We start from the raw sequence: 144,179 nt of genomic DNA on the forward strand, positions 1-144,179 counted from the left end.
GTTTTTGTGGTAAAGTGTATGTTGTCTGAAATTCAGATGGCTACGCCCACTCTTTTTTCATTTCTGTTGGCATGGTATATCTTTTTCCAGCCTTTCACTTTCAGTCTGTATGCATCTTTGCTGGAAAGATGTGTTTCTTGTAAGCAGCAAATAGATGGGTTTTGTTCCTTAACCCAGTCAGCCAATTGGTGTCTTTTAACAGGACAATTCAGGCCATTAACGTTCAATGTGACTATTGATAAGTAGTAACTTTGCCCTGCCCTTTGCCAAAGATATTTTCTAATATATGTTTTGAACTTCCTGTGATCTTTTGCTGTGAGGTTTCCTTCATTTACCTTCTTTCATATTGATGACCGTGTTTCTGTGTTTCTGTGTGTAACACATCTTTAAGCATCTTTTGCAGGGCTCGACGAGCGGCAACAAATTCTTTCAATTTCTGTTTTGTGAAAGGTCTTTATTTCACCTTCATTCACAAATGAGAGCTTTGCAGGGTATAATATTATGTGCTGGCAATTTGTCTCTCTTAGTACCTGGGCTATGTCTTGCCATTCCCTTCTAGCTTGTAGGGTTTCTGATGAGAAGTCAGCTGTGAGTCTAATTGGAGATCCTCTGAGAGTAATCTGACGTTTCTCTCTTGCACATTTTAGGATCTTTTCTTTATATTTCACTGTGGTGAGTTTAATTACAACGTGACGTGGTGAGGATCTCTTTTGGTCATGTTTATTAGGGGTTCTATGAGCTTCCTGTACTAGGATGTCTCTGTCCTTCTCCAAACCTGGGAAATTTTCTGCTAGTATCTCACTAAAAAGGCCTTCTAATCCTTTCTCCCTCTCCATGCCTTCAGGAACTCCTAGAACCCGAATGTTGGGTTTTTTAATAGTATCCTGAAGATTCCCGACAATATTTTTTAGATTTCTAATTTCCTTTTCTTTTCTTTGGTTTGACTGTATCCTTTCCTGTTCTCTGTCTTCCAAGTCCGATATTCTCTCTTCTGCTTCACTCATTCTGTTTTGAGGGCTCTCTAATGTGTTTGTCATTTGATCAATTGAATTCTTCATTTCATTTTGATTTCTCATCACTATCACAGTTTCTTGTTCCACTAGTTGTTTCATTTCATTTTGATTCCTCCTTAATATTTCATTTTCGCGAGAGAGATTTTCTATCTTGTCCATTAAGGATTTCTGTAGTTTAACAATTTGTTTTTGAGAACTTCTTAATGTTCTTATCAATGTTTTGAGATCCTCTTCTTGCATTTCTTCTATCTCATCATCTTCATAATCTTGAATTGGGGTGTCTATTTCATTTGGGGGCGTCATAATGTCTTTCTTGTTCTTGTTACCTTGGTTTCTGCATTTGTTGTTTGGCATATTGGAGATATTCTTTGGTTTCTTCTCATTATACTGTGACTCTAGATTAAGTGGACTGTCTGCTTTTGATGGATCTTAGAGGCTTTGATGGGTGTGGCCAGAGAGCTCTGTTTGGTTCTTCAGGGTTAAGGGTGTGCCAAAGGTGACTCACCCAGATTGTTCTCTCGCTTGCTTGCTCTCTCTTTTTTTCTGACTCAGTTGGGAAGTAATTCCACACAGCTGAGTGGAATTGATGGTAGTTGATGTATGAAATCTGGCCCCTGTGGGTATTTGTCTGGTTACCCTTGGGACCACACAGAGTTTATGCAGCCCTCAATGTTGTCTCAAATTTCTCAACATTCTCACCAGTTTGCCCAAGTTACTGAGTTTGTGTACTCGGTGAGTTCTCTCGCCCGCCCCTCAGATTTTCACAGTCTCAGTTCATTAGCTCCTCACTTTCACTAACTAGGTCTTAACCTCCTGTTATTTCTCCCCACCAGAGTCAGGTTTTTCTGCTTGGCTAATGGTGGGCACTGCTTTACATACACAAAATGGCACCTGCTCTTTGTCTTGCTCGGCTTTGTAAGGTGAGTGGAGAGAGAGGCTAATGTCCATACTGGTTTCCCTTATTAGTTCATTTTTTCTCTCCTCCAGTCCACCTGGTGAACTTTTCCCAGTGGGGCTTTCATTCCCTCTAGGCTCTTTCTGCCTTTCCCCGCCAATGTCTTGGGTTACCCAAGTTTTTATCTCACCTCCCCTTCCAGCGCTGGCTGCCAGACTCTGCTGCGCGGCTTCCACGGTGCTGCAGCTCCTGCGGCTCAGCTTCCACATGGTGGGTGACCTTGCTCTCCCTGTAGGTCCTGTGTGTCACATCCACTAGATCCGGAAGAGTTTCCTCTGCAATTTTTTTGCTGAGCCTTTTCTTGTGGCTACAGTAACTCCACTTTTATTAAACTATCTTTTCCCAGACTATCAGTGTGTGCCCTCACTGTTCCACCATCTTGGCTCCACCTCCACTATCTCATAGTTTTAAATAAAAATACCAGCTGGCACCGTGGTTCAGCAGGCTAATCCTTCACCTGCGGTGTCGGCACACCGGGTTATAGTCCCAGTCGGGGCACCAGATTCTATCCTGGTTGCTCCTCTTCCAGTCCAGCTCTCTGCTGTGGCCCAGGAGTGCAGTGGAGGATGCCCCAGGTCCTTGGATCAGCGCAGTGCACGGCTGCAGCACGCCGGCCGCAGTGGCCATTGGAGGTGAACCAACGGCAAAGGAAGACCTTCCTCTCTGGCTCTCTCTCTCACTGTCCACTCTGCCTGTCAAAAAAAAAAACTATAAAAAAAATAAAAATACCATGTTATGTTGAAAGAATCACATCACCTCCTAAGTTACAATAGGAAAATAAACAATGCAATATTAAAATAAACTTGTATATGCTCCGAAAACATATTTAACCTCTCTTAATGGCATAAATAGTAATTAAAACATTAAACATTGATACACATATATATGTAAAAAATTTACTCATAACAGAAGATAAATAGTATAAATGGTATAGAATATTAGCAATGGGTTTCCATCCTCAAGCAAGTTTAATTGTTTGGTAGTGACTAGTTGAAACATGTTGATTGTGAGTAATGACTTCTCAGGAATGATTGCTATGGAGTTCAGAGGGAAGAACTGAATTAAAGATAGTGTGCTTCACTGTGTGTCTTATCAGTCATGGTAGAGGGACCTAACATTATTTTTCCCTCAGACATGTAGTTTACCTATTTTCCAGTTGAAAACACATAGATATGAATACAAAAAGGATAGTAACAAATATATAATATAGGCATTATGTATATTAAATTTCATGTACGGGTATTAAAATGAATAGGTATCATTAAAAAGTGAGTATGACAGACTCCGAAGATTATGCAATGATAATTTGTGTTTTTTGATACTGATCTTCTGTAATTTGAATCTTGCTTCTACAACATACCAAATACATGATGCTAGTAAATATTCTTAACAAAATATGAATAACAACTCACTTCATAGGGTTATGTTAGGAAAAACTCACCTTAATGCAATAAGTAAAATCAACAGTTATGAAAATTAAAGTGTATTTTAAAGGCATCTGCCTAAATAACCTGGCTATTTTGCTACCAGTTACAATGAAAGTGGATATAGAACTTGTTAGCTTCCAAGATGTCTTATTAATTGCAAAGGGGGACCCTAGATTTTATCTTTTTCTAATTTTTTAAAATTTAAAGTAAACAACATTAATGTATTTAATATATACAGATTTAGGGACATAGTGATACTTTCTACCCTACCCTCCCTCTGACCAACACCTCCATCCTTCCTCATTCTTCCTCTCTCATTCCCTCTCAATTTTTACAATGATATATTTTCAATTTTTGTTATGCTCATAAGATTAACTTTTTCATATGCTGATTTCATTTCGCTTGGGTAAATTTTCAAGAGTGAGAACGCTCATCTTATAGTATATCTATTTTTATCTTTCCAAGGTATCTCCATTCTTTTGAATTCCTTTTCAGGCATTTCATCAATCTCTTGATCTTCACATTTTTTTAATTAATTAATTTTTTTTGACAGGCAGAGTGGACAGTGAGAAAGAGAGAAAGGTCTTCCTTTGCCGTTGGTTCACCCCCCAATGGCTGCTGCGGCTGGCGGGCTGCGGTCGGTGCAACACGCTCATCTGAAGCCAGGAGCCAGGTGCTTCTCCTGGTCTACCATGTGGCCACAGGGCCCAAAGGCCTGGGCCATCCTCCACTGCACTCCTGGGCCACAGCAGAGAGCTGGCCTGGAAGAGGAGCAACCGGGACGGAATCCAGCACACCAATTGGGACTGGAACCCAGAGGATTAGCCTATTGAGCCACGGTGCTGGCCTTCATCTTCACATTCTAATATTGATATGTTGTCATGTTTCTTTGGGGAAATCATGCTTTCTTTCTTATTCTGATTTCCTGCCTTTCTGCATTTATTTTTAGTCTTTTGTAAAAATACTTGGTGTTCTCCTCTGATGGATTTCATCTTTAAACCATGCCTCTGTGGCTTAGTGAATTGTCTGCTCTTTCAGATGCTTCTCCCCAACCGGTACTAGAACCCCAGGGTACCGGCATTGCAGGCGGAGGATTAGCCTAGTGAGCCATGGCCCCAGCCCAATATGATGTTCTAATACACGAATACCATTTGCAATGATCAAATCAGAATATTTAGCACACCCATGAACTCAGATATTTATTTCTCCATTGTGGTGAGTACAATAAAAATTATGTTAATTTTTACAAGATCATTTTGACTTGAATGTCAATGCTTAACATAAGGTTAAGTTACAGCTATGCAAAACAAGGAGGATATTATTGCACCAATGAAAGAGATAATTGGGAGGTTGTTACAGTACTGAGTTCATTTTCTGTTGCTGTAACTGGGTAATTTATAATGAGGTTGATTTTGGCTGCTGATTCTGGAAGCCAGTGGGTTCTAGAGCATGGCCACAGCATCTGGCAGATAGGTAACTATATGCATACAGGAGACAAAGCATGTAGAGTTCCCAGGCTTCAAAGCAACTTGTCCTTGAAGTAACTAATCCAGTGTTGTAAGAGCAATAACTCACACACCTCTGAGAAGAAACCCAGTCCTGCCAGGACAACATGAATCCTAAATGACCTAATGACCCCTGAAAGTCCTCACTTCCTGATACCATCTAAAAGACAATCATATTTCAACATGTGTTATGGAGAAAACCATATTCAAACCTAGCATAGTGCAGAGAAACTAACAAATTGTAAAGGAAAAATGATTTTGAAAGGTAGGAAGTTTCTGATTGGATGCTGGAGATGAATCAGACTCTACAAAAAGGATTAATGAATATAAATCATATTTAGGGCATAATAAGAGATGCTAGGGAAGAAAGTAAGATAAACGAGAAATATCCAAATGAGAACTTTTCAGTTTTAATCCTTTCCAAAAACATGAGCACATATCTAGGAATAGTTCCAATTCTTTGAAAACCTGAAAGTTACATTTGAAGAATGCTTAATGAATATGAAAGTGATTTATCACAAAAGACAAAGGATCTTTTAGGTAGTAAAGTAGCTGTTAGATTGATGTGAGATATTTTTTCAAATTGGACAATGAGTAGATATCATAGGTAAAGACTTCTGAATCCAACTTAATAATAATCAAACATAAAATAAATTTACATTTGATTTTTGTATATAAAATCAACAACTAAAAATACATGATAGTGGCTGGCATTATGACACAGTTGGTTATGTCAGCTTGCTGCTCTACTTCTCATTCAGCTCCCTGCTAATGCACCTGGGAAAGAAGTACAATGGAGCTTGAATGCTTGGCCCTTGCCACCTATGTGGGAAATCCAGATGTTTTTCAAGTTTCTTGGCTTCAGGCTGTCCTGGAGTTGTCCCTTGCAGCTATTTGAGTAGTGAACCAGCAGACTGAATATCTCTGTCTGTCCCTCTGTCTCTGTAAACTCTGACTTTTAAGTAAATAAATAAATAAAATATTTTAAAAAGCATGTGAAATAAATCACATATTGCTGCTTATCCCTTATCTTAGAAAAATACTGTTCACAATTTTGTAATTTAGTTCATTCAGATGAAATCTTAGTAATTACCATCAAAGTTTCTATTATCCATTCAAGGCTTCTCCCACTTTTCAGAATTGCATGGTGTTATTAATTTATTATTTTTGATTTATGTTTATTCTTTCAATAGAACATATTACTCTCAAGCTTTACTATGAACAGAGAGAGTGCTTAGCAATAAAGAATATACAAATTTCTGCTCTAAATAAGATTACATTATACATTTGATTTTGCAAATCAGCTAATATTAAAGAAACTGGTAAATAATTCATATTATGCATAAATGCTTCTTATTAACATTTCTATGGTCCTGTTTCTAAGAGGAACTATAAATAATTAGAATTTGCAGACACTAAACACACAAAATATGTCATTAAAACAAAAATTATTTTAACACCCATTATAAATTAAACCTGTTTTATTTAAAATGACCAAAAACTCACAATTGTAGCCAAATTTACATACACACAGATTTTATTTGCTTTTCATATCCAATGTAGTGCACCTCACTATAGTATGCTACTTCAAGACCAAAGATGCTTCTATCTTATAAGTTCACCTAGGCAGAATACATTGGTTTCATTTGCGCAGGCCAAAATGAGAAATTTTGGAAAGCATGAAAGTAATTTCTTAACAGTCTTATAGAGATAGGCATATGATATTTTAATGTTTCTACTGGAAGTCAAGATTGTCCAGTTGAGCTACTTAGTGCCATAGGGGCTATATAATATGAATCATGTGAATATTTAGAAAGTATAAGTCTTCTGGTCACCAAATAGCTTTTTGATTCTTTTAATGTAAAACGATTCTCATAATGTAAAAAGACAAATTGTATAATCAACTTTAAATATGAAATGAGAAAAAAATTGCAGAGTCACTAACATACATGTACACATGTTTCAAAATGTCTGTAGGCTATTAATATAAAAGTTGTTGCAAAAAATTAAATCCATGCATTATGAGAAGTCTTATAAAGTTCAGAAAAAATACTTATTATGAAAAAACTGCATGGAATTCAAAGTTTTCAACAAAATAGATATCTTTAGTTTCATTTACTCATGATTTTTAAAATTAGTCTCATATATAATATATGCATCAAAACCATATATGGTGGAAAAACCTTCATGTATTTATTTTTCTAGATACATACATGCATACTCTAACATTAGAACAGGATAATGATAGGAGATACTAAGCAGTCAGTAATCTGGAGGAATACAAATGTTCTCAGGAAGTCATGAGTAGAAGCTCTCAGAGTTTACAATAATTGGTAAGAACTTTCTTCATTAGATCCCCTGATCTGGCTTCTAAAAGTGGCTTCCTAGACTTTACCTAGTCCCTCAGAAAATTTTTTAAATATCTGGAATCTTCCTTTTTTCCTGATCAAATATAGCAGAGTCTAAAATTATTGTTGGACCTCATACTCCTTGAGGGTCTACATAGCCTTGCAAGCATGCTTTATGGACGTGAGTGAGAAGACACATAGCATTGTTTTAAACAGTTTCTTTTTTAATGATATATATTCATTTGAAAGTCAAATTTAGAGACAGAGGGAGAGACAGATCTTCCATCCACTGTTTCACTTCCCATTTGGGCACAGTAGTCAACTGGCTGGATCAGACTAAAGCCAGGATCCAGGAACTCCATCCATGTCTCCCAAGGTATGTAAAGGCCCAAGTACTTGAGCCACCTTTGGTTTCTCTCCCAGGTGTATTAGCAGGGAGCTTGATTGAAGTGGAGCAACTGTGCCACAGAAAAGTACCCATACAGGATATCTGCATTGCAGGTGTTGGCTTAATCTTTTGTGCCAAAGTGCCAGTCCCAGATACTGTGATAGTTCACAATATGTGCTACTCAAACTGTGTCAATTTTCTTATTGTTTTGTATTGAAGTATCACATTGTAAATATAGATATATTTTAATATATATTAAGTATATAGAGATTTCTCAAATCTCTATAATTTTTGAGTCCTCATATATCCATCTCGTTCATCCTCCTCTTTCCCTCACTCTACATTATTATTGTCAATGTTTAATTATATGAGAAACAAGTGAAATGCCAGATACCAAAGCAAATTTAATTCTTGAATTATTACCTTGAGTTGGGGTTTTCTTGTGGCAACTATTTATTTTGAGGTTTTGGTTTTTTAAATTTAAGAATAGACTTAGCAATCTCTACACATGATTATCTAAGTGTGTCAATTGTTTCCATTTTGCAGCTTTGGCAGCATCATTCTCTCATGTGTGTATGTATTTTTCCCAAACCATTGAAGAGAAGTGAAGACTACCCTTTTACTATCAAGTAGTTCTGTGTCTAGTTTCTAAGAAAAATATGCCTTTTTAAAGTAATATCCATATAATAATGATTATGAAAGCCAAAAAACTTAATATTCATGCAACATTATTACCTAATTCAAAGTAATCTCTTCTAAAGCATAGCCATATGAATACTAATGTGGTAACTCTACAAAAGCACAAGGACATCCCTCTTGAGTATTTGTGGAAAATTATGTAGTTAAAAGTGATTGTGGGTGACTTTTGACAATTCTTTATCTAATCATATAACTGCATGCACACACCAATATATGTAAAATATTATCAATATAAAAATTTGGAAAGTTCAGAAAAATTAAAAAAGAAACTATATCATTTGAGATAAACCTTTGTGCCTTTACACACATATATATTTCAGTGTGAATATAATATATAATAGACTTTTGATATTTTTATTTTTGTTTACATATAGTTTATTTATATAGTGTATATTTGATGAGAGCAGTATTTTTATTTCATATTATATATTCAACAGGCAGAGAGATGGTAGGATGGATGACATAAAGACAGACAGAACTCTCACTGTCTGGTTTGTTCCCCAAATGCTTGCAAATTCTGGGGTTGACCTGGGACCAAAACCAGAGCCATGAGCCCAGCCTATGTCTCCATTGTGAGTGGCAATAACTCAGCTACTTGAATTATCACCTGCTACCTCCAAGTATGTATACTAGTAGGGAGCCTGAAATGGCAATAGAACTGAGACTCAAAGCCAGCCGCACTGACATGGGATACAAGCACCCAGATAGGCATCTAAACGGCTAGGCTACAGGCCTGACCCTGAGAACAGTATTTTAATATGTTGCAACATATCATAAAATATTTAACCAGTCCATACCACACTATTCAGCAATATATATTTTGAGGTTTTAAAACAATGAAGACATTTATACATATGCATTTTTAGCTCTTAATGCTTCCTTAAGTTAATTATTAAAAATATAATTTGATTTTCATTTCACTGATTGCTAGTGGTCTTGAACATATTTTCATGCATCTGTTGGCCATTTGGATTTCCTCTTTTGAAAAATGTCTATTGGCTGGCGTCGCAGCTCAATAAGCTAATCCTCCACCTTGCAGCACTGGCACACTGGGTTCTAGTCCCGGTTGGGGTGCTGGATTCTGTCCCGGTTGCCCCTCTTCCAGGTCAGCTCTCTGCTATGGCCCGGGAGTGCAGTGGAGAATGGCCCAGGTCCTTGGGCCCTGCACCCGCATGGGAGACCAGGTGAAGCACCTGGCTCCTGGCTTCAGATCAGTGCCATGCGCCAGCCACAGCGCGCTGGCCGCGGTGGCCATTGGAGGGTAAACCAACGGCAAAGGAAGACCTTTCTCTCCGTCTTTCTCTCTCTCACTGTCCACTCTGCCTGTCAAAAAAAATTAATTAAAAAAAGAAAAATGTTTATTTAGGTCCTTGGCCCATCTCTTAAGTGGGTTGTTTGTTTTGTTATTGTGGAGTTTCTTGATCTCTTTGTAGATTCTGGTTATTAATCCTTTGTTGGTTGCATAATTTGCAAATATTTCTCCCATTCTGTTGGTTGCCTCTTCACTTTCCTGACTGTTTCTTTTGAAGTACAGAAACTTCTCAATTTGATGCAATTAACTCCAAATGTTAATTTTGGCTTTCACTGCCTGTGCCTTTCGGGTCTTTTCCAAAAAGTCTTTGCCTGTGCCTATATCTTACAGGGTTTCTCTGATGTTCTCTAATAATTTGATGTAGTCGAGTCATATATTTAGATCTTTAATCCATGTTGAGTGAATTTTTGTGTAAGGTGAAAGGTAGGGGTCTTGCTTCATGCTTCTGCATGTGGAGCTCCGGTTTTCCTAACACCATTTGTTGAAGAGACTGTCCTTGCTCCAGGAATTGGTTTTAGGTCCTTGCCAAATATAAGTTGGCTGTAGATGTTTGGATTGATTTCTGGTGTTTCTATTCTGTTCTATTGGCCTATCCATCTGTTTCTGCACCAATACAATGCTGTTTTGATTATAATGAATGGCTTACATAAAGAAATCAACTAACAACAAATGCTGGTGAGGATGTGGGGAAAAAGGGACACTAACCCACTGTTGCTGGGAATGCAAACTGGTAAAGCCACTATGGAAGTCAGTTTGGAGATTCCTCTGAAACCTGAATATAGGCCTACCATACAACCCAGCCATCTCACTCCTTGGAATTTACCCAAAAAGGAAATTAAATTGGCAAATAGAAAAGAGCTGTCTGCACCTCAATGTTCATTGCAGCTCAATTCACAATAGCTCAGACATGGAATCAACCAAAATGGCCATCAACAGAAGACTGGATAAAGAAATTATGGGATATGTACTCTAGAATACTATACAGCAGTAAAAAAAATGAAATCCAGTCATTTGCAACAAAATGGAGGAATCTGGAAAACAAGCTGAGTGAACTAAGTCAATCCCAAAGGGACAAATATCATATGTTCTCCCTGATCTGTGACAACTAACTGAGCACCTAAAAGGAAACCTATTGAAGTGAAATGGACACTATGAGAAACAGTGACTTCATCAGCCCTTGTCCTGACTGTCATGGAAAAACTTATTATTTTATTCCTTTTAGTGTTTTTTTTTATTCTTCTTAATACTTTGGTTGAACTCTTTAATTAACACACAATTATTCTTAGTCATTTAAATTTAAGTGAAAAGTGGTCCCTGTTAAATATAAGAGTGGGAATAAGAGAGGGAGGACATGTACAGTTCGGCACATGCTCAATTAGAATTACCCCTCACGATAGAGCTAGAAATGTGCCAGGGGAATTCCAATTCAATCCAATCAAGGTGGCATGTACCAATGCCATCTTACTTGTTAAAGTGATCAGTTAAAGTTCATAATTGATTGAAAAGATAGGATTAATTGTCAAAGGGATTACATAAATCAGACCAGTGTGTGCAAATAATTGATAGAATAAAAAGGAGAGAATGATCCTACATGGGAAGCAGGATACACAGCAGACTTATAGAATGGCAAAAACCCTAAGCATCACTCTAGTCTAGGAATCAGCCCTTAAGTCATTCTGATCTGACTAAAAATCCCATGAGAGTTTCTCAGGCATGGAAAGCCAAGACATTGTGGCACTGTGCACTCACTCCCCATGTAGGATCTCTGTCCTTAATGTGCTGTGCATTGAGATTTAATGCTATAACGAGTACTCAAATAATATATTTCACTTTGTGTTTCTATGGGGGTGCAAACTGTTGAAATCTTTACTTAATGCATACTAAACTGATCCTCTGTAAAAAAAAAAAAAAAAAAAGAAAAGAAAAGAAAAGAAAAGAAACTGTCAACTCCCAACTTGACTCTCACTGGGATTAAACATGACAATAGGTCTGATCTGATTTCATCATCATTAAAAAAAAAATCATCTATTATTTTTCACTTTATGTTTCTGTGTGGGAGCAAACTGTTGAAACCCTTACTTAATGTATACTAAGCTGATCTTCTGTATATTAAGATAATCAAAAATGAATCTTGATGTGAATGTGAATGGAAGGGGAGAGGGAGTGGGAGAGGGGAGGGTTGTGGGTGGGAGGGACGGTGTGGGGGGGAAGCCATAGTAATCCATTATTCGTACTTTGGAAACGTATATTCATTAAATAAAAGTTAAAAAAAAAAAGACATTGTGGCAAAATAATTGACCTAAATGAAAGATCTCTGTGAGTGAGATCCCAGCGGAAAGAATGGACCATCAAAGAAGGCAGTACCTTTCTCTGAATGGAGGAGAGAACTTCCACTTTGACTATGGCCTTGTCTAAATAAGATCAGAGTTGGTGAACTCAAGAGGCTTCCATAGCCTTGGCAGCTCAAGTCAAGAGCCTCGGGTGATTACTGACATAAATAAGAGTGTCAATTGTTAAATCAACAATGGGAGTCACTGTGCACCTGGTCCCCATGTAGGACCTCTGCCCTTAATGTGTTGTAATATGCAAATTAATGGTAAAACCACTACTCAAACAGTACTCTGTACTTTGTGTGTCTTTGTGGGTGCAGTCTGTTGAAATCTTTATGTAGTATATACTAAGTTGATCTTCTGTATATAAAGATAATTGAAAATTAATCATGATGAAGAATGGGATGGGAGAGGGAGTGGGAGATGGGATGGTTGCAGGTGGGAGGGAGGTTATTGAGGGAAAAGCTGCAATAATTCAAAAGTTGTACTTTGGAAGTTTATATTTATTAAATAAATGTTGAAAAAATATAATTTGGGGTGGGTGCAGTGGTGCAGCCTGTAGTGCTGGCATCCCTTATGGGCACCAGTTTGAGACCCAGCTGTTCCAATTCTGATCCAGCTCTCTTCTATGGCCTGGGAAAGCAGTAGAAGATGGCTCAAGTCCTTGTGCCCCTGCACCCGCATGGGAGACCCAGAGGAAGCTCCTAGCTTCTGGATTCAGATCAGCACAGCTCCAGCCATTGTGGCCAATTGGGGAGTGAATCATCAGATGGAAGACCTCTCTCTCTTTCTCTCTCTGCCTCTCCTCTCTCTGTGTAACTCTGACTTTCAATAAATAAATAAATCTTTAAAAAAAAACAGAATTTTGAGTTCAAATGCATCAGGAGCTTTCAAAGGTTGACAATATATATTGTAAAACTGCATGGAGAAGTATTTCCCTTGATATATTCAGCATTGATGATCATTCTTTTTTCTCCTTTCAGCTGAAAGAGTATGCTGGAGAAAACTAATAACTTTGTTTATTTACTCATAGACAATTATAGCATTATTAAAATTCTTGGTGTGAAAAGCAATAGGAATTTAGAATATGAGTATCATATATAATTGACCTTAATAAATCAATTATTTACTTTCTGATATTTGTATTATAATCCAATTGATGCTATTTTTTATATTTCCAAAAATGCAAAAAGATTATCATACAACTGACATATCAGAGTTTTCAACACTTCTAAAATTTATCATATTATTTTATGTCGCTCCCCCTCTTCGTGGAGGAACAACACTAGACCCTGCGCTGTTCTTTTGTCTGCTCAGCCCTTCCCGGGTTTGCTGCTGGTCCTTCCCGGGTTGGCTGCTGATCCTTCCACCTCCGTGGAAGGGCGGCTCCCCCTGCCACTTTCCCCACTTCTGCGGGGGAGCGGCACACCGCCGGCTGGCTCTCTCGGGGGCTGCTCAGATGTTATCCGGATGTTCCCTTTAGATGTTCCTGGTGCATGTTGTCTCTCTCATCCTTTATAGTCCTCTTCCACCAATCCCAACTCTGCTACCCACACGCCGAGCACGCTGCTCTCCTCCAATCAGGAGCAGGATCAGCTCCTGCAGGTTATTGGTCGAACTGGAGGCAGCTGTGTAGAAGTTGTTTACTCCTCTCCCAGCGCCATATTGTGGGAGAGCAGATGCATAGAATAAGTCTTAATTCCAGTAACTTAGTCTAGTCCAAGTTGCTCCCCACAATTTTATGATAATATATGATATTTTATCATTTATTTGAAAGGCAGTGAGAAAGAGAGTTTCCATCCTCTTGTTCACTCTCAAAGGGGATGCAACAGCTAGGGCTAGCCAGGCTGAAGCCAGGAGCTGGGAGTTTCTTTTGGGTCTCAAATATTTGGGCCATCATCTTCTGTCTTCCCAGATGCATTATCAGGGAAGGGAGATGGCTCAGAAATGGAGCAGCCAAGACTTGAACCTATGCCCATATGGGGTGTCGGTGCTGCAGATGACAGTGTAATATACTGTGTAATAGTGCTGGCTTTCCTTGTAACACTTAAAAATAATCCTCTTAACACTAAAAACACTTAACACTTTTCCTTTTAACGCTAAAAATAATCACCTTCTTGCACATGGTATATATTAATACTAGGTTTATTTCATATTTCTTCATATGGTGATGCACAATTCAAATTTATAAGCTAATTTACATGTTTGAAACTTCAATACAATAGTTTGTTATACTATAGATATAATAGCCAACTTGGCAAGTGTTATTCATCTTGAACTGGTCTATACTCAATAGTTTAGTAAGGAAACAAATTGCTGTTCCTATTCACTTAGGGGAAATGTAAGTGTCTCTAGTTTTTGTTATTATTGCTTATTAGGCTACTGAGTGTGTGCGTGTGTGTGTGTGTGTGTGTGCATGTGTGCACACACGATATTACTTATTTCTGTGGCAATATGTGTTTTTGCATATGGCAAGTGGTTAGAAGAAAAAAATGACTAAACTTTGTTGAACATTTTGAGTTCTTTTTATTTTATCCACTTATTCTCCAAAGTTATACCATCATAGTTACTATTCATTTTCCTCTTCCCTTAGCTGGAGGCGAGGTGGGGCTTTCGTTGTGTATACTTATATTTGAACTGTCAGCTGTTCTTTTTTGTGCATTCATTATGTATGTTGTATTTTGCTTTTGTTTTTACTTTTATTGCAGTTTCACTTGTTAAAATGGGTGTTCTTAATTTATTTTTAAATATAATTCTTTATTAGTTGCATGTTTGGCAATGTTATCAGGCTGACATATTAATTATTATATGGTATTATTTTTTAATCAAATTTTATGTTTTAGGGTTGTCATGTTTGTGAGTAATTTAATGCATTATTGACAGTTTCATTTTTTGCAAAAAAGAGAGTTTCTTCAGCATTAAAAATGTGTTTACTTATACTTCTTTCCCACTGTAGTATGTAAAGTTTTCTGTGTTAACACAGATATGTTTCTGGCCTGCTTGGCTTTTCCATTAGTGATTCAAACATCACATACTTTTCTAATTACTATAAATAGTTACATTGAAATTCATAAGAAGCTTTAGCAGCTACTAGGATATTTTCATACACTCATTCATTTTGAAAATGATCTTGACAGTTCTTGATCCTTTTAATCTTTAAGGATGTTAGGGCATGCTTGAAAAATAAATAGAAAGCATTAGCATTACTTTGATCTCATAAGCATTAAATTTAAAGATAAATTTATAGACAATTAAGGTCTCCAGCGATTTTTCTTAAATTTTGCATTTTTATCACTGTTTTATTTTCATTGCCTTTATGCTGCAGTAGCATCTTTTTTTTTAAAAAATAAAAACTCATAAAATTCCAATTTTCAATAGATTGTGCTAAACTCTATTACTGTCGAGTACCAGAATAGATTGTGTTACTACCCAGTTATTGCTCATTCCATATCTTACTGTGTTCTGAGAGAAATTTGCTGTATGTATATTAGCAAGAATGAGACAGTTTTCAGTCAGACATGTTACCCACTATCCTGCACAGAATGTTTGGAATCCTGCAGATTGGCTTTTTTTAAACTTTTATTTAATGAATATAAATTTCCAAAGTACAGCTTATGGATTACAATGGCTACCCCCCATAACTTCCCTCCCACCCACAACCCTCCCATCTCCCACTCCCTCTCCCCTTCCATTCACATCAAGATTCATTTTCAATTCTCTTTATATACAAAAGATCAGTTTAGTATATATTAAGTAAAGATTTCAACAGTTTGCACCAACATAGAAACACAAAGTGAAATATACTGTTTGAGTACTCGCTATAGCATTAAATCTCAATGTACAGCACATTAAGGACAGAGATCCTACATGAGGAGTAAGTACACAGTGACTCCTGTTGTTGACTTAACAAATTGACACTCTTGTTTATGGCGTCAGAAATCTCCCTAGGCTCTTGTCATGAGTTTCCAAGGCTATGGAAGCCTTTTGAGTTCACTGACTCTGATCATATTTAGACAAGGTCATAGTCAAAGTGGAAGTACTCTCCTCCCTTCAGAGAAACATTCCTCCTCCTTTGCTAACCTGTTCTTTCCACTGGGATCTCACTCGCGGAGATCTTTCATTTAGGTCATTTTTTTTTTTTTTTTGCCAGAGTGTCTTGGCTTTCCATGCCTGAAATACTCTCATGGGCTCTTCAGCCAGATCCAAATGCCTTAAGGGCTAATTCTGAGGCCAGAGTGCAGTTTAGGACATCTGCCATTCTATGAGTCTGCTGTGTATCTCGCTTCCCATGTTGGGTCATTCTCTCCCTTTTTTATTCTATCGGTTAGTATTTTCAGACACTAGTCTTGTTTATGTGATCCCTTTGGCTCTTAGTCCTATCATTATGCTCAATTGTGAACAGAAATTGATCACTTGGACTAGTGAGATGGCATTGGTACATGCCACTTTGATAGGATTGAATTGGAATCCCCTGGTATGTTTCTAACTCTACCATTTGGGGCAAGTCAGCTTGAGCATGTCCCAAATTGTACATCTCTTCCCTCTCTTATTCCCACTCTTATATTTAATAGGGATCATTTTTTCAGTTAAGTATCAACACCTAAGGATAACTGTGTATTAATTACAGAATTCAACCAAAAGTATTAAGTAGAACAAACAAGAAAAAAATACTAGGAGGGATAAAGTATTAAGTTGTTCATCAACAGTCAGGGCAAGGGCTGATCAAGTCACTGTTTCTCACAGTGTCCATTTCACTTCAACAGGTTTCCTTTTTGGTGCACAGTTAGTTGTCACCGATAAGGGAGAACATATGAAATTTGTCCCTTTGGGACTGGCTATTTCACTCAGCATGATGTGTTTCAGATTCCTCCATCTTGTTGCAAATGACCAGATTTCATTGTTTTTTGACTGTTGTATAGTATTCTAAAGAGTGCATATCCCATAATTTCTTTATCCAGTCTACTGTTGATGGGCATTTAGGTTGGTTCCAGGTCTTGGCTATTGTGAATTGAGCTGCAATAAACATTAGGGTGCAGACAGCTTTTTTTGTTTGCCAATTTAATTTTCTTTGGGTAAATTCCAAGAAGTGGTATGGCTGGGTTGAATGGTAGGGTTATATTCAGGTTTCTGAGGAATCTCCAGACTGACTTCCATAGTGGCTTTACCAGTTTACATTCCCACCAACAATGGATTAGTGTCCATTTTTCCCCACATCCTTGCCAGCATCTGTTGTTGGTAGATTTCTGTATGTGAGCCATTCTAACTGGGGTGAGGTGAAACCTCATTGTGCTTTTGATTTGCATTTCCCTGATTGCTAGTGACCTTGAACATTTTTTCATGTGCCTGTTGGCCATTTGGATTTCCTCTTTTGATAAATGTCTATTGAGGTCCTTGGCCCATCTCCTAAGTGGGTTGTTTGTTTTGTTGTTGTGGAGTTTCTTGATCTCTTTGTAGATTCTGGTTATTAATCCTTTATCTGTAGCATAGTTTCCAAATATTTTTTCCCATTCTGTCGGTTGCCTCGTCTGACTGTTTCTTTTGCAGTACAGATCTCTATGATGAGATCCTTATGATGAGAATTACAAAATCTTCAAGAAAGAAATAGAAGAGGATACCAAAAAATGGAAAAATCTTCCGGGCTCATGGATTGGAAGAATCAACATCATCAAAATGTCCATTCTCCCAAAAGCAATTTACAGATTCAATGCAATACTAATCAAGATACCAAAGACATTCTTCTCAGATCTGGAAAAAATGATGCCGAAATTCATATGGAGACACAGGAGACCTCGAATAGCTAAAGCAATCTTGTACAACAAAAACAAAGCCGGAGGCATCACAATACCAGATTTCAGGACATACTACAGGGCAGTTGTAATCAAAACAGCATGGTACTGGTACAGAAACAGATGGATAGACCAATGGAACAGAATAGAAACACCAGAAAGAAACCCAAACATCTACAGCTAACTTATATTTGATCAAGGATGTGGGGACCCATGGGTAGGCCTACCATGGGACCTCTGAGTTAAGGCTTGGCCTGGCAGCCATGTTGCATTTGCTAAAGCGGACATTTTTAGTTTCAGTTGGGATAGTTCTTTCCACCGGATGTAACTGACTAAGAGGGACTTTCCAAAAAGGGTATAGAGTGTTGTAAACAACAAGATGGTGCCGAGGACCACACGAAGAGCCTGCCCACCACGTGACATCTCATTTGATTGGCCCAGGAGTGCATGAATTCTGCATGAACAGGCATCGGATTGGAGTGCTCCGTGCATGGACTTTAGCCCACTTCTGATTGGTTGGATTTTGTATATAAGTCATATGCTGAGGAAGGAGGCGCTCTCTCTCTCTCTCTCTCTCTCTCTTCCTCCTTCCTTTCTCTCTACCTCTGTCCCCGCTATTTTCTCTCTCATAATAAAAGTCTACGGAAGACCGATCAGCTGCGAGTAGCGTCATTCCTTTGCGGGCGAGGGAGCGACAAGAGTGGTGCCATGACTTGGATCGCTTTGTGAATCACAGGAATAGGGTAGAAACAAAGGTAAGCGTGCGTACACACAGGAATGCAGGCAGTATAAAAGGAAAGAACAGAGACTGTGGTACTGTTGGTGAAGACAGAAGAAAGAAAATATATAGCTGCCAAAGCAGGCTGTAAGAGACCCCTAATAGGCAGGGAGTAGAACACCAGTAACAGGACGGGAGTTGTGAATGAATGCCAGATTCAAGGTGGGAGTTGTCTTTAGCAGTAATGGGTAACACTCCATCCACTACTAAGTTGCACTTGCTGCTGAGCCACTTGTTAAAGACCATGGGGATGCCCATTAAGGTGGCTACGGTATGCGCATTCACTAGGGCCATTGCCAAGGCATCACCATGGTTCGTGGAAAATGATGAATTAGATGAGCAACAGTGGTGGAGGGTAGGAAGGCAGCTGAGAGCAGCTGGAGAGTCAGTAGAAACACTTAGGTTGAGGATCTCCAATTAGACTCACAGCAGACTTCTCATAAGAAACACTACAGGCTAGGAGGGAATGGCAAGACATAGCCCAGGTGCTAAGAGAAAAAATTGCCAGCCCAGAATATTATATCCTGCTAAGCTCTCATTTGTGAATGAAGGTGAAATAAAGACCTTTCATAGCAAACAGAAATTGAAGAGTTTGCTGCCACTCGTCCAGCCCTGCAAAAGATGCTTAAAGATGTGCTACACTCAGAAACACAGAAACACGGCCATCAATATGAAAGAAGGTAAAGGAAGGAAACCTACCAGTAAAGGAGCATGGGATGCTCAAAGCATATACTAGAAAATATCTTTGGGAAAATGGCAGGGCAAAGTCACCACATATCAATAGTCACATTGAACGTTAATGGATTGTACTCTAAAGTTAAAAGTACAGACTGGCTGAATGGATTAAGGAACAAAACCCAACTATTTGCTGCCTACAAGAAACACATCTTTCTAACAAAGATGCATGCAGACTGAAAGTGAAAGGTTGGAAAAAGATATTCCATGCCAACAGAAACCAAAAAAAGCAGGTGTAGCCATATTAATATCAGACAAAATAAACTTTAACACAAAAACTGTTAAGAGACAAAGAGGGGCACTATATAATGATTAAGGGAACAATTCAACAGGAAGATGTAACTATTATAAATGTATATGCACCTAAATACAGGGCACCAGTCTATTTAAAAGATATGTTAAGGGACTTAAAGGGAGACTTAGGTTCCAAGACAATAGTACTGGGAGACTTCAATATGCCACTCTCAGTAATAGATCATTCGGACAGAAGATCAACAAGGAAACAGCAGATTTAATCGACACTATTGCCCAAATGGATCTAACAGATATCTACAGAAGTTTCAATCCTACATCTAAAGACTTTACATTCTTCTCAGCAGTGCATGGAACCTTCTCTAGGATTGATCACATACTAGGCCATAAAGCAACTCTCAACAAATTCAAAAGAATTAGAATCATACCATGCAGCTTCTCAGACCACAGCAGAATGAAGCTGGAAATTAGCAACTCAGGAAACCCTAGAGAGTATACATACACATGGAGACTGAACAACATGCTACTGAATGAACATTGGGTCATACAAGAAGTCAAAAGAGAAATCAAACACTTTCTGGAAGTAAATGAGCATAACAACACAACATATCAAAACTTATGGGATATGGCAAAAGCAGTATTGAGAGGCAAGTTTATAGCAATAAGTGTTTATATCAAGAAATTGGAAAGGTACCAAATAAATGAGATTTCAGCACATCTCAAGGACCTAGAAAAAACTGCAGGAAACCAGACCCAAATCTAGTAGGAGAAGAGAAATAATTAAAATCAGAGAAGAAATTAACAGGATTGAATCCAAAAAAACATTACAAAAAATCAGCCAAGTGAAGAGCTGCTTTTTTGAAAAAAAAAAAAAATCGACACCCCATTGGCCCAACTAACTAAAAAAAGAAGAGAAAAGACCCAAATCAATAAAATCAGAGATGAAAAAGGAAATGTAACAACAGACACCACAGAAATAAAAAGAATCATCAGAAATTAATACAGAGTTGTGTGCCAGCAAACAGGAAAATCTATCAGAAATGGATAGATTCCTGGACATATGCTATCTACATAAATTTAATCATGAAGACATAGAAAACCTAAATAGACCCATAACTGAGACAGAAATTGAAACAGTAATAAAGGCCCTCCCAACAAAGAAAGCCCAGACTGGATGGATTCATTGCTGAATTCTACCAGACATTTAAAGGAGAACTAATTCCATTTCTTCTCAAACTATTCAGAAGAATCAAAAAAGATGGAATCCTCCCAAATTCTTTCTATGAATCCAGCATCACCTTAATCCCTAAGCCAGAGAAAGATGCAGCACTGAAAGAAAATTACAGACCAATACCCTGATGAACATAGACACAAAAATCCTCAATAAAATTCTGGCCAATAGAATACAACAGCACATCAGAAAAATCATCCACCCAGACCAAGTGGGATTTATCCCTGGTATTCAGGGATGGTTCAACATTCGCAAATCAATCAATGTGATACACCACATTAACAGACTGCAGAAGAAAAACCATATGATTATCTCAATTGATGCAGAGAAAGCATTTGATAAAATTCAACACCGATTTATGATGAAAACTCTAAGCAAATTGGGTATAGAAGGAACATTCCTCAATATAATCATAGCAATTTATGAAAAACCCACAGTCAACATCCTATTGAATGGGGAAAAGTTGGAAGCATTTCCACTGAGATCTCACACCAGACAGGGATGCCCACTCTCACCACTGCTATTTAACATAGTTCTGGAAGTTTTAGCCAGAGCCATCAGACAAGAAAAAGAAATTACAGGAATACAAATTGAGAAGGAAGAAGTCAAACTATCCCTCTTTGCAGATGATATGATTCTTTACTTAGAGGATCCAAAGAACTCTACTGAGAGACTACTGGAATTCATAGAGGAGTTTGGCAAAGTGGCAGGACATAAAATCAGTGCACAAAAATGAACAGCCTTTGTATACACAAGCAATGCCACGGCTGAGGAAGAACTGCTAAGATCAATCCCATTCACAATAGCTACAAAAACAATCAAATACCTTGGAATAAATTTAACCAAGGACGTTGAAGATTTCTCGGATGAGAATTACAAAACCTTAAAGAAAGAAATAGAAGAGGATATCAAAAAATGGAAAAATCTTCCATGTTCATGGATTGGAAGAATCAACATCATCAAAATGTCCATTCTCCCAAAAGCAATTTATAGATTCAATGCAATCCCAATCAAGATACCAAAGACATTCTTCTGTGATCTAGAAAAAATGATGCTGAAATTCATATGGAGACACAAGAGACCTCGAATAGCTAAAGCAATCTTGTACAACAAAAACAAAGCCGGAGGCATCACAATACCAGATTTCAGGACATACTACAGGGCAGTTGCAATCAAAACAGCATGGTACTGGTACAGAAACAGATGGATAGGCCAATGGAACAGAATTGAAACACCAGAAAACAACCCAAACATCTACAGCAACTTATATTTGATGAAGGATCTAAAACCAATTCCTGTAGCAAGGACAGTCTATTCAATAAATGGTGCTGGGAAAACTGGATTTCCATGTGCAGAAGCATGAAGCAAGACCCCTACATTACACCTTACACAAAAATCCACTCAACATGGATTAAAGACCTATATCTATGACCTGACACCATCAAGTTATTAGAGAGCATTGGAGAAACCCTTCAAGATATTGGCACAGGCTTGGAGTTTCTGGAAAAGACCCGGGAGGCACAGGCAGTCAAAGCCAAAATCCACTATTGGGATTGCATCAGATTGAGAAGTTTCTGTACTGCAAAAGAAACAGTCAAGAGAGTGAAGAGACAACTGACAGAATGGGAAAAAATATTTGCAAACTATGCAACAGATAAAGGGTTAATAACCAGAATCTACAAAGAGATCAAGAAACTCCACAACAACAAAACCAACAACCCACTTAAGAGATGGGCCAAGGACCTCAATAGACATTTATCAAAAGAGGAAATCCAAATTGCCAACAGACACATGAAAAAATGTTAAAGATCACTCGCCATTAGGGAAATGCAAACCAAAACCACAATGAGGTTTCACCTCACCCCGGTTAGAATGGCTCACATACAGAAATCTACCAACAATAGATGCTGGCAAGGATGTGGGGCAAAATGGACACTAATCCATTGTTGGTGGGAATGCAAACTGGTAAAGCCACTATGGAAGTCAGTCTGTAGATTCCTCAGAAACCTGAATATAACCCTACCATTCTACCCAGCCATCCCACTCCTTGGAATTTACCCAAAGGAAATAAAATTGGCAAACAAAAAAGCGGTCTGCACCCTAATGTTTATTGCAGCAAAATTCACAATAGCCAAGACCTGGAACCAACCTAAATGCCCATCAACAGTAGACTGGATAAAGAAATTATGGGATATGTACTCTTTAGAATACTATACCGCAGTAAAAAAAACAATGAAATCCAGTCATTTGCAACAAAATGGAGGAATCTGGAACACATCATGCTGAGTGAAATAAGCCAGTCCCAAAGGGACAAATATTATATGTGTGGGGAGCAGGGCCCAGTGGGGAGCAGACCCCGTCTCCCATAACATGGCAGGGCCCGTCGCCTGAGAGACAAATAAGTACTAAAACTGTGGACAAATAATACTGAGGACAAATACTGAGATTACCAAGACTAGACTAAACTACTGGAACTGCTAAGACTAACTCAATGCACCTGATCTCCCACCATATGGTGCTGAGAGAGAGTAAACAAATCCTACACAGCTGCCTTACCAATTAGCTGATTCCCGATCCAACCTCTGATTGGAGGAGAACAGCATGCTCAGCACGTGGACTGCATGAATGCCAGCAGAGCACAGTTTGGCAGAAAGGACTATAAAGGAGGAGAGACAACATGCGGGGGGAACACCTGAGGAACCCCTGAGGGAGCTGGCCGGTTGTGTGCTGCTCCTCCGCGGAAGCGGGGGAAGCAGCGGGGGTGCTACCCCTCCGCATTGGCAGGGGGGCGGCAGCTATTCCGGGGAGGACCAGGGAAAGAAACAACAGCAAATCCATTGCCGCTCCTCTGAGAGCCTGTGGAGCGAGCGACAATATGTTCTCCCTGATCGGTGACAACTGACTGAGCACCAAAAAGGAAACCTGTTGAAGTGAAATGGACACTATGAGCAACGGTGATGTGATCAGCCATAGCCCTGACTGTTGATGAACAACTTAATATGTTATCCCTCTTAGTATTTTTTCTTTGTCTGTTCTACTTAATACTATTGGTTTAATTCTTTGATTAATACACAGTTATCCTTAGGTGTTGAAATTTAACTGAAAAGTGATCCTGTTAAATATAAGAGTGGGAATAAGAGAGGGAAGAGATGTACAATTTGGGACATGCTCAAGCTGACTTGCCCCAAATGGTAGAGTTAGAAACATACCAGGGATTTCAAATCAATCCCATCAAGGTGGTATGTACCAATGCCATCTCACTAGTCCAAGTGATCAATTTCTGTTCACAATTGATCATAATGAAAGGACTAAGAGTCAAAGGGATCACACAAACAAGACTAGTGTCTTCTAATACTATCCGATAGAATAAAAAAAGGGAGAGAATGATCCAACATGGGAAGCGAGATACACAGCAGACTCATAGAATGTCGGATGTCCTAAACAGCACTCTGGTCTCAGAATCAGCCCTTAAGGCATTCGGATCTGGCTAAAAAGCCCATGAGAGTATTTCAGGCATGGAAAGCCAAGACACTCTGGCAAAAAAAAAAAGACATAAATGAAAGATCTCTGTGAGTGAGATCTCAGTGGGAAAAACATGTCTTCAAAGAAGGAGGTACCTTTCTCTGAAGGGAGGAGAGAACTTCCACTTTGACTACGACCTTGTCTAAATAAGAGTCGGTGAACTCAAAAGGCTTCCATAGCCTTGGAAACTTATGACAAGAGCCTAGGGTGATTACTGAGGCCATAAACAAGAGTGTCAATTTTAAAAGTCAACAACAGGAGTCACTGTGCACTTACTCCTCATGTAGGATCTGTGTCCTTAATGTGCTGTACATTGTGATTTAATGCTATAACCAGTACTCAAACAGTATTTTTCACTTTGTGTTTCTATGTGGGTGCAAACTGTTGAAATCTCTACTTAATGTGTACTAAAGTGATCTTCTGTATATAAAGAGAATTGAAAATGAATCTTGATATGAATGGAAGGGGAGAGAGAGCAGGAAAGGGGAGGGTTGCGGGTGGGAGTGAAGTCACTGGGTGGGGGAAGCCATTGTAATCCATAAGCTGTACTTTGGAAATTTATATTCATTAAATAAAAGTTAATAAATAAATAAATAAATAGATAAATGCTTAATTAAAAAATCGAAATTATGGGACATGCACTCTATAGAATACTATACAGCATTAAAAACAATGAAATCTTGTCATTTGCAACAAAATGGAGGAATCTGGAAAACATCATGCTGAGTGAAATAAGCCAGTCTCAAAGGGAGAAATAGCATATGTTCTCCCTTATTGGTGACAACTAACTGAGCACCTAAAAGGAAGCCTGTTGAAGTGAAATGGACACTTTGAGAAACAGTGACTTGATCAGCCCTTGTCCTGACTGTCGAGGAACAACTTATAATTTATCCCTTTTAGTATTTTTATGTTCTACTTAAATCTATTGGTTGATCTCTGTAATTAACACACAATTATTCTTAGCTGTTGAAATTTAACTGAAAAGTGATCTCTGTTAAATACAAGAGTGGGAAAAAGAGAGGGAGGAGATGTACAATTTGGGACATGCTTAAGCTGACTTGCCCCAAATGGTAGAGTTAGAAATGTGCCAGGGGATTCCAATTCAATCCCATCAAGGTGGCATGTACCAATGCCATCTCACTAGTCCAAGTGATCAATTTCTGTTCACAATTGATCATAATGATAGGACTAAGAGTCAAAGGGATCACATAAACAAGACTAGTGTCTGCTAATACTAGCTGATAGAATCAAAAAGGGATAGAATGATCCAACATGGGAAGCGAGATACACAGCAGACTCACAGAGTGACTAATGTCCTAAACAGCACTCTGGCCTCAGAATCAGCTCTTAAGGCATTTGGATCTGGCTGAAGAGCTCATGAGAGTATTTTAGGTATGGAGAGCCAAGTCACTCTGGCAAAAAAAAAAAAAAAAAAAAAAAAAAAAAAAAAAAAAAAACACCCAAACCTAAATGAAAGATCTGTGCAAGTGAGATCCCAGTGGAAAGAACAGGTTAGCAAAGGAGGAGGAACGTTTCTCTGAAGGGAGGAGAGAACTTCCACTTTGACTATGGCCTTGTCTAAATAAGATCAGAGTCAGCAATCTCAAAAGGCTTCCATAGCCTTGGAATCTCATGACAAGAGCCTAGGGTGATTACTGACACCATAAACAAGAGTGTCAAATTGTTAAGTCAACAAAAGGAGTCACTGTGCACTTACTCTTCATGTAGGATCTCTGTCCTTAATGTGTTGTACAATTTGAGTGAATGCTATAACTAATACTCAAACAGTGTTTTACACTTTGTGTTTCCGTGTGGGTGCAAACTTTTGAAAGCTTTACTTAATATATGCTAAATTGGTCTTCTCTATATAAAGAGAATTGAAAATGAATCTTGATGTAAATGGAATGAGAGAGGGAGCAGGAGATGAAAGGGTTGCGGATGGGAGAGAAGTTATGGGGGGAAGCCATTGTAATCCATAAGCTGCACTTTGGAAATTTATATTTATTAAATAAAAGTTAAAAAAGCAACCATTTGTTCTAGATAATTCTAAAAATTAAGAAATATAGTGTTTATACTTTGGCACTTTAGAAATGGAACATTGAAGTGAAAAGCTGGGAGAGTAGTAAAATAATGGATTTAACATCTCAATAAAACTAATTGTATTTATGTATTCTTATTTGATTGTATTTTCTTAGTCCCCAGTAGTCATGATATACTGTATTCAAATTATAAAAGTGGCCAATGATGGAGCTACTATCCTAATACACAGTATTCACTCCTACTCTCTGAATCAGTGCCATATTGAATGTATTGGATTGAAACCAACAGATGGGGAGAGCCAGTACAGCCATGGCAGTGGATATTCACAGGCCTGAGAGGACCTTTTCTCAGTGTGACTCTAGTTCATAAACCTTTGGCCAAGATTATTTGAATGAGCAAAAATAATTAAGTCTGCATAAAGGGATTACCAACATGAGCTACTTCTCTTCATATGAACTATCTTATTCTTAAGGTGGGTGAGAAAGAGAATTTTTGAAATATTGTGGAATACAGGACACATAAATAAAAATGTTGTGATAGATAATTGAAAGTCTGTCTTCCACAGAGAAGTAGGTAAAACTATAGAAGAAAAAATAAGGAACTGAGGTAACAATCTATGAATACTCTTTATAAACATGTAATAGGAATTTTACATATATTCTGGTGGTTTTTTAAAAAGTGAAATTAGAAGTAAGCTAAGAGTTTTCTTATATTCACTTTTCATTAAGTGGCATTAAAAAAGCATTATTGTATGACACAAACTTGTAGAAGCATATGCAGTCATTCTAAGAAAACAGTGCAGAATGGTATAGGTTTGTCAGTGCTCTAAACTTTTCAGTGATTGCAAATGAACATTTCAACTTAAGCATATAAAACTACAAAGTAAATTGCATTAATTCTCAGTAGTAAAATGCTTATTAGGGCTATGGCTGTTAATAGAATGTTCAAGTTTTCAATTTACATTGCTTTTCAGAATGTAAGGGTAACAAATTATTCCATGAAATGTAAAACAATATGTTGACTTTTATCTTTTGCTACTCATTGCCTTATATATGATATCAGCCATGCTGGTATTTTTTAATGATTTTATTTATTTATTTTCAAAAATTTATTTATTTATTTGAGAAGTAGAGTTACAGAGAGAGAGACAGAGATAGAGAGAATGGTCTTCCAACCACTGGTTCACCCCCTAAATGGCTGCAATGTCTAGAGCTGAGGCAGTTCAAAGCCAGGAGCCAGGATGTTCTTCCAGGTCTCCAACGTGGGTGAAGGGGCCCATGCACTTGGGCCATCTTCTCCTGCTTTCCCAGGCCAAGGCAGAGAACTGCATGTGAAGACGAACAGCCAGGACAGGGACCGGCACTTACATGGGATGCTGGAACTGCAGGCAAAGGCTTACACTGCTGTGCCATAATACCAACCCTGCTAGTAGTTTTAATAGTGATATGTGCAGTGCCATGGCTCACTAGGCTAATCCTCCACCTGCAGTGCTGGCACCCCAGGTTCTAGTTCTGGTTGGGGTGCCAGATTCTATCCCAGTTGCTTCTCTTCCAGTCCAGCTCTCTGCTGTGGCCTGGAAGTGCAGTGGGGGATGGCCCAGGTCCTTGGGCCCTGCACCCGCATGGGAGACCAGGAGGAAACACCTAGCTCCTGGCTTCAGATCAGCACAGTGTGCTTGCCACAACGCACCAGCCGTAGTGGCCACTTGGGGGGTGAACCAATGGAAAAAGGAAGACCTTTCTCTCTGTCTCTGTCTCTCTCACTGTCTAAATCTGCCTGTCAAAAAAAAAAGTGATATGTAAGAGGCAGCTTAAAACACATTGCAGTTGCACTATTTTCTATTGCATCAATACAACACAACACTTAGTGCTCAAAGCAGACCATGCTGTTTTATTTTTTCATGCCATTTGCTCTTCCAGGAAAACCTAATTCTCCTGATTCCCGCTTTTACACCCCAGGTCTTACTTAATTGACTTTTAGTCCTACTGCAAAGTAACATTCATATCACCTCTACTAGAAAGATTTTGCTGACAGCCTGCCACCATCCACATGCTTTCTCCCATACCTACTGTGACTATGGAAATGCTCCAAATTTTTGCATTTATCATAGCACCTTGAACTTTCTTATTTCCTGAATCTAATCCATTCAAGTAAACTGAATAATAATTTTTTGATAACAATAGCCTGTATTGCTTTATCTTAGATGGAAGAAAATGCGACCTATATACTAATTTGCTAAGGGTATTTGCAATACATAAAACTTTCAAAAACTAACTTCCTAGAGTGAGCATTTGCCTTGGCAGTTAAGATGCTGGTTAAAATGCCTGTATCCAGGGTCACTGCTGCAGTGTAGTAGGTAAAGCCACCACCTGCAGCACCAGCCTCCTATATGGGCATTATTTTGAGTCCTAGCTGTTCCACTTCCATCCAGCTACATGATAATGTGCCCAGGAAAGCAGTGGAGGATAGCCCAAGTCCATGGGTCACCCACCCACATGGGAGACCCAGAAAAAGTTCCTGGCTTCTGGATTCAGATCAGCCCAGCTCTGGCCATTCTCTCTCCTTCTATAACTCTGCCTTTCAAATAAATAAACAAATCTTAAAAAAACTTACCTGTATCCCATATAGGAGTAACTCACTTTAATTCCCAGCTCTAGCTCTTCATTCCAGCCTCCTGCTAATGCAGATTCTGGAGGATGAATTCCTGCCACCCACTGAGAGATCTGGATTGAGTTCTTGGCTCCAGGTTTTGGCCTCCCAGCCACTGCAGACATTTGAGGAGTGAACAAGGGGAGGGGAGCATGCTCTTTCTTTTTCTCTCATTCTTTCTTTCTGCCTTTCAAATGGGTAAATATAAAAAAAAACCCTTTTAACCCATTAATGGAAATATTTGAATGTAGTATGAAATTATGAATGCACAGTATCTGATGTGAATCTTTTAGCCTATTATTGCAAAGAGGACCAATACAATGTAAATAAACATGAAATAATACATTAAATATGAATAATGTGAAGCACTTTTGAAATATAGGAATAAGAGACACACCCAGAGCCTCCCACCCACTGCTGCTGCGCCTCTTCATTTGCTGCCTGTGGGTCCCACGTGCTGGGAACTTTCTCTGCCCCACACTCTGCTTTGCTCCTCATGTGCCTGGAAGAAAGAGGACGTGCTCCCTGGACATTCCACGGTGATGATAGCATTTGAAGACCTGGCTGTTTACTTTACCTGGGAGGAATGGCAGAACATGAACAAAGCTCAGAAAATCCTGTACAGGGATGTGATGCTGGAGACCTACAGCAGCCTGCTCTTCTTGGGACACTGCATTACCAAACCCGACTTGATCTTTAAGTTGGAGCAAGGAGCAGAGCCATGGATGGTGAGCGAATTCCTAAATCAGAACCTTCCAGTTGCCATGAAAAGTGATGACATCATTAGAACCAACCAGGAAATTCAAGAAAACATTTTTAAGCAGAATGTTATTACAAATAACAAGACATCAACTCCCAAAAGAGTTATGTCAATAAAAAGACTTAATTTAAGTTCAAGTCATGTTTCAAAGCTGATTAACAAAAAAAGAAATTATTCATCAATGAAACCTGAGGAATGCAACGTGTGTCACAATGTGTTTCCCCACTGTGGGCATGATGAGCTGTAAGCTGGAGAGAAATTTGATGCTGCTAAGGTACCTGAGAACTCTGCCCAGTGCTGTGAGCCTCTTAGTGAGTATCACAAGATTCAGACTGTGAAGCCTTCATTTGAACATAGTGCACAAGGGAAAGACTTCAAAAAGAAGAAGATATTCTTTAGATTTGGCACGGTCCATATGGGAGATTCCTGTAATAAGTCAACTGTCACTGTTGGAAAGACAACTCAAATAGAAAAGACTCTTCATAAAAATACTAACCTCAGTAAGCATCAACAAATCAACACAGGAGAGGAACTCTATGAAGATATGGGATATGTGGAACCTCTTATTTACAAATCAAATCTTGCAATAAATCAGAGACAACATATACAGAAAAAACCCTATGCATGTAAGCCTCGTGGAAAATCCTTCAGGTTTAAGTCCTGCCATACCATCATTCACAGTACTTCCACATAGGAAAACTCCCATGCGTGTAATGAATGTGGAAAAGCCACCTACCAGAAGTTAGATGTCATTAGACATCAGGAAATTCACACAGAGGACAAACCTAATGAATGTAAAGACTATGGAAAAGCCTCTGGCAAGAAGTCACATTTCATGATGCAACAGAGAATTCACACAGGAAAGAAACCTTATGAATGTAATAACTGTGGCAAAGCCTTCAGCTATAAGTCACAACTCATAATCCATCAGAAAATTCAGACAGGGGAGAGACCTTATGAATGTAAAGACTGTAGAAAAGCCTTTGTCCAAATGTCAGACCTCAGAAGACATCAGAGAATTCACACAGGAGAGAAACCTTATCAATGTAATGACTGTGGAAAAGCCTTCAGCTATAAGTCACAACTCAAAATTCACCAGAGAATTCACACAGAGGAGAGACCTTATGAATGTAATGACTGTGGAAAAGCCTTTCACTATAGGTCACAACTTTTAATCCATCAGAGAATTCACACAGGGGAGAGACCTTATGAATGCCAAAATTGTGGGAAAGCCTTTGGCCAGAAGTCACATCTCATAATGCATCAGAGAATTCATACAGGTGAGAAACCTTATGAAAGTAATGACTGTGGAAAAGCATTTGGCTCTAAGTCACAACTCATAACCCATCAAAGAATTCATAGAGGGGACAGGCCTTATAAATGTAATGACTGTGGAAATCCCTTCAGCTATAAGTCACAACTTATAATCCATCAGAGAATTCACACAGAGGAGAAGCCTTATGAATGTAATGATTGTGGGAAAACATTTGGCAAGAAGTCACATCTCATAATACATCAGAGAATTCACACAGGGGAGAAGCCTTATGAATGTAATGACTGTGGAAAAGCCTTCAGCTATAAATCACAACTCAAAATCCATCAGAGAATTCACACAGGAGAATAACCTCATGAATGTTATGACTACAGAAAAGCTTTTTGCTGTAAATCACAACTCATAACACCTGACAGCTTTTGTAAGGCTGGGTGAGTGTTGACAAATTCAGTTTCTTTTTGTTTGATAGGTCTTTACTTCACATTCAACATAAATGAGTACTTTGCAGGGTATAGTATTCTCAGTGGACGGATTTTTTTTCTCTTAAGACTCACACTATGTCTCTCCATTCTCTCATAGACCATAGAGATTCTAATGAGAAGTCACCTGTGAATCTAGTTGGAAATCCTTTGAAATTTATCTGACATTTCTGTATTGCACATTTTGGTATTTTCTTTTTGTTTTATTGTTAAAAGTTTGCAATATCTTTTGGCAGCCTAGAAAGTCCTTCTCATGAACCTGAGCTGGTGAATCAAGGGAGCATAAGATTACATTTCCTGCACTGCAGCCATCCATAACTAAACAAGGAGGATGATCCCTATATTTTCTTTGCAGACAGCCCATCTTCCTGGAAAGCAGATAGGATACAGCAGAACTCATGGACAATTCTAACTTTTTTATTAATGTGTGGTTTAGTAAGTTCATATTTGAAATAAATGTGCTATGAATGAATACATTCAAATATAGAAAGAACATTTTGTATTTTCACTAACTTTACTTCTATTTAGTTTTGATAATTATACTGTGGTTTGAAAACTCACACCAGATTATTGCCGATAATTATTTAGAGAAATGCTTGTATGATGGATAGAACTGAGAATGCATGGAGACTGTACTGCAGATCCTTAAATAAATCTCCATATATTTCCATATGTGCAAGTTATACTGCCAACTGTTCAAGCTATATTTTCAAGAGAATATTTGCATTTCTTTTTTTTCTTTAACCAACTCAATATAGACTCACTTTAGCATTTAAGAAATTTACCAATAACTAATTTCTAGTCAGATTTAAAGACTACTTTCTACCCTTTGTACTTGAATGTATTTTTAATTTTTTACATATTTGAGAGCTAGAGAGACAGATTGACCAAGTGAGAGAGACAGGCATATACAGAGTTCTCATCTACTCTTTCACTCCCCAAATGCCCAGAGCAGCTAGAATTTGATGGATACTGGCCCAAGTCACCCAAATTAGGGGTACACTCTGCTAGACTACAATGGTCTACATGATCAGGAAGGTGTAATGAGGAGCCGGAATAGGGAATCAAACAAAACCTCTCTGATGTGGAACTAGGGCAGCTTAACTAGCATCTTATCTACTATGCTACATGTTTGTCCCATTTTAAAATCTTTTTGCCATTTTTGTAACTACTGTCCATGATTTTCTCTTGGCAATTCTTCTTCATTAGTTTCTACCAAGAACTAACTGGTGTTATGCTTCTTTCATGGACTCCTCAATGACCTTCATTGTATGACCCATCCTAATGCTATATGTAGTTTCTCATTCATTCCACCCCCTAATTCACCATGACTGATTTGGCCATATGTTGTTTTACATTCCTGTTTCTTTCTAGCTTGGGCATCTTTCCAAGCTCTGGATACTTTCAACTTTCTGTTGAATTCTTCTTTGTAGATTTCCAAATGGTACCTCAAGTTCAATAAATCCAAAATGAGAACCAAAAAAAAAGAAATATAGGAATAAGAGAATTGAAAATGAATCTTGATGTGAATGGAAGGGGAGAGGGAGTGGGAGATGGGAGGGTTGTGGGTGGGAGGGAAATTATGGGGGGGAGCCATTGTAATCCATAAGCTGTACTTTGGAAATTTATATTCATTAAATAAAAGTTAAAAAAAATTAAAAAAAATCCTTCAAACACCAGCAGAATACAGACTTCTGAAAGGTTCATGGAATATTCTCTAAAATAGTCCTGTTATAAAATTGGTTATTAAGTAAGTCTCAGTCAATTTAAATAATTAAAATCATGCAAATTCCAAAACTTAATGAAGAAGAAGTAAAAATCTGAATAGATTGTGTAACAAGTAAAGAAATTGAGTTAGCAAACTTCCTACCAGCCCAGGCCAAGAAAGCTTCACTGAGAAATTGTAGCAAATGTTTAAAGAACAGTAACATCAAAACATCACAAACACTTCCAAGAATACCTGAGGAGGGAACACTCCCCACTTACTCTATAAGGCAGTGTTGCCCTTTTACCAAAGCTAGACAAAAACATCAAAATATACTCCTAACCGGTAGTCTTTATTAAATATAGATGAGAAAGTCTTCAATAAAATACCATCAAACCAAATCAGCAATATTAAAATAATAATTTAAACATATTATGACAAAATAGGATTCATGTCAGGAATAAGTTTGGTTTGACATCTGAAAATCCATTAATATAATATATCAAATTAGCTGAATCAAGGACAAAGTTACCTGATTATTATAGATGTAGAATAAATGATAAAATTCAGCATCCTTTCATGATAAAATCACTCAACTAGCTAGAAGTACCCAGAAAAGTGCTCAACCTGATTAAAAGCCTTTATGAAAACCACGCAGCTAATATCATCTTTTGTGGAGAAAGACTGCTTTTCGGGAAGATCAGGAAAAACATGAGGATATCTACTCTCAAATACTAGTATTTTAAATTGTACTAGAACTTCTAGCCAGGGAATTTTAACAAGAAAAATGCATTCAGATTGGGAGAAAAAGAAGATGGAAAACTAGTTTTTGTATAGGAAGCTAAAGAATACACACACACACACACACACACACATAAGATTAGATCTAACAATTCATCATTGTTGCAGGATTGAAAATAAATATTTAAAAATAAACTGTATTTCATTCAAATTTAAGTAGTTCTTAACAATGTGGTCCCAATTTCAAAGCTTATCACAAAGCTGTGGTAATCAGATTCTGGTCTAGCATAAGGACAGACAGATGAATGAATGGGATTGCAGAAACAAACTGTTACATTTATGGTTAATTGAATGCTGGCTGTCCTGCAAGATAATTCAATGGGAAAATAACATTGTATCCACATGCAAAAAGATGAAATTTGGCTCCTACCTCAAACAATATCTCAAAGTGGATCCAATTCCTAAATTTAAAGGTTAGTACTAAAGAACTTTTTCAGCAGAAAACATAAGAATAAATCTGTGTGTGTGTGTGTTTAGCTTTGACACCAAAAGCACAAATGACAAAAGAAAAAATAGCAAAATGGACTTTATTGCAATTAAAACCTATTCTTCAAAGAACTCCATTAAGAAAATAAAATGACAACCCATAGAACTGAAGAGATTAATTATACATTATACACCTCATAAGTGGCCTATAAAAGGAGTATATTCTTTAAAAAATCACAGCAATAAAAGCACCAAATCACTGTACTTAAATCTAAAATGTTTTGAAGTTTTCAAAAGCTTATATACAAATGATCAACAATTTGAACAATTAATAAAAGAAAGACAAAGCAAGCATTGACAATGGTGTGCAGTAGTTGGAGCCCTCATATATTGTTAGTGGGAATGTAAAATGGCACAGCCAAGTTGGAAAGCAGTTTTCCAAAATGAGTTAACATATGACCCAATAAATTCCATTCTTAAGCAATGCTAACCAAGATGAATGAAAACATGTCCACAGAAAAACTTCTACACAAATATTCCTTCCCATAGTTTTGCACTGTAGTTGGTGAACAAAAATCTACTTGGAGGTAGAAATGGGAAACAAGCCAGAGTGTTAGGGGTATGTCAAGACTTTTCCTAGGAACTGATAGAATCAGCCATTGTTTTCTGGGTAGGTTCTGGGTAGTTGGGCAATATGTTGAGAGGAAATGGGATCCCAGAGGAATATAACTTCTTCTAGTGGTAATACCCATTTTTCTGGATCTGAGATAGGTGGGGCCTCCTTTTATAATATGGATAATACATCTATTCTTGATACTTTTAATAATTCTTTTGCACAAGTTATTTTATACTTTTTCTATACTGGAACAGATTCTAAACATGAAATCTCTTCAGTAACAGATTAAGTACTTAAGAAATCATAATTTTTCTGTTTTTTAGAGGCAACTTAAGCCAGTAAATTTAGTCTCAGTAACTGCTGATTTGTAAGGATTTATTGCTGAGTATCAAAATAGGTTTTTCTCCATCTTCAACAGCTTTAAAAATAGGGTAGTGGGGCTGGTACTGTGGAACAGCAGGTTAAAGCCCTGGCCTGCAGTGCTGGCATCCCATATGGGTGCTGGTTTGAGGCTCGGCTGTTCCACTTCCAATCCAGCACTCTGCTATAGCCTGGGAAAGCAGAAGAGGTGGCCAAGTCCATGGGCCCCTGCATCTGCATGGGAGACCTGGAAGAAGCTCCTGGCTCCTGGCCTCAGATCAGCTCTGCTCTGGCCATTGCAGTCATCTGGGGAGTGAACCAGAAAATGGAAGGCCTACCTCTGGCTCTATCACTCTCTGAAACTCTTTCAAAAAATAAAATAAATCTTTTAAATAAATAAATAAAATATGGTTGTTATGCAATTTCATAGATGTTATAGGGGTATCAATTGTCATGTGCTTTGAAATTCTAACACAAAATGAGAATCATATTACTTAACATATCCAACAAAACATGTTAAAAATTAAAAATAACATAAAAATCCATCAACTGATGAATGGAAAATCAAAAATATATCTGTTCAATGAAACATTATGTGGCCATAAAAAGGAATGAAGAAGTTATACATGCTACAACATGAATTTTTTAATGATTTTATTTATTTATTTGAGAGGCAGAGTTACAAAGAGAGGGAGAAACAGAGAGAAAGGTCTTCCATCCACTAGTTTAAATGACCACTATTGCAGGAGCTGGGCCAGTACAAAGCCAGGAGCCAGGAGCTTCTTCTGGGTCTTCCATGCAGATGCAAGGGCCCAAGCAATTGGATTAGGGTGTATTCTACTGCTTTCCCAGGCCATTAGCAAAGAGCTAGATCAGAAGAGAAGCAGCTGGGACAAAAGCCTGTACCCCTAATGGAATATCAGCACCATAGGCAGAGGCTTAGCCCCCTGCACCACAGCACTGACCCCCATGGATGTGTTTTGAAAGCATTATGCTAAATGAAAGAAGCTGTTCACACACACAAAAAAACATGTTGTATGATTCTACTTATATAAAATGTTTAGAATCAGCTAAGCAATAATATTTTGAATCATTGAGTTTCTTCCTTTTGTGGCTCATGTTCCCTCCAGTCCTGCTACCAATTCCTATATATTCCTCCTGGTTGAAAAAGTCTACCTTTTCCCTCAGTATGTTGTTTCTTATGTTATACGTCAGCAATTATTTGAATTTTATTTAAATTATTTTGACAGGAACCAATTTTAGTACATATCCTTAAATATATTTATGGGTGAATAAACATGATAGTTTTTCTTGTCCCTAGCTATAGATACAAAGCCAATTTGGGAAACATTTGGCTACATATCACTACTTTTTTTCCCCTAATAAGTCTATCACTTTACTGATCAACTTGTATGCCCTAGGGACATTGCCTGATGTAGTATCCCCAGCAGGGTCCTTTTTAGTCATTCAGAGTTGCCTTCCAGCATGAGACCTGTTTGTCATTCCTGAGATGAATGTAACTGAAGTCTAGAAAATTTTAGAATATGACATTTTGTTTCATTATATCTTTTGGAGAGCATGTCAATAAAAGGTAATTTCTTTTGTTATATTATTTTTTAACTTTTATTTAATGAATATAAATTTCCAAAGTACAGAATATGGATTACAATGGCTTCCCCCGCATAACGTCCCTCCCACCCACAACCCTCCCCTTATCCACTCCCTCTCCCCTTCCATTCACATCAAGATTCATTTTCAATTTTCTTTATATAAAGAAGATCAGTTTAGCATACATTAAGTAAAGATTTCAACAGTTTGCTCCCACACAGAAACATAAAGTGAAAAATACTGTTTGAGTACTAGTTATAGCATTAAATCTCAATGTACAGCACACTAAGGACACAGATCCTACATGAGGAGTAAGTGCACAGTGACTCCTGTTGTTGACTTAACAAATTGACACTCTTGTTTATGGCCTCAGTAATCACCCCAGGCTCTTGTCATGAGTTTCCAAGGCTATGGAAGCCTTTTGAGTTCACTGACTGATCATATTTAGACAAGGCCATGGTCAAAGTGGAAGTTCTCTCCTCCCTTCAGAGGAAGGTACCTCCTTCTTTGATGACCTGTTCTTTCCGCTGGGATCTCACTCGCGGAGATCTTTCATTTAGGTCATTTTTTTTTCCCAGAGTGTCTTGGCTTTCCATGCCTCAAATACTCTCATGGGCATTTCAGCCAGATCTGCATGCCTTAAGGGCTGATTATGAGGCCAGAGTGCTGTTAGGACATTTGCCATTCTATGGGTCTGCTGTGTATCTCACTTCCCATGTTGGATCATTCTCTCCCTTTTTGATTCTATCAGCTAGTATTTGCAGACACTATTCTTGTTTATGTGATCCCTTTTGTTCTTAGTCCTATCATTACGATCAATTGTGAACAGAAATTGATCACTGGGACTAGTGAGATGGCATTGGTACATGCCACCTCGATGGGATTGAATTCGAATCCCCTGGTATGTTTCTAACTCCACCGTTTGGGGCAAGTCAGCTTGAGCATGTCCTAAGTTGCACATCTCTTCCCTCTCTTATTCCCACTCTTATATTTAACAGCAATCACTTTTCAGTTGAGTTTCAGCACTTAAGAAGAATTGTGTATTGATTACAGTATTCAACCAAAAGTATTAAGTAGAAAAAACAAAAACAGTACTAAGAGGGATAACATATTATGTTGTTCATCAACAGTCAGGGTGAGGGCTGATCAAGTCACCATTTCTCATAGTGTTCATTTCACTTTAACAGGTTTCCTTTTTGGTGCTCAGTTAGTTGTCACCTATCAAGGAGAACAAGTGGTATTTGTCCCTTTGGGATTGGCTTATTTCACTCAGCATAATGTTTTCCAAATTCCTAACAGGGATCACTTTTCAGTTAAAATTTAAACACCTAAGAATAATTGTGTGTTAATTACAGAGTTCAACCAATGATACTAGAACAAAAAAGCATACTAAAATGGATAAAGTATTACATTGCACATCAACCATCAGGACAAGAGCTGATCAAGTCACTGTTTCTCACAGTGTCCATTTCACTTCAACAAGTTTCCCCTTTGGTGCTCAGTTAGTTGTCACCAATCAGGGAGAACATATGATATTTGTCCCTTTGGGACTGGCTTAATTCATTCAGCATGATGTTTTCCAAATTCCTCCATCTTGTTGCAAATGACTGGGTTTCATTGGTCTTGACTGCTGTATAGTATTCAATAGAGTACATGTCCCATAATTTCTTTATCCAGTCTACTGTTGATGGGCATTTGGGTTGGTTACAGGTCTTAGCTATTGTGAATTGAGCTGCAATAAACATTAATGTGCAGACTGCTTTTTTGTTTTCCAATTTAATTTCCTTTGGGTAAATTCCAAGGAGTGGGATGGCTGGGTTTAATCCACTCAACATGGATTAAAGACTTAAATCTACGACCTGACACCATCAAATTATTAGAGAGCATTGGAAAAACCCTGCAAGATATAGGTACCGGCAATGACTTCTTGGAAAACACCCCAGAAGCACAGGCAGTCAAAGCCAAAATTAACATTTGGGATAGCATCAAATTGAGAAGTTTCTGTACTGCAAAAGAAACAGTCAGGAAAGTGAAGAGGCAACTGACAGAATGGGAAAATATATTTGGAAACTATGCAACAGATAAAGGGTTAATAACCAGAATCTACAAAGAAATCAAGAAACTCCACAAGATCAAAACAAACAACCCACTTAAGAGATGGGCCAAGGACCTCAATAGACATTTTTCAAAAGAGGAAATCCAAATGGCCAACAGACACATGAAAAAATGTTCAAGATCACTTGCCATCAGGGAAATGCAAATCAAAACCACAATGAGGTTCCACCTCACCCCAGTTAGAATGGCTCACATTCAGAAATCTACCAACAATAGATGCTGGAGAGGATGTGGGGAAAAATGGACACTAATCCATTGTTGGTGGGAATGCAAACTGGTAAAGCCACTATGGAAGTCAGTCTGGAGATTCCTCAGAAACCTGAATATAACCCTACCATTCAACCCAGCCATCCCACTCCTTGGAATTTACCCAAAGGAAATGAAATTGGCAAATAAAAATGCAGTCTGCACATTAATGTTTATTTTGTTATATTATTAAAAGTTAAATCTTAAACTTCCGAAGAAGTTAAAGTATTTTTTTGATAGGCAGAGATAGACAGTGAGAGAGAGAGACAGAGAGAAAAGTCTTCCTTTTCCATTGGTTCACCCCCCAAACAGCCGGCACGCTGCACTGATCCAAAGCCAGGAGCCAGGTGCTTCCTCCTGGTTTCCCATGCAGGTGCAGGGTCCAAGCATTTGGGCCATCCTACACTGCTTTCCCAGGCCATAGGAGAGAGCTGGACTGGAAGAGGGGTAACCAGGACAGAACCAGCACCCCAACCGGAACTAGAACCCGGAGTGCTGGCGCCACAGGCGCAGGATTAGCCTGGTGAGCCACGGCGCCAGCCAAGAAGTTAAACTTTAATATAATGATAATAGTTGTGGATGGTTAGATTTATATAATGTTTCCTTTGAACCTGAAAAATCCTCCTTTTTATTTTGTTTTTGAAATTGAAATCATCGTTACCAGAAGGAAAGAAACTGTTAATTTCTGTGGCTTAGGAGCTAAATATTACCCTCTGTCTCCCTCTCTCTCTCTTGTTTTTGTAATAATAATTTTCTTAAATCATTCAAATCTTGGAAAAGAGATGAATTAGTGTTTAAACTTGCTTCATTTTTATCTTTGGTAAATGGAATAGTGGCAAACAGAATTGCTTCTTTTGAATAGCTATGAAAGGTCAGAAGTGAAGACTTCCTATTTACTTAACTGTCATATTGAAAAGAAAACTGGAAGGATTTCTTTTAGTACAGTGTAATGTGAAAGTTCATACAGTTAGAAATAATTTCCATCCCAACTTAAAACTCATAGGTAACTTTTAAAAAAGATTGAATTACAGTTGTCATTTCTGTGATTTCAACAGAGAAAGCAGTAGGGAGAATACCTCACTGAATGTTCTCCCTCATTCCTGAATAATTACTACATTCTTTGATAATGACCTTGTCAGGTGACACTTTACTGGGAAGGCCAGAGAGCATATGATTTTTGAAGGGCTTGAATTCATGCATAGTAATTTCACCTTTTTTTTAAAAAAGTATCATTTTGACTAAGTGAATCCTTTAAGTTTTAGTGGTACTCTAATATTGGCTCAAGTGAGTATTTGCTCTTGATATATTGATTGAAAAACAACAAAATCATTTTGAGCTTTGATGTTTGGGGAAACTTTAAATTTATTGGTTCATGGCATTTTTGTGTGTTAAAATATATTTTAATCTCTAAAAAGAAAGATGGAGACTAATCAAAGCAGTGCCTATTTGACTATTATATAAGTTAATAAATTAATATTTTGTTCTGATTGCTACAGAATTTTTGATAATAATAATGCTACACTGTAGATAAAATTCATTACCAGACCCATCACCTTTCTTAGCAGTTACACCATGAACTTAGTATTTTTTAAAGAGCTTTTGTTTTATTCAAAAGGCAGTTACAGAGGGATAGACAGAGACAGAGACTTCCTTCCACTGGTACACTCCCCAAATGCAACAGCCAGAGCTGAGGCATACTGAAGCCAGGAGCTGGGAACTTCATCCCTGTCTCTCACATATGTGCAGGGGCCCAAACATTTGGACCATCCTCCACTGCCTTCCCAGGCATTAGCAGAGAGCTGGATCAGAAGTGGAGCAGCCAGGGGCCAGCACTGTGGCATAGCAGGTAAAGTCGCCACTTGCAGTGCCGGCATCCCAGATGGGCTCTGGTTTGAGTCCTGGCTGCTCCACTTCCAATCTGGCTCTCTTCTATGGCCTGGGAAAGCAGTAGAAGATGGTCCAAGTCCTTGTGCCCCTGCACCCACATGGGAGACCCAGAAGAAGCTCCTGGCTCCTGGCTCCTGGCTCCTGGCTTCAGATCCATGCAGCTCCAGCCTTTGCGGCCATGTGGGGAGTGAACCAGCAGATGGAAGATCTCTCTCTCTGCCTTTACCTCTGCCTCTCTGTATCTCTGACTTTCAAATAAACAAATAAAATCTTTGAAAAATTGCCAGCACCGTGGCTCACTAGGCTAATCCTCCTGTGGCGCCAGCACCCCAGGTTCTAGTCCCGGTTGGGGCAGCGGATTCTGTCCTGGTTGCTCCTCTTCCAGTCCAGCTCTCTGCTGAGGCCTGTGAAGGCAGTGGAGGATGGCCCAAGTGCTTGGGCCCTGCTCACACATGGGAGACCAGGAGGAAGCACTTGGCTCCTGGCTTCGGATCAGTGCAGCGTGCTGGCCATAGCAGCCATTTGGGGGGTGAACCAACGGAAAAGGAAGACCTTTTTCTCTGTCTCTCTCTTTCTCACTGTCTAAGTCTGCTGTCAAAAAAAATCTTTGAAAAAAAAATGGATCAGCCAAACTCAAACTGGCACCCATGTGGTATGATGGCACAGTAGGCAGAGGCTTAACCTACTATACCATAGCCTCAGCCCCTTAAGTTAGTGTTTTTTATTCCTAAGAAATTATTATATGGTTATTTATCTGAAGTACACTGGTGTACTTTTTATCTCCATAGATTTCCTTCTCCTAACATTTGTATGTATTATAGACAACATGCTGTATTTTGTCTCTTGAAACTGGCTGCTTTCATTTACCACAATATTTCTGATGTCCGTTCATATTGTCGCATGTGCCTGTGTTTCATTATTTTCTTTTGTGGAATAGTACTACCACATTTCATTTATTCGTTATCATTTGATGATTATTTGGGTTATTTCTGCTTCCTGGTGAGAGTGAATAATCATACTATGAATATAGATGGATAAGATTTTTATGGATATATTTTTATTTCTCTTGGGTATATGTCTGGGAGTAGAATTGATCTGGATGATCAAGACAACTATATTTAACATTTTGAGGAAGTGGCAAAAATACCTACACTATCTTATAATCACCCCAGCAATATCTGAAATTTTTAGTTTCTGTGTACCTTCTAATATCTGTTATTGTATCTTTATTATACATCCTTGTATACATGAAGTGGTATCTTGGAGTTTTGGTTTCCATCTCCTTAATAACTAATGACTAATGAACATCTCTCCATATATTTGTGGCATTTCTGTATCTTTTTTAGAGAAAATTCTGTTCAGATCTTTTACTCATTTTTAAAACTGGATTTTTAGTCTTTTCATTGTTAATTTTTATGTGTGTTTTACATATTTTGAATATGTGTTCTTTTTCAGCTATATCATTTTCAAATAGTTTCTATCAGTTATCTTTTCACTTGCTTGATGGTGTCCTTTGAAAAACAAAAGTTTTTTTTTTTTTTTCAGGTCGGCGCCGTGGCTCAATAGGCTAATCCTCCACCTTGCGGCGCCGGCACACCGGGTTCTAGTCCCGGTTGGGGCGCCGGATTCTGTCCCGGTTGCCCCTCTTCCAGGCCAGTCCTCTGCTGTGGCCAGGGAGTGCAGTGGAGGATGGCCCAGGTGCTTGGGCCCTGCACCCCATGGGAGACCAGGAAAAGCACCTGGATCCTGGCTCCTGCCATCGGATCAGCCCGGTGCGCCGGCTGCAGTGGCGGCCATTGGAGGGTGAACCAACGGCAAAAGGAAGACCTTTCTCTCTGTCTCTCTCTCTCACTGTCCACTCTGCCTGTCAAAAAAAAAAAAAAAAAAAAAAAAAGAAAAAAGAAAAACAAAAGTTTTTAACTTTGATAAAGTCCTGTTCATTAAGTCTTCCTTTTATTGCTTGTGCTTTTGGTATCATACCCTAAGCCAGTGTGAAGAATACTATCCCTATGTTTTCTTTCTTTCTTTCTTTCTTTTTTAAGGTTTGTTTATTTGGAAGGCAGAGTTACAGAGAGGCAGAGGCAGATAGAGATAGAGAAAAGAGAGAGAGAGAGAGAGAGAGAGAGAGAGAGAGAGAGATCTTCCATCTGCTGACTCAGTCCCCAGATGCCCGCAGCAGCTGGAACTGAACCCATCTGAAGCCAGGAGCCAGGAGCTTCTTCTGGGTCTCCCACATGGGTGCGAGGGCCCAAGGACTTGGGCCATCTTTTATTGCTTTTCCCAGCAGAGAGCTGGATCAGAAGTGGAACATCTGAATCTCAAACTGGCGCCCATATAGGATGCTGGCATTGCAGGCTGCAGCTTTACCCACTACACCACAGTGCCAGCCCCCTTCTGTTTTCTTTTAGCATTTTTATAGGTCTTTAATCTGTTTTGACTTAATTTTGTATATGCTGTGAGGTAAGGGATTACAACATTTATTTGTATGTGGATAACACAGCATATTTGTTGAAAAGATTTTTCTTTCCTCCATCAAATTATCTTGGCACCCTTGTTGACACTCAATTGACCAGAAATATATGGGTGTGCTTTTAGGATCTTAATTCTCTTTTTTTCTTTTTTTATTTTATTTAATGAACATAAATTTCCAAAGTACAGCTTATGGATTACAATAGCTTCCTCCCCCATAACTTCCCTCCCACCCACAACACTTCCCTTTCCCACTTCCTCTCCCCTTCCATTCACATCAAGATTAATTTTCAATTATCTTTATATACAGAAGATCATTTTAGCATATATTAAGTAAAGATTTCCAGTTTGCACACACACAGAAACACAAAGTGTAAAATACTATTTGAGTACTAGTTATAGCATTAATTAAACACCTAAGAGTAATTGTGTATTTCTTTTATTTTCCCTCCCACTCACACCCCTCCCATCTCCTGCTCCCTCTCCCATTCCATTCACATCAAGATTCATTTTCAATTATCTCTATGTACAGAAGATCGATTTAGTATGTATTAAGTAAAGATTTCATCAGTTTGCACTCACACAGAAACACAAAGTGTAAAATACTGTTTCAGTACTAGTTATAGAATTAATTCACTTTGGACAACACACTAAGGACAGATCCCACATGAGAAGTAAGTACACAGTGACTCTTGTTGTTGACTTAACCATTTGACACTCTTGTTTATGGTGTCAGTAATCTCCCTAGGCTCTAGTCATGAGTTGCCAAGGCTATGGAAGCCTTTTGAGTTTGCCAACTTCGATCTTATTCCAACAGGGTCATAGTCAAAGTGGAAGTTCTCTCCTCCCTTCAGAGAAAGGTACCTCCTTCTTTGATGGCCCCATTTTTTCCACTGGGATCTCACTCACAGAGATCTTCCATTTAGGTCTTTTTTTTTTTTTCCAGGATGTCTTGGCTTTCCATGCCTAAAATACTCTCATGGGCTCTTCAGCCAGATCCAAATGCCTTAAGGGCTGATTCTGAGGCCAGAGTGCTATTTAGGACATCTGCCATTCTATGAGTCTGCTGTGTATCTCGCTTCCCATGATGGATCGCTCTCTCCCTTTTTGATTGTATCAGCTAGTATTAGCAGACACTAGTCTTGTTTGTGTGATCCCTTTGACTCTTAGACCTATCAGTGTGATCAGTTGTGAACTGAAACTGATCACTTGGACTAGTGAAATGGCATTGGTATATGCCACCTTGATGGGATTGTATTGGGATCCCCTGGCATGATTCTAACTCCACCATTTGGGGCAAATTCTCTTTACTGAACTATGTGTTTATCCTTAGGCAAATACCTCAGATTCTTGATTACTGTAACTTTTTAGTAAGTTTTAGAATAAGGAACTATAAATCCTACAACTTTATTCATCTTTCTGAAGATTTTCTGGGGTATTCTGGGTCCCTTGCATTTCCACTTAAATTTTAGGATTGGTTTGTCAGTTTTTTAAAGAAAGTATCTGGAATTTTAATAGGGATCCTTTTGAATCTATACATTAATTTGAGGAGCAATGCTGTCAACAGGTCTTTCTGTTTACTGGAAAACCATTAAATATCTTTACACTTATTTTGATCTCTTAAGATTTTTTAACATTTTTACTTTAAGGTATAGAAATATGCCTTTTTCTTTTAACATTTATTTCTATGTATTGATTTTTGTTGATGCCACTTTAAAAGAATTATTTACTTAATTTTCAAATATTGTAGCCCATATATTGGTAGCATATTGATGTGCATTTGATCTTTGTACAGTATATTGGTCTCATATTCTACAATATGTTGACCCCATTTAATAGATCTAATAGCAATTTTGGCTGATTCCTCAGGATTTTGTATATTCAAATTCAAGTTCAGAGTTTATCCATGTTATTGAGTTAATTTCATTGACTACTTCATGTCTTTTGACCCATATCTTCCTGTTCTTATTTTATTCTTCCTTTTTGATGTTACAATTTCTGCCTTTGGCCAGAGATTCTTCCTTCATTTATATTTTCAAACATTGTAAATGTACTTCTGTTAACTCTTTGTCAGATGGTTTATTTTTTTTTAAGATTTATTTTATTTATTTGAAATACAGAGTTTCAGAGAGAGGTAGAGACAGAGAGAGAGAGTTCTTCCTTCCAATGGTTCACTCCCCAGATGGCCACAACAGCCAGAGCTGTGCCGATCCTTAGTCACAAGCCAGGAGCTTCTTCCAGGTCTCCCACATGGGTGCAGGGGCCCAAGCACTTGGGCCATCTTCAACTGCCTTCCTAGGTCATAGCAGAGAACTGGATCAGAAGTGGAGCAGTGGGACTAGACCAGCACCCATATGGGATACCTGCACTTCAGGCCAGGGCTTTAACCCACTGCACCACAGCACTGGCCCCTGTCAAACTGTTTCAATTAAACTAATTTTACATGGAATGATAGAATTTTCTGACTGTCAATTGTTCTTTCTGTTCGATAGCTTTTTTTTGTTTAAAGATTTATTTATTTATTTATTTGAAAGTCAGGGTTACACAGAGAGAGAAGCAGAGGCAGAGAGAGTGAGAGGTCTTCCATTTGCTGGTTCACTCCTTATTTGGCTGCAATGACCAGAGCTGCACCGATCTGAAGCCAGGAGCCAGGATCTTCTTCCAGGTCTCCTATGTGGCTTTAGGGGCCCAAGGACTTGGGCCATCTTCCATTGCTTTTCCATTGCCATCCAGGCAAAGACCTGGATCAGAAGCAGAGCAGCTGGAACTTGAACTGGTGCCCATATGGGATGCTAGCACTACAAGCAGCGACTTTACCCACTATGCCACAGCACCTGCCCTGATACCTTGTTTGTATTAGATTTTTGTGAATTTTGGTTTGCAGGCCTATTTTGAGTGGGAGGTTTTATGAGCTTAGTGTTCTTTTTATTTGACTTTGCTCATTACTCCCTATGATGATTTTTCAATTACCTGCATCTGGTTCCCTAACACTCCCATCCATAGGTTTTATAATGACAGTTGGATGTTCAACCCAGAGTATTACTGGGTATTGGTTTACACATTCAGCTACTGCATTTTCTTTCTTTTTTAAAGATTTTGTTTGTTTGTTTGTTTGAAATACAGGGTAACAGAGACAGGAAGAGAAAGATCTTCCACTTCTTGATTCATTCCCCAAATGGCCACAGTAGCCAGGTTTGGGCTATACCAAAGCCAGGATCCAGGAACTCCATCCAGACTTCCATCATGGGTGGCTGGGACCCAAGTGCTTGAAACATCTTCCACTGCTACCCTAGCCTGTTGGCAGGAAGCTAACTTGGGAGCAGAGCGTTTGGGACTTGACCAAGCACTCCTATATGAGATGCTAGTATTGCAAGGGGTGCCTTAATCCACTGCTTTACCAGGCACATTAGCAGAGAGCTGGATCAGAAGTAGAGCAGCTACTCAGAACAGAAAACATTGTATATGAAATATAAAATGGAAAACAAAAAGCATAACCAGGCTCAGAAATAAGATATAAACCTCCATGACCCAACATAGAAAAAGAAATTCAAAGTGGAGGATGGCCCAAGTGCTTGGATCCCTGTGTGCACATGGGAGACCTGGAAGAACCTCCTGGCTCCTGGCTTCAGTCTAGCTCAGTCCTGTCTCTTGCGACCAGAGGATGGAAGACATTCTCTCCCTCTCTCTCTCTCCCTCTCTCCCTCTCTCCCTCTCTCCCTCTCTCCCTCTCTCCCTCTCTTTCTGTATGTTATTCTTCCCTTGAAATAAAACTTTTTTAAAAAATGAATATTTCTCCAGTGGATTTTCCCCCAACTCACAGGAAAATCCTTTCAGTTTCAACTAACAGTTGAATATTTACTTGCTATATTACATTTGCTATGCTGAACATTTTACCTATTTTATTCAATTACAGCAACCCTACAAAATTTATATGATTGTCATTGTATAAAAGAATAATTTGAATCTTAGACTGTTGAAGAACTTGTCAGTAGTCAGTAGAATCAGTATTCAAATGTGGGTATATCTTATTTGAGTCTGAGCTTTAAATCACTTTTTTATGCTTTTCTATGCTAATTGAGAGAAGTTTGCATTATATTCTCATCTCCTTTCTGACAGATTAGTACAATTTAATGATATTTTCATACAAAAAATAAGAAATTAGAGAAGGGAACAGACTGCATGATTTCTGCATTTGTCAGAAATTCAACTTGTGTTTACTGTAATATAGGATTTCAGAATGTGTTTGAGGAACATTCCCTGAATTGCTGGGATTGTTCCTAATAAATTATCATTTATGCTATTGTTAATGTTTAGGAGGTGGTGATGAGAGACTTTGTTTTTCCCCATTCTTCCATTTTTATTAATATGATATTTGTAGATGACTTACAAAGAGGCATACTTGTGATTTTGTGGCTTTGGTATATTTTTTTAATGTTAGATTAATCACAATAACTTTTTACAATCTAAGGGAAAGCATCAATTTTTCCAAGTTAATATTTCAGACTCTTGGTATCTGTTGTGCATGCAATCACTCTAAGAAATGAGACAGACATACTTTACAGAAGGGTAAAAGATGGTTAGATTTGTCATTACTGAACTGAGTAGTTTATTGAGAAGTTTTAGCAACATTCCAAATATAGGAATTTGTGGGTGAATTATTAAACTTAAATCTCATGCCTTGCCTGCATTATTAACTAACTAAAATATGCCCATTATTTACTTAGTAGCAATTGTTAGGCCAGCAAGAAAAAAAGGAAACTATGCAAGCTTTCAACCTATACTAGGCGATTGGACTTATAGCTGAAGAATAATAATGACTGGGGCAGGTGCTGTACCTCAATGTGTTAAATATCTGGCCTGCAGCACCAGCATCTGATATGGGTGCCAGTTGTAGTCCCAGCTGTGGTACTTCCAATCCATCTCCCGGCTAATGGGCCTGGGAAAGCAGCGGAAGATGGTCCAAGTGCATGAGTTCCTATACCCTCATGGGAGACCCAGAAGTTTCTGGTTCCTGGCTTCAGCCTGGCTCAGTCCTGGCTCTTGCAACCATCTGGGGAGTGAACCAGAGGATGGAAGATCTCTCTCCCTCTCCCACTCTCTGTCTCTCCTCATCTCTCTTTATAACTCTGCCTTTCAAATAAAATAATAAATTTTAAAGAATAATAATGACTGTATAAGAGTAGTGCTTATTTAAGTTTGCAAGAAATCAAGAATTAAGATAGTGAGTATTACAGTCAGGTGATAAAAAGGACATGTGTGCATGCCAGTGCTTTACTAGGCTGATTATAAATGAGCTTTTGTGTTGGCTTGGAGTGAAACATTGAAGGAATACAATTTTAGTTAGATTTTTAGTTATGAAATAAGTAAGGAAGTATAGAATAATTCTTCATGGGTTGCAACTCTTTGATGAAATGAATTTCCTCTATGCCTTTCCTCTAATTGTGGAGAGGGTTTATTGGAAATCTCAAGTTTGAGCTACTCAGACTGTATCCCATGTATCCCATTTCTCTAGGGCCAGCTCAGCCCTTCATCCTGTCAAAGCAGGTAAAACAGAACAGGTTGCAATTTTCTATAAAGGGGTCCTTGGGATGAAGCATTTTAATGTCTATAAAGAGTAGACAAGACCTTCATTTTTAAAGACTCCCATGTAACATTTCAAATGGCATGGATATTTCTTGGTGCCTTTGCCAAAATTAATAGATTTGGGCTACGGAATTGGACGAAAGCTAAGCATTTAGGCCTGCTTATCAACATTTTACTAAGTTTATTTTAGCTGACTTGCCCTAAAACTATCACATATTTGAGTAAATAATACCTTGAAAAGAAAGTCCATTAATTTTTAGAACTGTGTCACTTCAACATAGGAAGAATACAGATTTACAAAAATATCATTTTAAAAATTAAGAATCATGTGTTATGGTCAAGATAATACATCAGATTGGTATAGTTTAACCATTGTTTTAAAAATTTTGGACTCAGTCTGAGATTGAATTGCATTTATGATTTCAATTAGCTATTCCAGCCAAGAACCCTGATGAAGAGATGGCACAGAGTAACTGGAATATAATAAAGTGCCAAGTATGATTTTTTGGATTCTTCTCATGCTTTGAGAATAGGAATATCTTAAGACTTGATAAAATGGTGCTATTTTATATTTCCCATTTGACTACTTTAAAAGGTTCATTGTCTTTTAATTAAACTATAGGGGGAAGAGCAGAGATTAAAAGACATAGTTCTTAAAAGGGGATGGCTTTAACTGCAAGTTACATGAGTGACAACACCCCACTAAAACAAGATGCAGTGCAGCAACAGATATTTTTCCTTGAAGGCTCCTCTTTTCTGACTTCCGCAGTAATTTGGAGTTAATTGGTGCAGCTTCTCAATACAAGACTTTGTGTTTTATGTTCTTTGATTCTTCCTTCTATCTCTTTCAGCTGCTCTTTTATCTTCCCTTTCATGTAGTGCAATACAGCTTAGGCAACTAGATGTAATAATGATGTAAACTAGTTTAGGTGAGAAACTTAGATCAGCATGCAGATAGCATGAAAACAATGCACACTAACCATTGCCAATTTGTGTTTGCTTAGCCTTTGCTTGGACTGTGTACATGCTAAAACTATAGGTTCCTGTAAAATCAATAGATAATGCTAGCAAAACTATTATCACTCTCTCTTCAGGAAATTGGCTAATAATAGAGAACCTCATGAAGTTTGGTATTAAATAATTTTAAGACTTGTGAGAATCTTTTCTCTACTATCTTACATAACTGAATAGAAATGTAGAGGTATCAGGCAACAAAAGTGTGACTATCAATGTAACTATAGAACTTCCCATCTCTATAATGTCACCTTAGGGTGGTACAGGATGGGGAACACCCAAGAGACTAAAGATTGGTTAAAAGTGAGTGAAAACTGGCAACAAGAAAATGCCTACTGAACATATGATTGGAGCCAATTTATGAAAATCTATGTTTTATAAGTGTTTTCCTACCATTATCTTTGCAAAAAGATAATGAACTTAGAAATAAAGTAATATTGGGTTGTAGTATTAGCAAGATAAATGAACTTTCATAAAATTACACAGGAAAATATGTACACATTATATACCTTATGCCATATCTAAGCTCTTTGTCTCATCCTTTGCTCAAATATTGCATATCCAATGGATAATATATGTATTTATATTTAATTCAGAACCCATTACTTTTATTACTACTATATACTAAAAATCAAGTCAAAGACACATTGCATTCTGATTTCCAAACAGATAGTATATAGCTGAAAAATAGACTAAAGCTATAATAAAATGGGAAAATGGGTTCATGAAATTAAAAGAAAGCTTAAAATACTCAGGGTGTCAATGAGTAACAAAATATCATGTAGTAACCATGGAGATGATGGCTTTATTTGAAGTGAGGGGAGGGAGGAGAAAGCTAGAAGGAGGCAAAAGCACAATTGGGTCTAAAATTGAATTTCTCTGATAAGGCATTTCAGAAGCAGCTTGTCTTATTCACTCAGCAGCAAAATAATCATATGCACTTTAATAATCTTTATTTCACAGGAGCGCATTGCCAGAGTAACAGAATGTAAGCAGAGGAACAGCACCTTGCAGATCACAAAGGCAAATTTGTGGAAAGAAATTTCACTGAGTTTCTCTTTTTCTTGCCAGGGTAATAACGGCTCTTATTTTTCCTGCACTATTTAATAATCTCACATAGACATTCTTTTACCTTTCCCTTTTTCATATCTGTTCAAACATGGACTACAGCATAAATCAGGAACTGTCAAGCTCAGTGGGCTAAGCAAAAAACAGATGTTATATCTTTAGCATTTTTATATAATTATTTTTATTGCTATTTTACCACTGTCTCCAACACTTCCAACCTTATTGTTGTTTTCTTCTCTCCATAAACCAATCTGATGATAATATTCCAAGAAAGAGGGCTTAAGGTGGGAATTGGTATTCAGCTATATTAATCTGTATTTATTAACTAAGCTTGCTTGCATGAAGATTTTAAGGAGGAGATGGTTGCAACTGAGGCATTATTTTTAGAAGGAAGTAAATTGAATTATAGCAAGTGGACTAAAATGCATTCAGGCCAGAAATTCATTTACTGAAAAAATAATGATTTCTTTATACTCATGAACACACACTCAAATATACACACACAAGGAGGGAAGTTAGAACCAAAATACCATAGGACACAGAATCTAATAAATTGGCCTTTTTTAATATTAACAAAATGAAAGTTTCCAGTGCTTTTTTTTTAAAGAGTGTAAAAACTGGAGATAATACTATGCCTACTAAACATCTGATTGGGGCCAATTTATGAAAATCAATGGTTTATAAATGCTTTCCTACTATTATCTTTGCAAAAAGCTATAGCTTGTAAAAATGAATTTAGAAATAAAGTTATATTGGACTGTAGTATTAGCAAGATAAATAAATGAGCTTTCATGAAATTACACAGGAAAATATGTTTACATGATAAAGGTTTGACTTCCACCAAGAATTTTAAGTCAATTCTACCTCTTAGTTTTAACATGCCCTCTGAATGCAAATCTGTGTAGTTTATATAGTTCTTTCTGTGGGTATGAAGGAAAAGTATCACCCACAAAGTAAACTGTGCATGGTTTCATCCTAACATATTCTGAACTTTGATAAGATTTATTAAAATGTAATTTTTAGAAATTATTCTTTCTTACCAGGTAAATCTTGCACAAATACCAAAACTTAAATTCATAAAGCTACCCTAGAAATAGTTAATGGCAAAAGAAATAGTAAAATTTGAAAATGCCAAGCAAAAACATGTTAAAACAGCAAATTACAGGGAAAACATTCCACAGTGTTGTAGCTAGTGTGTTTCTGATGCTCGTGGAAATGGGTCATGTTGAAATACTAAGATTTCTGATATTCAAGAGGAATTTCAAACCCAAATGCTGTGGAAGTCAAAGCCTGATTCTCATTAAGCACAATTCAGAGTTCTAGAGATTTTCAAACCCAGCAGACTCTATTTTAGATTGTTTCTCCGTATTACAAAACCATTGATTTAAAATCAGCTCCTGATTTTCATTCTACATAGAGTCACTTTATTTGGGGCTTTCTGGGAGCCACTATCTTCTTTGATGGAAAATCTATTATTTGACCTATCTGATGTTAATTATTTCTTAATAGCCTATGAGTTCCCTAAGATAGTATTACCAGAAAGGCAGATATCCCTCTCCTTGAGTTCTTCTTGACCTGTAGATTCTCTAAGGAGAGTCCTCTGTGGAAGAAAGATTATTGGTTTTGTGAAAAGAGTAGCATATCTGTTTTCTTGGGATTTGAGCCTTTATCCCTGCTACATGAAAATCATCAACTCCACCACATTTTTAATTGTTATAAAGATGAGCATATGGCTGCCAATAAAAGCATGGAGATAGGTGAATACAGGTCAAATGGTGATCTCACTTCAGCTGTAAATATCTTGAAATCATCTGCTGATAGGATAAGCTCGAGGCAGTTTTGGAACCACATGAGACAGAATCTTAAAATGAGACTCCTTATTTATGTTAGCTGAGGCCCTAGACAAAGGATTTGAAGGTGAGAGAATAAAACATGATCTAGTTCTTACATGAGGAGGAGGGGGAAATGAGTTACATGATTTTCAAGATATTTAACCATGTCTAGTTTATAAAGGATTGGGAGTGTATGAGTCAGGGAACAGACTGGTCTTCCTGTCAATAAAAACAAAAACAAAAACAGAGACTAGCTACTGTGCTAAGTGTCCTATCACACTTTCAAGGGGAAGGAGTCAGGATGCAACTCCCTTCATATGATCAGGAGAGAGGGGCTTTCAGAAGATTATCTGGGGAGCATAAATAGTGACTCCTGCCATGTTGGACTTGAATCTGACTCATGCCCAAGACTGATTGGCCACATGTTTTGAAAGTGGAATGACAAAGAGATGGCTTTTTTAAGTGACCTGTATTCTTAGAGTTTGTAAGAACAATTGTTGCTTAAGTTTATGTCATGGAACAGAGGTGGTCCATGTGCACAGGAGAGATGATACAGATTGTCTTAGACCCATATACCTGACTAGAAAGTGTCAGTGATGCCAAAAGTCAAGTGAATTACCATCTTTTCTAGCATAATAAGTGAAGAGAGAGCTTAACTAAATCAGATTATCTGCAGGTACCTGTCACATCCTATTTCTCCTGTAAATGGTCAACCTACATTAGGATTGAATTGGGAAAAAAAGGTAGCTATAATTTTGATTATTGAAAGTTTTTATTATTTTACTAAGATTAGATGTGCCAAAGGTGTATTTTGATTACCTGTTAGTGAAGAAAAACATCAACTCTACCCTAAATTTCATGAACAGACATGGGAAGCCCCATAGAATAAATTAAAAGACATTCTGAATGTCAACAGTAAAGTTTCTTTATAATAAAGAAGTTTTTCTTTTTCAGCCTAATGAGTGTGTGTGTGTGTGTATGTGTGTGTGTGTGTGTGTGTGTTGGAAAATGGTGATCTTGAAAGAATAGAAAAGTTTGGTGTTGGGAAAAAACATTGCTAATTTCTTTTGATCCTCAGATTATTATCTCTGGCTCTAGGGCCAGTAAATCAATGCTTTATTCTTGGCCCTGTCCATACTTCAGTGAGAAAGTACTAAAGTCAGACAAAAATCATAGTTATCAGGAAGATTTTCATCAGATTATTTTATCCATGTAATCTTTTCTCCTCTTTAGAAGCCCTTCTACAGCTTTACTTGATTTAATATCTCCCTACTCTCTGTTTTTGCCCAGAGCTCAAGTAACGGAATCAAAATCAAGGAGAATTGATTAACCTAAAAACTCGATCAGATTTTTACTAAGTATCTGAACGTTCCTGATAGTATTTTTAAGAAAGATTTATTTACTTATTTGAAAGGCAGAGTTACAGAGAGGCAGAGGCAGAGAGAGAGAGAGGGAAAGAGAGAGAGAGAGAGAGAGAGAAAGAGAGAGAGGTCTTCCATCCGCTGGTTCTCTCCCCAGATGGCCGCAATGGCCAGAGCTGAGCTGATCCAAAGCCAGGATCCAGGAGCTTCTTCCAGGTCTCCTACATGGGTTTAGAGGCTCAGGACTTGAACCAGTTTCTACTGCTTTTCCAGCCCATAGCAGAGAGCTGGACTGGAAATGGAGCAGCCAGGACTTGAACCAGAACCCATATGGGATGCTGGCATTGCAGGTGGCGGCTTTATCTGCTACAGCACAGTGCTGGATGTGCTTTAAAGAAAAAAAATGGCTGCTTTAAAGAAAAAAATAAAAGAGTTGTTTTACTGCATTGCTAAAAGTAGGCCTAGACAAAAGGATTTCTTCCCAGTGAGGTCTGTTTGTTGAGTGCATATGAGATGGACTTTCTATAAAGCTAGTTGCAAGAAGGTGTTTGTTCTGAGAAAGAAGCAGCACCAAGGAAGTCTGTGCAAATCCTGCTGGCTTTTAGAGTCACAGAATGAACAAAACATGAGCAGGAGATGGATGTGGTCCAATCAAGTCAAGTCGGACTCTAGTCGAGGAAACAAGGGACTCTCACTTCAAGTTGAGGGGACCCGACCAATGTGTGCCATGCCCAGGTGCCTGAGAGTTCTGTCAGTGCATATTTTTTAGCTGTGTTCACTGCTGCTATGAACACGTACTCACTATTTGGGTCATGCACACTTGATTGATATTTCGCTTTTGTAAGCTGAAAAATAAATATGCATTCAAAAATGTAGACTACTGCAAAAGCTGCACATCCTATGGGTAACCAGAACTTCACCTGGCAACAGAGCTTGTGATTCCTAAATATGCAAATACTCTCCTCTGAGAATCTCTACTTGAAAAGGAGGAGGGTCAAAAATTGATAGTTTGCAAAAGTAATAGCTGGCATGAGAACTGTCCAAATTATATAGGAAAAAAGAAACTGTTGTTGAATAATTGATATTGACAGAATTTCAGAGCCTTAATGGACACCGTGTTTCCACTCTCCTTTGTCTGCCTGAAGTCACAGAGGACTTGCCTCCCTGTCAGCAGCTGCATTTTGAATTGCAGGACAATCTCGGGGTATTTGCATAAAGTTTGAACACCTCCATTCTGAAATGTAAACATCTCATACTTGGCAGAGTCATTGATGTCTCCTTAAAGCGATTCCAACACAGCCAAGGAAAGGTTAATGTGTCTGGAGTTCTCTGCTGAAGACCTCACTGCCAAGCCCCATCTTTGGGCTTTAAAAGCTGTGGCAGGGGCCGGCGCTGTGGTATAGTGGGTAAAGCCACCACCTGCAGTGCCAGCATCCCATATGGCTGCAGGTTCCAGTCCAGGCTACTCCTCCTCCGATCCGGCTCTCTGCTATGGCCTGCAAAAGCAGTAGAAGATGGCCCACATGGGAAACCCAAAAGAAGTTCCTGGCTCCTCATTTCGGATTGGCGCAACTCTGGCCATTGTGGCCAAATGGGGAGTTAACCAGTGGATGGAAGACCTCTCTCTCTGTCTCTCTCTCTCTCGGACTCTCCTTCTTTCTCTGTGTAACTCTTTCAAGTAAATAAATGAATCTTTAAAAAAAAAAAGCTGTGAAAGACTAGTTACAAATACTGGCAAATTTTCAGATTTCCTTAATTGATACCATCTTTAATTTACATTTACAGAAAAGGTTGTTTTTTAAATCTAATTATAATGATCTACTTCTCAGCAATTTCCCTTTTATCTCTGTCATTTTATTATTGTTCTGACCAAACTACTGATTTCTTTTCACAGTAATGACAATATATTTTATATTGTAAGGTGTGTATCACTTTTAAACTTTCTTTTCTTTGAATTTAGGCATATCACTTATGAGCATCTTTAGTATCTTAACTGAAGGCAGTACTTACACTGTGAAGCTGAGTCATCAGCTTCCTCAGAGTTCTATAAGTTGTCCTGATGAAGTTCATATACAAAATTTTTCAGGGCTATCTTTGTCCAATGTAGTCATTCACAAGTACCAGGTAATATACTTAGTACATTTCTTGATTGTTACGGAACTTTAAATTTCACTAGATTTAAAAGTTAACATATTTTGAGCTAATTCTAATAAGCAGCACAATCTTTGACTTATAATTTTATTGTTTTTTAAAAAATATTTCTTTTTTAATGTATTATAATAGTCTACTTTTCACTAGCTTTCCCATTATCTCATTGCCTGACTATTATGGCTCCTACTGAATTGCTCATTTCTACTCACAGTAATCACTTTATTTCATAAAAATCCAACATGTTTTTATTACTGTCTTTAAGATTACCATCACCTGTATTTTTCTTTAATATCCCAGTGTATTCCAGACCTGCCACTGTGAATTCATGGCCATGTTGGTTAAGTGTTCATTATGAGGTCATGAACTCCATCAAAATTCTATAAGTTGTGCTAGCAACCGTCATGCACACATGTTTTCAGAGACATTTTAGACCCACATGATAGTCACTCTTTTCAGGTACTTTTTTAGGCTCCTTTCAGGTTCTTTTCTATATTTCATGAAATTCTAAACTTCCCATTAATATATGAAAGTTTCAATAGAATGAGTTAAAAATCCATCTATTTTAAAGATTTCTCTGATAAGTGTATGATCTTCATTTGATTTACATTTTGTGAAAATAATTTCATTTTCCTTTTTAAGGTAATTGTTATCATTTCCAGTAATTTCCCTCATATTTGCTTGTCATTCTGCTACTACTTCTAGAAAATAATTGTTACTTACCCTGGTCACAGTGTATTTTCTTTCTCTCTTTTTTTTTTTTTTTTTTTTTTTTTTTTGACAGGCAGAGTGGACAGTGGGAGAGAGAGAGACAGAAAGGTCTTCCTTTGCCGTTGGTTCACCCTCCACTGGCCACCACGGCTGGCGCGCTGCAGCTGGTGCACCGCACTGATCCGATGGCAGGAGCCAGGTACTTATCCTGGTCTCCCATGGGGTGCAGGGCCCAAGCACTTGGGCCATCCTCCACTTGCACTCCCTGGCCACAGCAGAGAGCTGGCCTGGAAGAGGGGCAACTGGGACAGAATCCGGCACCTAGACCGGTACTAGAACCCGGTGTGCTGGTGCCGCAAGGCGGAGGATTAGCCTAGTGAGCCCTGGCATCGGCCAGTTTATTTTATTTCATAACACCTGGATCCTCTTTTTATGTATTTATTTTTTGTGTGTGTGTTTGAGCTTATATCACCTACATGTATCCTTGGTATCCCATTTAAAGCTAATCTAACCACTGTGAACTTGAGGCCATCTTAGTTGTAATTTTTAAAACTTTTATTTAGTAAATATAAATTTCCAAAGTACAGTTTATGGATTACAATGGCTTCCCCCCCCATAATTTCCCTCCCACTTGCACCCCTCCCATCTCCTGCTCCCTCTCCCATTCCGTTCACATCAAGATTCATTTCCTTTCTTTTTTTTTAAATGTTTTTTAACTTTTATTTAATGAATATAAATTTTCAAAGTACAGAATATGGATTACAATGGCTTCCCCCCCATAACGTCCCTCCAACCCGCAACCCTCCCCTTTCCCACTCCCTCTCCCCTTCCATTCACATCAAGATTCATTTTCAATTCTCTTTATATACAGAAGATGAGTTTAGCATACATTAAGTAAAGATTTCAACAGTTTGCTCCCACACAGAAACATAAAGTGAAAAATACTGTATGAGTACTAGTTATAGCATTAAATCACAATGTACAGCACACTAAGGACAGAGATCCTACATGAGGAGTAAGTGCACAGTGACTCCTGCTGTTGACTTAACAAATTGACACTCTTGTTTATGGCATCAGTAATCACCCTAGGCTCTTGTCATGAGCTGCCAAGGCTATGGAAGAGCCTTTTGAGTTCACCAACTCTGATCATATTTAGACAAGGTCAGAGTCAAAGTGGAAGTTCTCTCCTCCCTTCAGAGAAAGGTACCTCCTTCTTTGATGACCCGTTCTTTCTGCTGGGATCTCACTCGTGGAGATCTTTCATTTAGGTTTTTTTTCCCCCCCCAGAGTGTTTTGGCTTTCCATGCCTGAAATACTCTCATGGGCATTTCAGCCGGATCCACATGCCTTAAGGGCTGATTCTGAGGCCAGAGTGCTGTTTAGGACATCTGCCATTCTATGGGTCTGCTGTGTATCTCACTTCCCATGTTGGATCATTCTCTCCCTTTTTGATTCTATCAGCTAGTATTTGCAGACACTATTCTTGTTTATGTGATCCCTTTGGTTCTTAGTCCTATCATTACGATCAATTGTGAACAGAAATTGATTTTTTTGACAGGCAGAGTGGACAGTGAGAGAGAGAGACAGAGAGAAAGGTCTTCCTTTTGCCATTGGTTCAGCCTCCAATGGCTGCCGTGGCTGGCGTACTGTGGCTGGCACACTGGGCTGATCCGAAGGCAGGAGCCAGGTGCTTTTCCTGGTCTCCCATGGGGTGCAGGGCCCAAGCATTTGGGCCATCCCCCACTGCACTCCTGGGCCATAGCAGAGAGCTGGCCTGGAAGAGGGGCAACTGGGACAGAATCTGGCGCCCTGCCCAAGACAAGAACCTGGTGTGCTGGCGCCACAAGGCAGAGGATTAGCCTATTGAGCCATGGCACCAGCCAAGATTCATTTTCAATTATCTTTATATACAGAAGATCGATTTAGTATATATTAAGTAAAGATTTCATCTGTTTGCACCCACACAGAAACACACAGTGTAAAATATTGTTTCAGTACCAGTTATAGCATTACTTCACATTGAACAACACATTAAGGACAGATCCCACATGAGAAGTAAGTACACAGTGACTCTTGTTGTTGACTTAACAATTTGACACTCTTGTTTATGGCATCAGTAATCTCCCTAGGCTCTAGTCATGAGTTGCCAAGGCTATGGAAGCCTTTTGAGTTTGCCAACTTCAATCTTATTCCAACAGGGTTGTGTTTTGTTTTTAAAGAAACTTTCATTGGCCACAAAATTGCATAAGTTTTTCTGACAATTTTCATGTATACAATTTTTCAGAGACTTCTTTGGCAAATTTGGTCATTCTCCCTTTCCAAGTATCATATTTGATGGCAATTATGAATTTTTCCAGAACTATGACATTTATCTTTGATTTCTGAAAGTGTCAATAGTTTAATTCAAGTTACTGACACTTTTCCTTCATGGTTATAATGGTTTTTGATGTGGATTTCTAAATTTTGTGAAAATTTTTGATTTATATTCCTTCTTAATATATTGTAATTATTTAGTTTTCAGCAATTTCATTTATATCTGTTGGTCACTCTATATTGCTCTTACAAAATTGCTCACATCTTTCAAAGTGATCATCATTTATTTATTTCATATCATCTGCATGCTTTTTTATCTGTTTTATAAATTGTAGTTAATACTAATACCTGTATATTAACATCCTAGTGCAAGTCAATCTTAGCAGTAGAATCCCATGGCCATCTTGGTTGTTATTATGAGGTCCCCAACTCCATCACAATACTACAAATGTTCCTGGCTACCATATTTTACACATATTTTTAGAAATATCTTAGACTCATTTGATAATTCATCATTTTCAAGTTTTTTTTTTACTTTTTCTGGACTTTATGGAATTTTAACTTTATCTTTTATTTTTAAAGGTTCTAATAGAATATTTCCAGATATAGACATCTTTCCCTCAAGATTTTTGTGGTACATTACAAATTTCCCCATACCTCTGGCCCCTTATCCCCTAATAATATCTCATATCATTATACTTATATACTTATCACAATTAATGAACCACAGTTACAGTTCTAAACTTTTTAATCCAAATTTCTTTTATCTCTTCCACCCAGCCCAGAGTCTGTCAATTAACATTCTGTGTTTAGAATAAGTTTTTCTTTTAATATTAACTTCCACATGCAAAGGAGAACAAGCAGTTTTTGTGTCTCTGAGTCTGGCTTATTTCACTCAATGTTATGTTCTCTATTTGTAGCATCTATTTTACTACAAATGACAGGACTTCATTCTTTTTATAGTTGAATAATAGTTCATTGTGAATATATATCCCATTTTCTTTATCCATTCATCTTATTAAGCATATTTGGTTGATTCCATATTTTTGTTATTGTGAACAGTTCTGCTATAAACATGGTGGAGCAGAATCTCTTTGATACAATGAGTTTAAATATTTTGGGTAATACTCAGTGTTGGTATCATTGGATCATATGGAAATTCTATTTCTAGATTTCTAGGACATCTCAATATTGTTTTCAATAGTGACTGTATAAAGTACACTCCTGATAACAGTGTATAAAATTCTACTTTTTCTATATCCTCACCAGCATATTAATGCTCTCTCCTTTTTGATAATAATCATTGTGATAAGGGTGAAGTGATATTAATTTGCACTTCCCTGATAGCTAACATTATTGAGCATATATATGTGTGTATGTGTGAGTGTGTGTGTTGATCATTTGCATTTACACTTTTAAGAACTGTCTATTCAGGTCCTTTGCTCATTTTTTAAATATGTATTTATTTATTTGAAAGTCTGAGTTACACAGAGAGAGGAGAGGCAGGGAGTCAGAGAGAGAGAGAGAGGTCCTCCATCCAATGGTTCACTCCCCAATTGGCCACAATGGCTGGAGCTGTGCCAATCCAAAGCCAGGAGCCAGGAGCTTCCTCTAGGTCTCTCACATGTGTGCAGGGGCCCAAGGACTTGGGTCATCTTCCACTGCTTTCCCAGCTAATAGCAGAGAGCTGGATTGGAAATGGAGCAGCTGGGTCTCAAACTGATATCCATATAGGATGCCGGCACTTCAGGCCAGGGCATTAACCTGCTGTGCCACAGTGCCAGCCCCTCTTTGCTCATTTTTAAACTGGATTGATTTTTGAGTTACATATGTACTCTCATATTAACCCTTTGTTGGAGCTTGCAAATATTTTCTCCCAATTTTTCAGACTTCTCTTAACTCCCTGATTGCTTCTTTTGCTGTGCAGAAGCTTCTGAGTTTGATATAAATTCATTTGTCTAGTTCTACATTTGTCAGTGTTTTGGGGGTCTTATCCAAGAAGTCATCATGTTACACAAATATCTTGGAGAGTTTCCCCCTATATTTTCTTTCAGAAAGTTCAGAGCCAGAGATTAAAATCTTAAATTTAGGTTTTTGATCCACCTTGAGTAGATTTTATATATAATGAGAGGTTAATACCACACACACACACACTTTAGTTTTGAAGAACTGTTTATTGAAAAGACTACCCCTTTTTAAATGTACATTCTATGGAACTTTGGTCAAAAATCAGTTGCCTGAATGCACATGAAGTGATTTCTGGACATTTTATTTTCTTCCATTGGTCTATTTGACAATTTTATATTATTACTGAAACTTTGTAATATGCTTTGAATCAGGTACTATGATGCCTCGACCTTTATTGAAAAATGAAATGACACAGATTGCTAGGTACAAGATCAATATAGGGCTTGGCATTATGGCATAGCATGTAAAGCTACTGCCTACAAAGCCAGCATTCCAAATGGGTACCAGTTTGAGTTCTGGTATCTGCATTTCGGATCCAGCTCCCTGCTAATAGCCTGGGAAAGCTGTGGAAGATGCCCCATGTTCTTGGACCCTTGAACCCATGTGGGAGACCAGAAGAAGTTCCTGGTTTCTGGCTGGCTCTGGCCTGGCCTAGTTTAGTTGTTGTAGCCATTTGGAGATTGAAGCAGTAGATGGAAGATTCTCTCTCTCTCTCTCTCTCTCTCCTCTTTCTCTCTCTCTCTGTAACTCTGCCTTTCAAATTAATAGAAAAAAATTAAAAATTATTTTAAATGAGACATATCTATCCATCTAATCAACAGAATTGCTATGTACAAAGAAGACACAAATAGGAAACAATTTTAAAGGACACAGACAGACTAGAAAATGAATACCCATATGAGAAATGAAACAAGGAAGGACTAATCTATGTAATATCTTCAAGTGTTATTTAAAAAATATACAGTAGTACATAATTCCTATCAGTTTGTTTGACAAAGATTTTAAACAAAGTTTGAGAAAACATTGTATTTTCATCAAAATTGATACAGGCATTTCTTTTTGGTGATTTTAGCTCCCACATAAAAAGGAGAACCTGTGGTATTAGTCTTTCTGTGTCTGTCTAGCATGTTTTTGTTTTTGCTTTTTCGCTCAAGTTTACTTTGCTATTCTGGGTATTTTTTTCATACATATTTTTGGATTGTTTTTCTACTTCTATAAAGAATGTCATTGGTATATTGACAGGGATTACACTGAATGCATACTTAAGATACTATAGATTCTTAATGATAATCTTACAATCCATGAGCAAGAAATATCTTCACATTTTTATGTCCTTGATGATTTCTTTCATCAATATTTTATAAATTTTATTGTAGAGATCTTTCATTTCTTTGGTTAAATTTATTCCTAAATATTGGATTGTGTTTGTGATATTGTGAATGGGATTTCAAACCTGACGTCTCTTTCATTGAGATCATTGTTGGTACATAAAAATCCTACTGTTTTGGTTTGCTCCCTTTGTAACTGATTTCACTGAACTGATTTATGAATTGTAACAGCTTTTTGCTGTAGTGCTTGGTTTTCATCCAGGTACAACATCATGAAATTTGCAAATGTTAATTTTAAAAGTTTATTTGAAAGGCAATTACAGAGAGGGCAAGGCATAGAAAGAGAAATATTCCATCTATTTGTTCACTCCCCAAATGGCTGCAACAACCAGGCCTGGGTCAGTCTGAAGCCAGGAGCTAGAGATTTATCCAAGTCTCCCACATAGGTTCAGGGGCCCAAGCACTTGGTCCGTCCTCTGCTGCTTTCCCAGGTGCATCAGTAGAGAGGTGGATCATGAGTGGAGTATCCAAGAATCCAACTGGTGACCATATGGGATACTCATGCTGCAGGCGGTGGCTTTACCCATGATGCCACAGAGCTGGTCCCAAATATGGCTATTTTGAATTACTACTTTGCAATTTTAATTACCTTATTTATTTTCCCTCCCAAAATGTTCTTGCGAGTACTTCCAACAATATACTGAATAAGAATGGTGAAAAATGGACATTTTTCTACTATTCCATATTTGAAAAGAGTGATTTCTGCTTTATACTTTTCAGTATAAAAGTAGCTGTTGGTCTGTCTTATAAAGGCTTTATAATTTTGAGATGTGTTCTTTTTAATCTAATTTGTAGAGGATTTTTTTTTATTATAGAGATATTCGATTTTATCAACTGCTTTCTGTGTCTGTTAAAATGCTTACATGATTTTTCCCTCATTCTGTTGATGTGATTTATGAGGTTTTTGATTTTCAAATGTTGACTCACCCTTGCATCTTTAGATGAAACCAAACTTACTGTTATGTATAATCACTGGTGTAGCTTTGGATTTGGTTTACTAATGTTTTGTTGAAAACTTCTGCATTTATGTTCATGAAGCATACTGGTCTGTAGTTTTATTTTTTGTGTTGTGTCTTTGGTTTTGGTATTGGTAATGCCAGCTTTCTGAAAAGTATTTTATAGTTTTCTTTTTAAAAAAATATTTATTTACTTGAAAGGCAGTTACACAGAAGTGGAGGAGGGGTAAGAGAAACAGCAAAAGCAAGAGTGAGCAAGAGAGAAAGAGTCTTTCATCCATTGGTTTACTTCCCAAATGGCTGCAAAGGCCAGGGATGAGCAAATCCTAAGACAGGAGCCAGGAGCTTCTTCTGGGTTTTCGTCATGGGTGCAGGGGTCCAAGGACTTGGGCCATCTTCTACTGCTTTCCAAGGCCATTAGAAGAGAGCTGGATCTGAAGTGGAGCTGCCAGGCTCCAAATTTTCAAATTGGCACCCACGTGGGATGCTGGCATTCAGGCCGGGGCTTTACCTGCTTCTGCCACAGTGCTGGCCCCTTACAGTTTTGTATACTCTAAAATATTTTGCAATAATTTGAAGAGTATTTGAGTTATTCCTTCTTAAATGTTTTATAGAATTTAGGGTTTTCTTTGTTGGGAAACTTTTATTAATTACTACTTCAGTAGTATTTCTTCCTATGGCCTACTTATATTTTCTATATCTTCCTTGTTTAAGCTTAATATGTTACACATATTCAGGAATTTATTTGAGGCTTTTAATTTGTTAACACACAGTTCATAGCAGCTTTTTATGACCCATCATATTCTGTAGTATCAATTGTAACGTCTACTTTTCTTCTCAAATTTTATTTATTGAGGTTTTTTCTTCTTTCTTTTGTTACTCTGGATAAAGGCTTTTCTATTTTCTTTATCTTCTTAAAGAACCAGCTATTTGTTTTATATCTCTAATATTCGTTTAGTTTCAATTTCATTTATGACTGTTCTTATATTTACTTTTTCTTGTGCCCTGCTAATTTTTGCCTATGGCTTGTTTTTCTTTTTCTGTGCTTTTTTTTAAAGATTTATTTTTTTTTTTGAAAGTCAGAGATTTTTTTTTTGAAAGTCAGAGAGAAGAGGCAGAGAGAGAGGTCTTCCATTCACTGGTTCATTCCCCAGTTGGCCATAACGATCAGTGCTGTGCCAATCTGAAGCCAGGAGCTTCTTCCAGGTCTCCCACATAGGTGCAGGTTACCAAGGACTTGGGCCATCTTCTACTGCTTTCTCAGGCCATAGCAAAGAGCTGGATAGAGGCCAGCACCATGGCTCACTTGGCTAATCCTCCACCTGCAGTGCTGGCACCTCAGGTTCTAGTCCCGGTTGGGGCACCGGGTACTAGCCCAAGTTGCTCCTCTTCCAGTCCAGCTCTCTGCTGTGGCCTGGGAGGGTAATGGAGGATGACCCAAGTGCTTGGGTCCCTGCACCTGCATGGGAGACCAGGAGGAAGCACCTGGCTCCTGGCTTCAGATTGGCACAGTGCCAGTTGTGGCAGCCAATAGGGGAGTGAACCAACAGAAGGAAGACCTTTCTGTCTCTCTCTCATTGTCTATAACTGTCTCTGTCTCTCTCTCTCTCACTGTCTAACTCTGCCTGTCCAGAAGAAGAAGAAGAAGAAGAAGAAGAAGAAGAAGAAGAAGAGCTGGATAGAAAGTGGAGCAGCCGGGTCTCCAACCAGTGCCCATATGGGATGCCAGCACTTCAGGCCAGGGTGTTAAACCACTGCACCACAGTGCTGGCCACTTTTTCTGGGTTTTTGAGATGCAGCATTAGACCATTTATTTAAGATCTTTCAAATTTAAGTGTAAACACTTGTCATTATAAAGTTTCCTCTTAATACTGCTTTTGCTGTGTTCTATGCTTTGATATGTTGTATTTTCATATTCATTTAAGAAATTTTCTGACCTCTTTTTAATTTTTTAAAATGATACATTGGTCATCATGTTGTTTAATTTTCATGTACCTGTGAACTTTCCAGTGCCCTTTTTTTATTATTATTGATGTCTAGTTTGATTGATTTCAGTCTGAGAAGGTAGGTACATGGTATGATTTCAATCTTTTGAAGTTTTTGAGACTTGATTTCTTCATTAGTAATCAGTGTCAGCATTGTCTACATGTGCCACAGGTTTCTGTACTTCAGCCTTTTGTGGATGTTACAGTATGACTTTGAAGTGGCATGAGCTTCCATAGGTTCTTAGTCCCTAGAGTTGTCAGTCATACTGGGGTTTGTGATGTCTGTATCCACATTTCTGGTCATGCTACCCTTTTCTACCAGGCAAATATGAATATTTCTGGTGCTTGTGGCAGCAAAATTTATGGCCTTTTTACTATACTATGTGGATAAGACATCCCCCAGGTCCTGATATGTTAGCCTGACTAATATCCAGAAATTTAGCATCATGAGTTCAAGTCCCAAGTCTGGGAAATGTTAAGGAGACATTCCCTGAGTCCTACAGGGTGAATACAGTTTATGCTGAGGGTTGTGTATCAGCAGGTCTGGGTCTGGAGCACTGTAATGCTTATAGGTTCCATTCCCTAGGGTCTAGGTGTATTTACATGACTCTCTGAAATACAGTACACAGAGTGACAGCCCTGGAGATACAGGATACAGTGGGGTCCTTATCCAGGTCTCTCAGGTTGACTGCCAATTATTCCAGGGATTGAATTCCAGCCTGAAGCATGCAAAGATAGGACTGTATAACTCCCACAGATGAGTGTTATTCCAGGGTTTATAACACCAGCAGCAGCAATCCTAGAGCTTCAGATATTGGAGAGAACTTTCCTTTGTGCCTACAAGGCATGCAAAAATGATGCACTGTCCTGCCTTCCAGCACCATGTGCCAAGAGTTTCAGAAGAGGCCTCTTTAGTTCTGGTACTCTGGAATTCTGTATGAGATGCTACTGGTTACTAGCCATATGAGGCCATGAGAATTTCTCTATATCATACAGAGCAAGCAAGTAGAGCTCCAGAGCTCCTGCAGTTGCAGAACTCACAAGGGCTGCTCTCTACCATGGAAAATGCCCATGCTGTTTCTGGGGAATTCTGGTAGCAAAGGGGCTGCTTGCTTCATCCAAGGCAGGTGGAGTACAGTAGCTTCTTAAAAGTAGCTTGGGGGCCGGCGCCATGGCTCAATAGGCTAATCCTCCACCTTGCGGCGCCGGCACACCGGGTTCTAGTCCCGGTCGGGGCGCCGGATTCTGTCCCGGTTGCCCCTCTTCCAGGCCAGCTCTCTGCTATGGCCAGGGAGTGCAGTGGAGGATGGCCCAGGTGCTTGGGCCCTGCACCCCATGGGAGACCAGGAAAAGCACCTGGATCCTGGCTCCTGCCATCGGATCAGCACGGTCCGCCGGCTGCAGCGGCGGCCATTGGAGGGTGAACCAACGGCAAAGGAAGACCTTTCTCTCTGTCTCTCTCTCTCTCTCACTGTCCACTCTGCCTGTCAAAAATAAAAAAAAAAAGTAGCTTGGGTCTGGCACTTTAGGGACAGACGAAGGCAATCTGGGTTTTGTCTTAGAAGCAAGGAAGTTGCTCAAAACCCAATCATCCCCCACAAATCTGCTTTCACTTGTAGAAAGCCTCCAAAAGGAGACACTGTATTGAATATTTTCCCATTTTGCATTAAAATGAGTATCTTGGCTGGGAAAGAAGGTTTTAAAACATAGTCTTATGTTTATATAATAAGGTAAACAATTTTTTTACTAACCACTTTTTACACAAACTTAAAGTTATCATTAAATTCTAGAATTAATTCCAAAGACTGAAATGATTACCTCCACTGAGATAGCTACAACCTTATAGCTAATGTGTGCTCTTCCCCTCCCCCCCCGTTTGTTCAACAAACAGACCCACCAATCATCATTTCACTAGCTGAAAGGCACTAAATAATTTTCTTCATAGTACCACAGGGACCTAATATCTCCAAGTCAAACAGATAATTGGTTTCTTGATTTTGACAGCAAGAAATGAATCAGTAAGTTATCAGAGGATGACTTCATAATTGCAGAAGGGTTTTAACTTGCTTGCCTTTTTGGGAAATGAAATTATATTTTCCAATAGACATATCTATCACAGTACCTGACAGAGATGATCAATACATCATCATAAATAAAACCAGCAAGCATACCATAGTGATTATTTGCACTTTTAATGCATTTGTTAATCTTTATTGGATAGATTTATTGTCATACACTGAAGATAACTAGGTAAAAGCTCTGTCAATCATATGGAAAAACATAAAGGTCACTTTTTAAAAGTAAAACTTTCAAGTTTGCACTTAAAAACCAAACTAAACAAAAAGCACACTGGCAAGTGGTTTTCACAGAATGACACACTATATTCAAAACTGAGAAAATGAAATAATATTGATGCCCCATTCTTAAAAATTAGTCAGATTTTTCCCAAAAAAATAAGGTAGACACTCCTAGTGCTGAGTTCTGCTGAAACTTTAAAATATATATTAAAATAAAAATACCAAAAGTGGACAGCTCCACATAAAATGAGAACACATTTACCTAACAAAATTCAGAAAGAGTCCTGATTTCCCCACCACTGAAATCCTGTAAGTTTCATTGGGCTAATGATGCTTCACTGCCCTACTCTGTTATTAGTGGTCAACAAATGTAGATTCTGAATCTACTTTTTTTCTATCCAATTAAAGAACTACATTGGTGATGAGGCAGAAAATGAACAAATTAAATGCAAATACTTTAATTTTCAGAAATTTTGATTTTTTTCATTACTTTACCTCTCCCCAAATTGAAAGAAATATTTTTGAAATGTTTCTAATAAATTAGTATAGAAAAATTATGCTTGGTACATTAACAGAGAAGCTATCCATTTTCTCAAAGTATAGGAATTTCAATTATTTTATTATTTGGTTTGTGGTCATTTGTATTATCACAATCGCCATAAAAATGATAACTTCAAAATTAAACCTACAAATAGAGATAAATAATTATATTTTTATGAATTGTCCATGAGGCAAATGTTATCCAAACATCTCTTATAGATTTCCATTATTCATTATTCCTGAAAAATCACTTCAGAGACAAAACAATTTTTTGTTTCAAATTTGTGACAACATCTTAATACTTCTGATAACTATAATCAATAGCAGGTAGTAAGACTTGTTTTCCGATGTGTTATATTAATGTATTTAAGTAATTAATAATGTATTTTAAGATAATTCTATTAATGTGTAAGTTTAGTGAAGAAATCTTAATAACACCAGAGATTGCTTAAAAGTGAAAAAGTACTATAATTTGAATGAAACTGGCTCATATTGAAGGTTCCCTTCCAAAAGAGAAATTCTATAAATCAATAAACTTAAAATTTGCTTTTATTACTAGGCATTTATCTTCATAAAAATATAACATTTAATTTATATCTAATAGTTTAGTTCATTTGTATATTATAAGTACTACAGTATTTTTCTTAGCTTATTCTAAAAAAAAAAAAAAAAAAAAAAAAAAAAAAAACAAACTACAAGATAACACTTTGGCTCTCCTGAACTGAAAATAATGAAAATGTTGTTCACTATGAACTGCTTAAAAAAAGTACATAGGCTGGCACCATGACTCACTTGGCTGATCCTCTGCCTGCAGCGCCAGTACCCTGGGTTCTAGTCCCGGTTGGGGCCCCGAGTTCTATTCCCAGTTGCTCCTCTTCCAGTCCAGCTCTCTGCTGCTGCCCAGGAAGGCAGGAGGATGGCCCAAGTGCTTGGGCCCTGCACCTGCATGGGAGACCAGGAGGAAGCACCTGGCTCCTGGCTTTGGATCAGTGCAGCACGCCAGCCATAGCAGCCATTTGGGGGGTGAACCAATGGAAGGAAGACCTTTCTCTCTGTCTCTCACTGTCTAACTCTGCCTGTCAAAAACAAATATAAACATATGACCTTGGGAACATTTTGAAGCACAAAATCCCTGACATGACACCAGAAGTACATAAGGACATTTAACACACACGGGTCCTTTCTAGCATGTCACATGACAACTTGTAAGATTTTCTTGGTAATAGGCAATATGCATGTTTGTGATTCAGAAAATCTGATGAGGTTGCAAGCAATGAAAATAATAGGTGATCCTAGTAGGAAAAAAAAGCTTGAAGTCCCTTCCTTCTTTCCTTGAAAGCCCTAAGAAAGGGTGCCTTCTTCCACATGAGGGGCAGAAGGGCTAAATCTCAAAACTAGGTGGGAGGAGACCTGGAAATTTAGGGATCTCCTGCAAGCCTGCATGCTCTGTATTAAACATGGTTTATCCCCTCTGAAACTCATGGGCACGGTTAATCCAGTGATGAGAAATTCAGCAGTGAGAACAGGTGAGGCCCTGCAGGAAGTGATCAGGATAAATCCATTCATGTGATCATGGATTAATGCCTTATCCCTAGGGGACTGCAACATAGACCACTTTGGATTGGCCCCCTCTGCACCCCTTCTGTCTGTCCGCTGGTCTCTGTGCCACCCCAGGACTCTACCAGTAAGAAGATCATCACCGGATGCTGCCCCTAGACCCTGCACCAAAACCGTGAGGTCAATAATACCACTTCCTTCTCACACACCGAGCCTGTGCTGCTGCACGATTAGCAACATGAAAACTGACCCAGACCCCTACGCCGAGAGGCCTGCTTGAGATCTGCTGCCTCACTCAAGGAAATCGGGTCATACAGGAAGTTCAAGTTCTCCCTCACCACACAGAGATTGGAAAGCTGATGACCCAGGGTTCAAAGAAGCTGCAGGTGGGGACTGCACACCACCCCATGGTCCTGACAGCCAGCCCACTGCATACCGGAGTCCTAGCATCCCCCTGACGGCTCCTGCGGTGTGGGAAACACAAACAGTAGCACTGGCTGAGCCGCCTGGAGCCCCTCTCAGGAGATATACCTTGTTTGATGACCACACTTTGTGCAGTTCTTGTCAGTGTATACACTTTAGAAATTGATTACAGCAGAAAACACATATGAACATGTATTTAAAAAAACTTGTCCTTTAGGGAAATTTTAGACCTATAAAGCTAAAGAAAAAAAAAGGTACAAATGTGAACTCTTGAATAAACATCTAGCTTTCATGAATGCATGGTGTTATAAACCACACTAAATATATCACTGAGAACCAGAAGTAAATTGGACTGTCTTATTTTGTGATTTGAAATCTAACATCCTTTACTTTTCCTGCACAGAAGGTAAATTATGTTGTGATATGAAACTCAGTCTAAGTTTAGATACACAGGGGCAAGTTGCTTGCTCTAATGAAAACAAATCTGTTAGATCACTTACCCCAGATATTCCACTACCTTTAAAATAATATATCTATCATAGTGCATCATGAAGAAAATATATTTATGCCTAAAAATTTAAGTACAACTATTACAAACTGTTTAACAAAACTTAAAATTGTATGTTTTCAATATTGTGAAGTGGAACATTTTTCTTTGCTTCCCAATAAAAGCATGTCACAGTTTAATGTCTTGAGAATAAGAAGTGAGAGTTTATAAAGTGAAATACATTTTAAGGAGAGAATTTATAATGTTCATTTTTGAACTATTTATAAAATGTTCATTTTGAAATGCATTTTTACTTCATTTGCATTTTAAAGTTGTAACATTATCTATATATAAGTATTTTCATTCATCCTTACTGGTTATTGCAAACTACCACCTACCAGAATTAATTGCTTCCAACCATTTACAATTTGTTTCTTGACTTCAATTAACAATAATCGCACCTCGGATAAACCTCATTGGCTATGATACTGCCACTGTGCAAAGCTGTCTCTTCACTTCAAAGAAAAATAATTGATAATCTCTTGAGAAAACAAGTAAAAATAATTTGGCATCATTTTACAAAATTGAAGTCCACAGAACTCTAAAACAACTGCAGGAATATTCTATAAACATGTACTCATACATATTGTTCTTACAATAGATTCATACCCATGTCACATGAGAGGAATTCCTTGCTCAAATTCAAAATTTTCACATTCTTATCAGTATTTAATATGGTGACTGTAGTTGGCACAAGAAATTCTTTTTAATATTTATTTATTTGAAAGTCAGAGTTACAGAGAGGCAGAGGCAGAAGTGGTCAGAGAGAGGTCTTCTATATGCTGGTTCACTCCCCAAATGGCTGCAACAGTGGGAGCTGCACTGATCTGAAGCCAGGATCCAGGAGCTTCTTCCAGGTCTCCCATGTGGGTGCACAGGCCCAAGGACTTGGACCATTTTCTACTGCTTTCCCAAGCCATAGCAGAGAGATGGATTGGAAGGGGAGCAGCCAGGTCTCAAACCACCACCCATGTGGGATGCCAGTACTGCAGGCAACAGCTTTACCTGCTGTGCCACAATGCTGGCCCCACACAAGTGATTCTCTACAATTAAAAGAAGAAATTTGGGTATGATCACTTTTCTAGCCTTCTTGTTTTTTTTGGGGGGGGCAGAGTGTTTGAATTTAGACTGACAAGGATTCAGCCCACTCCACAAAGAAAAATGCCTAAATATTAGAACATTGTTCCTGACCCCTCCTCAGTTGTTCTTCTATATGGGATTTCTTAATGACTTACATGATTGGAGATATGGGAAGCAGTAAATGAGCTACCATACTTCCTTGTGTTGTACTTAGGATGTTTTTAGGATGCCTACAAATGAACATGAGTTCTTGTCTGCCCTCATTTATACTGTAAATTTAGAACATAATCTGTGCACTGCAAGTGACTAGGTAAGGATACAAGGTACTGGGGCAACAGAAGGGAGTCTTTTTTGCTAAGCACCAAGACTAACAACTCTGTGGGCTATAAAGCTCACATTTCCTTCCATGTCTAGCTTTAAATCATTCAGAATTCAGAGAAAGTAGGAATGTAAGTTATGAACACTCTTCACTGCCACAAATTTTATGATACTCATGAGTTTATATTCAGGAATGACTTAAAATTTAAACAAAAACACCATAGTGAATTTTGAGGGATTCATCAATATCTATGTTTGTAATTAAAATTCACATCTATAATTATATCTACTTCCACATGATTTGACAGGAATTATTATCTGGGATGGGTATTTAACAATGCCTTTTATAATTTTAATATTGTATCAAAAAATAATCCTTGAAACACTTGGGAAGTTGATGCTATAAACATGTTTACCCAAAAATTAAATATCTTGGAAAAAATTTAACTAAAGATGTGAAAGATCTCCACAATGGAAATTATAAAACATTAAAGAAAAAAAAACAGAAGAACACACAAGAAAATGGAAAAACCTTCCATGTTTGTGGATTGGAAGAATTAATATCATAAAAATGTTCAAACTATCCAAAGCAATTTATAGATTCAATGAAATCCCAGTAAAAACACCAAGGACATTGTTCTCAGATTTGTATGGAAACACTAGAGACCCCAACTAGCTGAAGCAACTTTAAACAAGGAAAATAAAGTCAGAATCATCACAATACTAGATTTCAAGAATTACTACAGGGCCAGGGCAGTTATAAACAAAACAGCCTAGAAGTGGCACAAAAATAGACATGTACACCAAAGAAACAAAATATAAACCACAGAAGTTAATCCATGCATCCACAATCAACCAATGAACTAAAAATCAGTCTCTGAAGAAAGGACTATCTCTTTAACAAATGGTGCTGGAGAAATTGGACCTCTACATTCAGAAGTATGAAATAAGACCCGTGTTAGCACCCTATACAAAATCAACTCACAATTGATCAAGGATCTACATCTATTACCTGATATTATCAAATTACTAGAGGAAACCATTGGGGAAACTCTGCAAGACATTGGCATAGGCAAAGATGTCTTGGAAAAGACCCCAGAAGCACAGGCAATGAAAGAAGAAAGAGCCAAAAGCAAAGAAGCTTCTGTGTTGCAAAGAAAACACTCAGCAGCAAAGTGAACGTACAGAATGGAAGAATATAGTTGTACTCTATATAATTGATGAAGGGTTAATATCCAATATCTACAAAGACCTGAAGGGACTCAACTACAATAAAACTTATTGTGGCATAGCATGTTAAGCTTCTGACTGCAGTGCCAGCATCCCATATGGGCAATGGTTTGAATCCCAACTGCTCCACTTCTGATCCAGCTCCCTGACTGTGTGTCTGAGAAGGCAGCAGAGGATGGCCCAGGTGCTTGGGCCCCTGCACCTAGAGGGAGTTCCTGGCTCCTGGCTTTGGACAGGCTCATCTCTGATTGCTGTGTTCATTCAGGCAGTGAACCAGCTGATGGAGGACTTCTCTCTGTCCATCTCTCTCTCTAACTCTGCCTTTCAAATAATTACATACATACATACATACATACATCTTTTTAAAAAAGAGATGGGGGAGACAGGGAGAAAAAGAGAGTACTTTCATTTTCCAGGTCACTCCCCAAATGTCTGCAATGGCCAGGGCTAGGTTATACTCAATCCAGGAACCAAGAGATTTATCCAGGTCTCCCCCATGGATCACAAGGTCCCAGGTACTTTGTTATCTGCCACTGCTTTCCCAGGTACATTTCTAGGGAGCTGGATTGGAAGTAGAGCAGCCAGGACTTGAACCAGCATCACAGGTTGTAGCTTATCTCAGCATCACAGGCTGTGGCTTATCCCACTATGCTACATGCCAGCTCCTGTCCTGTCAAAGTTCTAAACTTCTATCAAAAACCACCATGACTGTGCACAGACTCCCCCACTGTGTGGTTGTGGGCCTCTTCTGGTCAGCATTTCAGAGAATTTTCTGCAAGAGCATCGATCATTATCTTTAAATAAGTTTAAGTTACCAATGTGCTCTAAGGCCATGAACTTCAGACTAGCTCTCTATAAGGAGAGTTGTATAATATCAATTACAGGAACAGGCATTTGAGCACAAAATGCTCAGAGCAATTTGGTGGTTCCCCACTGCTTCTATTGGATCTCAGACTGAATCACTCAAATGTGGTGTTCCAAATTTTAATGTTAGCATTTGAAAGTGCAGTATTGGGTCCAGCACTGTGGCACAGTGGGTTAAAGCCATGGCCTGCAGTATTGGCATCTCATATGGGTGATAGTTCAAGTCCTGGCTGCCCCACTTCCAATACAGCACCCTGCTAATACACCGAGAAAGGCAATGGAGGATGGCCCAAATGTTTTGGCCACTGCACTGATGGGGACCCAGAAGAAGCTCCTGGCTCTTTGTTTCAGCTTTACTCAGCCCCCAGTTATTGCAGCCATTTGGGAACTGAACCAGCAGATGGAAGATTTCTCCCTCTGTCTCTCATTCTCTCTAACCCTGCCTTTCAAATAAATACATAAATAAATATTAAAAAGTGCAATATCTTAACTGTTGGTGATTGTAGATGGATACAGGGAGAAACATACAAAATTAGTATATGAACTATTGTAAGAAATTTCTTTATATCAAAATGAACAGTTGGGATTCAAATGTTAAAAATATGCCATTTGCAATACCCCTAAAAATAAGTATTAATCTGGGGCCAGAATTGTGGTGTAGCCGGTAAAGCTGTCACCTGTGGTGCTGGCATCTCATACAGGTCCAATTTGAGTCCTGGTTGCTCTACTTTTTTTTTTGACAGACAGAGTGCACAGTGAAAGAGAGAGAGAGAGAGAGAAAGGTCTTCCTTTTGCCATTGGTTCAGCCTCCAATGGCCACCACAGCCAGCGTGCTGCAGCTGGTGCACCGCGCTGATCCGAAGGCAGGAGCCAGGTGCTTCTCCTGGTCTCCCATGGGGTGCAGGGCCCAAGGACTTGGGCCATCCTCCTCTGCACTCCCGGGCCACAGCAGAGAGCTGGCCTGGAAGAGGGGCAACTGGGACAGAATCCAGTGCCCCAACTGGGACTAGAACCCGGTGTGCTGGCGCAGCAAGGCAGAGGATTAGCCTATTGAGCCACGGCACCGGCTGGCTGCTCTACTTCTGATATAGCTCTCTAGTATGGCCTGGGAAAGCAGCGGAAGATGGCCCAAGTCCTTGGGCCACTGCACCTGCATGGGAAGACCTGGAAGAAGCTCCTGGCTCCTGGCTTCAGATCTGCACAGCTCCATCCAATGCAGCCAACTGAGGAGTGAATCAGCAGATGGAAGACTTGTCTCTGCCTCTCCTCTCTCTCTATGAGGCTCTGAATTTGAAATAAATAAATGAATCTTTTAAAAAAAGCATTAATCTGCTATAACTAGTACTCAAACAGTATTTTTCACTTTATGTTTCTGTGTGGCAGCAAACTGTTGAAATCTTTACTTAATGTATGCTAAACTCATCTTCTGTATATAAAGAGAATTGAAAATGAATCTTGATGTGAATGGAAGGGGAGAGGGAGTGGATAAGGGGAGGGTTGCGGGTTGGAGGGACGTTATGGGGGGGGGAACCATTGTAATCCATAAGTTGTACTTTGGAAATTTATATTCATTAAATAAAAGTTTGAAAGCAAAAATTAAAAAAAAGAAAATGGGAGGGAAAATAATCCTCACCTTCTGCATTTTAAGCTCTAAATATGATGAATAAATCGATTAATTCACTATTAACCATTCAAAAAAAAGCATTAATCTACCAAAATGCATATAGATAGTTATGAAATTGGGCAGAAAAAAAACAAAATCAAATATAAATAAACGGAGTTATTCTAAATGATCCTTAAATTCAATTTTAATATAGAAATCTTTTCTTCATATGTCTGTTGGCCATTTCAATTTCCTCTCTTGAAAAATGTGTTTGGGTCGGTGCTGTGGCATACCAGATAAAGCCACTGCCTGCAGTGCCAGCTTCCTATATAGATGCTGATTTGAGTCCCAGCTGCTCCACTTCATATCCAGCTCCTGCCATGGCCTGGGAAAGCATAGAAGACCTGGAAAGAAGCTCCTGGCTTCTCATTTTGGATTGGCACAGCTCCAGCTGTTGCAGCCAATTGGGGACTAAACCAGAGGATGGAAGATCCCTCTCTTTCTCTGCCTTTCCTTCTCTGTGTGTGTAACTCTGACTTTCAAATAAATAAATGAGTGTTCAGAGGCTGGTATTGTGGTGTAACGAGTAAAGCTGTTGCCTGCAGTGCCAGCATCCCATATGGATGCTGGTTTAAGTCCTGGCTGCTCCACTTCCAATCCAGCTCTCTGCTGGCCTGGGAAAGCAGTAGAAGGTGGCCCAAGTCCTTGGGCCCCTGCACCCATGTGGGAGACCCAGAAGAAGCTCCTGGCTCCTGGCTTCAGATCAGCTCAGCTCTGGCCATTGTGGTCATTTGGGGGAATGAACCAGTGGCTGGAAGGCTTCTCTCTCTCTCTCTCTCTCTCTCTCTCTCTCTTTCTCTGCCCCCGCTTCTCTGTAACTCTTCTTTCAAATAAATAAATAAATAATAAATCTTTTAAAAAAATGTTTGTTCAGCTCCTTTGGCTATTTTTTTTTTACAGGCAGAGTGGACAGTGAGAGAGACAGGAGAAAGGTCTTCTGTTGCCGTTGGTTCAGCCTCCAATGGCCGCAGCAGCCAGCGCACCACGCTGATTCAAAGGCAGGAGCCAGGTGCTTCTCCTGGTCTCCCATGCAGATGCAGGGCCCAAGTACGTGGGCCATCCTCCACTGCACTCCCGGGCCATAGCAGAGAGCTGGCCTGGAAGAGGAGCAACCGGGACAGAATCCGGCACCCTGCCCGGGACTAGAACCTGGTGTCCCGGTGCCGCAAGGCAGAGGATTAGCCTATTGAGCCATGGCGCTGGCCTTTGAGTGGAGTTTTTTGTAAGGTGTAAAGTAGGGATTTTATTGCATACTTCTGCAGAGGTCCAGTTTTCCCAGCATCAAACTGTTGAAGAGACTGTCTTGGCTCCAGGGATTGATTTTTGCTCCTTTGTAAAATTTCAATTGGTTGTAGATACATAGATTGATTTCTGGAGTTTCTTTTCTGTTCCAGTGGTCTACATGTCTTTCTTTTATTTTATTTTATTTTATTTTTGCCACTACCAGGCTGTTTTGAGTATAACTGCCTGGTAGTATGCTTTCAGATCTGGTATTGTGAAGCCTCCAACTTTATTTTTGTTGTTTAAGATTGCTTTAGCTATTCAGGATCTCTGTGTTTCCATATAAATTTTAGCATCATGCTTTTTAGATCTGAGAAGAATGTTATATTTATTGGGATGGCATTGAATCTATAATTGCTTTTGGTAGTTTAGACATTTTGATGATGCTGATTTTCCCAACCCATGAACATGGAAGATTTTTCCACATTTTATGTCTTCTTCTATTTTGTTTTTTAATTTTTTGTGATTTTCTTTGTAGAGATTTTGACATCCTTGGTTAAATTTATTCCAAATTATTTCAATTTTTTTTGTAACTTTGTGAATGGAATTAATCTTAGAAGTTCTTTCTCAGCTATGGCATTGTTTGTCTATATAAAGGCTATTGATTTTAGATCCTGTTATTTTACTAAACCCTTTTTATGAGTTCCAATAGTCTCTTCATGGAGTCTTTTGGGTTCCCTATATATAGAATCATGCCATCATCAAATGGTGATAGTTTGACTTCTTCCTTCCCAATTTTTATCATTTTTCTTTCTTTTTCTTGCTTAATGGCACTGGTTAGAACTTCCAGGACTCTGGCGCCGCGGCTCGCTAGGCTAATCCTCCACCTAGCGGCACCGGCACACCGGGTTCTAGTCCTGGTTGGGGCACCGGATTCTGTCCCGGTTGCCCCTCTTCCAGGCCAGCTCTCTGCTGTGGCCAGGGAGTGCAGTGGAGGATGGCCCAGGTGCTTGGGCCCTGCACCCCATGGGAGACCAGGAAAAAGCACCTGGCTCCTGGCTCCTGCCATCGGATCAGCGCGGTGCACCGGCCGCAGCGCGCCAGCCGCGGTGGCCATTGGAGGGTGAACCAATGGCAAAGGAAGACCTTTCTCTCTGTCTCTCTCTCTCACTGTCCACTCTGCCTGTCAAAAAAAAAAAAAAAAAACTTCCAGGACAATATTAATTAGCAACAGTGAGAGTAGGCATCCTTGTCTGGTTCTGGATCTTAACTGAAATACCTCCATTTTTCCCCATTCAATAGGTTGCTGGCTGTGTGTTTGTCATAATTTTGCCTTATGTTGAGGAATATTCCTTCTGTACCCAAATTGCTTAACATTTTCATTATAAAAGGATGTTGAATTTTATCAAATGCTTTATCTGCATCTATTGAAATAATCATATGGTTTTGTTCTTCAGTTTGTTAATATGATGTATCATATTTATTGATTTTCAGATGTTGAACCATCCCTGCATACCGGGGATAAATCCCACTTGGTCTGGGTCAATGATCTTTCTGATGTATTCAATTGGCTGGTATTTTGCTAAGGATTTTAGCATCTATGCTCATCAGGGAAATTGGTCTATTATTCTTTTTTTCTGAATTAGGAATTAAGGTAATGCCAGCTTCATGGAAAGTGTTTGGAAGAATACTCTCCCTTTCAATTGCTTTGAATAGATTGAGAAGAGTTGGAATTAGTTCTTCTTTAAATGTCTGGCTTTTCTTTGTTGGAAGGGTCTTTACTACTGATTCAATCTCCATCCTGGTTATTGGTGTGTTTATGTGTTCTATGTCTTCATGACTCAATTTTGGTAGATTGTGTCCAGGAATCTTGAATCTTTTTTTTTTTCCCAAAGGAACCTTTTATTTCATGAATACAAATTTCATAAGTACAACTTTAGGAATATAGTGATTCTTCCCACCATAGCCCCTACCACTCACACTCCCACCCCACCTTCTCCTCCCTTTTCCTTCCCAGTCCCATTCTCTATTAAGGAAAAAAACTCATTCCTCAACAGTGAAGACAAGAACTGTTCAAGTCATCACTTCTCAAAGTGTCAATTTCACTTCTACAGATTTCCTGTTAGGTGCTCTATTAGTTCTCACAAATCAGAGAGAACATATGGCATTTGTCCCTTTGGGACTTGGGTTTCTTTTTTTTTTAAGATTTACTTTATTTGTTTGAAAGACAGAGTTACAGAGAGAGAGGTAGAGCCAGAGAAAAAGAAGTCTTCCATTCCACTGGTTCACTCACCAGATGACTGCAATGGGCAGAGCTGAGCTGATCCAAAGCCAGGAGCCAGGAAACAGGAGCCAGGAGCTTCTTCTGGGTCTCCCACATGGATGCAGGGGCCCAAGCACTTGGGCCATCTTCTATTGATTTCCCAGGCCATTGAAGAGAGCTGGATCGGAAGAGGACCAGCTGGGACTCAAGCCAGTGCCCATATGGGATGCTGGCACAGCAGGCTGGGGATTTAACCCACAGTGCCACAGCGCTGGCCCCAAAAAGGCCTTCTAATACTTTCTCTTTTTCCACACCTTCAGGAACTCTTAGAATCCATATGTTGGGTCATTTGATTGTATCCTGTAGATTTCCAATCGTATTTTTTAGTTTTCTAATTTCTTCTTCTTGTGTTTGGTCTGATTATATAATTTCCTGTTCTTTGTTTTCTAAGTTGGATATTCTTTCTTCTGTTTCCCCAATTCTGTTAATGATTTCCACTGTAAGTATTATCTGTTCTATTGAAATCTTCACTTTTAATATTTCATTTTGATTTCTCTTTAGAATCCCAATTTTGTGGCAGAAATGTTCTTTCATATCATGTATGGATTTCATTAGTTCATGAATTTGCTTTTGATTACTCCTAAGTAATCATATGATTAATTGTTTGAATTGCATTTCTGGCATTTCTTCAATCTCATCATCTTTACAATCTAGGTTTGAGGTGTTGTATTCTTTGGAGGGTGTCATATTGCCTTCCTTATTCTTGTTTCTTGAATTGGTGCATTTATTTTTGGCATTTGTGGAGATACTTGTTGTTTTCTTTTCTTTTCTTTTTCTTTCCTTTTTTTTTTTTTTTTTTGGTGTGGTGGCTTTTGTCTTTGAGCTGTGTCTGAGTGACTAGTGTCTGCTTTCAGGAATTATCTAGAGGTGTCTGGTGGGTATGTACTCCAGGGTGAAGGGTGTGTCTGAGGTGACACATCCAGGTTTGGTGTGGTAAATCTCCTTTTCATTTTTAATCAGAGGGGAGGTTTCTTCTTGTCTGTTTGCATAGACTTAGTTGAGCTCCTCACCTAGAAAGAGGCCAGTGCCTGGGTGCTAGCCCCAATGAGTATATTATTTGTCCATTCTGCCACAAGAACCACCCAAAGGATCTGGACAGTCTTCAGTGTAAGCTCAGATTCCCCAGCAATGTTCTTTGCCAGGTAACCAGGGAGCCCTGATCATGTGGAGCCTCCCACAAGTGACTGCTCTTGCTTCAGCCACACCCTGAGTCCTCCCACGAAGCCTCAGTGTTTTCACAGTCCACATGCACAAGCCTCCCATGGTCATGAGCACCCAGCTCCCTGTCTGTTCTCCCCACCACACTCAGGAGTCTGCTTGGCTGGTTGCTGGGAGCGGACACAAGCTGGCACAGGTGTTACATATGTCCAAAATGGCACTTTCTTGGTGTCAGCTTGTTATATGCCTTTGCAGCATGATCAGGGAGAGAGAAAACATGCCCCCCCTTTGTCTTTTTTTCTCTGGTATGACAGGTACACTATCCCCCACAGAGCTCCAAGCTGAATTCCTTCTAGGCTTTTCCTACAGCTTTTTTGCCAGTGGTTTGTGCTGCTGAAGTCTGGTCTTACTTCACTCTCCAACACTGGTGCAGAGGCTTTCTGCTGCTGGACTCCTAAGTTGTGCATGTCCTTGCCCTCTAAGTAGTTCCATTATGTTCCTCCAATTTGTGTAGTTTCCTCTGCTGTTCTCTCCCTAACTCTTCCCTGAGACTGCACTCTTTCCACTTCATTTTTAAACTGTCTTCTCCTAGACTTGGGCCTATTCTTTTTGGTTTCCTCATTTGTTTGTATATAACTCATTGTAATAACTCCTGATCACTCTTTTTATTTATAGGGTGACCATATCTACATTTTCTTTTTCATGGCTGATTTTATTTATCTGAGTCCTCTTCCTCTTTTCTTTGGTTATATGGGCCAATGGTAGGTCAATTTTATTTATTTGTTCAAAAAAACAGTTCTTCATTTCCTTAATCTTTTGTGGGTTTTTTTTTGTTTTAATTTTGTTTATTTCTTCTTTAGCTATTTATTTCTTCCTACTAAATTGGACTTTAATTTGTTGTTTTTCTAGGTCCTTGAGATGCATCCACAGCTCATTTATTTGGCGACTTCCCAGTTTCTTGATGTAGGCACCAATTGCTATGAACTTCCCTCTTAATCATTACATGGTGCCCTTCTTTGTCTCTTTTAACTGTTTTTCTGTTAAAGGTTATTTTCTCTGATATTAGATGGTTATATCTGCCTATTTTGCTTTTCATTAGCATGGGATATCTTTTTCCATGCTTTTGGTCTTCATGTATCTTTGTTAGTGAGATGTCTTTCTTGTAGGCAGAAAATAGATTGGTATTTAAAAAAAAAATCCATTTAGCCAGCCTGTATCATTTAACTGGAGAGTGGAGGCCTTTACATCCAAAGTAACTATTTATAAGTAACTTGTTGTCCCTGCCATTTTCCATGAATAGTCCTATCATTTACTTTGGATTTCTTTCATACTTTTATTGGGGAATTTTCTGCCATCACATTTATTCATGATGATGGCTTTCTTCTTGTATTTCTGTGTGTAGCAAATCCTATAGCATATTTTGTAAGGCTCTATGAGAAATGACAAATTATGTCAATTTCTGTTTGTTATTAAAGGTCTTGATTTCACCTTCATTATTAGATAAGAGCATTGCAGGGCATGATATTCTGGCTTGACAGTTTATTTCTCTTAAGACTTGAAATATATCTTGCCATTCTCTCCTAGCCTGTAGGGTTTCTAATGAGAAATCAGCTGTGAGTGTAGTTGGAGATGCTCTGAAAACAATCTGGCATTTCTCTCATGCACATTTTAGAATGTTTTCTTTATGCCTTACTGTGGAAAGTTTGACTACAATGTGTCATGGTGAAGATCTTTTCAGGTCATGTTTCTTATGTGTTCTATGTGCTTCCTGTACTTGGCATCCCTTTCTTTCTCCAAATTGGGGGAGTTTTCTGTGATTATTTCACAAAATAGGCCTTCTATTCCATTCTCTCTTTCTACATCTTCAGGTACTCTTAAGACCTGTATGCTGGGTTATTCGATTGTTTTTTTTTTTTTTTTGAAGATTTATTTATTTATTTGAAAGTCTCAATTACAGAGAGAGGAGAGGCACAGAGAGAGAAGAGGCACAGAGAGAGAGAGAGAGAGAGAGAGAGACAGACAGACAGACAGATCTTCCATCCTATGGTTCACTCCCCAGTTGGCCACAACAGCTGGAAATGCACCAATCCGAAGCCAGGGACCAGGAGCCAGGAGCTTCTTCCTGGTCTCCCACATGGGTGCAGGGGCCCAAGGACTTGGGCCATCTTTTACTGCTATCCCAGGCCATAGCAGAGAGCTGGATCAGGAGAGAAGCAGCCGAGCCCTCAAGTTGCACAAAGATGTCATTGATTCCTTTGTGGAGCCTCCAAGTAAGAGATCTGTCAGCTGAAGTACCTTTGATTCTCCCATGGCTCTCACTGCCCACATGGTCAGGAACAATATCCAGGAAACAACTCCAACACACCATTGCATTTGAGAGTTTATGGTATGGTCACTTACATGCTCCATAAAGTACAACTGACAAATTTCTCAATTTCTATTCATGGAAAACTTGAAGCAAGTTTACTCATCAGTAAAATGTGTGAACCTCTGAGAGTAGTTCTGAGTTAAAGAACTGGGGAGACATTTGTCTTTGAGTCCTTTCCCCCTAAAGATAAGAATGGACCCTAGTATGTGTACAGTTTATGTGTGTGTGTGTGTGTGTGTCTTTTTGTGTTTTTACTATTTATAAGTATTTCCCATATTTCACACATTTGCAATATGGCAATATTTCTACAATATCAAGGGTTACATTTATTTTAAAAATATTTTGTCAATCAGTCTACATTGTAAAAGAAAAATGAACTCTAAATCAATTTTTTTACTTTCTCCTGTTGTTTTTCCAGATGAACTGTCCGATAATTTTGAATTTACAAGAAAGTAATACATGCATAAGCACTTTGCTTAAACATAAATATCATAGAAAATAAGTGTGTGCTACATTTGAGTTTCCTTTTCAGAAAAATTTCTTTCCTTAAAACAATCTCATGAAAAATCCCTTACCAAAGTGTCACTATTTATATGGGCCCTGAAAAAAAATCACATATGACTCCTCTGTTTTCTTTTTCCATCCTTTATCTCTATTTTTATTTTTCAATAATATGATTGTGTAGGTAATGAAAAATTTGTCTTCATGCCTAAGTATCTATGTAAAACTTACCTACACAAGTCTTGTATTTGCCCATAACCTCTATCCATAAACTCCTACAATATAAAGCATATCCTAATGTGAATTCATATTTTCAAAATCCAATATTCTAACTTGCTGTGTTATACATGCTTGTTCTGGGGCTGGCACAGTAGTGTAGTAGGTAAAGCCACTGTCTGCCGTGCCAGCATTCCATATGGGCACTGGTTTGAGTCCCAGCTACTCCGCTTTTGATCCAGCACTTTGTTATGGCTTGGGAAAGCATAGAAGATGGCCCAAGCCCTTGGGCTCCTGCACTCACATGGGAAGACCTGGAGGAAGCTCCTGGCTCCTGGCTTTAGATCACACAGCTCTGGCCATTGCAACCAATTGGGGGAGTGAACCCAATGAACAAATGACCTCTCTTTCTCTCTGCCTCTCCTTCTCTCTCAGTGTAATGCTGACTTTCAAATAAATTAATAAATCTTTTAAAAGGAAAAACTGCCTGTTCTGCATGATCATGCTACTCAATAAGAGGTTTAAATTCTTTATTTCTGGACATGTTTTCTCTATAGTTGTGATATTTGAACACAATATTATATTTTTGTTTTTGAATATCTGAAAGGAGACCGCACCTGCATTTAAACTGAACTCCCATGTGGCTTTCACAAATCAGTATACACCAACAAAATTTCAGACCAACCATTCTAGATATGTCTGAATTGTGTCCAGTGAGAGGAAACCCTTAATCCACTTCAGGGAGAATTCAACAAAAAGAAGGGATACCATGACTGTCTCATACCAAGTGCATGCATGCCATCCACAGCAGGCAGAAAAGGCAGGTTAGCAACCCCTCTAGCAGCTGTGACACATAGAATAGGAAAGCAAGAGGATTTGGTGAAGTGGCAGTCATGGGCACTTCATGTTCTTTCACTAAATCATTAAAATTCATTTTTCTAAGCTGATCTGTATATTAAGATAATCGAAAATGAATCTTGATGTGAATGGAAGGGGAGAGGGAGTGGGAAAGGGGAGGGTTGTGGGTGGGAGGGACGGTATGGGGGGAAGCCATTGTAATCCATAAGTCGTACTTTGGAAATTTATATTCATTAAATAAAAGTTAAAAAAAATTCATTTTTCTGACAATCCACTGACGTTATTTTGGAAATTCAGACAGAAATACATCCCATTATTTCATATATGATGAGACTTGATGGAAATTACAGGAAACCAACTTAACTGGCAATATAGAAAGTAAAATAATACTATATATACCAGACATGGACAATTTGAATTTCAAATAACACAAAAATTCACAATAAACCAAAAATAACAAGACATAATAAGAGAAAGAAGTGAGAATAAAAAAGAATAATTGAGAATAAAAATAATAGAATTATTGAAGCATCAATTCATCAAATTTATATAGATGTGTGTGGAAATTTTTTGAAAATTTATTGAAAGACAAGAAAATTTAAATCAATTTGTGTATATATGTCTTTTTATTGATCAAATGATATATTATTAAGACATAAATTTTTCCAAGTTTCAGCAATAGATTCAGTACAATCTCAACAATAATCTCAGTAAGCTATTCTGTAGACAATTAAAAGCTATTTTTCATCCTTGAGAAGTCTGGAAAATAAAAAATAAAAGCAAATTTGAGGAATCTACAATTCCTAATTTTATGCTTTAATCCAAACATACAATCATCAAGAATATGGGGCCAGCACTGTGGCTTAGTGGGTAAAGCCTCCATCTGTAGTGCTGGCATCCCATATGGCCACCTGCTCAGCACCCTGCTGATGTGCCTAGGAAACCAGTGGAAGATGGCCCAACTCCTTGTGTCCCTGCACCCAGGTGGGAGACAGAAGAAGCTCCTGGATCCTGGCTTTGGATAAGCCCAGCTATGGCCATTGCAACCATTTGGGGAGTGAACCAGTGGATGAAGATCTCTCTCTTTCTCTCTCTGAAACTCTACCTTTCAAATAAATAAATCTAAAGAAAGTTCATAATGTTGGACAAAGAATATTCATGTAGGTAAGTGGCAAGGTATAAATGGTCTCAAATACTTATTATTTTACTAATCTTTGTCAAAGGGACAGAGGTAGCCTGGTACAGGTAATGTAGTCTACAAAAATAGTGAAAATGCAAATGGATGATAATAAGGGAAAAATCAAAAGATGCATACTGTGAAAATAACACATGAAGTCACTCTAGTGAATAAGGGGTCAGATCTGTGGTTTAGCAGGTCAAAGTAGGTGCCTGCAGTGCTGGCATCCCATATGAACACTGATTTGAGTCCTGGCTACTCCATTTCCAATCCAGCTTCCTGCTAATACACGTGGGGAAGCAGCAGAAATTGGCCCAAGTCCCTGAGCCTCTGCCACTCACGTGGGAGATCTAGAAGAGGTTCTTGGCTCCTGGCTTTGGATCGGCCCAGCACCAGCTGTTGCAGCCATTTGTATAGTGGATCATCAGATGAGAGGTCTCTCTCTCTCTCTCTCTCTCTCTTCCCCTTTCTTTGTATATAACTCTGCCTTTCAAACAAATAAATTTTTAGAAAACAAGCACAAATGTGCTGAATAAACTTGTATTTTAAAAAAAGTAGAAAGCACAGATATGTAAGAATAAAATGTATAAGATTTCTGTACAAAAATTAGTTTTACATACAATACTGAAAGCATTACCCATAAACATAATGTGGACTTTGAACAGATGTAAGAGAGTAGTGATAAGGAAGGTAGCAAGAATTAATGGGTAGAAAATTTGTCAGAATGGATGGACCCCTCTCTAGACAGAATCTGAGAGAGTACTCAGCCATTCAGACAGGTATAAGCAAAGTTACACAGTTTAATGGAGAGAACACACTTGACTGCTCAGATGCGCATCTCAGCAAAGAACTAGGGGTGGCTGAAATACTCCTGATAGATCAAGTGGACATCTCAGGAAAGAGCTGAGTACATAGTCTATATTCATACAGGAGCTTATCAGGGAATGGGATCAAGTTATTCCCACAATTTTTCCTGCCCTCCACCCTTCTTCCTGAATAAAGGACTTATTGGATGTGAAATAGTTAAAATTCATTCTAAGATGTAAAAAGAAAAAAACATTTAACTAAGCTCTTTAATACAACGTGACACTTTATGGCTGTTATGTATTATAACATATGTAGAGTTGCAGGCAGAGAGAGGGAAAGACAAAGGTTTTAAATTTGTATATTCACTTCTCCAAATAACTTCAATAGCTGGAGCTGGGCCATTCCAAAGCCAGGATCCAGGATCTTCTTCTGGGTCTCCCATGAAGGTGCAGGACCCAAGCACTTGCACCATTTTCCACAGCTTTCCCAGGCCATTAGCAGAGAACTGGATTGGAAAAAGAGCAGCTGGTACATGAACCAGCACCCATATGGGATGATAATGCCCCAGGTGAAGGCATAACCTAGTACAACACAGCACCAACACATGCTTCTAGACTTTAACTTGCAGCAAATATAGTCTGTTAGCATATAAAATAATTCTTTATTTTGAAAATAGTAAATACATTATGTAGGATTTTCCAAAATATGTAGGTTGTTTTTTAAAACTGACATCAGTACATCCTTATTCCACTAAAAACAAATACAATAATCAAACTGGTATGCACTTACTAGGAAGCAATTTTAAACATTTGGATTTTGTTTAAATTGCTGAGATTTGGAAGAGGACTCTCTAAGCATGCTAACAATATCTTACCATGAACATAGCAAGGACTTTTTAAACAAATATTTATTTATTTATTTATTTGAAAGGCAGAGTTACAGAGAGGCAGAGGCAAAGAGACAGAAAGAGAGGTCTTTCATCTGCTGGTTCACTCCCCAGATGGCTACAGTGACTGAAGTTGGGCTGATCCAAATCCAGGATTCAGGAGATTCTTCTGGGTCTCCCACTCAGGTGCAGGGCCCAAAGACTTGGCCCATTTCCTACTGCTTCCCAGGCTATAGCAGAGAGCTGGATCAGAAGTAGAGCAGCCAGGACTCAAACAGTTACCCATATGGTATGCCAGCACTACAGGTGGCAGCTTTACTGGCTGTGCCACAGTGTCAGCCCCAAGGACTTTTTTTTTTATAAAGATTTATTTGTTTATTTGGAAGGTAGAGTTATAGAAAGTCAGAGAAAGAGAAAAAGGTCTTCCATCTGTTGGTTCACTCCTCAAATGGCTGCAATGGTCAGAACTGGGCTGATCTAAAGCCAGAAGCCAGGAGCTTCTTCTGGGTCTCCCATGTGTGGCCCAAGGACTTGGGCCATCTTCCACTGCTTTCCCAGGCCATAGCACAGAGCTGATTGGAAGTGGAGCAGCTGGGACTTGAACTAGCATCCATATGAGATGTCGGCACCACAGATGGCAGCTTTACCTGCTACACCACAGCACCAGGCCCAGGTATAGCTAATTTTACAGGAAAGCCTGGAAACAGCTTCATCTCAGCAAGTTCTCTCAGTTTGCTAAAGTGCTCGAAGGGAGCTATTACTTCCAAAACATTCAATAAAGAAAAAAAAAACCTAAGGGAATTTCCTGGCTCTCATGACTATCATGCTTTTAAAAATTTTTGGTCAGGGCCAGCACGGTGGCATGGAGGTAACGTCACCATCTGCAGTGTTGACATCTCATATGGGTGCTGGTTTGAGTCCTTTTGAGAAACTTTTGAAAACTGGCCTGGGCTATAGACAGACAAGATTTTAAAGTAAGAAAAATGCAAGGATGAGCATGGGTCAGAGTTATAGGAGATGGTCATACTGGATAGCAAATATTGTGATTTCAGGCACAATGTTGGATGTATAAATCTGTTGGCATAGCTACAGGCACAAGGGGATAGAGAAACTGGGAGGCAGACAGGGTCTGCAGGTACAGGACCTGGAACATAAGAAGGAATATATCAGGTGTTATTTAAGGCAGTGCTTAGAGGAAATTTTTAGCCTCAAGTAAATACGTTAGAACAGAAGACTGAAAGCTCTTCATTTTGGTTTTCTTCTTAAGAACTAAAATGAGCATCCTAAAATAGCATAGAATAAATGCAAAGAAAAAAAGAATAGTAAACATCCATGAAATACCTGTAGTAAAAATGTACAACAGAAACTAATAAGCAAGAAAAAAGTTTTAAATCATATTGTAAGGCAAGAGGGACCCTGAAGCAGGGTTAGAGAAAAGAGTAGGCTTTGGGAAAATTCCAGAAAAATTCTACCTCTCCAGGGAAAAACAAAATGTAACAAAGCACAATTTAGAATAGACCAAAGAGAGGAAGTGGGGTGATATGGCACCTAAGACAAGGATATGGAAAATATTAGTCAATTACCAACACTTCCTGCACAGAGGAAGGGGATCCAATTACTTATCCCTTCTGTACTCCTGGACAGAGACGGGGAAGCCAACCCAAACATGACCTCTACTACATGCACTAGGTGAGGGACTAGTACATAACACATAAGAGAGGGAAAAAAGAAATAGCATAAAACAGACCAACCTCCTGGAGGCAATGGATTGCCAGCTCCAAGTCCCTTCCCCAACATGTGCGAGTTTCTGTCATTTATTGCAAATAAGCTTGCTCTCACTCTTGTACTCTCTCTTGGACTTTTCTCCTTATTCCTTTTTTTAAAGAGATATTTATTTATTTTAAAGTTAGTGTTGATATGGGGAGAGAGTGAGGGAGACAGAGAGTTCTTCCATGTGCTGGTTCACTCTCCAAATGGCCACAACAGCAAGGGCTGGGTGAAGCACAAGCCAGGAGCCAGAAGCTTCTTGGTCTCCCATGTGTGTGCAGGGTGCCAAGTACTTGAGCTGTCTTATCCTGCTTTCCCAGGCACACTAGCAAGAAGAAAGCTGAATCAGAAGTGGAGCTTCCAGGACATGAACTGGCACCCATATAGGGTGCTGGCATCGGAGGTGGTAGCTTAACCCGATATGTCACAGTGCTTCCCTCTTCTCTTTATTTCTATGCTGAATAACAAGTCCATAGACCATGGGAAGCAGCTCCCCAACCAAGATGTGACAATATTGACAAAATTCGTATCTGATAAAAGTGTTTAAGAGAAAAACAGGAAGGCAACACAAATAACAAATTCCACAAATCAAATAGAATTAGCCTTACAGATGTCACAGATCTTAACAAGATATTAAGAGGAGAGGTTGGCTTTGTGGAAAAGCAGGTTAATCCTCCACCTGTGATGCCTGCATCCTACATGGGCACTGCTCAAGTCCCAGCACCTGTGAAAGCAGCAGAAGATGGAAAAAATATCTGGGCCCCTGTCACTGATGTGGGAGACCTGGATGGAATTCCAGGCCCCTGTCTTCAGTCTGGTCCCACCCTGACCATTGTAGCCATTTGGGGGGGTGAACCAGTGGAAAAAAGATCTCTCTCTCTTTCCCTAACTCTGCCTTTCAAATATATATATATATATATATGTGTGTGTGTGTGTGTATATATATGTATATGTATATATATGTGTATATATATATATACACACACACACATTAAAGGGGCCAGCGCTGTGACGTAGTGCATGAAGCCACCACCTGCAGTATTAGCATCCCATATGGGTGCTGGTTCAAGTCCCAGCTACTCCACTTCCAAACTAGCTCCCTGCTATGGCCTGGGAAAGCAATAGAAGATGGCCCAAGTCCTAGGGCCCCTGCAACTGTGTGGATACCCAAAAGAAGCCCCTGGCTCCTGGATTTCAATTGGCATAGCTCTGGCTGTTGTGGCCATCTTGGGAGTGAACCAGCAGATGGAAGACCTCTCTCTCTCTCTCTCTCTCTCTCCCTCTCCCTCTCTCTCTGCCTCTGCCTCTGTGACTCTGCCTTCAAATAAATAAATAAGTATTTAAAAATATTGAGGAGTTTCTGAATTAGGAGTATAATTTTTAAAAGAGATCAAAATCTGTTGAGGTGGATTCATTCTGAGAGGAGGAGTGTGGTGGGGCAAGAGGCGCGAGTCACCACACAGACCCCAGGAGTTGGGTAAAAGCAGGCCTAAAGCGAGCAACCCACACACTCATTTATTTCAGTTGGTACAGCAGCTTAAATAGCCAAGGCAGCCAATCTGGTCAAGGGGCTGTCTATGCCCGAACCAATCACAGCCTGTTGCCAGGCAGTTTTTGTTGCCAGCAGCCATCTGGGCATGGCCTTCTCATTCCACCACATTTCCCCCTTTTTGCTTATTTTTGAGCAATAGGAGGCATGATTCTTGGCCATACAATTGTTGACCCCATTTCCATGTGGACTCCATATGTGGCTGTGCCTGTCTTAGGTAGTCCCCCAGGGGATCTTGCCCTTGTTGACTAACCAGTGCTCAAAATGGGAGACCACAGGAGTGCTTGCTCAGATAGAGGTAGGAATGAGGGACAGTGGTAATCAGGAATGGCATGACCACACACAGGCTGTGGGCCATATGAGTGGCTGACCAGAGCTAAGTGGGGTATAAAGCAGTAGCGGATGTGGCCATGGGCAGTTTCTCAGGCTAGGATGATAGGGCAGGTGCGTCTGCTAACAAGGTGGACTCTCAGTCTTGTTCAACTGGTTCTGGTTGACTGTCAGTTGCAGGCTTGATGTTTCTGGCTGCTACCCAAATGGGCTATCCTGCATTCTCTGGAAAGGCACAAGCATATCCTCCACCCTTGGTTAGCAGAGGGTGTGGTCTCTTCCATTCTCCTATCAGGGGGGTCTTTCCACCTAACCATAGGGACTGGGATCTGGGATGGAAAGGATCCCCAGTGTTTATAAGCTGGGCTTATCCCTTGGGAATCAAAAGTAAGAAAATTGATAGTGAAAGGGACCTCAGTCAAAGCAAGCTGTGGGTCTGGAGGCATATGATTGTTTTTCTGTTTTTGAAAGAGATCTTTAATTGTCCTATGAGTTGTTTCTATGATTGCCTGTCCCTGTGGGTTGAATGGGATACCTGTGGCAGACTGTATGTTCCAGGATTTCAGGAAGGAATTAAATTCCTGTGATGTATATGCTGGCCTGTTATCAGTCTTTATGATCCAGGGGACACCAAGGACCAGCATGGCTGACTTGACCGCCTTTATCACATTACTAGCCTTTTCTGCGATCAGGCTGTTGCAGATACAGCCTTTGAGTAAGTATCTACCACCACATGGACAAACTGAAGTTTACCAAAGGAGTTAATGTGAGTGGTGTCCATTTGCCAGAGCTTATTAGGAGCAAGGCCTCACGAGTTCACTCCTGCTTGTTGCAGTGGGCCTAACAGGATGAGGGGTGCACAATTCTTGCAAGAGCGCACTAGGTGTTTGCATTGGATCATTGTTAGCTCTGGGAAAAGCAATTTTATGTTGCTTGCTGACATATGAAATTTTTGGTGTAGAATATGGGCTTGTTCTAGGTGTCCAATATAAGCCATGTTGCAGGAGATAAGATGATCAACCTTTTTGTTGCCTTGGAAAATAAAGCCATGTAACCCAGTATGTGATTTTATGTGTGAGATATACCATGGGTGTTTTCTGTTCTCAGTTAGCTCTTTAAGTGTTGTGAACATCTGTCAATTGGCTTATTGGTCAGGTTAAAGACTGCAAAATGGATCACCTTTGCTACCTGTACTGAGTATTTGCTGTCCAAAAATATATTTACTGGCCCATCCTGGCTAAGGAGTAGAACCTTGACTATTGCTCTTATTTTTCCCAACTGTACTGATGCCCTGTGGGGTTCTACATGGATCTTATCTTTTTCTGTTGAGGATTTGATCACTATTCCAAACAGTGATGTGTTGGCATCCGTAAACACACACGGTGCCATGGGTATAGGTTGATTAGCAGGGAAAGCATGTTTTGGATAGTCTATTTCTAAGGTTTGTAACATCTGGAGTAGCCTGTCCACTGGCAGGTGATTGTCAACCTGTCCTGGGAAATTTGTCATTAAAGTATGAAAGAGCATGCTATTCTGCATCAATGTGGACAGTTCTAATTGTGATAGGGATAGGACCACTATGTCTGGTTCTGTGTTAAATATCTTATTGGCATACTATCTTAATTTAAGTCCCATCATAAGGATGGCATCTTCTTTGTTAACTATTTTATGACACTTGCTCCAGGTTATGTGCACCCAAAAGAGTGGTCTGTGTTGTTGCCAAATAACTCCTTAAGGGGGTCTTGAGGGTACATATCGTTATGGCAAACAGAGGCACCTGAGAGTCATATCTAAATGTTTTAAAATTTGACAACTGGGTGTTGATCTTTCCTATAGTGGATTTGGCTGCTGGTGTCAATATAATTTTTGAAGAAGGGCTGTTCCCCTTAGTAAATCAAATAGCAGTCTAAGCTCTGCAGGTGTTAGGGGAAGGAAGGGCTTCAGCGAATTGATTTGGCTGCATAGTTGCTGAAGTTCATTAAGTGAGTATTTATGCTTGATTTTTAGGTTTGGGCCCATTGGAGATATATGGGAGGAGATTTGATAATCCAAGAATTGAAAGGGAGGAAAATGTTGTACCTTTTCTGTGGCAATAGACAAACCCAGGAATTGTAAATTTCTTTTTTTAAGATTATTTATTTATTTGACAGGTAGAGTTACAAATAGGGAGAAAGAGAGACAGAGAAAGGTCTACCTTCCCTTGGTTCACCCCCCAGATGGCTGCAATGGCTGGAGCTATGCTGATCCAAAACCAGGAGCCAAGAGCTTCTTCCCAGTCTCCCATGTGGGTGCAGGGGCCCAAGCACTTGGGCCATCCTCCACTGCCTTCTTGGGCTGGACAGGAGCTGGACAGGAAGAGGAGCAACTGGGACTAGAACTCAGTGCCCATATGGGATGCTGGTGCCACAGGTGGAGGATTAACCTAGTGCACCACTGCACTGGCTCCGGAATTGTAAATTTCTTACTGTCTCTATTAGACAGGCCTTTAGAGTTGCTGCATTCTCGTAAGCAAGTAAGATATTATCCACATAATGTATGACCAAGCACTGACCTTTAAGTGTGCTGGTCGCATGAGAAATGTATCTTTGGTAAATGGCAGGGCAATTTTTCATGCCTTGTGGGAGAAATCTTTTTGCAGGGAGCTTGAAACTGGGCTCCCATACTGTAAAGGCAAAGTAGGCCTTATCCTCCTCCATGATGGGAATGGAAAAGAAGAAATCTTTGATATCAATGGTAACTATGTGCTATCCATTAGGAATGGCCCCTGGATGGGTTCCTGTATCTCTGCTGTCATCTCACCACATTATAGGCATGATGACATGATCAGCCAATTTTAATCCTCCAACACCTTGGAGGTTGGGCCTGGGCGCTGTCTTCCAATGTTGAATTTTTCTTGCATCCCTAGCTTTTAAGATAGTGGCATCTGCCTCCATATCAATTAAACCCACAAAGGCAATGTCATATAAGTATAGGGTCCATTTTGGCCTCAGATTGAAGATATTGACCAGTTAATGGTCAATATCTTACTTGCTGGTTTGAGGGCCACCCTGCTGGGAGTGTTTAAAGGCTTGGTCTTGCAATCTTTTGCCCAGTGAAAGCCTTTTTTACATCTGGGACACAGCATTTTGGGCTTGCCCCATCTGTCAGTGTTTGGGCAGTTTTGCCGTAGGTGTCCTGTTTCCCGACATCCCCAATAAACTGGAGGGTCATTAGACTTCCTTGTGTTCAGTTTGTTAATGGCTGCAGTTAGGGCTTGTATGGCTTGTATGGTGTATCAGCAGGGTTTATCTCCTTTGTAGCTACTATCCATTTAGAAAGGTCTTCTTTACAGATTGGGGCAATTGCAGCTTTTGTCTCTAGTAGCGCCTTCCCAAGCTAATTTTTGACCAGATTTTCTTGATTGGGTCCAAGCAGTAATCTTTTCTCTACTGCTTCCAATACTCTGGAAAGGAAATAGGGGAACCATTCACCTGGGCCTTGAACTAGGTTTCTAAAGAGCTGACTATATTTAGGAGGATTTATATTTTTTAAGGCTCTAAGTGCCAAATCTCTGACCTGGTCAAAATAGGCAACTACTTCAGTGAGGGCCTGTTCATGAGAATATATGTAGGTGCCACGGCCTCTAAGCATATCAAAGGTTACTGCTATTCCATAGGCAGCATTATTCCTCACCACGGTTTCATCCTCTTCCTCATAGGAGGCTTTCGACTGTAAGAACTGTGGTCTTGACAGATATGCTTTGAGCAGTGTAATCCACTCAAAGTGAGCACCTGTTCAAAGTAGGGAGTGTCAGGGCCTGACTCTTGAGAAGCCTTTTTTAGCATAGTAAGGTCATTTTAAAAATTATTTATTTATTTATTTATTTATTTATTTTTGACAGGCAGAGTTAGTGAGAGAGAGAGAGAGAGACAGAGAGAAAGGTCTTCCTTCCATTGGTTTACCCCCCCCCCAAATGGCCGCTATGGCCAGTGTGCTGCACTGATCCAAAGCCAGGAGCCAGGTACTTCCCCCTGGTCTCCCATGTGGGTGCAGGGCCCAAGCACTTGGGCCATCCTCCACTGCCTTCCCGGGCAACAGCAGAGAGCTGGACTGGAAGAGGAGCAACTGGGAAACTGGGACAGAACTGGCATCCCAACCAGGACTAGAACCCAGAGTGCCAGCACTGCAGGTGGAGGATTAGCCAAGTGAACTGTGGTGCTGGCCAAGATCATTTATTTTTTAGCATAGTAAGGTCATCCAGTCCTGAATTCTGTGTCCGCTCCTACATTAATGGCAAACATATGGATGGGGCTGCCCTGAGAGCCTGAGGTGCCTGAGGACTACCACAAGTGTGGGGGTCCTCACTGGGTGAGGATGGGATGACCTTGCATGGGTTATTGCCTCGAGGTTGTCTAAGTTCATTCCATGAGTATTTGGGGGTGGCTGACTAGGTATTGTTGCGTTGTCTGCTGCCATGTCATTTTCACTGTGGGAACTCTCTCTCCCTAAATCATCAACTGTTGCCTGTGAGGCAGAGGCCTGGAGTGACAGGCTCTTTTTACTCACAGATTCATTGTGTTTGGTAATATGTGTGTGCTTCTGAGAGGGGGGTATCTTTCCCATGTTTGAACACTTAAGAGCAGTGCGCCACACCAATTCTAGCCAAAGGAAAGACATGCACAGCACTGCTGCCATAACAAAACAAATTGTTAGCACCTCAGTGACTGATGGCATTCTGCAGGGGTTCTCTGCCTTAGACGGACAGACTGTGGTGTATCAGATTGTACATATGTCCTGTGCTTAGTGGGGACTTCCTTGATTCATTAGGTCAAGGCCGTATGCCCACATGGTGTCTCTGGAGTGTCACCTCTGTCAAGTGAGGGAAGATGACTTGGTTCTGAATTCTGGGATGATCAGCCCCTTATGTGAATTTGATGGGCAACCTGAAAGTAAAAGGAGGAGCTGAGAAGCAGCGTTACACTTCTGGGTGATGTGTGCCTACCTGGGGCACTTAGACTGAGGACAAAGAGAAGGAAAGGGGCATAGGAGGGGGTTCTGTGCTCACCCTTACAGAACCAAACAGCACACAAAACACCGAGGGGCCTACTTGCCAAAATCAAGGGGGGACCTTGTCGAGTTTGACAGCCTATTTCTCTCTCAGTCACATTGGGCACCAGATTTTGAGGTTGATGCATTCTGAGAGGAGGAGTGTTGTGAGAGCAGGAGGCATGGAGCCACCACACAGACCCTGGGAGTCAGCCTGAGGCAAGCAGCCCAGAGACATTTATTTCAGTTGGTACAGCAGCTTAAATAGCCAAGGCAGCCAATCTGGTCAAGGGGCTGTCTATGCCCTAACCAATAACAGCCTGTTGGCAGGCAGTTTCCAAAGCCATACAATCATAGCCTGTTGTCAGGCAGGCTCCATTGCCATGTGGTTTCCAAAGCCATCCAATCACAGCCTGTTGCCAGGCAGTTTCCATTGCCAGCAGCCATCTTGGCATAGCCTTCTCATTGCACCACAAAAGTCCACCAAATTTTTGAACTCAGAATATTAAAATGTGAATGTAACATAAATAGGAAAATGTCTTATGAACTAAACAGGGTGAATCAATATTTTACAAATGAAAAGAGACAACAAACCATTTCTACAAACAAAATTTCAGTCCCAGATTTATGGAACAGCCCCCAATTTTTTTTTTTTTTTGACAGGCAGAGTGGACAGTGAGATAACTTTTAAGGAAGAAAAAAATTTCTAAATTTTGCAGATTCATCCAAAGTGGAACCAAACAGGAAATAGTTTTGGTGTGAATCAGCATTACATTGATGACATAGTCAGACAAGGACATGAAATAAAAATGAACTTAAGGACCATCTCTCTATATAAGAGATACAAATATTTTAAACAAAGTATTATTATATTAAATTACATATTGTGACTGAACTCCTATAATGTAAAGGCAGGACCCATCATTTCATTTGTTTCCCTAGACCAAGGTCCTTGCTTGTCCTTTAGCAAAAGAAATTCACTGAATTGAAGAAGTGATACAGCTGTACTGACAAATCATCAGGCTCATGTGATATGGGATAAGGTAGCTAAGTGAGCTGGAGGTCAAAAACCATAAAGCCTTGTCCCCATGTAATTCTACAATATTTGGCAGAACACCTCCTTTCCCAGGAAACCTTCTTTTCATCTGGGACCTAGGGGAAAGTCATGTAAATATGTATATTGAGCTCCACTTGGAATTTTATGGAGCTGCCATATACCTCACAAGTGACCACATTACCTCATAAAAGGAGGTGCTGGGAGGTGCTTATGCTCTCTTCCATTGGAGATCAAGACTAATGGAGGTGATGAGGTGCCATCTCTGTATTTCCTTTCCCCTACTCATTCTCTGACCAACTCTACTCTTCAATTATGCCCACTCATGTTTGTGCTTGCTTTCTTACCTTTTAAATATACTTTATTACATCATTCATCACCTATGTGCTTGTACCTAGAATGCTTTTAATGTAAAAGGCAAAGGATATGATTAAAATTAAATGCCCTTCTCCCACAGTACAAGGAGGCACTTGCTCCTGTAGTAGATCAAATCCTGCTGGTCAATATTCCCTGGATGGGTTTGTTTAGGGGGATTCCGGGTTCAGCATGGAAATTCCAGGTCTGGGCAAAAGACAACCACCACTTATATGTAGTCCCCCAGACTAACTGAAGCCCACTGGGCCATTGTAAAAAAAATTCCCTAAAGTGCACCATGCCACCAATCAAAGGAAGGTCATGAGTACCACTGAAACACCAGGGCCTTGCGCACAAGATAAACCTCCACCTGTCAGTCCTAGCTTTCATTTATAAAAACCTTCAACCCTTACTCCTTGGGGAGTCTAGGAATTAAGCAATAGCTGCATGGATTCTTGCTCTGTCTTTAAAATAAACACCTTTTTCCTTCTACATTGATGTCAGTAATTGGCTTTTGGCATGTTGGACAAGTAGGCCATGTTTGGGGTTCTAAAACAACACTTCCAACTGGTTTGGGGGGTTGTTCTGCAAAAATATGAAATGATAATAAATTAATAATGAACAGAATATACTAAAATGTTCAAAGGAGGTTAACAGACCAGAACAAATAGAGTAAACATTCACATGGGTGAAAAATACAAGAGAATAATGTGATCATTTAGAGTAAATGTTAAAAAACATGTAATAAAATTCATCATTGGGCCATAAACACACAACAACTAATAGAATATTAAAATAGCAACTTCCACATTCCGACTAAGATTGTATAAAATGAACCTAAGGCAGCATAATTACTACAGAACATTGCAAGCTTTTTTCCTGGGAACAGATCTAGATAAGTCTATCTCTTCTCATTGTTTCTTTCCAACTTCATCTTGGAAGTATAATCAGGTAAATAAAACAACAAAAAAGGAAAATTAGGTATAAATTTTTGATAAACTTTTAAGCAACAAAATTGTTAATATATTGGATGATACTACTGTATACAGAGAAAATACAACATAATCCCTAGGTAAATAAAACTAATAAGATAATTAAGCTTACTAGGTATAAAATAAATACATAAAAATCAACTGGGTTACTATGTACCAGCAAGAAACAAATGGAAAACTTTTTAAAGGACAAAACACAGACTAGAAATCAAATGCTTATAAGAGAAATGAAACAAAAAACTAACCTACATAATGTTTTTAGTCTTAAAATCAATATAAAAATTGTCAAACAACCTCATAAAATAAGCTATGAATACAAAGAAAAGGAAAGGCCCACAGTCCAGCCAACATTTTGTAAATTGTAGCTCATGTGAAGCAGGTTACTGCAAGCGCAGGATCACGAGATCTCAGTAGGATTGTGATCACTGGAGGGAAGGAGAAAGAGGGGGGATCCAAGGAGGTGGGACCATCGAGAGGGGAAAGTGCCTCCTACCGCCAGAAGAGTTGCCATCTGAGAGAAGGAGGCAGCTTAAGTCCAAGCTTCTCCCTCTCCAGGAATAGTCGCAAGGAACCTTAACGGGATTCTGATTGGCTACACCTTTTCTGACTTCGTGCATTCTTGCCGGTTGGGCAAATTGTTCAATCAAGGCGCCCAGGGGCATCATTGGGGAACCACGTGCGATATTATTTTTTGGCACCGCTGTACTCAACTCCCCGGATCTGCTCCCGAGAGAGGCCTTAGCTGGCTCCGTTGCTCTGCAAATTTCGGTCATCACCAGACCCCTCAAGAGGGCGCCTGAATATCACGGAAGCAAGGAAATGGTGAGTGTGTTGGGCCAGTTTGCTCGAATTGAGCAGGTAGCTGGGCCCCTGGGCATTCTGTCCTGTTCCTGCACACAGAAACTTCTGGTCAGCGCTGGAGGCCCTCTGGATAGCCGCACATCTCCCTAAATAGTGTGGTAGGATGAGAGGTCCTCAGAGGGAGTATGTCTGCAGATATGCTATTCACTGGGGGGATCTGCTGTTATCTGTAGGATCCTTAAACCTTCCTCTCATACCTGGGGTGATCTGGTCCCCCTGAGTTGGGAAACAAGATTTCTAGTCCATGACCCTGACCTCTCAGCATGGCTCTTCCTCGGGACCTTAATCTGTATTCTCTTGTTAGTGACACAGTATAAGACTGGGTAAGTTACAAAGAAATGGTTTTATTTGGCTCAAGGATTAGGTCCCATGTTTGGGGGCAACATCTGGTGCTGGCCTTCTTATTGGCAAAGGCCTAGCACAAGAACCATGTGGACCAATAAAGCTGAGTATAGGAGAGGCTAATGTAAAGTGACTGCTGAAACAGACCCCTGGAGATAAACCTGCAACCCATTAATCACATGAAAGAATTGATCCTAATCACCTCCTCTCAGGTTCCACATGATCTCATCTCTTACTATGATAATTTGGATTAAATTTCCCCACGGGTTTCAAAGGGGACAAACCATTATATGTGGAAATAAATCCTAAATATCTGCATTTAGCCCCACATTGTCAAATGGCACCTTCCCCTCTGAAGTTCCCAACACTATTAAATATTTTCTGCCATGATACCTTTCATTCAGCTTCAGTATTTCAGCATTTTTCCAAAGAACAATCAGGATTTTCCCCCAGGAATAAAAAATGGTTTGTTTTCTATTTGTGAACATTTCACATAAGAAGACAGTGGAGAAAATCTATTTATCATTCTCATGTAAAAACTCTGCTTTGGTGGATGTTTAGAGCAGTGTTGCATCCATTCATCAGCTAAAATAGAATATTACAAAAACAAGTGACAGTCATATGTGAATTTAATTGAAAATGAGAGGCAAGGCATCTGATTGGGACCATCACTCCTTACCAGAGTGTGGTCCCCAACAGCGAGTTAAACAGTTTTTTACAGTCATTCTTCCACTAAGGCTCACAATTTCAAACCCCTGGTATGCAGTGAACAATAAAAAAAAAAACCAGAATATGGTTGTAAGATAACAGTTAACAATAACAAACCCAGGAACAATAACAACTATAAAATATGGTTGCAAGATAACAGTGCAGGACACATTTCTCTCAACTTATTTCCTTGGAATTTTGGCCCACATAGTTTTACAAGATACACCATTAGCCATTATCAAGCAAAGCTAATATGTACAGAAGCAAGAGATCTGAAATCATATCTTAGCCACACTCACTCCATTTTTATTTTGATTCTACAACAGGTGTTAAGATGTCACTTCAGATGTCCATATTCCATATCAGAGTATCAGCCTTCCTTCCAAGCCACTTTGCTGCTATTACACACTCTTGTAAGCAGTGGATGATGGCCTAAATACTTGGGTCTCTATCACCCATATGGGAGACCCAAATTCAGTTTCTGGCTTCTGGCTTCAGCCTGGTCATCATTGTTGCATGCATTTGAGAAGTGAATCAATGAAGGAGGAAAAAAATTCTTTCTTTTTCTGTCTATTTTTCTACATTTCAAATGAGTAAAATAATTTTAAAAAATATCTGCACATGTCCTTTTAGCTACCATAAATGCAGATATCTCATCATGAATTGTCGGCTTGTTCCCTTGTAAAGTTTACAAGGTGGTGTCTCCTGAAAGCTCCCTTCACTCTTTTCCTTGTCCTAAGTTTCAAAACTGTGTGAGTGGTGATCTAAGATGCTCCCCGTGGCTCAGTCCCTAGGACTGTGCAGTTTAATCCTAGCTCATTCTTTCTGGAAGAAAGCAAGGTAGTAGCTTATGCCCTAAGCCTGAGAAGTAGCTGTGGTATATCCTTGATCTGAAGAGCTAACCCATAGGGACATTAAGATTCTCCTCTCACAAGAACATTCTCATTCCTGGGAGACATGTTAGTATCTGTTCATTCAGTCATATATCGTCCATCCACTGGTTCACTCCCCAAGTGGCCAGCAACTGCCATAGCTGGGCTAATCTGAAGTCATGAGTCTGGAGTTCATTGAGGTCTCATGGTGGGACAGGGGCCTAAGGACTTGACATCCTCTGCTGTTTACTCAGGTTCATCACTAGGGAGCTGGATTGGAAGTGGAGCAGCCAGGACCTTCTCTCTCTCTCTCTCTCTCTCTCTCTGACTCTGCAACTCTGCCTTTCAAATAAATAAATAAATAAATCTTTAAAAAAATCATGAAGAGCTACTACAAATAGCTATACATCAATAAATTGGAAAATCCTAGAAGAAATGGAATGTTTTATGGACACATACAATCTGCCAAAATTGACTCCCAAAGACATAGAAAACCTAAATAGGCCAATAACCAAGATGGAGATTGAATCAGTAATAAAGACCTTTTAACAAGGAAAAGCCCAGAACCAAATGGCTTCACTGCTGATTTAAAAAAAATTATTTAAGGTATACAAATTTCATGTATTTCATATATACTGACTTAGGAACATATTGATACTTTTCATCCCACCCTCCCTCCTCCTCTCTCCTTTTGCAGTCTTAATTTTTATAAAGATATATTTTCATTTTACTTTATACTCATAAGATTAACCCTACACTAAGTAAAGAGTTTAACAAATAGTGAATGCTACTGATCTTAAAAGTTCTTCCTCAGTCATGACATTGTCTGTGTATATAAAGGCTATAGATTTTTCTGTTGATTTTATATCCTGCCACTTTACCAAACTCTTTTATGAGTTTCAGTAGTCTCTCAGTGGAGTCTTGCATCTCCTATATATAGGATCATGTCATCTGCAAATAAGAATAGTTTGACTTCCTCTTTTCTGATCTGTATCTCTGTGATTTCTTTGGCTTGCCTAAGGTTTTAGCTAGAGCTAAACCTTCAGGACTAGATTAAATAACAATGGTGAGAGTGGGCATTCTTGTCTGGTTCCAGATCTTAGGAGGAATTCTGCCAGCTTTTACCTTTTCAATAGGATACTGGCCATGGGTTTGTCATATATTGCCTTGATTGTGTTGAGGAATGTCCCTTCTACATCCATTTTGCTTAGGGTTTTCATCATGAAAGAATATTGTATTTTATCAAATGCTTTTTCTGCATCTATTGAGATAATCATATGATTTTTCTTCTTCAGTTTTCTAATGTGGTGTATCACATTAATTGATTTGTGAATGTTGAACCATCACTGAATACTGGGATAAATCCCACTTGGTCATGATGAATGATTTTTCTGATGTTTTGTTGGATTCAATCAGCTATTTTGTTGAGGATTTTTGTGTCTATGTTTATTAGGGATATTGATCTATAGTTCTTTTTCTGTTGCATCTTTTCCAGGTTTAGGCATTAAGATGATGTATGCTTCATAGAAGGAGTTTGGGATGGTTCCCTCCTATTTGTTAGAATTAGTTCTTTTTAAAATATCTGCTAGAATTCAGCAGTGAAGCTGTCTGGTCCTAGGCTTTTCTTTGTTGGGAGGGTCTTTATTACTTATTCAATTTCCATCTTGGTTATTGGTCTATTTAGGTTTTCTATATTTTCATGACTCAACTTTGGTAAATTGTATATTTCTAGGAATATATCCATTTCTTCTAAGTTACCTGGTTTGTTGGAATACTGCTCTTTTAATAGTTTCTGATGATTCTTTTTATTTCTATGATATCTGCTGTTATATTTCCTTTTCCATCTCTGATTTTATTGGTTGGGTCTCTTTTTTTTTTTTTTTTTTTTTTTTTGGTTAGTTGTGCCAATGGTGTATCATTTTTTTAAATCTTTTTAAAAAACCATCTTTTTATTTCACTGATTTTTTTTTGTATTTTTTGTTTCAATTTTGTTTCTTTTTTAATTTTAACTATTTCTTTCCTCCTACTTGTTTTGGGTTTGGTTTGTTGTTGATATTCTAGGTCCTTGAGATGCATGGATAGCTCATTTATTTGGTACCTTTTCAGTTTTTCCTGGTGGCACCGACTGCTATGAACTTCCCTCTTAACACTGCTTTTGCTGTATCCCATAGGTTTTGATATGATGTATTATCACCTTCATTTGTTTCCAGAAATTTTTTGATTTCTTCAATGACCCACTGTTCATTCAAGAGCTTGTGGTTCAGTCTCCATGTGTTTATATATGTTCTAGAGATTCTTGAGTTGTTGATTTCTAGTTTTATTCCATTGTGGTCAAAGATGCATGGAATAATTTTTTTTTTTTTTGAATTTGCTGAGACTTGCTTTGTGGCCTAGCATATTATCTATCCTAAAGAAAGTTCCATGCACTGGTGAGAAGAATTTGTATTCTATAGTGTCAATTAACTTTATTGTTCCCTGCTAATTTTCTGTCTGCATTATATGTCCGTTGCTAAAAGTGGGGTATTGAAATCTCCCATTACTATTGTATTGAAGTCTGTCTACCTTTAGGTCTATTAACATTTTTTAAGTAGCCAGGTGCCCTGTAATGGGTGTATATACATTTATTGTAGTCACATCTTCTTCTTGGTTTGATCCCTTAATTATTACATAGTGCCTTTCTTAATCTCTTTTAACAGTTTTTATGTTAAAGTCTATTTTCTCTGATTTTAGGATGGCAACACGAGCTGTTTTTTGGTTTCTGTTACCATCGATTATCTTTTTCCATCATTTCAGTTTCAATCTGCTTGTATCTTTGTTGATGAGATGTTTTTCTTGTTAAGTAGAAAATAGATGGCTCTTGTTTTACAGTCATTCAGTCAGTTTGTATATTTTAACTGAAGAACTGAGGCTATTTACATTCAAAGTGACTGTTGGTAAATGATAACTTGGTTCTGCCATTTTCCATAAATATTCCTATTGTTGACTTTGGATTTCTGCCTTCTCATCCTTTCATAATGCTAGCTATCTTTCTGTGTTTCTGTGTGTAGCATATACTTAAGCATCTTTTGTAGGCTGGACAAGTGTTGCCAAATTCTTGCAGTTTCTGTTTGTTATGGAAGATCTTCATTTCACCTTCATTCATAAATGCGAACTTTTCAGGGTATAATATTCTGGGTTGACAGTTTTTTTCTTTTAAGATTTGGACTCTATCTCACCATTCCCTTTTAACCTGTAGGGTTTCTGATGAGAAATCAGCTGTGAGTCTAATTGGCGAGCCTCTGAGGGTAATCTGATGTTTCTCTTGTGCACATTTTAGAATCTTTTCTTTATGTTTCACTGTAGAAAGTTTGACTACAATGTGTGGTAGGGAAGATTTTTTCTGGTCCTGTCTGTTAGGAGTTCTATGTGCTTCCTCTATTTGAACATCTCTTTCTTTCTCCGAATTGGGGAAGTTTTCTGTAATTATTTCACTAGATAGGTTTTCTATTCCCTTCTCTCTTTCCACTCGCTCAGGAACTCCTAAGATGCACATGTTGGGTCATTTGAGAGTATCTCATAAATCTCCAACACTGTTTTTAGGTTTTCTAATTTCTTTTTGTTTTATTTATTTATTTATTTATTGCCTGATTGTAAGATTTCTGAAAGTTTGTCTTCTAGTTCAGATATTCTTTCTTCTGCCTCATCAAGTTTGCTGTTAAGGATTTCCACCACTTTTTTTATTTGATCATTTAAATTTTCATTTCTAAAATTTCATTTTGATTTCTCTTTAAGTTCTCAATTTCTTAGGAAAAAATTTTCATTCATGTCATGTATCATTTTCTTTTGTGGATTTGCTTCTGATTTTTTTTTTGAGTGACTCATCCTATGATTAATTTTCTAAATTGCATTTCTGGCATTTCCTTGATCTCTACTTTAGCATTCTAATGTTGAAATGTTGTGTTCCTCTGGGAGGGTCATGGTGACTTCCTTATTCTAGTTTCTTGCATTTTGGTTCTTATTTTTCAGCATTTGTGGAGTTGATTTTTAATTTTTCCTTTTGTTTGTTTTTGTCTTTGGGATATGCTTCTGTGGCTTCTTGGAATGCCTGCCCTTCCAGTGACTAACAGGAGGTATATGGTGAGTGTGGCCAAGGGGCTCTGGCCAATGCTTTAGGGTGGGGCAAGTTTCCAGGGTAACACCTAAGTTCCAGGAGCATGGGGGAAATCAATACCCAGCTATGCCCTACACCTTTACTTGTAGCCACCGAGTCCCCGTGGTCTCAGCACTCAAGTCTCCCACAGTTGTTGAGTCCAGAGGACATTGCTGGCACAGGCACCCATCTGTCCTTCATTGCTGTCCAGCTGCCTCCCAGCCAAGCTCTGAGTCAGTGGGGGCTGTGGGCCATGCCCACTGTTTGAAGTTCTGGATCACACACACCCTAGAGTCACTGGCTGAATGCCTGCCTGCCACTGCTGCCAGCACTAACTTCAAGTGTCCTGTCTCAGTGAGCTGTTATGTGCACACCTGTAGGCTTCTGTAGTTTTGCCCTGTTTTAAAATGGCACCTGCCCTCTCTCAGCTGGATCACAGTTTCTGTTTTGGAGTGATCGATTGGAATTGGACAACCCTCTACACTTCCACTAGGACCACTGACAACTGCCAGCAACTACCAGCATCCTGGACTCCAGTCTGGACACACACCATATTCTCTCTCTGCTCTAACCTCATGGGTTGGTACAGTCTATCCTCCCTCCATCTCAAGAATGCTGCCAGCTCTGGCTTTCCATAGCTTTGGCTCTCCACCCTCTCTGGCTGCATATCAGCACTCACTATGCAGGTTCAGGCCATTTCCCCTCCTCCCATGGGGCTTCCTGGGTGTTTTTCTCTCCAATTCTCCACCAAGAGTGTACCTCCTACACTATTCTCCTTACTGTTTCTCCCTAGCCTTTGAAGCATGCCACTCCCTAATCCTCCATTTTTTTCTTCTTCTGGTCCTCCTACTGATTTTGGGTTTGGTTTGTTCTTGTTTCTCTAGATCCTTGAGATGTATTGCTAGATCATTTAATTTTTGCCTTGCCAACTTGTTGATGTAAGCACTGATTGCTATAAACTTCCCTCAACACTACTTTTTAAGTATCCCATAATTTTTGATATGTTATATTGTCATCTTCATTTGTTTTCCAGAATTTTTTGAATTCTTCTATGCTTTTCCATGACCTACTGTTCATTTAGGAACATGTTGTTCAGCCTCCATGTGTTTGCATGTTTTCTCACATTTCTTTAGTTAGTTAATTTCCAGCTTCATTCCATTGTAGTCAGAAAAGATACATGATATTATTTCAGGCATTTTTTTGTTTATTGAGACCTGCTTTATGGCCTAGGATATGATATATCCTAGAGAAAGTTCCATTCACTGATGAAAAGAATGTGTATTCTTCAGTTTGGGGACGACATGTTCTGTAGATAACAGGTCCATTTGGTCCATGGTGTAAATTTGTTCTGTTGTTTATTTGTTTGTTTGTTTTTTTGCCTAGTTGATTTGTCCATTGATGAAAGTAGTGTGTTGAAGTGTCTCATTATTGTATTAGAGTCTGTGTCTCCCTTTAGATCCATTAACATTGCTTTTAGAAAGCCAGACGCACTGGTATTGGGACATGTACATTTATTGTAGTCATATCTTCGTATTGAATTGATCCTTTAATAATAACATAATGCTATTCTTTGCCTTTTTACAGTTTTTGTGCTACTCCTGATAATTTTTGCTTTCCATTAGCATGGAATACCTTTTTCCATCCTTTCACTTTTAGTCTGTTTGTATCGTTGTTGGTCATGTGTGTTTCTTACAGGCAGCAAATAGAGGAATTTTATTTTTTTTAATCCATTCAGCCAGTTTGTACCTTTTAATTGGAGAATTATTATTGATAAGTAAGGAGTTTGCCCTGCCATTTTCCCATAACTATTCCTATTGTTTGGTTTGGAGTTCCTTTGTACTTTTACTAGATTTTCTGCCTTTACATGCTTTCATAATGATGACTGCCTTTCTGTTTCTCTGTGTAGCACATCCTTTTAAAGCATCATTTATAAATCTGGATGAGTGGTGACAAATTCTTTCAAATTCTGTTTGTTATGAAAGGTCTTTATTTCACCTTCACTCATAAATGAGAGCTTTGCATGGTATAATATTCTGAGTTGATAGTTTTTTTCTTATAAGACTTAGACTATGACTCTCCATTCTTTCCTAGCCTATACGGTTTCTGATTCGAAATCAACTGTCCATCTAATTGGAGATCCTCTGAAGGCAATATGGCATTTCTCTCAGGTACATTTTAAAATCCTTTTTTTATATTTTCCTGTTGAAAGTTTGACCACCATATGTCATGCTGAAGATCTTTTCTGGTCATGTCCATTAAGAGTTCTATGTGCTTCCTGTACTTGATTGTCCCCTTTTCTCCAAATTAAGGATGTTTTCATTTATTACCTCACTGAATAGACCTTTTAATTGATTCTGTCTTTCCACACCTTTAGGAAATCCTAAAACCCATATGTTTGTTTATTAAATAGTATCACAGAGGCTGGCACTGTGGCTCAATAGGATAATCCTCCACCTTGCGGCGCCGGCACACCGGGTTCTGGTCCTGGTCGGGGCACCAGATTCTGTCCCGGTTGCCCCTCTTCCAGGCCAGCTCTCTGCTGTGGCCCAGGAATGCAGTGGAGGATGGCCCAAGTGCTTGGGCCCTGCACCCACATGGGAGACCAGGAGGGGCACCTGGCTCCCAACTTCGGATCAGTGCAGTGCACCAGCCACAGCGGCCATTGGAGGGTGAACCAACGGTAAAGGAAGACCTTTCTTTCTGTCTCTTTCTCTCTCACTGTCCACTCTGCCTGTCAAAAAGAAAAAAAAGAAAAAAAGAAATAGTATCACAGAGTAGTTTTTTTCAGGTAGGGTTTTTGCCCATTGAGGATGCCTGGGAAGATTAGCTTTTGCTGGTTGAGAAAGGGTTTATGAATTTGAGAGTTTATTTGAGAATGTAGTTATAAGAAATAAATTATTTGGCTTTCTACTTATTGTCTAGCACAGAGATTTTAAGGCCTTTATAATTTCCTGAGTAATAGGTGTAGCTCTGATTCTTCATAACACACAGCTTTCTGGCAATAACTGTGAGCTCACTATACAACTTCAGAATGGAGAGAGTAGACCATAAACAGCAAACATGCTTGGGTCTGGCATCTTCAAGTTCTCTTCTAGCTCTAGATGGGATCAGAATTGAACTGTCTGATAATTAGTAGGTGTTGGAGAACTGCGTTGGTGTTCAGGAAGCATGGAAACTTTGGTGTTAGAAGTGACATCCAAAAAGATTCTGGGGCAGGCACTATGTTGCAGTAATTTAAGCAGCACTCACATCCCTTATGGGTCTCAGTTCAATTCCCAGCTGCCCCATTTCTGATCCAGCTCCCTGCTAATGTGACTTGAAAAGCAGCAGAGGGTGCACCCATGTGGGAGACCTCTAAGTTCAGTCTGAAGTGAATATAGCTATTTTGGGTTACTTTGGACTATTGTTCTAATAGTCTATCTGCATATTTTTATATTTAATTTGTGTCTTTATATTTATGTTACTTTTATATTACTTATTTGAGATCTTGCTGCTGCTGAGTGTGGGCACCAGAAGATCATGGAAAAACTCCACCTTGAGACTCTGACCCACACTGCTTGGCACCCAGTGCTTACCTTATCGATGAACATGTACTCCCATTTTGCCACTACTCAAGCTCTGTGGAGAAGTTCCACAGCACCATAGCCTTCAGAATGAAATTAGAAATGCTGAGGGGCCACTGTCATCACCAAGCCAAAAAATAAAGGTAAGGAGGTAAATAAAGCCACAGAGATTAGAACAAGAATTCATTTTATCTAAGTGGAAGTCAACATTTTACATTTCAGCTTTTTTAAGATTGTCCAGTTTGGATTTTGCCTTCTCCCTTAAAGAAGTTTCAAATTTCATTAACATTATTATAATTTATTAAAGCAGAAATTTGTTTCTTTTTTTAACTTTTATTTAATGAATATAAATTTTCAAAGTACAGAATATGGATTACAATGGCTTCCCCCCCATAACGTCCCTCCAACCCGCAACCCTCCCCTTATCCACTCCCGCTCCCCTTCCATTCACATCAAGATTAATTTTCGATTCTCTTTATATACAGAAGATCAGTTTAGCATACATTAAGTAAAGATTTCAACAGTTTGCTCCCACACAGAAGCATAAAGTGAAAAATACTGTTTGAGTACTCGTTATAGCATTAAATCTCAATGTACAGCACACTAAGGACAAACATCCTACATGAGGAGTAAGTGCACAGTGACTCCTGTTGTTGACTTAACAAATTGACACTCTTGTTTATGGCATCAGTAATCACCCTAGGCTCTTGTCATGAGCTGCCAAGGCTATGGAAGCCCCCTGAGTTCACCGACTCTGATCATATTTAGACAAGGCCATGGTCAAAGTGGAAGTTCTCTCCTCCCTTCAGAGAAAGGTACCTCCTTCTTTGATGACCCATTCTTTCCACTGGGATCTCACTCGTGGAGATCTTTCATTTAGGTCCTTTTTTTTTTTTTGCCAGAGTGTCTTGGCTTTCCATGCCTGAAATACTCTCATGGGCTTTTCAGCCAGATCTGCACGCCTTAAGGGTTGATTCTGAGGCCAGAGTGCTGTTAGGACATTTGCCATTCTATGGGTCTGCTGTGTATCTCACTTCCCATGTTGGATCATTCTCTCCCTTTTTGATTCTATCAGCTAGTATTTGCAGACACTATTCTTGTTTATGTGATCCCTTCGACTCTTAGTCCTATCATTACCATCAACTGTGAACAGAAATTGATCACTGGGACTAGTGAGATGGCATTGGTACATGCCACCTTGATGGGATTGAATTCGAATCCCCTGGTATGTTTCTAACTCCACCATTTGAGGTAAGTCAGCTTGAGCATGTCCCGAATTGCACATCTCTTCCCTCTCTTATTCCCACTCTTATATTTAACAGCAATCACTTTTCAGTTAAGTTTCAGCACTTAAGAAGAATTGTGTATTGATTACATTATTCAACCAAAACTATTAAGTAGAACAAACAAAAACAATACTAAGAGGGATAACATATTAAGCTGCTCATCAACAGTCAGGGTGAGGGCTGATCAAGTCACCATTTCTCATAGTGTTCATTTCACTTTAACAGGTTTCCTTTTTGGTGCTCAGTTAGTTGTCACCTATCAAGGAGAACAAGTGGTATTTGTCCCTTTGGGATTGGCTTATTTCACTCAACATAATGTTTTCCAAATTCCTAACAGGGATCACTTTTCAGTTAAAATTTAAACACCTAAGAATAATTGTGTGTTAATTACAGAGTTCAACCAATGATACTAGAACAAAAAAAAATACTAAAATGGATAAAGTATTACATTGTACATCAACCATCAGGACAAGAGCTGATCAAGTCACTGTTTCTCATAGTGTCCATTTCACTTCAACAAGTTTCCCCTTTGGTGCTCAGTTAGTTGTCACCAATCAGGGAGAACATATGATATTTGTCCCTTTGGGACTGGCTTATTTCACTCAGCATGATGTTTTCCAAATTCCTCCATCTTGTTGCAAATGACTGGGTTTCGTTGTTTTTGACTGCTGTATAGTATTCTATAGAGTACATGTCCCATAATTTCTTTATCCAGTCTACTGTTGATGGGCATTTGGTTTGGTTCCAGGTCTTAGCTATTGTGAATTGAGCTGCAATAAACATTAATGTGCAGACTGCTTTTCTGTTTGCCAATTTCATTTCCTTTGGGTAAATTCCAAGGAGTGAGATGGCTGGGTTGAATGGTAGGGTTATATTCAGGTTTCTGAGGAATCTCCAGACTGACTTCCATAGTGGCTTGACCAGTTTGCATTCCCACCAACAGTGGTTAGTGTCCCTTTTTCCCCACATCCTCTCCAGCATCTATTGTTGGTAGATTTCAGTATGTGAGCCATTCTAACTGGGGTGAGGTGGAACCTCATTGTGGTTTTGATTTACATTTCCCTGATGGCAAGTGATCTTGAACATTTTTTCATGTGTCTGTTGGCCATTTGGATTTCCTCTTTTGAAAAATGTCTATTGAGGTCCTTGGCCCATCTCTTAAGTGGGTTGTTTGTTTTGATATTGTGGAGTTTCTTCATTTCTTTGTAGATTCTGGTTATCAACCCTTTTTCAGTTGCATAGTTTGCAAATATATTTTCCCATTTTGTCGGTTGCCTCTTCACTTTCCTGACTGTTTCTTTGGCAGTACAGAAACTTCTCAATTTGATGCTATCCCAAATGTTAATTTTGGCTTTGACTGCCTGTGCTTCTGGGGTGTTTTCCAAGAAGTCATTGCCGGTACCAGGGTTTCTCCAATGTTCTCTAATAACTTGATGGTGTCAGGTCGTAGATTTAGGTCTTTAATCCATGTTGAGTGGATTTTTGTGTAAGGTGAAAGGTAGGGGTCTTGCTTCATGCTTCTGCACGTGAAAATCCAGTTTTCCCAGCACCATTTATTGAATAGACTGTCCTTGCTCCAGGGATTGGTTTTAGATCCTTGATCAAATATAAGTTGGCTGTAGATGTTTGGGTTGATTTCTGGTGTTTCAATTCTGTTCCATTGGTCTATCCATCTGTTTCTGTACCAGTACCATGCTGTTTTGATTACAACTGCCCTGTAGTATGTCCTGAAATCTGGTATTGTGATGCCTCCGGCTTTGTTTTTGTTGTACAAGATTGCTTTAGCTATTCGAGGTCTCCTCTGTCTCCATATAAATTTCAGCACCATTTTTTCCAGATCTGAGAAGAAGGTCTTTGGTATCTTGATTGGGATGGCATTGAATCTATAAATTGCTTTTGGGAGAATGAACATTTTGATCACATTGATTCTTCCAATCCATGAGCATGGAAGATTTTTCCATTTTTTGGTATCCTCTTCTATTTCTTTCTTTAAGGTTTTGTAATTCTCATTGTAGAGATCTTTAACGTCCTTGGTTAAGTTTATTCCAAGGTATTTGATTGTTTTTGTAGCTATTGTGAATGGGATTGATCTTAGAAGTTCTTCCTCAGCCATGGCATTGTCTGTGTATACAAACGCTGTTGATTTTTGTGCATTGATTTTATACCCTGCTACTTTGCCAAAATCTTCTATGAGTTCATAGTCTCTTAGTAGAGTTGTTTGGGTCCCCTAAATAAAGAATCATATCATCTGCAAAGAGGGATAGTTTGACTTCTTCCTTCCCAATTTGTACCCCTTTAATTTCTTTTTCTTGTCTAATAGCTCTGGCTAGAACTTCCAGAACTATATTGACTAGCAGTGGTGAGAGTGGGCATCCCTGGCTGGTACCAGATCTCAGTGGAAATGCTTCCAACTTTTCCCCATTCAATCGGATGTTGGCTGTGGGTTTTTCATAGATTGCTTTGATTGTATTGAGGAATGTTCCTTCCAAACCCAGTTTGCTTAGAGTTTTCATCATGAACAGGTGTTGTATTTTATCAAATGCTTTCTCGGCATCTATTGAGATAATCATATGGTTTTTCTTCTGCAGTCTGTTAATGTGGTGTATCACATTGATTGTTTTGCACACATTAAACCATCCCTGCATACCAGGGATAAATCCCACTTGGTGTGGGTGGATGATCTTTCTGATGTGTTGTTGCATTCTATTGGTGAGAATTTTATTGAGGATTTTTGCATCTACGTTCATCAGGGATATTGGTCTGTAATTCTCTTTCAATGCTGCATCTTTCTCTGGCTTAGGGATTAAGGTGATGCTGGCTTCATAGAAAGAATTTGTGAGGGCTCCTTCTTTTTTGATTTTTCTGAATAGTTTGAGAAGAATTGGAGTCAGTTCTTCTTTAAATGTCTGGTAGAATTCAGCAGTGAATCCATCTGGTCCTGGGCTTTTCTTTGTTGGGAGGGCCTTTATTACTCTTTCAATTTCTGTCTCAGTTATGGGTCTGTTTAGGTTTTTCAATGTCTTCCTGGTTCAATTTAGGTAGGTTGCATGTGTCCAGGAATCTATCCATTTCTGATAGGTTTTCTATCATCAATATTGTAAACCATGTGTTGCAGACATTGTGGATACTCATATTCTTCAGAAAAATTATTTCTATTTTACAAGGCAGTTAGTTAGCTGGATTTAAATTCTAAAGTGTATTCCTTACAATGGTCACTAGGTAACTCTATTTCTTTCAGCTTCTAGTGACTGCTTTTTTATTGCTTTTTTTTTAATCTGAAGTGTCCCATATAGTGTACTGTAGTGTTTTATATCCAAATTTAGGGACTTACATTCTTTGATTTTCTCTATTCCAGGGCCTATTTTTTTCTCCCATTCTTTGGTTGTCTTTGTAGCCTGAAATTTCTACCAAAACACCCTAATTAAAGCTGTAACTCTGACTCCCTTTATCTATGTGTAAATAGGAAAGTGTCCTCTGGTAAAATGCGCAAAATGAATAACTTTCTCTTCTGCCAGTTCCCTCAGTTCAGCATCTGCCTTTTATTGTGATGCACTCCAATTCCCAAATGGTTGTGCTACAAACTGTGAATTTTATATTTTTTTTATCTTTCATGGGTTCATCTTGTTGAATACTTTGTCATGAACATGATACTTTTGAGTTGTTTCTGTTATAAAATTTTCTCTACATTGTACTATTGATTTAAATAGTTGTTAGTTTGATTTTTTCCTCTGCATGTCAGGTCCTTCTTGAATAGGAATAATTTATGTAAAATGGAAATAGAACTAGTCAGATTTAGCTCAATTTAAAAAAACATTTTGGGTTGGCGCCGTGGCTCACTAGTCTAATCCTCTGCCTGCAGCACCGGCACTAGGAGTTCTATTCCTGGTTGGGGTTCCAGTTCTGTCTTTGTTGCTCCTCTTCCAGTCCAGCTCTCTGCTGTGGCCCAGGAAGGCAGTGGAGGATGGCCCAAGTGCTTGGGCCCTGCACCCACATGGGAGACCAGGAGGAGGCACCTGGCTCTTGGCTTCAGATTGGTGCAGTGTGCCAGCTGTGGCAGCTATTCGGGGGGTGAACCAACAGAAGGAAGAGCTTTCTCTCTCTCTCTCTCTCTCTAACTCTGTCAAAAAATTTTTGAATTTATTAAATATATTACATGGAACAATATGTTCCCTTGTAATTTTAATTTGTGTTTCTCAATTATTTGTCCCTCTATATTCACCTTTTTTATACTTTAAAGAGTGTCTTTCTGGACTATGTACATTTTCCAATTATTTTGCCAACTATATTTTCTTTTCTTAAGATTTATTTATAAAGTCAGAGTTACACAGAGAAGAAGAGGCAGAGAAAAAGAGAGAGAGAGAGAGAGAGGTCTTCCATCTGATGGTTCACTCCTCAATTGGCCACAATGGCAAGAGCTGCACTGATCTGAAGCCAGGAGCCATGGGTCTCCCATGCAGGTGCAGGGCCCCAAGAACTTGGGCCATCTTCTATTGCTTTCCCAGGCCATAGCAGAAGCTGGATCAGAAGCAGGCACCTATATGGGATGCTGGCACTGCAGGTGGTGGCTTTACCTGCTATGCTACAGTACTGGCCTGCCAATTTTTTCAATATTTTTTATATTTCAAAATGTTTGCCAATTATTTTTTTTCATATGATTGGTCATTTTTTGCTATTAGAAAGGTAACTTTTCTGTGGTGTAACTTTTTTCTTTTAACATTGTTTTGTGTTTTTTAATTTTGTCATAAGGAATATGGATATTTATATATTCAGATTTCTCAACTTGGGCTTAGATAGCTTCTGAATATTGAGTTTCAGTTAGAATGGACTTTTCAACTGCTGGTGTTGTGGCATAGTGAATTAAGCCACAGCCTGTAGTGTCAACATCCCATTCAAGTCCTGACTGCTCCAATTCTAATCTAGCTCCCCACTAATGTGCCTGGGAAAGCAGTGGAGGATGGCCCAAAGTCCTTGGGACCCTACACTCATGTGGGAGACCCAGAAGAAGCTCCTGTCTCCTGGCTTGCCTGGTCCAGCCCCAGCCATTGTGGCCATTTGGGGAGTGAAGCAGTAGATGGAAAATATCTTACTTCCTCTATGTCTCTCCTTCTCTCTCTCCCTCTCTCTCTGCCTTTCAAATAAATAATAAATAAATAAATAAATAAATCTTTTTAAAAGACTTAATTCACTTTGTTTTCTTGTGTAAAATCCTATTTTGTAGCCACATCTGGAGCCTGGGTCCTCTGCACAAATACTCTGGTGTGAATCTTCATAAGATGGCCCATGCTTTCCTGATAGGGAGACTTGGTGAATACATTCTTTTTCCAGAGGTTGGGGATCAGATTGCTGTAGGTCTTGGGGATAGCATAGAAGGTGCCCTTTGTGGCCTAGGGTAGCAGTGCACCCACTGGCTGAAGTGTGGCAGCCACCAATGCCAGCTATCATCAGCAACTTCTTGGGGACACGGTGAAGACAATGCCAGTGCTTCTAGGAGCAAGAATTGAGGCACAATAGCACAGAGACACATCATCTGGTCACCTTGCAAGGCACAGTGTGAGGTTTGCCTATCTTGTTTCCCCAATAGCACCTCCACGTGGGCAAAATGGACAGTTTAGCAAGGATGATGGCCCCTCAGATGGTGGTGGCTATTTCCTTGGAGCACTTCACACCCAGGCTGACATGACCATTGTGTTCTTCAATGGCAACAAATGCCTTGAACCTGCTTCTATGCCTGCTTCTGTGCTGACATGACCTTCAAAGTCTCATCGAGGGATGTCCCCAGGATAACATCAAAGATCTCAGACTCCTTGATGGGCAAGGAGAAGAGATATATCTCCTACAAGGATTTGATCTTCATGTTCTTAAACAGGTGGCCAAGCCTGGTGACAGGCTCTACGAGTTCCATGACCTTGGCTCTGGACCTGGCCCTGGCTTTGAACACAGCCATGGATGCCACTACCAAAACCTCAGCAGAAGCTGCCATGGCCTTCCATTCCAAGGTCCTCAGGGCCTCCAGACCCTCCTGCATCAGCATCACCCACCATTTGGTATTCTCTCAGAGAAGAAGGAAACAAATCTTAAAAAATAAAGAATGGACTTGTCCTACTCAACATTATAAATCAAACCCCACGCACATTTTCAAGCTGTTACATACTTGGTGTGAAATTCATCTTTAATTTTGTTCTGTATCTGTTTTCCACACCATTTATTGAAAGGTCCATAGGGCCACCCCATAGACTTGCAGTGACATCTATCTGTGAGGGTGAACTGTTCTAAGTAATGTTTTTTCTGGCTGTCTCAGAATATTAGGTGGTAATAAATTAGCTTATGGTTAGGAAACCACTGACTTACAGGCTCTGCATTCAAAATGTGTAACAAATCTATTTTTCTCAGGGTGGTAGAATGTCCTTTACTAGAACATGGGTAGAGTTTGAGACTGGAGAACAAAATAGGCACTGAATGAAACAGTGACACAATTAATCTGAAATTACATTTTCTTGGCCAGAATCATCTGGCCCTGCCTTGGTTTCTCCAGACTTGGGGAGGATAGGTTATTCTCCCACATTAAACAATATTGAGATGAGTGGGAAATGGACACTGCATATTAGAACTCCTCTTTCCGACATGTGTATCTCAACTTCATCCCATACCCAGGAGACAATCTTCAGGGCTCATTTATTCATCACTTTGTACTGATATTCAGGATCTCTGAATGATTCCAGAAATGTAGATGATGTCAAGATGTGGCTTCCTTTTACTGATAGACTCATGTCCCTAGCAAGCAAGATATCTGTTTTAGCCCTACTCAGAGTGTAGGTGTTAAGCACACTATACCCAGCTGTATTGATTTATTGGGAATTTTCTGTACCTATTGTCATTCTGAAATCCTGAAAATGTCAGGGTTTCTAGAAATATGGAGAAAGTAGTCTTTGCAGAGTGTGGGGAAGAAGAGAGTTTTTAATTTAAAAACTCCATACATGCTGATAACCATTCCTCCTGAAAGACTAAGCATGAGAATCTGTTCCTAAGCTGTGGTCCTGCTTAACAGACCTGTTCCTCTCCTGCATCTGCAGGTAAATAATACAATAAAATTTTTCCATCATCCATGCTGAGAGTTCTTCAGAGAAACACAGAAAAAGAAGAGAGAAAATAAATGGCTATTCAAAACCACTCAGCTTATTACTCCATTTAGTCAGTGAGTAAATTTTTTTTACTAAATGTTTCCCCACTTTTAAAAATGCTTATTTGGTTATTTTCTTCTACTTGAAAGAAAAAGTGACAGTGGAACTGAGAAGATCGTCCATCTACTGGTTCATTCCCCAACTGCTTGCAACTGTTAGGGCTGGCCAGGCTGAAGCCAAAAACCTGAAACTCCATCAAGGTCTCTCAAGTGTGTTATTCTTAAGTGTGTGAGGACCCCAAGCACTTGAGTTTTCCTCTGCTGATTTCCAGGATACATTAGCAAGAAGCTGTGTTGGAAGCAAATTAGCCAAGACTTAAACTGGCACTGCTATCGGTTTGATTCAGGTATCCCAAACACTGGTGTACCATAGTACACCACCCCACTTAGAGAAAACACTAAAGATTGTAGGACCACATGACTGAAAATGGGGAAATATATTGATGTCATTTTTTATGTTATTATATCAAGAGAAAAAATGTTCTAGTCATAAATAAATACATTTTCCTGATATGTTAAAATCATAGGCCACTAGGACAGGAATAAACTTCATTGCTTTTGCATGAGCATTACAAACAAACATATATGTTCAATTGATGTGTTTTTTTCTCATTCCAGTTGTCCAGTGGATGATTTGGTTGTGAAAAACCAGGAGTGTCAAGACCTGAATCTGAGGCAAGATGTACTGTTGTTGAACAATCCAATCATCCTTTTCTTTATCTTCATCCTTTTTACATATAGTGTTGTATATTTTTCTTAAATATATATCTAAGGTTAAATGTCATTATACCCACATTATTTGACATTTTATTACAAGAAGAGGCCATATATGTCTCTAGAAGCATCTTTTGTTTTAAAATTTATTCTCTGTATTGTGGGATGACTAACCAACGTAGCCATCTTTCTTATGTTTTTGCATCTTTTTCTTGTACTTCATCAGCTTTTTATATATTTAAGTTAAATTTTTTCTTCTACACAAAATATGTTGTTTGATATTATCTGTTATTTTAAACTCATCTGACTTCCTTTGCCTTTAAAGACTTAAATAATTAAAAATTATTTGAGAGGTAGAATTACATAGAGAGGGAGAGAGAGAGAAAGGCCTTTCATCCACAGGTTCACTCCCCAGATGGCTGCAACAGTTGGAGCTGAACCAATCCAAAGTCAGGATCCAGGGTTTTTTATGGGTCTTTCAGGTAGGTGCAGGGGCCCAAGCACTTGGGCCATCTTCTACTGCTTTCCCAGGCCATATCTAAGAGCTGGATTGGAAGAGGAACAGCCAGGACTAGAATCAGTGATCATAAGGGATGCTGGTGCTACAGGCAGAGGCATAGCTGACTACACCACAGAGCCAGCCTTATCCCTTGCCTTTAAAACAGAGTGACAGAGAGAGGGATGTGAAGAATAAGATTTCTGAAAAAGCACTTTTAGTGAAGTGTTTTCTTCCTAGAACACAGAATGTGACCACAGGATCTGACTAAGGATATTTTATGGCCTTCTAACAAGAGCACTGAGTCTTTGTTGGAATGTTGGCTTCACAAGGACATGCAGCTGCTTTCCCAGATAGGCTTACCTAATATGTCTTGCAAAACATGTTTCAGAGAAACCTTAGAGTTATTTGAACATGCACATATACTGTTGTAATCCTTATCAATAAGGAAAAGATGCTGGGTTGGCCTGGCGGCACTTTTGGGAGGAAAAGTTTCCATGTCCTGTCTCTCCTTTCACTTGCACACCACAACATCTTGTGCCCAAACAGGGACCCTTAGCATAAAATGCAAGGGATGGCTCACCTTGCATAGCAATGGTTACAGATGCATCATTCATCTCTTTGAGATTTGGGTGAGTCACTAAGATGGGGAACTCCCTGTCCCCAGTGCAACAGAAACATAAGGATGAACTGCTTTATCCTCTTAAGAATGTGGGGCAGTCTTTATCAGAAAAGGAACTTGGACACTTGCTGCAAAAAAATCAATAGTTGGCCGGCGCCGTGGCTCACTAGGCTAATCCTCCGCCTTGCGGCGCTGGAACACCGGGTTCTAGTCCCGGTCAGGGCACCGGATTCTGTCCCAGTTGCCCCTCTTCCAGGCCAGCTCTCTGCTGTAGCCAGGGAGTGCAGTGGAGGATGGCCCAAGTCCTTGGGCCCTGCACCCCATGGGAGACCAGGAGAAGTACCTGGCTCCTGCCATCGGATCAGCGCGGTGCGCCGGCCGCAGCCCGCCAGCCATGGCGGCCATTGGAGGCTGAACCAACGGCAAAAGGAAGACCTTTCTCTCTGTCTCTCTCTCTCACTGTCCACTCTGCCTGTCAAAAAAACCAAACAAACAAACAAACAAAACAAAACAAAACAAAACAAAATCAATAGTTGCTGCCCTTGGTACTCTGATGGAAGCACTTTAAAAGTAACTGATTGACAGAAAATCAATCAAAAGTTGCACTTTATTCCAGTTTTACATGTGTGGTATCTCTGCTGGGATGCCAGTAGTAAGGTTACAAACCTCTTGGCAGCTCTCCCTGGCCAAGAGAGTCAGTCAATGGGCTTGTCCCTACTGCCTGAAGATGAGACCTCTGTGCTTTCCATGCTTACTGATGTAACAGTGGTGTCTGAGTCCCCTTCAGTTGTGTCAGTGGTACAAGGTATGTTTCAGGAAGCCAAGGAGCAAGGAGAATTACCAATGTTAACTGTCCTGTTGTTATATCTCAAAATGTCTCTCCCTGGCTTGAGCATCTTCCCTATGTTTACAGAGTTAAAAAAAAAGAGCTTGACAGAGTACAGGATGCAAAGTTCTTATACAGTGGGCATATTGGAGGGAGTTGGAGGGGTATATGAGACATATGAAATGGTGCCATGGGATTGGAAAACCCTAGTTAAAATTTTAGTTACCCCAGCCCAATACACTGTTTGGGTTTGAGAATATAAAGTATTGGCTTCTGTACAAGCTATAGATAACTTAAATAACAATGTCCCCATCATTTTGGAGTAGTTGTTAGGAGAGAAAGCGTATTCATATCTTGGTCAACAAATTGTTTATCCTTGAAAGGAAGCCCATGTGTGAATTTCTAGCATGGCATTAAAAGCTTGAAAAAAGATTCCTGATATTAAACACCCTTCCACTTCCTTTTCTGCAGCCTATCAATGGCCAACTGAGGGCTATACATCCTTTGTGGGTAGGTTAGAAAAAGCTATGGAACATCAGGTAGATAATCAAGAAGTGACAAAAAATATTAAAACAAATGGCTTATGAAAATGCAAATCAGAATTGTTGTCTCCAAAGCTGAAACTACTATGGCAGCAATTTCAGTAAGGACTGAAACTTACAACACTAATTTACTGGCTGCTGCCCTTAAACATTCTGATTAAAAAAAAAAGCTTTGGATGTGGGGAATTAAGGTCATTTTTAAAAGAAACTGTCAGCCTGGAAAAGCAGAAGAAGATGGCTCAACTCCTTGGGCCCCTGCACCCATGTGAGAGACCCAGAAGAAGCTCCTGGTCCTGGCTTCCAATCAGTACAGCTCCAGCTGTTGTGGTCAACTGGGGAGTGAACAATCAGATGGAAGACTTCTCTCTCTCTCTCTCTCTCTCTCTGCCTCTCCTCTCTGTGTAACTCTAACTTTCAGTAAATAAATAAATCATTAAAAAATAAATAAAAGAAACTGTCACTGCCAAAATCAGTTATTTGACCTTCCAAAAAATACTCAAGATGCCATAAAGGATATCATTGAGCTAATCAGTGCCACTCCGTTTTTTCAGGAAACTTAAAGTTGGGCCAGCCCTCAGCCCAGGCCCAACAGAAGGTGTTGACTGTCCAACAACCCAATCCCCTTCATCAATCTTCCAACAGTCCTTTCATGCTACTGCCCATAGTGCCTAAATAGATTCAGGAACCAATCCCCCTTGAAATGCCTGGCACTGTCTATAAGGTTCCCACACAATTAACAGGTCTCTTACCAAAAAAGTCTATGGGCAGTGCTGGCATCCCATGTGGGCATTGGTTCAAGTCCCAGCTGCTCCACATCCTATCTAGCTCTCTGCTATGGCCTGAGAAGGCAGTAGAGGATGGCCCAAGCCCTTGGGCCCCTGTAACCACATAGGAGACCAGAGGAAGCTCCTGGTTCCTGGCTCTTGGCTTCAGATCAGAGCAACTCTGGCCATTGCAGCCACCTGGGGAGTAAAACAGTGGATAGAAGACCTCTCTCTCTGCCTCTGCCTCTGCCTCTCTGTAACGCTGCCTTCCAAATAAATAAATATTTTTTAAAAGTCTATTGGACTAGTTTTGCCAAAGTCCCACACCTATAAAAAAGGGCATTTTTTTTCATTCCCAGAGTGATAGATGTTAATATACAGAAATTATTTATTTCCAATTGTGGTCAAACTTATCCCAAGAAATTTCCTCTCAAGCTTCTATTGCTCAACTACTTGTTCTTCCATTTATTTCTACTTCTAATAATGATGTTTTGTGGGGAGATCAAGTCTCTGGATCTATGTTCATATATTCTATTAATCAAATTTCTAATAACCATCCTCAAATGACTGTCCAAATTGAGTCTCAGAGGAGTTTTCTGGACTAGTTGGTACTGAGGTTGACATCTCTGTCATTCCTTCAGCACAGTGGCCTGCTTTAGGGCCTTCAGTTTCTGCTGACGCCTTGTGTGGAATAGGCAGTAGCTCCCAAACCCAACAGAATCATAAGTGCATGGCTTGTTACAACCCCACTGATCATCACTTTGTTGCTCATATTTACCCTTTAATTCTTCCTGTTCCATTTCCCATCTGGGGATGAGATCTTTTACAGCAATTTCAAGCCACAATATTTTTTAAATATTTTAGATCCTACATGAGGAGTAAGTGCACAGTGACTCCTGTTGTTGACTTTACAAATTGACACTCCTGTTTATGGCATCAGTAATCTCCCTATGCTCCAGTCATGAGTTTCCAAGGCTATGGAAGCCTTTTGAGTTCTCTGACTCTTATCTTATTTAGACAAGGTCATAGTCAAAGTGGAAGTTCTCTCCTCCCTTCAGAGAAAGGTACCTCCTTCTTTGAAGACCTGTTCTTTCCACTTGGATCTCACTCACAGAGATCTTTCATTTAGGTCCTTTTTTTTTTTTTGCCAGAGTGTCTTGGCTTTCCATGCCTGAAATACTCTCATGGGCTTTTCAGCTGGATCCGCATGCCTTTAGGGCTGATTCTGAGGCCAGAGTGCTGTTTAGGACATCTGCCATTCTATGAGTCTGCTGTGTATCTCGCATCCTATGTTGGATTGCTCTCCCCTTTATTCTATCAGTTAGTATTAGCAGGCACTAGACTTGTTTATGTGATCCCTTTGACTATTAGTCCTATCATTACGATCAACTGTGAACAGAAATTGATCACTAGGACTAGTGAGATGGCATTGGTACATGCCACCTTGATGGGATTAAATTCGAATCCCCTGGTATGTTTCTAACTCTACCATTTGGGGCAAGTTAGCCTGAGCATGTCCCGAATTGTACCTCTCTTCCCTCTCTTATTCCCACTCTTATGTTTAACAGGGATCACATTTCAGTTAAATTTCAACACTTAAGAATAACTGTGTATTAATTACAGAATTAAACCAGTCATATTAAGTAGAACAGATAAAAAAAATACTAAGAGGGATAATGTATCAAGTTGTTCATTAACAGTCAGGGCTATGCTGATCAAGTCACCATTTCTCATAGTGTCCATTTCACTTCAACAGGTTTCCTTTTTAGTGTTCAGTCAGTTGTCACTGATCAGGGAGAACATATGATATTTGTCCCTTTGGGACTGGCTTATTTCACTCAGCATGATGTGTTCCAGATTCCTCCATTTTGTTGCAAATGACTGGATTTCATTGTTTTTTACTGCGGTATAGTATTCTAAAGAGTACATATCCCAGCTTCATGCTTCTGCACGTGGAAATCCAGTTTTCCCAGCACCATTTATTGAATAGACTGTCCTTGCTCCAGGGATTGGTTTTAGATCCTTGATCAAATATAAGTTGGCTGTAGATGTTTGGGTTGATTTCTGGTGTTTCAATTCTGTTCCATTGGCCTATCCATCTGTTTCTGTACCAGTACCATGCTGTTTTGATTACAACTGCCCTGTAGTATGTCCTGAAATCTGGTATTGTGATGCCTCCGGCTTTGTTTTTGTTGTACAAGATTGCTTTAGCTATTCGAGGTCTCTTTTGCCTCCATATGAATTTCAGCATCATTTTTCCTAGATCTGTGAAGAATGTCTTTGGTATCTTGATTGGTATTGCATTGAATCTATAAATTGCTTTTGGGAGAATGGACATTTTGATCACATTGATTCTTCCAATCCATGAGCATGGAAGATTTTTCCATTTTTTGGTATCCTCTTCTATTTCTTTCTTTAAGGTTTTGTAATTCTCATTGTAGAGATCTTTAACGTCCTTGGTTAAGTTTATTCCAAGGTATTTGATTGTTTTTGCAGCTATTGTGAATGGGATTGATCTTAGCAGTTCTTCCTCAGCCGTGGCATTGCTTGTGTATACAAAGGCTGTTGATTTTTGTGCATTGATTTTATATCCTGCCACTTTGCCAAACTCCTCTATGAGTTCCAATAGTCTCTTAGTAGAGTTCTTTGGATCCCCTAAATAAAGAATCATATCATCTGCAAAGAGGGATAGTTTGACTTCTTCCTTCCCAATTTGTACCCCTTTAATTTCTTTTTCTTGTCTGATGGCTCTGGCTAAAACTTCCAGAACTATGTTAAATAGCAGTGGTGAGACTGGGCATCCCTGTCTGGTGCCAGATCTCAGTGGTAATGCTTCCAACTTTTCCCCATTCAATAGGATGCTGGCCGTGGGTTTTTCATAAATTGCTTTGATTATATTGAGGAATGTTCCTTCTATACCCAATTTGCTTAGAGTTTTCATCATGAAAGGGTGTTGAATTTTATCGAATGCTTTCTCTGCATCTATTGAGATAATCATATGGTTTTTCTTCTGCAGTCTGTTAATGTGGTGAATCACATTGATTGATTTGCAAATGTTGAACCATCCCTGCATACCAGGGATAAATCCCACTTGGTCTGGGTGGATGATTTTTCTGATGTGTTGTTTTATTCTATTGGTGAGAATTTTATTGAGGATTTTTGCGTCTATGTCCATCAGGGATATTGGTCTATAATTTTCTTTCAGTGCTGCATCTTTCTCTGGTTTAGGGATTAAGGTGATGCTGGTCAAGCCACAATTTATACAAATTTAAAATAGGGGCCTCCAGTTATGCATCCCCTCAATATACTGCTCTCCCCTTAACCTGGCTTCCTGGAGAGCCAGTATGGGTAAAACAATGGCAACTTTCCAAAGAAAAATATCTGCAGTGGAGGCCCTAATTAAAGAACAATTATAATTAGGACATATTGAACAATCTACTAGCCCTTGGAATACTATCTTTACTATTAAGAAGAAATCTGTTAAATGGAGATTATTATATGACCTTTGGGAGATTGATGAACATATTCAACCTATGAGACCCCTTCAGTGTGGATTATCTAACCCCAATTTAATTTCTCTCAAATATTCTCTTTATAGTAGATTTAAAGTATTGCTTTTTTACCATTCCTTTGGTTAAGACTGATAGTAAAAAATTTTCCTCTATAATGCCTGTTTTAAATCATTCTTAACTTGCTATGAGATATCAATGGACAGTTCTTCCATTGGAAATGTGAAATAGTTCTGCTTTATGCTAATATTATGTCCATCAACCCCTATGTCCCTTTTGATTTGAATTCCCCCATCTTCTTGCCATATATTATTTGGATGACATTTTGGTGGCTGGACCTCAGGTTTTGCCTTTTCATCTTCAATGATTAATTTATTACCTCTTACAATATGGACTTCATATTGCCCCTGAAAAGATACAAAAGGAAGCCCCTTACTTATACTTAAGCCACAAGTTGTTGATAACAAAATCTATGCCTTATCTTCCTCAGCTTTGACTACCAAACCCCTTAAACCTAATTCAGCAATATTTAGGACATCTTAATTGGGCTCATCCTTACTTCAGATGAACTATGCAACAACTACAAACTCCCCTTGAAGCCTTAAAAGGTAAGAATCATTCTGCTGACACTATTTCCATTTCACCTGAGATGCGGTCTGCTATAGATACAATTAATTTCAACTATGACAGAGTTTTGTTGACTGGATTCCTGAAAATACTGCTTTACAACTGGCTTTACTTCCCACTTATATAAACTCCATAGGAGTCTTATTAGCTCAAGCTTCTGGAAGCATATTTTTAATGGAATAGCTCTACCTGCTTCACACTCCTCCTCACAATATTTACCCTTATATACAACCCATTGCTGATTTAATTGCAAAAGTTCATAATTGATCACTTAATGTTTTGCGTCTTCACCTAATTAGCATCTATGTTCCCTTCTCAAAACAGGAATATGAATATTTGCTCCATTTCAATTAACTTATCAAATTGTTCTAACAGTATCATAACCTTCCTAAGGACCCACCCCCTCCATGTAACTCTTCTATCTACTTTACCTCTTTCCATTCCATTATCTCTAAAACCCCTACCCTCAAGCCTTGACAATATTTTCTGATGATTCTCCATATAAGGGTGTTATTACTTATTAACAGAAACAATATTGGGTTGTTAAATACACTTTATTCCCCCCAAAAAAACACAACATAGTGAATTAGTTGCAATAGTTTTGGCTGTATGTTTATTTAACTCTCAACCTTCAAATTTAATCACTGACTCCCAATATGTTGCCAATTTATTTCTCCACCTGACACTTGATCTTAATTTACTCAATTTTCCCCCTACACTTCAGACATTATTCACTAAACCCCATCATCCTTTATACATGGCACATATTCACAGTCATTCACCTCTCCCCAGTATATTATCAGAGGGTAATCAGTGTGCTGATCATGCTCTTCTTGTTGCTGCTCTTTTTACAGATCTTTTGCAAAGTCATGAATTTTTCTTTAATCTGCAAAATCTCTTCATAAACAGTTACACATACCCATCAGAAGAAGCATGCCCCATTAACTCTAACTGTACTCAGTGTGCTCAAACAACTCATTATTTTCCTTTTACTGCAGCTAATCCACATTAAGCTAATGAACTTTGGCAAATGGGTTTTACTCAATGTTTGTTACTTAAGCCTTTCTCTTACCTACATGTTGTCATTGACTCATACTGTTTATATTTGGGCCACCTCCTTAAAGGTGAATCGACTTATCTTTTTATCAAACATCTACTCATGGCAATGGCTGTCATGGATAAACCTAGCCAATTAAAAACTGATAATGCTTCCCACATACACTTCAGATATATTTTCCAGCTGTTGTTGTTTATGGGACATCAAACTAAAACATGGTATTCCCTATAATGCTACAGGCCAAGCTATTGTAGAGCATGCAAATCGCACTTTAAAAAAAAAGATTTTTTATTATTTATTTGAAAGAGTTACAGAGGCAGAGAGGGAGAGAGAGAGAGACAGAAAGAGAGAGAGAGAGGTCTTCCATCCACTGGATTACTCCCCAGATGGCCACAACAGCCAATCAGAGTTGCACCAACCCAAAGCCAGGAGCCAGGGGCTTCTTCCGGTCTCCTACATGGATGCAGGGGCCCAAGACCTGGGCCATTGTGTACTACTTTCCCAGGACACAGCAGAGAGCTTGATCAGAAGTGTAGCAATTAGGACTCAAATAGGCACCCATATGCGATGCTGGCACTGCAGACAGCAGCTTTACCTGCTAAGCCACAGTGCCAGCACCACATCACACTCTTTTTTTTCTCATCTTTTCTTTAGTACCAGTAGTCGTTTATTTAAAAAAAAAATTAGAAACAAGGATCATAGCCTAGAGGCACCCAGGAAAAGGGGGAATTCAGAGACAGAAAATATGGCTCTAGAGATATTAAAGTGACAATGAGTTTCACTGAAATTTTTCACCCTTCTGAGAAGTGTCAGGTGTGTGCATGGACCCTTCATAAACTGCCATTTACATTCGTGTATTTGCTTTTCCTGTGAAATAAAAGAAATGGAAACCCAAATGCTCGGTACCACATGCTTTTGAGGCTTAAACGCCCACTAACAAGCATGGTGTATCTCTTGGTTGAAGGGTGGGGAGGGGACCACTTTGTAGAAAAAAAAAAAATAAAACCGTTAGAAGAATCTCCTCAAAGGGAGACTGAAGTCAGGTTCCTGCCCCAGCAGCCCTGAGGGAAAAGGGAGCAGACATTGCCCCCTACTTGCACGTGGGATCGCCCTTTCTCCTCCAACCTCCCTACACCTCTCCTCCTCAGGTCAGGCCGCCTTGGGAGGTCGCTGGGAGAAAAAGCGGCGCTCAGTCCTCCATGGCAAAGCCTTTGGTCTTTTCCTCCTGTTCCCCCACTTTGTAGCGCAACAGCACGCGCAGGCGGCGGGGGTTGTCCTGGGAGGGCAGCAGAGTGATCTCTCCAGAAATGTCCGTGTCTTGCTCCACTTGCACCGGCTCATTCAACTAGAGGAGCGCCTGCTTCCAGTGTGTGGCCGGGTGAAAAGGCGAGGTGGACAGCACCAGGGGTTTCTCCGAATCCCCTCCAGGGAAGATCACCTGGAACCAGATGGCAAAGCCGTGCAGGGGCGCCGAACCGTCGCGCCCACCAACGCCAGCCTCCAGCTCCTGCTCCAGGCGCGGGCCAGCTCAAGCTGAGCAAAGCGCTGGGGCCGGGCCAGCACATCCTCGCCGGACAGGCCCTGCACCACGATCTCCGAGTGGCCCATGAGGCAGCACGTGGCGAAGCTCTCCAGGCAGCTCATGCCCACGCCATAGTGCTGCTTCACCTGGCTCCAGAAGCCTCGGCGCCATTCCAGCATCTGGTCGCTGATGGGGGCTACGAAGAGCTCGGCAGAGGCCGGCAGGAGAAGCCCGCCCTCCTTCAGCCACTTGGTCCGCGCGTGCAGCACGGAGCTCAGCATGGACTCGTGCAGGAGTCCGTAGCCCATCCATTCGCTTACGATGGCATCCACTTGCTCTGGCAGCTCCACTGTCTCCACCGGCCCCAGCAGGATGAGCACCCGGTCCTCCAGCCCGTTGAGCCGCACCACCTTGCGGGCCCGTTGCCAGATGGCGCTGGCCTCCACCGCGTACACGCGCCGGCCCCGGCCTGGGCACAGAAGACGCTGAGAATGCCGGTGCCCGTGCTCACATCCAGCACCGTCTTCGCTCGCAGCGCTGCCCAGTTCCGCAGGATCCCCAGGCGGTAGGCGTCCGTGCGGACGCGACCGGCGATCATCTCCTCCGTGGACCGACACGTCCGAGTAGCACTCTAGTACAGCTGGTCCCGCTCCCGCTTAGTCCTCCCGGGTCGCGGCACGCCAGCCTCCAGCTCTCCACCATCTTCCTCCTCGGCTCCCTCCCCTCCTTCCCCGCCCCCCTCCCCACTCCACCACATCACACTGTTAAAACCTTTTTACACAAACAATTAAAGAAAGGGGTAAACATTGCAGTACAAATTAATCAAGCAATGTCTATTATTTTATTTACACTTAATCATTTATCTTACCCTTCAGGCAGTTTTTGAACAGAGGAAGCCCAAGCAAGGAAACATTTTTGCCCCTCAAAAGCTGCACCATTGTCCATTAGTGGATTATAAACAAACTCCTGAACCAACACGGAAAGGACCAAAACCACTACTAATGTGGGGGAGATCGTGTGACTCTGTTCTCTCTCCCATAGGACCTGTGTGGATTCTTGCTTGTTGTGTTCACCCTGCATGACATCATGAGCTGCCTCAAGGACTTCAGGACCTGATCCCTCAGTTTCAACTTGGGTTCAAGAAAAGAGAGACAATATCTCACTGTCGGAGACCTCCTTGACCTGACAGACAAGTGGTTACCTGGGGAGACCTCAAGTCACTACTTGCTTCAGCTCAGTGGTTGCTTCAACAAGAACACCAAGAAGAAACCCCTGAGACTTTTGATAGCCATAATGATTCAATTGGCAAAAGAACTCATTGTTGTTATTATGCTGTCTTATGTTGCCTTTTTCCATCTCTATTCAAGAACACCATCTGGTTAAAACAATTGTTTTCTATGGTTGCCTTGCCATAGCCTCATTGATCCTGATATGCTGCTTCTTTCATTGCATCCCATCTTTGACTAACACTTGTAAAGGATGCAATCTTTGCTTTAAGCAATCATATTACTGACATTTATTTTAAAAAAAAGTGGGGGGGATGCAGAATGTAGAGAGCAAAAATTCTGCCAAAGCGCTCTCAGTTGAGAACACATTTATCCTGAACACAGTGTGGCAGCTGAATGCAAAAAGCAAAATTACTGCCAAAATCATATTGCTAATAAACATTTATAAAACAAGAAAAGGGAGAAATCTGGAAAAAAGCTTTCTGCCAAAGCACTCTTAGTGAAGATATTTTCTTCCTAGAAGACAGAGTGTGACCACAGGGACTGATTAAGGGTAGTTTATGACCTTCTAACAAAAAGAGCATTGAACCCTTGTGGGAACATTGTCTCCACAAGGACATGTAGCTGATTTCCCAGACATGTGTATCTGAAGTAGCACCTTGACAGTAGGGACTCCATTTTGAAGCACTTGAGACTGCATTCTGGGAAAGTAACCCCCACCATGAGACTCTGGTTTGCAACTATGATCTCAAATAGTCGGACAATAGCAGTGCACTACATCACCCTTGGCAGAGCACAAAAACCCACTAGCATGATTGCTCAAGCTTGAAAGTAGAAAGGTTGTACCTGGGTTAATGATAAAGATGTGATTTGTCTATGTCTTACATATAATGTGAATTAATGTCAAGATCATAAATGATAATTGTACAATTGTGACTGGTATAGTCAAGATAATGATGAATATTGGTTTCACTTAGGTCTTAGGTTATGTTGACCCCAGTAACTATGTACTCTCTTTGGATTTTTTGTACTCTCTTTTGATCTTAGCAACCGTGTATAGCAACCGTACATTCCCTCCCTCCCGATTTTGCAGTTTTTGCCTTTACAAACCCTATGCTGTAGTTCCTCAAGGCTGCTCTGTTCTGGTCTGACCAGAGAGCCCCATCATGCTGGAAAAATAAAAATAAAATCCTTTGCAATTTGCATGAGAGAGGTCTTTTGGAGACGTCCCTCGGGCGGTGGGCGTTCGGACTCTAACATATCTAATATGTTTTGCTACACATGCTTCAGAGAAACCTTAGTTATATGAACACATGCATGCACTGTACAATAGGCTGTTGTAATTCTTATAAATAAAGAAAAGATACTGAATTGTCCTGGAAGCACTTTTCAGAGGAAGAGTCCTTGTATCCTCTCTTTCCTTTTACTTGTGTACCCCAACAGAGGGGGAGAAAAAGAGATCTTTCACTCACTGTTTCAATTCTCAGTTACCCACAATAGATGTGGCCAGACCAGACTAAATCCAAAAGCAAGGAATTCCATCTAAATCTCCCATGAAGTTGATAACCATTCTAGTACTTTTACTATTATCCCTCCTCCACCCAAGTGCTTTATCTGGAAGCTGAGTTGGAAAAGAAAAGTTGTGGGAACTCAAATCAGGCATTCAGATATGAAATGCAGCATCACAAATAGTGACTTTACCCACTGCACCACAATGCTCACCCAGATCTTTTACCTTTAAAATTTTTATTTTATTTCTTTTTTAAGCAAACTTTTCTTTTTCTTTCTTTTTTTAAAAAAGAATTATTGTATTTATTTGAAAGGCAGAGGTACACACACACACACACACACACACACACAGAAGAAGAGGGAGAGATCTTCCATCCACTGTTTGTCTTCCCAAATTGCCACTATGGCTGGAGTTGGAGTTGAATTAGAAGTGAATCAACTGTGAGCAGATTAATATGTTATCCCTCTTAGTATTTTTTTGTTTGTTCTACTTAATACTTTTGGTTGAATACTGTAATCAATACACAATTCTTCTTAAGTGCTGAAACTTAACTGAAAAGTGATTGCTGTTAAATATAAGAGTGGGAATAAGAGAGGGAAGAGATGTGCAATTCGGGACATGCTCAAGCTGACTTGCCTCAAACAGTGGAGTTGGAAACATACCAGGGGATTCGAATTCAATCCCATCAAGGTGGCATGTACCAATGCCATCCCACTAGTCCTAGTGATCAATTTCTGTTCACAGTTGATCGTAATGATAGGACTAAGAACCAAAGGGATCACATAAACAAGAATAGTGTCTGCAAATACTAGCTGATAGAATCAAAAAGGGAGAGAATGATCCAACATGGGAAGTGAGATACACAGCAGACCCATAGAATGGCAAATGTCCTAACAGCACTCTGGCCTCATAATCAGCCCTTAAGGCATGCGGATCTGGCTGAAAAGCCCATGAGAGTATTTCAGGCATGGAAAGCCAAGACACTCTGGGGGAAAAAAAAACCTAAATGAAAGATCTCCATGAGTGAGATCCCAGTGGAAAGAATGGGTCATCAAAGGAGGTACCTTTCTCTGAAGGGAGGAGAGAACTTCCACTTTGACCATGGCCTTGTCTAAATATGATCAGAGTCGGTGAACTCAGGGGGCTTCCATAGCCTTGGCAGCTCATGACAAGAGCCTAGGGTGATTACTGATGCCATAAACAAGAGTGTCAATTTGTTAAGTCAACAACAGGAGTCACTGTGCACTTACTCCTCATGTAGGATCTTTGTCCTTAGTGTGCTGTACATTGAGATTTAATGCTATAACGAGTACTCAAACAGTATTTTTCACTTTATGCTTCTGTGTGGGAGCAAACTGTTGAAATCTTTACTTAATGTATGCTAAACTGATCTTCTGTATATAAAGAGAATCGAAAATGAATCTTGATGTGAATGGAAGGGGAGAGAGAGTGGGAAAGGAGATGGTTGCGGGTTGGAGGGACGTTATGGGGGGGAAGCCATTGTAATCCATATTCTGTACTTTGGAAATTTATATTCATTAAATAAAAGTTAAAAAAATAAAAAAAAGAAGTGAATCAACTGGGACTCAAACTGGCATCCATATGGGATGATAACACTGCAGGCAACGGCTTAACCTGCTACACAGGTTTCAGGTCCCTGAAACCTTTATTTTCAACTGACAAATATTTGCACGTTTGTGAGCAAAGTCTGAAGTTTTGATAGATGTGTTTTATCACATGTTTTATCACAGAATTATCAAATCAGGCTTTGAACATATCTATCACTTTATGTACTTTTTAAAAAAGCCACTCCTAGCAGTTTTGAAAAATTCAACACAGTTTAATCATCTGTCTTGTGCAGTAGGACAAAGAAACTAACCTTCTACTGAAAATTATATTTCCCTAGAGCACCGTCTCTTCTTATCCCTACTCCCACTTCCACCCTGCACCATCTAATATATATTCTTGCCCATATACCTACATGATTTTTACTTCTACAAAATACACATATAAACAAACTCATGTATTTGTCTTTCTGTGCCAGGCTTGCATCACTTATAATGCTCTCTGTGTTCATATATGTTATCCTAAGTGACATCATTTCCTCTTTTGTAAGAAGAGTAGAATTCATGTGTGTCACATTTTCACTCCATTCATCTGTTGGTGGAAATGGCAGTTTAATTAGGTTAGCTGGTTTTCTGGGCTTCTACTCTGTCTTCTGCATCTGGGGAAGCTCCCAGGTGATGGGGGTATAATTTTCCCCATTATTAGGTAGCTGAGGATATCGTGTAGCCTCCCAGCTAACCTTGTGATTTTCTAAGCCTCTGAGCTAAGGCTGAGGCTGGTTTCTGACTTTCTATTGTCTTGTTGGTCCATTGATGGGATGTGTCAGTTTATTTTCCTATCAAGAAGTTTACTAGATAATATGTAATGAATCTCTTTCAACCTATTCCAATCCCTTTCTAGCAAACCTTTCCTCATGATATAAACTTAAAAGTTAACATATCCTTTCTAGAAGAGGAAACCTGAATATTGGCCTCCAAAGATAACATCTCTTAATCCATGCAAGCAAGAAATGCTGAATTATTTTGAAAGATGTTTTTGAATGTGAAATAAAGTTAATGATTTTGAGATTACATTAACCAGGTTTTTCCATGTGAACCCTGTGTATAATCACTTATGTGCTCATAAATCAAAAGCAAAGGGAGATTTACACATTAAGAAGAGGAGAAGGGCCAGTGCCATGGCACACTAGGTTAATCTTCCACCTGTGGTGCTGGCATCCCATATGGGCACCCTTTCTAGCCCTGTTGCTCCTCTTCCAGTCCAGTTCTCTGCTGTAGCCTGGTAAAGCAGTGGAGGATGGGCCAAGTGCTTCATCCCCTGCATTCACGTGGGAGACTGGGAGGAAGCACCTGGCTCCTGGCTTAAGATTGGTGCAACTCCGGTCATTGTGGCCATTTGGGGAGTGAACCAGTGGAAGGAAGACCTTTCTCTCTGTCTTTCTTTCTCTCACTGTCTGTAACTCTGCCTGTCAAATAAATGAATAAAATCTTTAAAAAAAGAGAGAGAGAATTTGATATCATTGTAAAGGCAAAGATGGGAGTGATGTGATCACATGTAATGCCAGATGTTACCAGAGCTGGAAGTGTCAAGGAACAGATTCTCACCTAGAGACTGAATGGAGCATAGTACTCCCTATACTGCAATTTAACCCAGTCACAGTGATGTTGTATTTACATTCTCCAATACAGTGAAAGAACATATTTCTCTTGATTTAACCTGTAAGTCTGAGATCATGTCTTTCTTTTTTAAAAAATAAAGATTTGTTTTATTTATTTGAAAGAGTTATAGAGAGAGAGAGAGAGAGAAAGGTCTTCCATCCACTGGTTCACTCCCTGGATGGCTGCAATGGCCAGAGCTGAGCCAATACAAAGCCAGGAGCCAGGAGCCAGGAGCTTCTTCCCAGTCTCCCACATGGGTGCAGGGGCCCAAAGACTTGGGCCATCCTCTACTGCTTTCCCAGGCCATAGCAGAGAGCTAGATGGGAAGTGGTGTAGCTGGGACTAGAACCGGCACCCATATGGTATGCCGGCGCTTCAGGCCAGGGCTTTAACCTGCTGCACCACAGCACTGGCTCTGAGATCATTTCATATAGAATAAGAAACCAGATATCCTTGTAACTTGAATCCATGATGTGGCAAAAGTTCTGTCTGGCAGATGAACTAAGTCTTAAATGGTAGCTATGAAAGGAGCGATCAGATCTTCTGGGAAATTTTACAGAAGTTCTACTTGGGTGAGCAACAGATTGTTCAGATTGTTCAGATAGCTTCTTGATCCAGATCTAAGTGTGATTCTTCACAGCATCTTCTTTTTTTTTCTTTTTTTTTTTAAGACTGATGTCATTTTTAAATCTTTTTTTAAAGATTCAAAGAGTTTGTTGGTGTCATGGCTCAATAGGTTAATCCTCCTCCTGTGGCACTGGCACCCCGGGTTGGTTCTAGTCCCAGTCGGGGTGCCAGATTCTGTCCCAGTTGCTCCTCTTTCAGTCCAGCTCTCTGCTGTGGCCTGGGAGTGCAGTGGAGGATGGCCCAAGTCCTTGGGCCCTGCACCTGCATGGGAGACCAGAAGGAAGCATCTGGCTCCTGGCTGCAGATCAGTGCGGTGCACACCAGCCGTGGTGGCCACTGGGGGGTGAACTAATGGAAAAAAGAAGACCTTTCTCTCTGTTTCTTTCTCACTGTCCACTCTACCTGTCAAAAGAAAAAAAAAGATTCAAAGAGTTACACAGAAAGAGGAAAGGCAGAGAGAGAGGGAGAGAGAGAGGTCTTCCATCTGATGGTTCACTCCCCAATTGGCCGCAATGGCCAGAGCTGTGCAGATCTGAAGCCAGGAGCCAGGAGCTTCTTCCAGGTCTCCCAAGTGGGTGCAGGGGTCCAAGCACTTGAGCCATTTTCTATTGCACAGCATCTTCTTAACAACATGGGTTTGTGGTGTGCATTTAGGGGCCATTTCTTTTTCTTTTTATAAAAAAGCTTTATTTTACTTATTTGAAAGAGTTTTATATATATATAAATTATATATATATTATATATATATATATATATATATAGAGAGAGAGAGAGAGAGAGAAGGAGAAAGAGAGGGAGAGATCTTCCATCCAAATGGCCACTGCAGTGGCCAGAGTTGAGATGATCTGAAGCCAGGATCCAGGAGCTTCTTCCAAATCTCCCACTTGGGTACAGTAGCCCAAGGACTTGGGCCATCTTCTGCTGCATTCCCAGGCACATTAGCAGGGAGATGGCTCAGAAATGGAGCAGCTGGGACTCAAACCAGTGCCCATATGGGATACTGGCTCTGCAGGATCAGGCTTAAACCCATTGTGCCACAGTGCTGGCCCCTAGAGATCATTTCTTAAAACCAGATGGTGGTGTGTCTTTGCTTTTCCAATAGTTCTGATAATTAATGCCCCAAGCAATCACCTTCTGAACTCATTGTAAGTAATATTTTGTTACTTGCAAGCAATAATCCTGAGTGACACCATGAGAGTATCATTATTGTCTGAAATCCTCCAATCTCATTGAACTTTTTAGTTTGTCTAATTCCCATGTGGATCCTATCTTCCATTATGTTCAGAATTGGTCAGTTTGTCAGTTTGCTGTCTGATATTTGCAATCCATTGTGCTGGTTGATTGTGGTGAGGTTGAGGGCTTAAAGTTCTGTCTGTCCTTTTTATTTTTTTTTGAAGGGGATGATGGTTTTCTGGATGGGCATTATATCATTGCCTATGTTGATCAAAGTAGGGGGTGTTGTGATCTGGGTTTGTGGAGGCTTCTTTTACCTAGTGAATTTGTAACTTCAAAATATTTACCTTGCTGGCACCATGGCTCACTAGGGTAATCCTCCACCTTGCGGCGCCGGCACACCGGGTTCTAGTCCCGGTTGGGGCATCGGATCCTGTTCCGGTTGCCCCTCTTCCAAGCCAGCTCTCTGCTGTGGCCAGGGAGTGCAGTGGAGGATGGCCCAAGTGCTTGGGCCCTGCACCCACATGGGAGACCAGGATAAGCACCTGGCTCCTGCCATTGGATCAGAGCGGTGCACTGGCCGCAGTGCACCAGCCGCGGTGGCTATTGGAGGCTGAACCAACGGCAAAAGGAAGACCTTTCTCTCTGTCTCTCTCTCTCTCTCTCTCACTGTCCACTCTGCCTGTCAAAAAAAAATATTTACCTTAATTTTAATCCATTACTTATGGTTAGTGCCTCTCTGTCCACCTATATATATATATATATATTAGTATATTTGACTATAGAAAATTAAAACGTTGTTTAAGTAAAGAGTACCAAATAAATACATTTAATTTTCTTCTATTTTATTTTTACTAACTTTCCTAAGACCATAGGTAGTACCTTTCTTCAATTTAGTGGAAGAACATGTAGGACCTTGATTTCAGTCACACTACTGGTTATCCCATAAAGTTTTGGAAAGAAAAATAGTTCAAAAGCTGTGAAAGTGGACTTAGATCTCATGCTGTAGAAACACAAAAGTCAAGCCAGGTCTTTTTTATTTTTCTGATTATATAATTTTAAATTAAATTTTAGAGTTCTATTTGGATCAAATCATGGACTTTTCAAAAACATGAATATATAATTTATTCAGTTTTATAATTAATTTCCCCTAAATCTAGGTTTCTATAAATAATTTTTCATTTTTTTGTACCTCTTGCCTTTCTTCTCTCTATTTCTGGCTTTGGCTTTATAACTCCTGAATCCACCACTTTTAACGCCTGTATTCCTGATAACACATTGTGTGAGCTCTCTTGGTGGCTGCAGGTAAATCAGGCTGAAGTGGGGCTGTATTTCTTTTCCAGGGTCACCATATTATCATAAATAGGGTGCTTTAAGTTACAGACATTTAGTTTTCCTAGTTCTATACACTGGAAATCCAAGGTCAAGGCGCTTGCAGGCTTGGTTTCTCCTGAGGCCTCCTTCCCTGTTTTCCAACTCAGCTACCACATTGCTGTGTCTTCATGTGGTATGTTTCTTCTGTGCATGTCATCACAACATGTGTCCTTATAAGGACACAAGTCAGTTCAGACTAGGACCTCACATTTTTATATCATTTGACTTTACTAACCTCTTATAAGGCTCTTTCTCCAAATAAAGTCACATTGGGAGTTAAGGCTTTAAGATTTGAATTTTGGGGGAGAAACTTTTCAACTCACAACAGTGGAATAGAAACCAGTGGTCTGCTTCATCGACAGCCAGCTCACAGGTGGTGTTTGAAATGATGGCTGGGGATCCTCATTGTATTTTCAGTGCTATCTCTCTAATATGGGCACATGCACTCTCTCTCTCTCTCACACACACACACACACACATCACACATCTGTGTACACATATACAACTAAAATAGGAATATCTTGGTGTTGTGTACTGTAGGCAGCCTTTGGACAAATCAAGGCCAGTCTTGGCTTGTGGAGTTCTTGGGATAAGAAAGTCACAGACTCCCATCCTGAAGGAGGATGTTAATCAAGAACACTCTGTTAAAATTATCTGTGTTACCAGAGCCCTGATAAGTTGCTTACATATGTTGTTATCCTTTGTGCTCCTTTGTACTGGTTATGTTTAAATACCACCGAGACATTGGAATAAATGAGCCTTGATCTGCCTTGTCGTTCTCTTCGCCCTTGTCCCTCTTTTAGGTCCCTCTCTCTACCTTAGGTTTCATTCGACTGGTGCAGCTGGCCTGCACAAGTGGTGCCCAAACAGGGACCTGAGCATGAGGGAAATGAAGTGAGGATCACCCACCCCAACAAGAAAAAGACTGCAGCAATAACAGAATAATGAAAGGAAGACAAGTACCCAATACTGCTTGCCTCTGGATCAGGTGTGTAAGGGGAAATTATGGGACAAGAACAAAGTAAACAGGCCATGATAAAGGCAATAAAGACTCCATTACAGGCACAGGGGATAGGGTTAAAAAAAAGTGAGCCATAGAACAGTTCATTGATGCCATAGGAATAGTCAGTCCTTGGTTTGCAGAAGAAGGAGTCCTGGATGAGCAACAATGGGATTTGCTCAGAAAAGATTTAAATGCGCATTTAAGAAACAAAGCAAGCCATGATAAAGGCTGTAAAAACAAGGTAAGCAAGCCATAAAAGCTGTAAAAACTTTATTGCAGATGCAGGAAATAGGGTTAAAGAAACAAACCATAGAGCAATTTATCAGTGCTGTTGAAAAGTTAGTCCTTGGTTTGCTAAAGATGGTGTTGTGAATGAAAATGTAACTACTTACTCTGGGAGTGGAAAATATAAATCAGTGTACACTGGACACCCCCCACTCTACATTTAAATATTTCAGTTGAAGTAAATGTTACCTTTGTAAAGTTAATACTACTATGTGAAATGAGGAATTGTGGTGATAAAGTGTCTGGACTACTCATTCTGTTTTTGTATTATGTACTAGCTCTGCCCCTATTGTTGATAGGAATGCTTGGGCAGATTATGCTTGGTTTGCTTTACAAAAAGAATGTAAATCAAAATATGCCACAAATGGTTAAGATTCCATGAAACTACAAGAATGTAATAATTACAGATAAGAAGAGGCTACTATCATTATGGCTAAATGGTTACCCACCGTGTTCCATCCACTGAAAAATTTGTTGTCTTATCAAAAAGAAATGTTGCAAAAACTTAATGAAACACAAAATCACTAGTTTTAGAGTAATGCAAAATGTTAACGCATTCGTTAATTGGACTGTGTGCACCTCAACATGTTTGTTTAGCAAGTAACAATGCCTCAGATCTCCATGCCATGGGATTGTCTTGCCCATCCTCAGGCTGTCTGCAGCAGCTTGGGTTGTTATATTGGAACGGTGATGTTTTTTATGTCCTGACATGGGTGCCCAAGAGGCTAATTCCCCCTCAGATATGTTTCAATTTATCCTTAAAATTTGTTGAATATTATTGTGTTTGATTACTGGATGTATACTTGTATAAAAATTTTGTATTGTATTCTCTTTTTTTTTTTTTGACAGGCAGAGTGGACAGTGAGAGAGAGAGATAGAGAGAAAGGTCCTCCTTTTGCCATTGGTTCACCCTCCAATGGCCGCCGTGGCCGGCACGCTACGGCCAGTGCACCGCACCGATCCGAAGGCAGGAACCAGGTGCCTACCCTGGTCTCCCATGGGGTGCAGGGCCCAAGCACTTGGGCCATCCTCCACTGCACTCCTGGGCCACAGCAGAGAGCTGGCCTGGAAGAGGGGCAACCAGGACAGAATCCAGAGCCCCGACCGGGACTAGAACCCGGTGTACCAGTGCCACAAGGCAGAGGATTAGCCTATTGAGCCACAGCGCCGGCCTGTATTGTATTCTTATGATGCAACGAGCCCATGTTATTTATGCCTACACCTCAATGCAACCCTAGGACAAAATGTAAGGACAGATTTTGGAAATGGAGAGGCTTGTATCTAGGTTTGGCTCTGATAAACAAGTAACTTGTCTGCCAGATAACCTCATGCTCCTTGGGAGCCTGGCCAGTTCCCAGGGAGGAGGATAAAGGAATGTTTCTAATAAACAGGTGGGCATGCTTCGTGTCTTGGCTCTCTGGCCAAGATCTGGGATGGGATGCACTGCTTGCCTAAAATCTTGGCAATGAGCCACCCTTGTCCTTGGGGGCTTTAAGAGGGAGCCAGAGCAAGCCTCTGCTGCTGCTGTTTCATCCCAGGGGAACACGTAGTCAATCTAAATAAACATGCCCATGATGATTATTAATGATGTATAATTCTCAATATGGATCCTTTTCTGGTGCTCTGTAAAGATTACCTAGTGATGACCACAGTATTGTAAATTCTACAAAACATAAGTACAACATGAACATGGATTGATTGGCTACTGTGGCTGAGGTGTTCTGTGATAGTCTCTTTGATGAGGAATTAGCAAAATGTATTCATTTAAAAAGAGACATTCAGGACCTGCCACTCTGCTTGGTATGTCATTACAAAAATCAACGAGGAGGGTTATGCCCAATAAATGAGGGTGCTATAAATGTGGGCAGCAGGGACATGTGTGAAAAAATTGTCTGAAAGTTAAAGATCAAAATAAGACTTCTGGGATTTGTCCCCGGTGCAAAAGGGGAAGGCATAGGGCCAATGAATGTCACTCCAAAACTGATTAAAAAAAATTTAATTCGAAGATTGTTCTCTCTGGCTTCCGCTGAAGATGGCGGAATAGTGAGGGCGCGCACCGATAGTCCGGGAAAATTTAGTTTAATAAAAGGGGAGTTACGGTAGCCTCAGAAAAAAGAACCAGGAAAATATTGCAGACAAAACTCTTCTGGATCCAGTGGGCGTGAATCGGAGGACCTACTGGGAGAACAAGGTCGCCCACCGCGCGCGAAAGCCGAACCGCAGGACCGAGCCGCGGGACTGAGCCGCGGAAGCCGAGCCACGGGACTGAGCTGCGCAAGCTGCAGGGTCTGCGCGCAAGTGCTCGAAGGGGAGTGCAACAGCGGGGAGACTTGGGAAGTCCAGGGCTCCGAGTCCACACATCGGCGCTGGAAGGGGAGCAGACCTGCGTGGAGAGCGTGGGAGCCCACAGTTCGGGACATCAGCGGCAGACTCAACACACCAGCGCTGGAACGCGAGGTGAGCCGAACCTCAATAACCCGAGACACCGGCAGGCAAGCGGAGAGAGGAGACTAGAGGGAACGACCCCCGGGGCGGGGGGGACTTCACCAAGCTAACTGGAAGAGAGAGAGAGGGAAAAAAAAAAAGGTGACTGGTATGGACACGGGTTTCTCTCTCTCCGCTCACCTCTCAAGGGCGAGCAAGACAAAGAGCAGGCGCCATCTTGGACATACGTCATAAGCAGAGCGACCTCAGGTCTGCACCGGCCCTGAGCCTAGCAGTAAAACCTGACTCTGGGTGGGGCGAATTAACAGGAGATTAGGACTTAGTAAATTTATGGTGCTACTGAACTGAGACTGTGAAAAAAGAGACGGTGGGGGAGAGAACTCACGGAATTCACGTGAGCACTCTCCAGAGACGCTACAATTCCGTAACTTTGGCAACCCAGTGGGAGACTGAAGGAGAATTTGAGCCCACTCTAAGGGCCGAACAGATTCCCTGTGTGGTCCTTGGGAAAGAGCTTCTGATCTCTGGCTCCTGTGGGTATATCATTTGCCTGCTAACTACCTCCAACTTTGTTCAGCTGTGCAGAATAACTTCCCTGTTGAATCAAAAAAAAAAAAAGAGAGAGAGAGAGAGAGAGGTTTACCACGCCTAACCTGGGAGTGTCACCTTTGGCACACCAAACAGAGCTCTCAGGCCACACCCATCTCAAGCCCTAAGGCTCCATCAAAAACAGATAGTCCACTTAATCTAGAGTCATAGTATAACAAGAAAAAGCACCACAGTGAAGAAACCAAATATCTCCAATATGACAAATAACAAACGCAAAAACCAAGGTAATAAAAACAAGGAAGTCACCATGAAGCCCTCAAATGAAAAAGACACCCCAATTCAAGATTATGAGGATGATGACATAGAAGAAATGCAAGAAGCAGATCTCAAAAAATTGATAAGAACATTAAGAAGTTCTCAAAAACAAATTCTTGAACTACAGAAATCCTTAATGGACAAGATAGAAAATCTCTCTCGTGAAAATGAAATATTAAGGAGGAATCAAAATGAAACGAAACAACTAGTACAACAGGAAACTGGGATAGTGACTGAAGTGAAGAATTCAATAGATCAAATGAAAAACACAATAGAGAGCCTTACAAACAGAATGGGAGAAGCAGAAGAGAGAATATCGGACTTAGAAGACAGAGAACAGGAAAGGATACAGTCAGACCAAAGAAAAGAAGAGGAAATTAGGAATCTAAAACATATTGTCGGGAATCTTCAGGATACTATTAAAAAACCCAACATTCGGGTTCTAGGAGTTCCTGAAGGCATGGAGAGGGAGAAAGGATTAGAAGGCCTTTTTAGTGAGATATTAGCAGAAAATTTCCCAGGTTTGGAGAAGGACAGAGAAATCCTAGTACAGGAAGCTCACAGAACCCCTAATAAACACGACCAAAAGAGACCCTCACCACGGCACGTTGTAATTAAACTCTCCACAGTGAAACATAAAGAAAAGATCCTAAAATGTGCAAGAGAGAAACGTCAGATTACTCTCAGAGGATCTCCAATCAGACTCACAGCTGACTTCTCATCAGAAACTCTACAAGCTAGGAGGGAATGGCAAGATATAGCCCAGGTACTAAGAGAGAACAACTGCCAGCCCAGAATATTATATCCTGCAAAGCTATCATTTGTGAATGAAGGTGAAATAAAGACTTTTCATAACAAACAGAAATTGAAAGAATTTGTTGCCACTCGTCCAGCCCTGCAAAAGATGCTTAAAGATGTGTTACACACAGAAACAAAGAAACACGGTCATCAATATGAAAGAAGGTAAAGGAAGGAAACCAAGGAAGGAAAGCTCACAGCAAAAGATCACAGGGAATTCAAAGCATATATTAGAACTTATCTTTGGCAAATGGCAGGGCAAAGTTACCACTTATCATTAGTCACATTGAACGTGAATGGCCTGAACTGTCCAGTTAAAAGACACCGTTTGGCTGATTGGGTTAAAAAACAAAACCCATCTATTTGCTGCTTACAAGAAACACATCTTTCCAACAAAGATCCATACAGACTGAAAGTGAAAGGCTGGAAAAAGATATACCATGCCAACAGAAATGAAAAAAGAGCAGGCGTAGCCATCTTAATATCAGACACCATAAACTTTACCACAAAAACCATTAAGAGAGACAAAGAGGGACACTACATAATGATTAAGGGATCAATTCAACAGGAAGATATAACAATTATCAATGTATATGCACCTAACTACAGGGCACCGGTTTATCTAAAAGATTTGTTAACGGACTTAAAGGGAGACTTAGACCCCAATACAATAGTACTGGGGGACTTCAATACTCCACTCTCAGAAATAGACAGATCAATAGGACAGAAGATCAACAAGGATACAGTAGATTTAAACGACACTATAGCCCAAATGGATCTAACAGATATATACAGAACTTTCAATCCTACAGCTAAAGATTATACATTCTTCTCAGCAGTACATGGAACCTTCTCTAGGATTGACCACATACTAGGCCATAAAGCA

At 39.6% G+C, this 144,179-nt stretch overlaps 1 protein-coding gene and 3 pseudogenes across 1 annotated transcript; 1 reads left to right on the forward strand and 3 right to left on the reverse strand.

Moving 5' to 3' along the window:
• The first annotated feature begins 30,373 nt into the window (after positions 1 to 30,373).
• Positions 30,374 to 32,042, forward strand: LOC103346449 (zinc finger protein 300-like). Its single transcript, XM_051829727.2, has one exon. The coding sequence runs from the start codon at positions 30,566 to 30,568 to the stop codon at positions 31,352 to 31,354; it is 789 nt and encodes a 262-aa protein (XP_051685687.2). The 5' UTR covers positions 30,374 to 30,565; the 3' UTR covers positions 31,355 to 32,042.
• A 23,199-nt stretch (positions 32,043 to 55,241) lies between these two features.
• LOC127486034 (uncharacterized) lies at positions 55,242 to 99,809 on the reverse strand (annotated as a pseudogene).
• On the reverse strand, positions 71,729 to 71,852 carry LOC127488799 (U4 spliceosomal RNA; annotated as a pseudogene).
• A 28,245-nt stretch (positions 99,810 to 128,054) lies between the features above and the next one.
• Positions 128,055 to 129,521, reverse strand: LOC100354581 (protein arginine N-methyltransferase 6-like; annotated as a pseudogene).
• Positions 129,522 to 144,179: the final 14,658 nt, after the last annotated feature.

This window comes from Oryctolagus cuniculus, unplaced genomic scaffold (assembly GCF_964237555.1).
Source record: "Oryctolagus cuniculus unplaced genomic scaffold, mOryCun1.1 SCAFFOLD_76, whole genome shotgun sequence".
Classification (NCBI taxonomy): domain Eukaryota; kingdom Metazoa; phylum Chordata; class Mammalia; order Lagomorpha; family Leporidae; genus Oryctolagus; species Oryctolagus cuniculus.

Excerpts from the sequence above, each read along its gene's own strand:
- LOC103346449 (XM_051829727.2), top strand. The coding sequence starts at position 30,566 with ATGATGCAACAGAGAATTCACACAGGAAAGAAACCTTATGAATGTAAT.